Consider the following 133,720-nt stretch of genomic DNA (forward strand, 5'->3'; position numbering starts at 1 on the left):
ATTTAAGTGGTTTAAATTTCCTTCAGTTGTTCCAAAGCAAAGCTGTCCTGATATTTTCTAGATGACATCACAAATATACCTATGTGAACTAAAGATTTTACAAATTTTGGAGCCTTCTGGAGGGTCCCAGTCTTTCCAGCTGCTTCCCATATGGATGCTTATGTGCACAGCACTAGGGTTTGCTGGAGTTTTCAGGACTGATTTCTCTTGTATTTTCCCCAGCTCAGTGAAGGGCTTGAGAAGGGAATGCAAAGAGAAGAGGGGCTGCTGCACCCCTCCTTTCCGAGGTCTAAGCAGCTGTTTTTCTGCCAGGAGGGCTGAGGGCTATATATTGGCTTGCAGTGGGGCTACAGTTCCCACAAAGAGAGAGGGACTAAAGCCCTATTTACGGAATTTAATAAAAAGATGCATTAATCACATTCATTTTTTCCAATCCTTTGCATTTTTCCTTCCAACATTATGAAATACTAACTGACTTACACTACTTTTTACTATTTTGTTAGAACTTTATTCTCACATTTAAATAGATTGGGCTTTTATTGCACTCTTATAAAAATACTTTCAGAGTGGGGAAAGCGGTTTGTAAACTGTCATTTAACATCTTCCAGCCTGGCTTCAAATGATCCTCTCCTTAATTTCAAGAGTGCTGGGGTCTAGCACAATTCAGAGCTCCCTGTTATGTACTTTCTCTTCACTTCCTTTTAATGTCGAAGAGATTTATTTTTGTTTAGTTTTCTATCTCCATTCAAATTGAGATTACTATTATTAAGATGCATTTGGAGAGCAGAATTCTGCTGTCTTACTCTTTCCTGTTTATTTTTGGCTTTTAGCTAACTATGCCTGATAATTACATGTAACCACTTCACTTTGTAATATATTCCCATATTTCCCTTCCAGCTCACCTAACACTTTCATACAGTAACATACTACAAAGTTCACCAACCTTTTTTTATCTGGAGGCATAACTGGGATTCTGTGTTCATGAATCTCTGAAGTCCACATCAGTCCTTCTAAGCAAACTTCCTTTCAAATGCAGATAGAGTACTTTTTCTCAACTCAATGAAAAAAGCTCCTTTGCTCCTTTTATATGTGCTTTATGATATGTTTCATAATTTTAAATGGTGAGAAATACTCATGCTTAAATTTCATGGTCTTTAAAATCAGTTTTGCATTCATGTTCAACAGTGGGTGAATCAGAGCTGACCTGCCTGTTAAAGGACTGTGAATAGAATTCTGTCCTGAACTCTGTGCAAACCTCTTTTGTGGCAGCTTCTTTCACTCAAGCTTTACTGTGGCTGTATGGGGTGGATTTCTTTCTTTCCCTCTGCAGGTTAATGTTAGGTAACAAAGGCACACGCATAATCGGGAAGCCTCCTGAGCATGTGTGTCACATGTACACATGGATGCAAGCCATCCCAGTTAGCACGTGCAGGAGTTTTGGACTGTGATGCTCTGCAGATCTGTCACCAGTAACACCCACTTGAGGAGACTTGCGCCTCTGACAGCCTGTCAGCTATTTCCACATAAATGCTCTTATGGCCCGGGAAACTAACTGAAGTTAGGCATCACAGGCATCAGCTGAGGTACAAAAAAAAAAAAAAAGAAAAAAAAAAAAGAGAAAGACGCAGTCTGTTTTTGCACACAGCCCAGGTGATCTCCTGGCCCCACCTAGCAGGCATACCTAAAGTGCTTTTGCATGCCAGCTGCTTCAACTAGCTGCTCAAACTGTGCTGTTGTAGCAGACACAACTCCTCCAATTACCTTGAATTAAGAACCATCTAGTGACAACTCAGGGCACAGACACTCTGTGGTCTAAGGCCCTGATCCAGAAAAGCATTTAAGTGCATGCTTGTTTACCCTTTCTGTACAATGTTCATAAGCATATGCTTAGATGTAAGGACATTTTGAAGGCCTATTGAAATAATTTTGCAAGCGACTGGGATAAACAAATCCAATTTCTCCAGAGAGAAATTTGTTAAATAAAAATGTTGTGTTTATCTCTTAGATTTCTGCTAATAGAGCTAGGGTGTGGCTTTCTACTGAAATGTCACAGTGCAAATAAAAATTACTTTAGAAGTCTTTTTAAGACACGGCCTTTGTCTTTCCTCATTCCCTATTTTTCATTAGCAATTCACCACAAATAATGCATTTTCCAATAATTCGAAAATAAGGCCAAGCAGCATGTTAATCTGCATAGCCTGCAATTGCCATGTGCTGTATTTCAGAAAGCACTGTTACATATTTGGCTACTTTAAAACAAAAAGCAAACCAAATGGTCTGCCAGCACATCTCTCTGCCATGAAAAATTTATTCTCTCTAGATTGATCAGGGTATTGTATGAATGCCTGACTATCTGTGACTGGTGGGAAAACTCACTATTTGATGCTCCAGTGTTGAATCACGGCTCTTTTTTGGAGGGCAGATAAAGAAAGAGGTACCACCTGCACTTCTTGCTCTGATGGTTACAGGAGTACCTGAATGACTGACAAAATGCTAGTTGTATTTTTCCCTGCTGAAAGAAAAACAAAAAGTAATAATTAAAATATCCTTGGTCATATAATGCTCTTTGCTCTGAATGGTTGGCATGACCTAACATAAGAAGATGCATTTCATGTATTACTCCAGAAAAATTTGCATCATCAAAATCCACAAGATTCAGATATATAGCAATGCACAGAAAAGAAGGAAAAACAATTAAGGGTTTTGGCTCTGCCTACTTTCTTCTGGCGGCAGTTAATTTGCTCCAAAAAAACCAGACAAAAGTAAAGAATGGTACCTTTTCTTTCTTTGAGCTGATGGTAAATTTGTCATCAACTCTAAACCAGAATTTTACCTTGGGACAGATATCTGGATCTCGGGGGTAGAAAAAGATGTGCTTAGAAGTAAGAACACAGGAAAGCTAAAGAGACAGTGACTATCTGAGTCTGCAAACAGCCAGAAATGCTTTCTTGTGTTGCTTTGTGCATTGTTTTTTCACATACACAGCTTTGGAAGGAAGGGCCCACATTAATAAAGAAATTATAGTGATCTTTTAAGACCATCTTTATTTACTCTGTTTACTAAGCCCAAGGGTAGGTCAGGACCACCAGCAATTAAAAAAAACTGAAAAAACCAAATCAGAAGAAAGCCCCTCAGGACAGTGAGCATAATGGTCACTACTAAGGTAGAAATTGTAAAAATTACTGGATAGTATACATTACTAATATATTAATATTATATATATTGCAAATATAATAGCATATATTACTAATATAATTAGTATTATATTACTACTAAATTATACTATAATATATATTACAATTATATATAATTAATATAATTATATATAATTATGCTGCCAAAATATAGAAAAATTCATCATAGAGAATGAGCTGCATAAAAGTAACACCTTATTCTTCTACTTAAACAAAAATATACTGCTTCATAGACTGACATGCCTTTTACCTTTCATTTGTCCTCTATTGTCTTGTTATTTAAGGCTTCAATAGATTTTGGCTTTGTTGTTGGGAAGTATTTAATTAAACAACTAAGAATGAGCAAGAAAGATTGTTCCATACAATAATGCCACACATCTTAGTGAGCCACAGATTGTTAGGATTTTAATTTTAAAGGTTTATCCAGTTTAAGCCTTAAAAGTGGTAACAGTTTTGCTATATATTAATTATTTACACATGCTGTAATAAAATTATCAGGATACTACTGAATATTTTGAGCGCTATGAAAGCTCATTCTTTTAATTTGCACTGGATTAAAATCTGGTGCATTTCTGGATTTTCTCAATATTTTTAAGACTGTATTAGCAGCAAGGGGTACTTTTGTGAAGATTTAAACACTAGCCTCCTTGGCTGGGACAGCTGAATTTCACTATTAGAGACTGATAAATTCTTCAGCACATTTTCGATCATGTAAGGATCACACTTGGAGCACGGTACTAATAATACCAAGGTCACAGGCTCGATCCCTGTGTGGGCCATTCTCTGAAATATTGGAATGTTCTGAATATTACATATATATATTCAGAATATTCTGGTGATGCTGTGAACTCTGCTTATGCAGAGCACACCGGACGCACCACTTTGGAATGGCCGCCTATGAAACAAGAATGAGTCAAAATAATTCAAGCCAACGGGCAATACAGAAGCTTGTGAAAAATCACAATATCCCATTTTACATTCTCCTAAGGAGCGCGGTGGGAAGGGCAGGGACACAGGCGGGCCGGCCCAGGGCGGACAGAGCCGCGGGGCTGCGTTCGTTCCCTGCGCTCGCCGCGGGCTGCGGGACGGGGCCCGGGGCCCGGGGTCCGCAGCGGTCCCAGCGTGGCCCGGCCCGGCCGGAGGCTGCGGGACGCCCCCGCTGCGGCCCCCCCGCCGCCTCCGCGGCCACGGGCCCCGCGCCCTCCCCTTCCTCCCCCCGCCCCGCAGGGACCTTTTAAGAGGAGGGGGCAGAGGCTGGAGGGCTTGGCCGGGGGACGGGGCTGCTCCTGCGAGAGCTCTGGGATTGAATCGGACGGCCAAAACCGAAAACTATCAGGGAGGAGGAAGAAAAAAATAGGGGGGAGCAAAAGACGTCCGAGAAAAAAAAGAAAGAAAGAAAAGAAATAAATAAAACAGGAGGTGTGGAAGCACGGAAAGGTGGGGGGACAAAACAAGAACCGCAGGGGGACTCGGTCCGCAGGCTGCGCGCAGCGCGGGGATGGTGCGCCCCGGCGGGCTGTGCCGCCCGCTGCTGCTGCTGCTGCTGCTGCAGGGCTCCCTCCTCCTGCTGGCCACAGCCTCGCACGCCCGCGCCGCCGCCTGCCCGCTCCGCAGAAAGGTAAGCGCCGCCCGCGGTGCCCTCCTGCCTCGGGGTGCCCTCCTGCCCGGCGGCGCTGCCGTCCGCCCGGCCCCGGCCCCGGCCCGCCGCGGCAGCGCGGGGAACGCGGGTCTGCTTCCCTCGGGCTGCGGGCTGCGGTGACGGGACGGGGCGGCGTGCGGGGCCCCCGGCCGCGGCTGAGCCCCCTCTGCCAGGCGGGCGCGGTGCGCCCAGCTCGGGCAGCAGGCGCTCGGCCGCGGCTCCGCGGCTTGGCGGGACTGCCGGACAGGGTGCTGGGAGCGAGCATGGGGGAGGAGGAGCCGGGGGTGAGCCCCAGCAGGATCTTTAGCCTGCAGCGAGTAGGGCGAGCTGCGCTGCTCGCCAGAAGACAGACTGGCCGAGAGTGACTTGCTAACACCATCCCGCGCAGGGTTACCGTCTAGTCCCGCTTCAGAACGCCGAGCGTGCTGGAACAGGTTCGGACCAGCAAATGGCCATTTAGCGTGAAAACGCGGTCACACGTTATGTTAGGTTTTGCTTATCTCCTAAAGTTCGCAGCTTGACTGCAGTAGCCAGGAGCAGCATGTGCTCCAGTGGGTAGTTAGCACAGCAGAGGATCCCTGCTGCAAGTTAGGGCTGATGTTACAGCTGCTGTGAAGCTGGTGCAGGTGATGTCTGTCATTTCCATGAAAGATCAGAAAAAAATCATTCTTATTGAAACTTGAAGCTTCTGATACAAAATTACCAAAAATCTTGTAGGAAAAGCCTTCTTGAATTTAATTTGTGTTAACAGGCCATCTGTGCTGTCTGTTGGCATCTCCTTGGACCTGATGTGATTGTGGGATATGTGTATGGCCACTTCACCTTCCCTCCCAGGCAGCTGTTAAGGAAACTGGAAGCCCTTAAAAGTAGGTGCAGACCTGCTGCTGTGCTGGGGAGGTGCCAAGGCCACAGCAGGCTCACTGCAGGGTAGGCGTGACAAAGTTCTGCAACTGAAGAAGGTCTGCTCTGTGACTTTACTCCCCTCTGTCACCTAGTCCTGCACTTACATGCAGTCCTTGTTCTTGGGGGGTTTTTCTGCCTCTGTGGGCATGCTGGTTCCCCAGGATGTCTTCTCCTAGGATTTAGGGCATTATGGAATCAGCCGTATGCCAAGCAACGTGTGCTTCGCTGGAGGTGTCTGCCTGAGCTTGAGTTAAACAGAGCCTGGCCCTACCTTGTGGGATGGTGTCTTTCCAATTTACTTGGAACCAGTTTGTCAACTGGATTTGTAGGTGGCCAGCTGTGACGCTGCCATAAAGCCAGGTCAGCCCTTTGGAGTGGTACCCCCTTCTCCCTGAGGGCATGAGGTGTAAAAGATGTGGGCCAGTATTAAACTACTGCAAGGAGCTAGTGAGAGCAAGTACAAAGAGGACAGCTCCTGAGCAGAAGTCATACTTGTGGAAATGGATAACTTCACAGATTGGTGGGACATGCAGGAAGTTTTTTTCAGAAACAATTGACTGGACTTCTTCCAGTTGCGAGCAAGACTGGAGGTGAAATGTGTTAATGGTAGGTAATTATCTGCTGATTACGCTGTCATTAAAATGTGAGAGCACCTGTAGTTCTGGAATAGGCAGGCCGTTTCCGAGGGTCATTTAGGACAGTGGTAATAACCACACTATCTAGGAATGGCAGTGTCTGCCTTATTTACAAAACTGTTGAGTTTATCCTTATGAATATTTATATGAACTCCTTAGGGAAAATATACTGTCTTGTTACTGCATCACCACGGATGGGTTTTTAATTTACTTTAGCTCTTTATAGGATTCCTTTTCCCACCTCTCTTGGACAGGTCTAACTTTGTTATTTTTGTTAGGTTGCCTCAATCTCTGCCATAAGAGGAGTATGTGCGTTGTTGCCTGAAAAACTTCTATTTTAAGAAACCAACCTACAATATTTCAGAAGGCTTTCTCATCATTACTCAAAATTACAGTTAGAGCTACAAACCTAATCATCCTCCCCCCCCCTCAAAAAAAAAAAATTGAAAGAAAGACATTGAAAACAATTAATTTAAAATAAAGTATGCTGGAATCTTTTTGGGTTGTATCCAGATACTAAGTAATGTGCTCTGGTACTGCTTTATTTTTGCTTAGCATTGGAGTGTATTGGAAAAATCAAAGCCAGAAATCAGAGATTAATTGTGGAATACTTGTAGTTGTAGTTGGTTAGCATTTTATGATGTGTTGTTCCTGACAGAGGGCCAATTAATTTATATGGCTGCTTTTCCCCATGTATGCCCTTCAGCAGAGCAAGTAATATGTCTGTTTTTAACCTGTGGCTTTTTAGTTAAAAACTTTATTTTTCATTCCTGGGACTTTGGATGTGTTCTATTAGTAGCTGTACCCAGTGCAGTGTTTATTCCTCAAGTGAGTTCTACTTTCAGTGTTAAGCTGAGTTTGAGAGTGTCAGTAATGCAGGTGGGCAAAAGCTCAATATGAGTACTATTAAAAATGCGCTAACATTTTTGTGTGCATTACCATAGTTGCATAGGCATGTAATGTGGTGAGTAAAATCTTTGCCCCAGTTAGGGATAAAGAAACATGACGAGATAGGATGCCAGGATAGATAAGAGAGAGGGAGAAAGCCATAATAGGTAGGGTTACAGGGCTGCCTGCCTGGATGAAATATTGCATGCCATGTGCTTTGACTTCTGAAGCTAGCACAAGAACACTGTAGATTGAGAAACAGGCCAGTTCCGGACTGAGGTTTGGAAGGTGTGGTTGTGAAGTCATGTGGTGAATATTAGAGGTCCTGAAAGACAGTGAGTGAAGCCACAGAGGGCACCAACCTGCACAGAGAGGTATACACTTTGTGCTTTGAAATGCATCGTCTACATAGATGAGATAGAAGATGTAGAAGGAAGCAGGCCAAGTGTAGGTTGTCCATGTCTGGTGTTCTCATCCAATTCTTCAGTCTCTAGACTGTTTTCCTTTCCCTCTGAGTCTTCATTCCCTGCATAGACAGCCCTCTGTCTATGCTTTTCTGTTTAGTATTTTATACTCTCATGCTTTTCTAGATGTTTGGAGGGCTGTCACCAGATCAATTCTTTGTTCCTCCTGATGTTTTTCTGGATTGTTTTCTGGATATTTGCCATTTTTGCTCTTGTTAGTATATAATTCAGCCCAATTTGAGATAGTTTCTGTGAGGGGAGAAAAAAAAAGACACTTTCTCTGATTTTCTTTGGCATTTCTCTTCCAGAAGAATCATTGCTGCCTTGCTTGAAGTGATGTGTGGTATCTGACAAATGCAGTAGTATTTGTGTATTTTAAGACTACAGGTTGCATCCTATAATGCATCTCTAAATAGTGCTGGAAAAGCAAGGTGTTGGTGCTAGTTAAAATGAATAAAACCTGAGGCTTGGGGTTTTTTAATTAAAAAGAAATAACCTCAGCTCCCAAGGAACTACCCATGCATTTGCAGAATTTTTGTAGTGACTGACACTGTTGTCCTGTCATGTTGGGGAAGTGTTGTCTGTCCCTGTGTGTCCCCATTGCACCCCAGTGGACAGTGGAGTTCATCCCCTGTGCAGCCTTGGTTGGGAAGGAGGCTTTCCAAGTCTTGTGGTAGGGAGTGGATCCACAAGTCCCAGTGTGTTCTCTGTGACTGTGTGAGCTTTTTGACCTGGGGAGGTAAGGCAGAGGAGAAGGCACCATGCTGTATTGCTGAGCATTCAGAAATATCTTGATCTGATGATTTCTTGGACCTTTGTGTGGCAGCAAGTTGGGAGACCTGTGCTCTCTTGTGAGACTGCCGCTCTTTCCCCTTGCTCAGAGTTTTTCCTGTGATGAGTAATGCATTGACTACCACCTGTAAATTGCAGAGTGGAGACAGAAATGTGTATCTAAGCATCTTGAACTACTCAAGAACCTTTTTGTTGTTACGCTGCTGAAACTGAAATTCCTCAAGCTGCACAGCCCAGCTGCCATAAGCCTCCAGGACAACAGTTTGACTGTAATTTGTTTGTTTTAAAGCAACTCCTTTTGTTGCTTTAAACAGCTGTGTAAAAGGATCTTACTGCAAATGAAAATTGGGCTGTAGCACTTTTGTCTCCTGCACGCTGTCAGGGAGGCGAGGTGCTGCGGTGATGGTGTATGGTGTGATGCTGAGCAAGCCTGGGCACTGCTCCTGTGCTATTTCATGGCTACCTAGAGCACTGTTCAACAGCTTCCCTTTTGTGGTGCTGGGGTGAGATGATATCCTTGCTTTTCCCTCTCTGAAGCTGCATTGAGACATGCAAGATCTCCACGAGGTCTGCAGGGAGGAGTGCCTGAAGGTACCGCAGGGGAAGAAGACAGGTCTGCTCAGGCACACCGAGGGCTTTGCCCCTTGCCCACTCGCACAGAGCAGTAACAGGGGGCTGTTTGCAGGGGTCTGGCACCGAGGCAGAGCACTGCTGGGATCCCAGTCTCCACTTTGGAAGGAAAAGGAGATGCCAAAGGAGTGTGAGAGGCACTACCATGTCTGGAGCAGCTGCAGTGCCACCTTGAGAGGGAGAGTGAGCTTTGGGAGCTCCCAATGTACCATCACTTGGTGATGACAACAACTGCTGGTGCCCAGAAACTGATTCTGCAGGGTCCAGGGAGCTTCCCATCATTGATGGGACACTGAGGTTTTCTGTACTCTTATGCTGGCTCCAAGCTTTCTGTGGAGATCTGAGTGGTGCTTAGGGTGATGTCTCAAGTTCATGACTACTCGTTTTGACATGCAAGTGCCAGCAAGAGTGCTCAGCTGCTTTGCTTTGTAATGTCAGGGTCTCGAGAACTGTGTGAAAATTTTTGCTGTGTCTCAACCTGCTCTCCTTTTGCCTGTGCTACAGGCAAGTTTAAAGGAAAACTTCATGTACTCTGTGCCTGACGGCCTGTTTTATTTCTTCAGAGGTATGACTGGTACCAGGCAGTATTACCCTGCTTTCAGTATCCAATTATGAAAGTTGTGGGGATAAGCAAAGAAAAAAAAAGAGTATAATGCCAAAAGCCTTTCTAGCTGGGCTGTGTGCAGTAGTCCAGAGCAGTGCTAATGATTGTGTTAAAGTCTGGTTCCAGTTATCTGGGCTTGAGCCTTCTTGCTGGATTTATTGAGGAGCTGAAAAGCTGGCTGGTGACCGCTTGTTCTGTACGATTCCTTGCAGTTGTGGCTGGTTTTGTGCACTCCCACCTACAAGATCAGGCCTGTGTGAAGACAAGAAGTACTGACCGCCTAACCTCATGCCTGTCCCAGGTGCCTCCTCTGTCTTTATACTTGCAGTAGATGGGAAGCAGCACTTCTGGTCCTTCCTCCTTGCTGCCTGACCACTACTTCCAGTTCATTTCTCACCAGTGGCATGTCCTTTCATTTTCCCCTTCTGACAACATTTGGGGAGAATCCTCTCTCATTTCCTCTTTTGTTTTACTTTGCATATTCATTCTTCTGTATTCTTCCCTGGTCCATGTTAGATTTTTATTTACCTGTTGTGCTGTATCTTTGGTACCCCCTGGGGCTCTTTCTATTTCTTAACCCTTCTTCCTATGGTCTTGAGGAGAGTTTTTGTGCTCTGTAATTCAGGTGTACATTCCAGGACTGTAGGATTTGGAGTTGAAGGATGGGGTTGCCAGGATCTGAAGTATCCTTCAGACTCTTGATATGCTGCAGAACAGTCTGAAAAGCCCTTTGGAATATATTTGGTTTGTACAATGTTCTTGGGCATATGGTGCAGTTCTTGGGGCTCTCCCATGCAGCTCCAGGAGTTGGACTTCAATGATCCCTGTGTGTCCCTTTCAGCTCAGGATATTCTATATTCCATAGTCCATGCAGGTGAAGAGGACTGGTGGTAGCACTTTGCTGAAGTGCTGCCGGATCTGTGGCGTGGTTCTGATGTACGGAGCTGCTGGAGAAGGTTGTCTGGGATGGGCCATTACAGAGCAGTCTTTAAGATTAACCTTCCTGACCCTGAGTCTTTAGTGTCAGAAGTTTATAGGCAATGTGCTTCCAGTAAATTCCTGTAAGCAGCGTGTTCTGCTTTTGGCAGTCAGGCAGGCTTCTTAGGTCAGCACACATGCACAGTTAGCCCCAGTGCTGAGGTTAGAGTTATCTGCTGGCTCAGGACTGACCAGATGTTTGAGTGCATCTGGAAGCCTGTTCTCTTACTTAGACATGCAAAGGCTACCTCTTCCTGTCTGTGCAGACAGACACCACTTGTATCCATTGTTCCAGTGAGTACTGTGGCACCAGTGATGAAGGGTGTGCCTGCTGCTGGTGCAAAGCGCATTGGAAGGATTCAAATTCAAGCAGGATCCATGTTGTCCCATCTGCTCTTCTGTCCCGTGGGAACACCACAACCCTGTATTGAGGTATCTCAGGTGATGCTGTGAGGTGTATTTTCCAGCAGAACAAATTTAAATCTGACTCTGACTTCCTGATGGCTTTGAGTTTTAAAAGGTTTTAAAAGCTAATTTTAAAAAAGATGGGGTTTTTTTATCCCTCTGTGTTTACAAGTGGGAAATCATGGGCTGAGTTTGGCCTGCAGAATTTTTTTTTAATTTATTTTCCAAGGTATTTCATGCTCTTCTCTGCTACTGAAGAAAGAGTACTGGGCCGTGAGGGGTCTTTACTGGGTGTCTGTCTGCCATGAGCAAAATTTTATTTCTGCCTGTTCCAGCAGGTCTGCCTGCCAGCTGTGTTTTGTGTTACTCATTTTCTTGGTGTCTTGCTGTTGTGTTATAATCCCAGCTGTCAACCAAGCACCACACTCATTAAATTCCCATTCCATGCAAGAGAGGTTGCAGGAGAGTGCTGGAAGGGTGAATTGTTGGGTTCAGATAATGCCAACCTAATAGCTAAAGCAAAAGTCATGCACACAAGCAAAGCAAAACAAGACATTCATGCACCACTTCCCTGGGCAGGCAGGTTGTCAAACCATGACACAGGTGTTCAGCCATCCCCAGGAAAGCAGGCTCCATCACACATAGCAGTGACTTGAGAAGACAAACCCCATCATTCTGAATGTCCTTTCTCCTCTTCCCCCACCTCCCTGGCTTTTTGTACTGAGTGTGATGCCATATGGTACGGAATATTGCTTTGGTCAGTTAGGGTCAGCTGTCCTGGCTATATCCCCTCCCAATATCTTGTGCACTCTCAGCATGCATGCTCGCAGTCATATGACAGGGAGAAAAGGCCTTGGCTATGTGCAAGCACTGCTCAGCACTAACAAAAACATCTCTATAATATCAGCACTGTTTTCAGCACAAATCCAAAACTCAGCCCCATACCAGCCACTGTGAAGAAAATGAACTCCACCCCAACCAAAACCAGCACAGTCAAATGGGAAGTTCACCATGATGCTTCTGACTAAGCATCACAGCAGTTTGTTTGATGAAAGGTGCCTTGCTGTGCTGAAGTGAGAGGTGAAAGTGATAGAAATCCTGCTATCCTGCTTTGCTACAGCAAGTGGTGCCAATTTTTGACTTGATGAAAGGCACAAGTTGGGTAAGTGTTGTGCCTGAATCATGGTGTGCTAGGGCTGTGCTCTGCTGCTGCTTTTGGTAGATACCCAGATGATGTATCAGGTGATCTACTGATGAGAAGATGCAGTGTTACCCTTCAGGAAGAGAAAGCCCAGGCCAATATTCTTATGTTTTTATTTCATGAAAATGGAATTTTTACCTCAGGACCTGAGAAAAACAATGGTCAAAGAGGACTTTATGTGAGCAAAGTCACTTTAGGAAAAGTCCATGGTGGTCAGCTGCTGAGCCAGGTGACCTGCTGGCTTGTCACCATGTTTTCCTTAAGCCCTATGCTGCAATGGCCTGGCGTAAACCTGTGTACTTACTCAGCTGTGTCTCCCTCTCTCCCAGCAAAATGAGCTGAACTCCTTCCTGTGGACAATCAAGAGAGATCCCCCATCTTATTTCTTTGGCACCATCCATGTCCCATACACACGTGTCTGGGATTTTATCCCAGAGAACTCCAAGAAAGCCTTCCAGCAGAGCCACATTGTGTACTTTGAGCTGGATCTTACTGACCCCTACACCATCTCAGCTCTCACCAGCTGCCAACTCCTGCCACAGGGGAAGAACCTCCAAGATGTGCTGCCCCGAGACCTCTACCGCCGGCTGAAACGGCACCTGGAGTATGTCAAGCTCATGATGCCATCCTGGATGACCCCAGACCAACGGGGCAAAGGGCTGTATGCAGACTACCTCTTCAATGCCATTGCTGGCAACTGGGAGCAGAAGAGGCCAGTGTGGGTGATGCTGATGGTGAACTCCCTGACAGAGGTAGACATCAAGTCACGAGGCGTGCCTGTCCTGGATCTGTTCCTGGCCCAGGAAGCAGAGCGGCTGAGGAAGCAAACGGGTGCTGTGGAGAAAGTAGAAGAGCAGTGCCACCCGCTCAATGGGCTGAACTTCTCCCAGGTGAGGTGGAGTGGTGTGCAGGGTGCCAGGCTAGCTCCTGAGCTGGATATCGCAGCAGAAACAGCATGGGCTGGGGTGCGGGGCAAGTGCTTTCTACCCAGAGACTTGTGTCTGCTCCCTGCAGCCCGTGCCTTTGCCTGCGTCCTCAGGAGGATCAGGCCAGAGCTGAATTCATCCCGGCCTGGCCTACTCTCTTCCTTGGGCTACCTGCTCTCTTCCTTGCCATGCTCTACCCTCAGAGACACTGGACCTTAGGATGTGTGCTCTCTAACTCTGACTGGGCTCACCTGCAGGAGCTCAGGACAGGCTGGGGCTCAGTCTCCAAACCTGTTTTTGTAATAGCAAGTTTAAAACAAAGAAGTGATTACTTGGGGAAAGCAGTGGTGTGCTGTGAGTAGTGCTGAGAAGTAATTGCTGGTTGGAAAGCATCACAGTGAATATTTTGATGCCCTCAGAAATAGGGTCCCATCATTTGCAATGAGAAAAATATTTTTTGTTTTTTGGGATTTTTTTCCTTTCCTTTGTTACCAGGTGAGGGTCAGCACAGCACAGACTAGTACAGGCCCTGGTGCAAATGCCTTTGTGTTTGCAAACCTGTTGGAGTTCAGCACTGCTGTTCATGCAGCAGAATGACCTCTGTGTTGTCCATGTGTTGGATGAGGTGCTCCTCTCTGAACCAAATACGCCAAGCAGTGGTGTCTGTTGTTGTCTCTGCCCAATAGGATCACAGGCATAACATTGCTCTCTGATGTGGGGTACCTTTGCTGCAGGGTGGTGCTAGTTTGGGGAGTTGAGTGGCATTTGCTTAGGAATAATCAAGATTTGCATTTTGCAATATGCCCTAGTAGCACAAGATGGGAGGACCTTTAGGGCTGGGTAGTTTGATGCCTGACCCTCCTCCCCTGCATCCTGAAGCCTGTGCTGTCACTGTTGGACGGTTTGGAAGGAAAAGAGCAGAAGGCGAGTGCAGCACAGCAAGGGCAGGGGCAGCAGCCCAGGACAAATGTCTGAAGAGCTGCTACCCCAGACAGTGTTGGTGTGGGGACTATGGTGCACAACAGCCCAGGCTGTTGACTTGAGAAGTCCTTAACTGCAGGAAAGCCTTCTCCACTTTTCCATTGTCTGGAGCGAGGCAACCTCATTTGCATTTCGTCTTTTGCTTATCACAGTGCTTTGAATCCTTATGCTGTTGCTGTTTCCTTCCAGCTAACCTGGGAATAGGCTGGAAGAAGTAGTCCCTCCTTTTCCAGCTCTTACCTGGCTGAGGATTTATAAGCATTATTGTCCATGTTTTCCAAAAGAAAACATGGACAATAATGCTTATAAATCCTCAGCCAGGTAAGAGCTTTGCCTTACTGGCAATTGCTGGCATTGCCTCTATAGTTTATCATGATAGAAGTTGAGGCGAGGGCATTTTTATCCACTGCCTTGTAAGAAAGTAGTAGGGAGACTGAGATATATTGACTGCAAATGATATCCCTGCTAAACTCATGTAAATATTGACTCTTAGTCCTTCACAGCTTTCTTCAAAGAGCAGGTGGTTTTGTGTTGTTTAGCAGATGGGATAAATACCAAGTGATCCAAGAAGCTGCATGGCTGAGCGACACAACAACATCCAGAATTGCCCAGCCTTCTGAGAAGGCCAGAGAGACAAGATTTGCAGGAGAATCTAGCCTCTGGTTGGGAAAATCATACCCCTTGGTTGCCCCATGGTGAGTGGAGGTGTGCATTTGCATCATGAAGGCTGCACCTCCTTCCCTCCCTGCTCACTTCCCAGGGAAGGAGCACACTATCCCTTGAGGGAGCAGGTCTGGAGCAGCTACTGCACTGCAAATTCATACCTCCACTGCTGCCCACTACTAGATTTCCAATACAGGCAGCTCAAGGAAAAGGAAAACCAGAGGCAGATGATTGTTGAAATTGCTTCTAAGCCAATTTCATGGCTGTTTCAGAAACTGACTTGTGAACTTTCATGGTTGGCAATTGTGTAAGTCCTTGATTTCAGAGCTTTCTTGTCAGTTTGTTCAGACAGTAGAGTTAATTATGTGTTTAATAGAAACCAAGCAAAGAGTTTGAAGTAGGCTCTTTGGAAAATACTTTCTTTAGTGTGCTGCTGTTTGGAAAACCCCAGTATTGCGCCACTTCTGTGCAAACACACAGACGTAACTTAGAAATTTCTGTTGGGGAAAGTGGAACAAAGCCCATAAGGAATAGTCAAACACGTACAAGAAATACAGAATCACAGAATGGTCTAACTTGCAAGGGACCTCAAAGATCACTTAGTTCCATCCCCTCCACCATGGGCAGGGACATCCTTCACTAATACCAGGTTGCTCAGAGCCCCCTCCAACTTGGTCTCAAACACTTCCAGGGATGGGGCATCCCCGGCTTCTCTGGGCAATCTGTGCCAGTGCCTTACTAGTCCCACAGTAAAGAATTTCTTCCTAATATCTAATCTGAACCCACTCTCTTTCACTCTGAAGCCATTCCCCCTTGTCCCTTGTAAAAAATCTTGTAGGCTTCTTTCCCATACTGGAAGGTGCATTATAGGTCACTCCAGAGCCTTCCCATTTCCAGGCTGAACAATTCCAATTGTCTCAGCCTTTTCCTATAGGAGAGGTGCTTCTTTCTTCTAATGCATCTTGGTGGCCTGCTCTGGACCTACTACAACACATCCATGGTGCTGGGAGCCCAGAGCTGGATGCAGGTTCCAGATGGGCTCTCCCCAGAGCAGAGCAGAGGGGCAGAATCCCCTCCCTGCCCTGCTGCCCACGCTGCTCTGGATGCAGCCCAGGACACATTTGGCTCTCTGGGCTGGGAGTGCCCATGGCTGGGTCATGTCCAGCCTCTTGCCCACCAGCACCCCCAAGTCCTTCTCACAGGGCTGGTCTCCATCTGCTCATGCCTGGCCTGTGCTGATTCTGGGGATGGTCCTGGCCCAGATGCAGCACCATGCACTTAGTCTTGTTACACTGCATGAGATTCCCGTGGACCCACTTGTCAAATTTGTCCAGGTCCCTCTGGATGTCATCTAGGGAGATGCTTTTTTTCTTACAGCCAAATAACAGAGAAATTATTTACTTAGCAGAAAAGCAAGTTCAGTGTTTTCAGTTTGTTTCTGCATAGGGTTTGCTTTTTCTTTCACATCCAAAATTATTCTTCTGGTGGTAAGGCAGACTCCCAAGCCACTTCCAAACCATACATTGTTACTGGCTAGGTCCCTGTTTTGATCCATTCTATTGAGCAAGGCCTTGATGGTGTATGTTATTGCAGGTGAAGGTCTGGAACAGTTTATTCTTGTGTCCCTGGGCACAGGGCTCGGTAACTGCAAAGTACGGACAAACCCAAATTAACAACTCTCTTCTCCTTGTGAAGAGAAAACAGTAAAAAATTAAAAAATCCTCCAAACAAAACCCACATACAACAGCCAAGAGTGCCTGTCAAGGGGCTCTTTTTCTTTGGGCTTTTGTTCCAAAGACTCTTGGTTTATGACTCTCTTCTTTTACCTGCCAAATCCCTCTGTTCATGCTCAGCTCAGGCTGCCTGCCCATATTGCCAAATCATAAAAGTATAATTTTTGTTCAGTACACAATGATGTGTATACAATCTGTGAAATACTTTACTGCTTTCTCAATCTGTCTCTCTTGTTCCAAGTTCTGTGCAACTTCAGGAGTATGGAAAGATTAGTTTGTCTCCATGCCAGGGCCATGGCGTTTATTTTTCCTCTTTAATGCTGTTCCCATCCTAGTTTGTCTTACAGACTTGTTCTCCCACTCCACCGTCTTTGCTGGGTAGTGCGTCTCTTGTTGCAATACCCTGCATAGGTCTCATTCCTAGCTGTGTCAGGGCTTTGTAGCTATGTATGATCTGCCACTGCTGACTTCCAGCATGGAGTCAGTCCCTCCCAACTCTTCCTTTACAGTTATGCATGTGCTTACATGTTTGCTATATTGCAGGCATTAGTGCTCCAAGCCCAAAACAGCTTTGCTGTTGGCTTCAGTAGTGTCACAAACACCAGCTTAGTACTGGCTCACAAGAGGAGCAAGTGTTGGCACTTGTACTGTGCCAGGCGCTTGCTTTGGTACACTAAAGTGGTGTCCAGGCTGCATTCCTCACAAACTGGTCCCTTCTTGAACACAAGGAGGTTGACCTTATGTCTACTCTTGGTGTGGACCCATGGTTAAGAGTGTAAACACTGTCCAGCCATCATTACTTCCTAGCCATGACCCTGGCCAGTTTGGCTTTTTCAATACTGGGACCCTTGGTAGAAGATTCTTGTACCTGATCTTAATTTGAGAATTGTTTCCCCACATGACTTTCCTGTGGTTATACCTTGTCACAGCATTCTTCCTATCTGAGCACTTGAGCATCTGATTACATTGCTGCATATTCAGACACAGTCTTCAGAGCTGCTTGGGATGCAGTAGGAAGCCAGGAGCCACTAAGGGCTGACTGATCATGAAATCCTGGCTCCTGCTGACCCTGTTCCGGCTGTGGGATGACAATTAACCCTTTACATTGCCTGTCTGTGGGGACACCAACTATCGTCAGCAATGAAAGAGGCAAGAACAACTGAGGGTTGATTAGAAGCTCATTTATTAGAGCATCAGACATAATTGCATATAGGAAGGGCAACCACAGAAGACAAGATAATGCAGAAGACATGCTAATATGTACCCTTGACTATAGTTCTTCTGTGTCCTATCCAACTAATCAACAATTTTACAACCTTATATGGAAGCATAGCTTACCAATCACTAACAATGTTACCTTATATGAAACTATAACATAGTCTTTATTAACATAACAATCCCACAATCCTCTATGCAAACCCCCTTAACAAGCTACTTAAATAAGCCACTTTACCTTAGCTTATTCATCTGTATATTTAATCATCCTATAATATTATGTCATGCCTAAACTGGCAGGCTCTTTAGCTCAACAACAGTGTCAATCTTGATGGTACCCACACAACTTTCCATACTGTGTCTAGACATTCTCTCTCTTCAGCACTTTGCATCCCATGGTTTTTAGGTTGATACCTTCTGCATAGTCAGTCTAAGCAAATTCACGGTCCGTCCCTGTCAGTCCAACTTCCACATCTCCCCCTTTCTGTTGGGAATTTAATAAAAATTCCTTACAAAGATTTTTGCAAAATCTTCCGTAAACAACTCACTAAACATGGTAATAACATCAACACAACAACTATTGCAAGAACTAACAATTGTGTCTTAGCCAGAGATAACAACCAACCTGATAAGCCACAACCTTTAAACAGTCTGTTTAACCAGTTTATAACATTTTGCACTTGTAGTTTCTTGACTCCTTCCTTTAATGGATATTCCAGTGTATCGACTCACTATGGTCAGACAGAGTCATGCAGCATAGTCCTTCAAGGTCTTGGCAACCATGCCCTTATGCCAGCAGCAGAAAGTCCCCTTTTATAGTAGAAAGCAACCCTGTTATATAGAGTGGCATGCCTAACACTACTGATATCTGTTAACAGACTACTTAGTGCAAGAGATGTAGCATTGGTTTGCTTACTCAGCCAACACCCCAAACTATCCAATTGCTTTAGTGCTTTTGCTGCATAAACCCAAGATGTCAATATGGATGCTGCAACTCTTTTTTTTTCTTTGTTCCAATAAATAACCTCATCTTTACATTCTGATTCAAATTGATGGATGAATCTTTTTTCTTGAGTTTCTCTATTGTGATTTAGTGTGATGTTGGGTGTTAGTAGAGTAAGTCCACCCAGGCTACATGGTCCACCTTTAATGTGCGACGGAAGGGCAGGCCAGGCCCTATCCCCACAAATGAAAAACATTCCTAATATTCCTAGTGGCAACTGCAGGGATCTGTTGCTGGATCATGAAGGTGTGGGTGATGCATTATTGCATCAAAGGTTTTCATTATTATAGACACGGTGGTAAGGGGAAACATCTCACAGAGCTGACTGATCTTTTGTTAAACTCCAGCTTGAATAATTAAAATTTACACAATAGTCCATTCTAACTGAATCAAGGAGCTCTAGCTCCTAAGGTTCCAAGGTTGCTGGTAGCTCTGAGATAAGGTACTGAAGCTCTGGGCTGCTGGGCCTCTGGTGGTTGTGGGCATAGGCAGCTGGGGCATTTTTGTCATTGCACGGGCCGCCCTGTGCTCCCCTTGAGGTTTCCTGGTGGTGGCTTCCTGTCAGCAACATATTTTGACTAGCATTGGCTAGGGTGATGACCACTTCTCTTACATCTGGAGCATATATTAAGAGCTTTAGATTTATAACAGTCTGTTTTAATGTGCCCTTGCTTGCCACAGCCATGACATGGGCCAGGACCTTGCTGCTGCAGCCCTTTTGGAATGGCTCAGATTGCTGTTAAAGCTTCAGCAAGCCCTTGGCCTACAGCTTGTACATGAAGAGCTACAGAGTGCTCTGATGTCCCAAGGCAATTACAACCCTTGACCATTTGCATTGTTCAGGCTCTGGTGAAAGGGCACGTGATACCTTTTTACACTGAATTTGCAATAGATACAGCCAATTTTTTTACCAATTAATCTCTTGCCCTTTTGTGTGTAACTTGTCTCTCTAGGGCTTGCCTTTGGTGATCAATGTAAGGCTCATTAGGCCCTTGCTTTATTTCTGCAAAGTCTAGCGTAGGCATATTGCCATTGGGCACTTGCGTAAGTGCCTTTCTTGCTGCATTTTTAATGTCATCTAAGGCTTGCCTCAGGAGGTTTGCTAGCTGGTCCTCAGGTTGTTTGCGTGCTCCTTCACTGGCAAGATGATTTGTAGTCAGTGCTGCCAAAGCTTGATTACCCAGGGAGTCCACCAACAATTGATTTAATAGCCTTTTCAGTCCTCACTCCCATAAGGTATACTGTGTTGGTGATACCAGCATTGTCATTAAATACTTGATATCATAAGGGGTTAAACATCAGCTGTGACGGTTGCATGAAATAAGTTATTAAAAAATGGTGATTCCCTCCCATAGTCCTTAGATGCTTTCTGTAGTTCCTTTTTTCCGCTTAAGTCAGTGGCTCCCATTGTGGATTTGCTTCATACTGTCCCAGTGCCACAATAAACTTTGCTGCCACTTCTACATTCCTTTCTTTAATCACAGCTTTTTGGATCTTTTCCCAATGGTGGGAAAAGAACCTGGGGGATGTGGTGGAAGTTCCTCAGATCCAGGAGGGTCCAGGTCTTCTTCCAAGGAAGAATAACTTAAAATAAAAGTAGCTTTATTCTTAGAAAGGCTATGGCAGTGATGTTTAGCCGTAGTGGAGGAGGGTGGTAGGCTGTGTGACAAGATGGTGGCTTCCAGAGCCAAGGTTCCAGTTCTGGTTTCTCATCACACAGAGGGGGTGTGGCCCATGGAGAGGGCAGAGTAATGGCAGGGGCCCTGGGGCAAGATGGTGGCTTGGAGGATGCAGGAAAATGGTGGCTGGAAGAAGAGGAGGAGAGAGGAAGAGGTGGAGCAGTGGGAAGTGGAGGGTCCAAGATGTTTTGGCCACCACCATCTTGGGCTGGAGGAGGAGGAGACAAGGACAGCATCTCATTCACACCTCTTGGTGGGTTCCATCTTGTAACCTACTCACAGGGGCCAAAGGGCAAGGAGCAGAGAGAACTGCGCTGCCTTGGGTGGGATTGGGGTAACAGAAGTACCAGAGCCATTAAACTTAACTAAAGATTTCCAAAATAAGGTGAAACTCAGGCAGCATATGGGGTGCTTCAGGGTCTCTCCTAGTAGCTAGATTATAAAGTTTAATGCTCACAGAATCCCAAAAATCAACAGTAATGGTCACTGAAGTCATACCATCGGGAAAACTGTGGAAGATCCACTTCATTATCCTCTTCCCTCTTTGGCAATTGTTTGCCCTGCTCAATTGAAAGTGCCTTAAAACATCCATATATGTTCCACAAACATTCCTTGTCCTATGGTAATTCCCCACAGGCTCACCTGCACTCTCGCTGCAGATGAGTAGTTGGATCTGGATGTTTTTTCTTCCAGCCACTCCAAGTGCCTGCTTCTTGCATCACGTCAGAATTCCCAGGGGCCTTGCCGACCGAATCAGCTAAGCGCTGCTGCCTGATAGCTGATTTCCCAAACAGCCAGATCTTCTATGAAACTGGAGAGGTCCCTGTTCAGGCGCCACTTGTTACATCGCTCTGTCCACGCCCGCAAGGACAGAAAATGGTTGTGACAGGTCGGTGCGGAAGAAAAGCGGGTCACAGGTCTTAGGTGGAAAAATCTGAGAGTCCTTTATTCTTCCGCAGTAACAGGAGCACTCCGGAACACAGCCAAACACTAAGACCAGAAGCAAGGGGTGAGCCCAACTTATGTACACTAACACACAACATTCTAGCAACATTCTAACCAATAACAACTGGCAACGAAACCCATATTAACAAAGTAATTCCCATGATCGTCTTTGAACAAACTTTAACTCTCCCTAATTTGAAAGAATGTCCCTGAACTTTGATGCTGCTTTCCACAGCCTAGGTTTGTCCCAGCTAAGGCTGGCTCACTGGCCAGGCTGGGCCTTGGGAGCTCCTCAGGCTCCAACTCTGGCACAGAGGGCTTGAAAATCCTGTCATTTCCATCTTCCAGCCAGTCTCTCATATAGCTCTTTGCAAATAGAAAAGGAAGCAAAATTCTCCACCTTGACCATTTTGTATAATTAGGACATTATTTGTTTATGTTTCTACTCAAAAAAACCAGTCTTTGCAAGCAGCAGAGTGCTGAGAGATTCTTGCTTTTCCCGGCATTTCCAGGTTCTGGATTACTAACGCAACTGTGAGAACTGTAGGCTGCTGCTTAGCAAATACAGCCCTTCTGTCATGACAGCAACATCATTTTTGCTGTTTAATCTGTGTACCCACTTGGATGAAAGGGCCACCCTTGATAACCCATTGTATAAAGTTATTATGTAGGAAAAGCCTGTATTTATGGGGAAAGTAAGAAGTAAAGTCACCATTGCTTTGTTAACAAGCATTACATGATTTGTTAACAAGCATTACATGATTTGTTTTTTCCTGTTCTTAGGGAGTTACAGGTGATGCCTTGAAATTAGGCACAAAATATACAATATTAAATTGGTGAGATTTGTGCTAGTCTTCTCATTTTGAGTAAAGGGGGTTCTTCTGGTACTTGATTGGCCAGTTATAATAGTTGTCTTTAATTTCCGAAATGATGAAGCCAGATTTGGCAGTGTTTCCATTCACAAAACCTTGGTTCGGCTCATCTTTGGCAAGAACAGTGATGGAGAATCTCAAAGAAAGAAAAAAGCAAGGAAGGGCACACAGTACAAAATCTGCAAAGAATAAATTAGATTCTGTGGTTTAGGTTGAGATTTGGAGCAGAGCAAGGCAAAAAGCAGTTTCTTGATGAAGGAGCAGACAGAGGAGCAGAGCATTTTATTGCTAAACATGTTGGATGGGAGACTGCTTGCAGTAACCTGGTTGCATCTGCTGCCCCACAGGTGTAACTTCAAGATTTATTTGTTAGGATCAGCCTTCTTTCTTCAGGTGACGGAAACATCAGGGTTTTGTGCACATGAATTGGAGCTGGAACAAATGAATTGATCCTGTGTGCATCTTTAGCTTCTGGAGTCTGTGACCTAGATTTGTTTTTGTTTTCAGTTTGTGTGTAAACAAACCTGCAGACTCCATGTCTAGACATCAGGGATGGGGAATGGGCTGGCTCGTGGGAACCAAAATAACTAAGGCTTTGCCTATGTATTGAAATAATTACAGTTTAATTAAGATCTTTTTAACTGTCTGGGGATTTTAGGGCTCTTCCCCCAGTGAAAATGGTGTTCAGTGGTGATATGCTGCCTCTGCATTCAAAAGGGTAGGGAGTTTGTTTCAAACAACCAGGACTCTGTGGTAGGGCTTTGAAATCCCAGACTGTGAACTTTGCTCCTTGCACTTGCACTCCATATGCCTATCAGCTAGCTGGAATTTTCCCATTAAAAATGCCCTTAGCTCAGCATGTTACACAGCAGAAACAGAAGATGTCAGGTGGCAAACATGGCTTCTTCTTATCTTGCCCTTGCTGCTCCCAAGGAGGTTCCTTGTGAGTGTCTGGCTGGCAATTTTACAGTGTGAGCATGCCAGTGCACTTTCCTTTTCACTCAGTGAGCAAGGGCAGGGCAATGAAATGTGTGCACTGCTCTGAGAGCTCTTGTGACGGGGTTATCATGCTAACAACTGACAAGTGCACTAGGCTGGGTTATCCTGCTGTCCTCTGACAAGTAGTGCTAACCTGATGGGCTGGTTGGCAGGTGCACTGTGTGTCACTGGAGATCCTCCAGCTTTGGGTGAGGACACTGTTGCTGCAGAGGAGCACAGCCCTGTCAGCAGGCTGAGGGCTGCCAGGCACCATGGCCACTCAAGCTAGCACACAGAGCAGAATGCTTTTTGGCACAGCTCAGGCAAAACTGAGGAGTGTGGAGCAGGGCAGAGATATGGCCTTGGCTTAGTCAGCTGTTCAGGAGTTGAGTGCCCCTGCATGAAGCTTTGTTCTGCATGTTCTCAAGTTCTGATAGAATTACAGTGGTCTGATGCTATGGCTCTGTCAGATGCCTAATCCCGAGAGCTCACTAATTGCCATTAGAGAACCCAAAGCATGGGACTGGCTGCCAGTTTTCCCTTGGACAAAAGGGTTGCAACTGGACACCTTAAAGGTACATGCCTGTGGAAGTTGTGGAAGACAGCTTCCTTTCACACATAAGATCTGGACTGCACTTCTATCCAGTGCTAACCCTCCTGTCAGTACTGGTGAGATGGTACTTCTGGTACCACTGGACACACTCCAGCACCTCAATATCCTAATACCAAATATCAAGGTTGGTATTTGGAATAAAGGATATTGAGGTGCTGGAATGTGGCCAGTGCAGGGCAACAAGGCTTGTGAAGGGCCTAGGAAACTTGCCTTATGAGGAGTTGCTGAGGTAGCTGGGTTTTTTAGTCATGCAGAGGCCCAGGGGAAACCTTGCCCAGACTGGATTGCAAGATCCGTGGGGATCCGTGTCAACTTTTGCATCCCAGCTGACATGACTCATGGCAGTGGTTCTGAAGACTGATTTTTAATTTTCATCAACAAATTCAGATGAAATATAAAGCCCAGCTTTAGTTTTCATCTGTTTGATTTTGTAAGGGTTTGTGTTCCACTGAAGAGCCTCTTCTGTACTTGTGTGAGCATTTCAGCTGTAACCAGTTTGTCCTTTAATGTCCTATTTGTTGAGCCTGTTCCAGAACAGCATATTTTCTATTTGTTAACTGTTGACTCAGCTACTCCCAGGCCTAGCAGCATCTGTCTTATGACATGGCAGTCATTTGTGCGCTGGGTGCAGTGGTATTGTCACTGTCCCCATCTTTCCTTGTTTATGCATCTGTGTTTGGCTGTGGTTCTTTCAGGCACAGCAGTTTTCTGAGCACTCATGCTTGGGACTGTCAAAGTCCTTTTTACTCACACTGCTTCCCAGGGAAGAAAAAGTGTTACTGTTGTTGTTGGTCCAGTAACTGTCTACTCCCTGGTCAAGGTGAGCATGCAAGCCAACTTACATATTCTTTCTCATTTGTATTTTTAGGTCTTCAAAGTACTGTTTCTGTTCCCCATGTCTTCAGTATTTGAAGTGTTTTGTATTTCTCTAAATTCCTACTGCCATACAGTCTGTTGAGAAAACTATTCATTGATTCTGTTGTCTTACTGCAGAACACTTGCAAAACACTATCAAGGTTTTTGGAAAGGGTATGGTTTCCATTATACTTATTGACTTGAATTGTTTATATCCTATAATTATTTGCAATAATCTCATGAAGGCTTTTATTAGATAACTTGAAAGATTGATTGTAAGTAGGATGAGGCTGAAAATAAGTTAAGTTTTAAGATAACTGTTTCTTTTTCTGACCTAAGGCATAAAGGAAAGAGTAGGAACAATTCTTCATTTTTGTTGATGATAGAGAAAATATTGGATTCTTCAATAAAATTCTTATAATCCAGCAAGCTTAGCAGCTATATGCACACCAGACATCATCCATTTACAGCATGCCTGAATGAGAGATGCTCAGATGCTGAGATGTGTGAGCAGTTTCAAAGGGATTAGACCGATGGATGAAGGGTAGTCACACCAGGGAAACTCATACATGTCCCAGGCGCCGTCTCTAGCTCAAGACATCTCTCAGCTCCTGAAAGCTTGAATTGAGGGCAGGTGTGAGTGGAGGAGTTGTCCTGAAGGTTGTGGGCTTCTGCACTCCTGCGCAGATGTGGACAGTTTGTTCCCAACTGAGACGGGCTTGGAAGCTGATATGGAATGGGTCTGCTGCAGTAAGTTTGGCAGTGTCCCTGCTGGAGCATTCAGATGCCCACATGTTCTCCCTTTTCACAAAACTTATCTCTCTTGAGCATGCAGAGGTCACATGTGAACAGTTGAGTATGGGGGGAGCAGTTCACTGAATTCTGAAACCAGGGAGAGGTTTCAGAAGGTTTATAGATGGATCTTGAGAACAGTCCTGTCAATTAAGACCAAATGTGTAACAGTGTTTAATCTGCAATTAACTATGATGTCAATTCTGTTCTATTACTGTTTGAGGGAAGATTTAGGTAAGTGGCCTTGTGCATTTCTCAATCTCTTTGTCCCTAACAAGATTAGCAGGGTTGCCAGCTTCAACTGGAACTCAGATTAATCTTTGACAAAAATAGATACACTCACTTGACTTCCACGAAGTCCGGTCTGGTAAATGCATTACAAGACTGCTGTAGCAAGTAAAATTTCAAATTTTTAATGGCAGATTTTATGTGTTTTTGTGTGACCCGTTCTGCTTTTTGAGTGCGTTCATTAGTAGCACATAGTGTTAGAGACTAATTTGCATCTTATTCACTCAAACCTTCATTTCTATATGGACCATCAGTATATCCCACTCCCTCCATATTACCCAGATAGCACCATATGTGAAAAATATTAATGCATATTTTAGGACTATCAGGTTGTCAAACCTCAAATTAACTGGGTTTGCAACTGTGCATCAAGTCTGGCTGAATTCAATCCAAAGAAATTAGTTCTTCCAGGTGCTACTTGATGCAGAGAGCAAGCATTATCTTATTCTTTCCAAAATAAAATCTGAGATTCTGGGTGCCTTTGCTGGGCATGTCTGGTGGACAGGTATGGTGTCATGGTTTGAGCCTGGCACAGAGCCAGTGCCCCCATGAAAATGCCCTCACCCTGGTGTCTGCTGTGAGATGTGACCAGGAATAAGCAAAACAGGCTCCAGCTTAAACATAAAGAAAACTTTATTACCTAATCTACAGGAAAATAGGAAAAAACTATAAGGGAAAAAAAAATTGAAAACCTTACAAAAAACACTTTCCTCCTCCCCACCACCAAAATTTCCCAATCCGATACATTCTCCCAAATCACCAACTGCCCAGCCTGCCACCACCCTTTAGAATACTCAAACTTCAGTCCATGAAGAGGAGAGGAGTCCTTCTTGCACCATAGGCTTCCCCTGGAAACACGCTGAAACCTCGTGTGCTTGCTTCCAATGTCACTCGGCACCGCCCGGAAAAGTCCTTTTGCCGCTTGGGACATCTTCCTTCCATGCCCAGTGCTCTCACCCCTGTGCATGGACCAGAGCCGCTTCTAGGGCTGTCTTTTAAGGATGCCTTGTCTCACTCTAAAAAGGCACAGTCTCTGCTTTGGGACATCTGTCCCCCCCATATTTTTCCAACCCCCTGGGGCCAAGGGGTCCCCACGATGAACCCTCCTGGTTCTGAGGCACTGCTTCCCCCCCAAGTGCAGTCTCTGTGTCACAGGAACAAACTGAGTCCATGGCCACACAAGAAAAGTCCAGCCAAAAGGCCACTCCAATCATCTCTCCCCACTCAGCCATCTCCACATCCTTCGGGCCAGGTCCTTGTCTCATCTCATCTCTTATCTCCCTTCTTATTCAGCTCCGAGGAGGATCAGCATTTTTGCAAGGCTCCAATCATGTAAGAAAGGGGTTAAAACTTCCAGTCTCTGTCTGTCTCAGAACGTCGATACTCCCACACGTGCTGCTGCTACGGCCGGCCAGGCTGCACCCTTCCCTCCTTCTCCTCCTGGGCCGGCTGCTATCACATTCAGACGCCGACTCTCCCTCCTGGTGGGGGGGAATGTCTGCCCGATGTCTCTTGGGGCTGCTCCTCCACCCTTCCATCCTCGAGGGCCTTCTCACCCCCCATCTCTGTCCAGGCCCCGGCCTACCGCAGGGCTGCCTCTCCCCCGCCCAGCAGCAGCGGCTGGACAGGGAGGGCGATCTGACCTCTTCGCCTCGACGTCCCAAGAGGCCTCTCAGGGCCGAAGCTCTGCTTTTTAACCCCTGTGTATTCTCGGAGGTGTGTCCAAACCGCACTGGTCACACCAGGTGCCAATATCAAACTCCGAACATCCATTGGTTTGACCACAGCATCCCAGAATTCCCACTTCTTCCTGGTCAAACCACCACATATGGTCACAGTGGCCACTTCTAATAGCTGTAGGGAGAGACCCCACTGAGACATGGTTTGTGGGGAGAATATAATGCCTTGTTGCTGTCTTGAGAGTGCCCCGTGTAGTGTTAGCCCCTCAGCCTTTCAGCAGGCTCATTGGGATGTCACACAGGCTGAGCCATCCTGCTGCCACCAAGGACATGAATTTCATGGTGTGCTTCACTTGGCTGAGTGGGGAGCCTGCACAAGCCTTTTTTTCACTTCTCCTTGAGAGAAGTCAGCACAGGATGGGATCATGCAGTTGCTTGGCTTTGCTCTTCCATCATCTTTTGGCATTTTGAAGAGCTTCCTCCAAGCTCAGGGGAAGTGTTTGTGTTTCTCATGGGAACATATTGTATAAATAATGTCAGATGCTCTACACTAGCAGGAGAGCTGCAGCCCTGCTCTGGTGTGCTGCTGGAGGTATCCCAGCACAAAGTGCTGTTGAGAACTCTAGTACTGACACTGCAGTTTGCCTGATTCAGGAGTGTAGGCCAAATTTTCAGTTCTCTCAGGTAAAAGCTTTACCTTTGTTTTGGATGCTGGATTAAGTTCTTAAAGATCCTAACCGCTGAGAAAATTTCATCTAGACATTGTCCTAAACATCTTCCAGCCTCTTCAAATGCAAATCTTTGAGTCCTGGTTCCTGCATACACCTAAAGATTGTGGGTAAAAAGCAGGTATTGATTTGGACTTGCTTTGCAGAGGGGAGCTGGCTAAATCACTCAAATGCTCAAAATCCACTGGTTTCTTCCCAGATTTTTACCTCTCTGTCTTCTGAAAGGTGGGTTAGTTATGTCAGAATCCATTGGTAAAGAAAACCAAAGCAGCTTATCTTTCCATGGTTGTACAGGATCAACACAAAGCTAACTTTCCCAGGTCTTTCCCTAGACATCTCAATCAAGGCTCTGGCAACTCTGTGATTACTAGCCAAGACCAGAGCTGTCTCAGCAGGAAAGACATGCCCTTGGCCCCTGCTAGGCAGACAGATTTGCTACTATTCTGAGCTCAGTTTTCAAGCTCCTGCCTTATCCTGGCCATAACAGCCCATTCTGCTGGGAATGTGCAGCAGTTTGATCACCTGATCACAGAACCACAATTTCCAGATTACAGAATATTCAGAGTATCAAGTCCAGCTTTTAAGTGAATGGTCCATGCAGGGTTGAACCACAACCTTGGTGTTATTAGTACCATGCTCTAACCAAATGAGCTAACCGTAGGGCCACCTGTGATAGCCAATGCCTATAATCTTGTAAGAACTCTCCCAGCTTCCATGTTTGCCTGAGAGAATTTCTGCCCCTGGAGTTTCAGAGTATACCCCAAAGTGCAAACATACCAAACTCCTCAGTAGTTCTTTGAGAGAGGAACTAAACTGTCACTGTTGATATATTTGGCAAAATGATCTCCGGGAGTTTTTAAGGCTGAAATGTCTGTACTCAAGTACTTGCGGATATCCTGAGATGAGGTGTATCCTTACTCTCCTTGAGACCAGACTGACTAATATAGATAGGTAATGTGCCTTTCACGCTTGTGTTGGCCACTTCATTTCCAGTTTCACAGCAGCCTGAATATATGGCTTGACTCTGTAAAATGCGGGCATGTCAGGAGTGGTTGGAAGCTTCTGATGAAATAAATCACACTGTGCAGCCTAAGTCTGAGCTCCTGTACAGTCTCTGTTGCTCAGCCAGTGTACAGTGACTTGTTATGCTAAGGTAATTTGATCACAAGTTTAACACCTGTGTGAATTTATAAGGCCTGTTTATAAAGATAAATGAGCTATTGTCACAGCTAGAGTCCCATGAGATAAGCTGCGTTTTTGTAATGTTCACAAACAAAGTAGCTAGACATGTTTTCTAGGAAGGATGAAATGGAGAAGGAAGAGAAGGTAACACTGAATATGTTTTTATTTGCTTTGAAGCTGTTGGTAAGTCAAAAGAAGAAGACATGGGAAGCTCAAGGTTTTAGTTGATCAGCAGTAATGCAGAGGATGGAAGTACTTGTTACCAGTATTTCACAGTTCCTGGGTGAGCATCTCCTTGAAACTCCACCAGAGAAGAACAAGAGGAAAATTATACTCCCATTTAAGTACTTCAGCACTCCAAGAAAGCTATTTACCTAACACATGTTTGAATAACAGTCTAGGAAGTATTGGTGCTGTCTTGGAGTATTGCAATTTCAGACCTCTTCCAGGTTAATAAAAAATGAATTAATCACTGAACTGAAAAGGATCTTTCCTTAGGTACAAATAATAATGACTGAACTTTATTTTTATGTGGAAAGAGAATATATAGTCCCAACCAATAATATGTATGATTAGTGCTCTAAGGGGTGTCAGATTTTTGAAACAGGAAAGAATTATAGGCCAAATAAAGTAGAAGGAAGAATTTAGGCATAAAAATAGGAGAGATAATTGTGAGCTGTTCAAGAATCCTAATTAGGCCCCAATAAACCACAGTTCTGCATTTGCAAAGACAAAATTTTTGGTTTTGAAGAAAGCTGGTTTGGTTAACAAAGGAGATTAAAGCATTAAAAAACATCAAACTACAATAAGTAGAGAAAATAGAGCAAGCAACACAAACAAGTAATCTGCAAGCAAGGACAGACAATTGATGGGGAAACTGAAGGGTACCAGGGAAGAGCTTTTGGGCAGCAGATTTGACCAATAAATTCTTTAAATGTATCAGGGATTCCTGAAATGCTAGCAGTGCTCTAGGCTCCATACTAACCAGGAGTGAAAAAGCATACTAAAAAAGCAGTGGTGGAAATAATCACTATTTATTTTGTGATGTTTGGAAAAGAGAAGGCTGTATTCCTAGCTTGGTCATAAGAGAATGTTTTCTGCTCTGCTGACAAATTGCTTCCAGTAATTGGCAAAAACGTTAAATGTCATTGTTTTTAAGTGATCAAAACAATGGTTAACTTACAGTCCATAATTTTTAGAGCCTAAGCCAATGAGTTCTTTGAATCTTTAATTGCACTTGAAAAAATTCAGGGGAGTGGAAAAAAAACTACTGTAAGAGCATTATTCTGGGACAATGAGGGTCTAGCCTGCCAGACTACCCAAAGTTCAGTCTGATCAGAGCACAGAAAGTCTGATAAGCTCTGCAGCTGGTGGAGAATTGAGAGAAGACAGTGTGGTACTAGCCAGTTTTCTCTGAATGGGAAACTGGCTTTGTCAGACAACTTCTTCATATGAATATGATTTTTGGAATAATTGGTGGAGTAATTGCACATAGCTTTGGAAGCTTTTGACCTTATTCCTGGTGATACTCTGATATAGGAGTACACACCAGACAAAATCAAAGTGGCTTATTGTAAATAGCCAAGAATATTCATGCATTCTTATGAAACAGCTGCAGATGGGGAGTCTCCTCCACCCGCAAGTAGGGAAGCTAAAAAAATAATGTAAAGAAGTACTGAAGGTGTCTGTTCCTGGTCCTGTGTTACCCAGCGGCTCTGCCAGTGATACAAATGCTGCGTAAGCATTGGCACAAGTGCAGGAATGCTGCGATTGGAGGGGATGCACGCAACAGCTCAGCTGTGCTGTGTGACAATGTACATCTAGAGCAAGGCACAGATGTCAAGCTAGCAAGACTGGAGGCCTTGTCTGGAATATCCTGGTGGTGCAACAGGCTTGGAAGATATCAGTTAACTAATCCCAAGCTCAGTAGTTCAGCTTCGAGGGAACTTGCAGTCCTCATGTGAGTGACAGAAGGAGGGGAGAGATGTTCTGAGGATCCTAGTGCAGGAATGCTGCCTAGTCCTGGTGTCAGCACTTCAGAGAACATTGAAGAGCTAGATAGTGGCCAGGAGAGAGCTACACAATTATTCTGGGACCTGAAGACCATGTTTTTATAACAGGAAATTTAAAAAGCCCCAAAAAACTGAACTTGATCCGACAAGTTGTGTCCAGAGAAACAGACAAATTATTCCTTAAATTTGCTTGGGTATTTGAGGCAGCAGGATAATATAAGAAATGCTATATGTCTAGTGGCCTAGATGTTGTTGAGGAAACACACTATCAGATTCAATGTAGTTGGTCTCTACTGAAGGCAATTAGCCAGTTAACAAATTACCTTAGGACGTAGTGGAGCTGCCATTATTTAGACTTCAAGTTGCCACTAGATATTTCTCTGAAACAGAAACTGTTTCTAGGTATCTCCTGATTTGTGCAAGGTATCAATGCCCATTTTGATCTATCTGGCCAGGGACTATCTTTATGCTAATGTGAAACCAGACGTTTTTCTTACAATGAGTCATAGGACAATAAGGTTTTCTGAAGTGGAAGTACTGTGACTTAAGCAGGCAACAATGGGGTGGCATCTGCAGGTCAAAGCTGTGTGCTCTTTGCTGCACATCCTCTGCAAATGGGGTGATCTTTTAGAAACATTTAAATGAAAGTTGATAGGAGGGGGTCTTGAGGTACTGGAGGCCCTTGCTACCTTGTTGGAAATGTCCTCTGGCATCAGCTCTGTGTGTGTGTGTGTGTGTGTGTGTGTGTGTGTGTGTGTGTGACAGGAGCCAAAAGACTTGTGGGTCTGCATGCAGTGCTGCAGTGCCTGCAGAGAAAGGTCCCTAGGGAGCAGGTATCATCTCTTCTGCACTCTGTTTAGCTGCTTAGCAAGGAATGAAGTGGGACCTTCGAGCCATAATACTGCCTGGAAGCCACATTCCTGCTCAGGTTAGTCAGGAATGATCCACTGGAATTCAACAGGGCCTTCATCTCACTAAGGCCTTAATGGTGGCCTTAACCTTAATGGTTTCCCTCTGTTCCAGGACACTGTAAAGGGCCTGTTTCTGTCTGGCACAGAGTGTGACAGGTGCAGGGATGCATGGCAGGTGGGCAGTGTCCCCTGTAAGCATGTGGTCTGACACTAGTCCCCTCATATCCACAAAAGCCCTTCCCATACCTGGTGCTGTTAAGTGGGGGACTGGGATTTTGGTAAGTGATAACAGCCCCAGCTTGCCATTGATGTGTGGCACTGAGCATAGGGAGCACCAGATAGATGAGGAATGATTTAAAAAGCATCTGTATTTCCAGGTCCCCTTAATTCAAGGCTGTCCAGACACTTTCCTGTGTGCTGTTGTTAAGATGCTTGAGTTGGTCCCCAGAGCAGTGCTTTGTGAAGGTTACTGGCACAGCAGCAGTGTCAGGGTGGTGCATCGAGGTGGGAAATTGCGGCAGCAGTGGTGATGGTAGGTACCTGAATTCATTCACTCTACTTGTTCATACTCTCAGTATTTCCTCCCCAGCTGAGGTTCATACTGTCTGAGGAAGTTGCAGCACGTATACACAGTGGCGCTGTAATTAATTCCCTGGGAGTAATCTGCTTTTGGCCAAAATCTGATTGTTATTTTAGGCTTGTCCAGTTTAACAATAAAAGTTAACATTTCCAGCTTACCAAAGGAATAGTTGGAGCTCATTGCCATGATTACAAATCTGCTTCCAAAATGTCATTATGTTGTCACTGTTAGAGGTAGCATTGTAGTTAGGTGGAGGTATCTCTTCTGTCCTCCTCATGCTCAGTGAGTGTTGGAAACCTGGCCAAAGACATTGCCTTGCTCAGGTAATTTTCTAACAGGTAGCGTTTCAAGGCTATTATCGTGTTTTGAAGACCTGTCATGAGTGAATCTGCTCCCTGTTGTGGTGGATTAGGGAAGATGGGTTGCCTCTGTTGTTGCAGCATGTTTTTGTAACCTCCAGAGATCATGGGCTTGCAGGGGGAAGTCTGTGGCACTGCTTTCATGTTCCATTTACCATGTATGATGCACATGCAGCTAAGCAGACATTTAAAATTTAGAGGAATGATGTCCTTAGCTCAGGAACCTAAATGAGTTAGAGTCTGGTTTAGTTGATAAGGTGATGTTAGGTCATAGGTTGGACTTGATGATCTCAAAGGTCTTTTCCAACCTAGTTAATTCTGTAATTCTGTGTGACCGAGACAGGAGAAACAGGTGTTTCCACATAGCATTGTCTTTGGGAGATGTATGTTCATCCATAATGGTTGTTTCTATGTATCCTCCTACCTGTGGGATACCTCTCTGGAAGGAGCCACCCTCTGGGCTCTTTGCTGAACTCAGAGCTGGTGGCTGTGGCTTGTCAGGGAGTGCAGGACTGCATGCTGGCATCAAGCAAGTTCTCAGGTAGTGCAGTGGAGTGATGGAGTGACTCAGTAGTATCTCCCTAGTGTACACAGTTGTGGTCCCATGTGCTGTACGCTTTTCTGTTCTTGCTTCTAATATCGATGCTGGAGATCTCTTGAGAGCCTGTTGGTTCAAGCAGGTCAGTAGAATTGCTGCATGGTGCTAGACCTCACCAAGTCGGGGCATTTGCCATGCAGTATGGAAACAGAGCAGTCAAGAGCTTTGGACACAGTGTTAATAGAAACACTCAGGTTCAGTTCTACTTTCCCTTCAGCTGTGTTTTCCTCTTCTCTCCCTATCTTAACAGCAGTGTGGTTTAGGGCAGATGTCACTGATGATTGCAGAAGTTCAATGTTACTTGGTGCTCACATAGTTGTATTCACAGCAACGACAAACCCCGAGGTGTGTGTGTCTAGCTGAAGAAGGGGAGAGGTAAAAGCATAGGGATTTGATTACTCCCATTTTCTGCTTCAGATTGTCATTCTTCCTTTTATCCCACATCCAAGGCCTAGTTTTATAGCAACTATCAAGTCAGATCTGGTTTGCCTGGTACTATGATGCTCCATATAATCCTGCTGCTGTAATTTTCTCTGCTGTCTCTGAACCCCACAGGCATCAGAAATTCAGTTCTGTTCCTCTTCAGGATGAGCAGAATTCTTTTTTCCTTCCCCTTGCCAAATTCTGGGCTCTTGCTCTTTTCTGGAATAAGCACAAAGGGACAGATCTAGAACTGAGTTTTAACTGCATTCCTGCCTGGCTCCTTTTTACAGTTTAAAATCAACTGTTGGCCAGAAGTTTGTTGGTTTGGCTTGGTTTTTTCCTTTCAAGTATTTTTCCTGGAATACACACTGTTATTCACAGTTGGATAGGTCTGATGCAAGTCAGTGGAGTGAGTCGCTGAGCTCTGACTGTAATCAAGCAAGCACTTTTACTTCATGGTTGAAGACAAAGGCAACCATTAAGCAAACTTTCCTGTCTCTTGGGTGGCAGGCATCAGCCCTGCAAAAGCATTGCTGTTTGAACTCCCTGTTGCAGTGGCAGCAAGCCTCCTGGAAGCTGGTGTCTGCTGAATGTTTGTTCCTTCAGCATTGCAGGCAGTATGTGTGATATCCTGGCAGATGGGTGCAGGGCTCGGGGCAGCAGGTCTCCCCACTGTGCTCCTGGACTCAGTGTGCATGCACCAGCTGGTGCCAGGAGATGACCAAGAAGGAAGCCCAGATTCCTGCCAGTCTGACTGCCAAGACTTTGCTACGCACTGCTTGAAAATAGCCTCCAGGCAGGACTGCATTCCTGGCTGGATTTGTACATCTGCATGCTCTGCAGGTTGCACAGCCAGATGTGCAGGGAGGAGTGGGATAAGGCTTGGGTTTCCACTCACTGACAGCCCCTTGAGAAGTAAAAAGGAATGCCCTTCCTTCCCTCCAGCTGGGAAGGGGAGGCCAGAGCATGTGCTAATGCTGTGGGTTTCCCAGAGCACGTGCTGTACCTAGGTAGTGCCATTCCACTGAAGGTTAATGAGCTTCCCAGGGTCTGGTGGTGAGAGCTGTGCAGACATTTGTCATCTTCTGCCTGGCAGAGGGAACAAAAACGTGACTTGTTTCAAGGCTGGCAACAAGCCAATCGCTCTAGAGCTGCTGCATTTTCTCAGTTATTTCCTCCCTAGCTGAGGTTCCTGGTTTTATATGCGCACCTGCCTTTCTCAAGGACTTTCAGTGAGCCAGAGATTCTTCATGTTGCCACACTGTCCCAGAGCACAGTGCAATGCTTCTGTTCAGAGCCTTTTTCTTTCCCCTCTTTGTCCCCTCCTTTTTTTCCCAGTCACCCATGCCATGCAGAGGTGCAGTACTGCTGAATTAGGAGGAACATCTGCTTTGAAGCTGGGATCTCATACCAAATTGACCATGATCTTCTTTAGTCCCAGGATCTCTGCTTGCAAATGCCTGTCTCTACAGTGTCAGAGCTCAAGTGTTTGCATTGGCACTGCTGGTTTGCTTGAAGTCTTCTTTGCTCTCTGCTCTCACTATGTTTTAATCCAGCCTAGTAATCCTAGAAACTAGTCAATTTATCATCCAAGGTCTAGCTGTATGTCATAGAGTGGAAACCTGGAGATTCACCAATGTATGGGTATTCACATTAGGTATTGTAAGCATTACATGAGGTTTTCACGCATCCTGTAGATAGCTTACTCAGGTTCTAATAACATTTGTCCTGGACAAGATGTTCTTCTATCCCCTTCAGTCCCTAGAGGTGAGTGATTGCAGATTAGTTAGCTGATAGCAAGAATTTTATCCTGGCCACAGGCAGTTCCAGCAGAGGGTTTTATTGATGGGCTTTCATAGCTAAGAGTTAATACATCTGGGAAAGCACTTTTCTGAAAGCTGTACTGCATTTAGTTTTAATGAAGGCAGAAACTGTACAGTGATTTGAGTAGGAGCAGTCATCCCTTATCTCTGCTATGACCTCTAATATGAGTGGCAGGAGAAAATTAAGGTACTATCTTGTTGCTAAGACTCACAGGAATGAAAATCTGGTGAAGTGTCTAGGTCTCAGAGAATGGTGACTGAAGCCAATCCATTTCTCAGCTTTAGCTCCTGCCAGGAAGATGATTTTATTATCAGTCACATGCCATCTTTTTTTAGAGTGGCAGAACCATGGTAAGAAACAGCTCGGTCCCAGCATGAGTCAAACAGCAAAGGGATTGCTAGTTTAGCCTTCAAAACTGCCCAGCATGAGCAGCTGTGGGAAAATGGGTTGTGAAATGGTTGGTACAGGAGTGAAGAGGGCTGAAGTGAAATTTCTCAAGGACAGAGACTATAAGTTTGAGATACTGCAGTCATTGAGTAAGTGACAGCGCATGATAAGTGGCACAGTGGAACAGCTCCTAGTGTTGGCATCACTGCTTTCCCCTCTGCTTCTCCAAGCTATGTCAGTGGCAGGCACTTAGCATGCCCTGTAGACGTCTGGTGGCTCTTGAGTGTTTACATTTCATGCATATCTGCTCCTACTCTGTTTTTCTGATGTTCAAGCAACGTGTAGCCTTGCAGAATTCGGCTCTAAGGTTTTTCAAGGTGGTTATTCTTACACCAGGCTCTGCCCCTGAGATGTAGGCGTGAGTCACTCATTGTGCATCACTTCAGGTGGCAAATGGAGTGGCAGCTACATAAAGCAATGCGTAACTGCAGAATTAGATATGGGGTACAGCTCATGAGAGAGTTGCTTGATATTCTCTATCATTTTTCATATATCACTTCAGGTTTTAGATGTCCAGGTCATTTGAAGACCTGTGGAGAGTCTCACAACTTGTCCTGGTGAAACAGTGAGGACAGCACATGGCTTTGCCAGCCATAAATCCCTGTGCTGATTTGTGGCTAGGCAAGGGCTAGGCAAGGGCTTTGTAGACTCACAAGAAAGGCTTGTGCTGGGAAGAGCAGACAGGTTGGAGTGTGGAAAACCAGGTATGGAGCCCATTGGATTGTAGCCCATTATGGTTTTTGTTTGACTGCAATCTTATAATGCTGTAATGCAAGTTGTCTGCAGAAATGTACCAAAGATTGCCTAGTACTGCATCAGTAAGTATTAGTGGTAATTATTAGTGCTATCTGTGATAGCAGAGAGCCCTCTTCCTGTGTGGTTGACAAAAGTATTTCGAACCTTTTCATCTTTTGATTTGTGCTGACATGACTAGTAAATCTGCCCCTGATGTGCAGCCTGCTACATAGAAGGCTCTACTGAGTTTAATTTGCATTTCTGTGCTCCATCTAATCAGACATTACAAGGACTCCAGTTATGCTTTGTAGATCAGTTATCCTCTCCTGAGCTAGAGTTTACAACTGAAAATTGCACAAGAAGACATCTTTTATTCACTTGCATTCTTTTCAGTGAGCAGTGAAACATGAAAATCCTGGACAGAGATTGAACATTGCAGTTCCCACCATCGCAGCACAGCCTGACTCATTAATGTCAATTTTGCATTCACTGCTTATCTGTAAAAACTAGGAATTATGATTCTAGCTTGTCATTACAACATCTAGAGATTGGATTATTCAGAAAACATAGAAGACATATACTTAATGGCTTGCAGACCAGCGAAGGGTCCAGTGATGACTGGACACAGCACAGGATGGTGGAAAATACATGCAGAAAATTGCGTTTAGAAGCAAGGAGATTAGAGAGGATGAGAGGAGGAACCAGATATTCTCTTAGCAATGATATACTGTAGAAAAAAATTATTGTATCTTCTACAGGAGAATGAGAGACATTAACAGACTTATTTATCTGTTGTCTCCACTGATCTTTCAAGGTGGAAGTAGATAACTTCCCTAGAAATGGGAAGGGAGCAAAGGAAAAGGAACTAGTTTGGGACTGGATCTTACAAGAGAAGTTTCCATTCAGCTATCTACCTTGTAATGTGATTTGTGTGTCTGCTGATTTGGACCTTCTGATAAACAGTCTTACTTGTTCCTGTGTTGGTGTTTTTTTCACAAACAGGATGGGACTGCTTGGATATGTTCCTTGAGCTTTTATTGAAGCATCATTCTCATTACATAGTTGAAACAATAGAAAGATGGCAATAGCTCGCATCTTGCCAGCAGCAGCCAAAGATTTCTTTGTTAAAGAGCATTTTAAAAGCTTTCTAGCCAATAGCATATTGCTAAAGCTTACAGACAACTGTTCCAGCCAATCACTAAAAGCACATATACACTTGCTTCGCACAGTGCTTGCTTGTCTGCTCCGTATTAACAATACACAATACTTCATTATTAAGCTTAAAACCTTCTACTATCTTGCTAGGCATATTTTTGTGCAGTCTTGAGGTCTATCTTAGCCAAGACTAAAACTCAAGCTATTGTTTCATGTCCTTGCTTGATTTACTATTGTAACTTTTTCTACTTTCAGATTTTGCTGCTGCAACTAATTCTAAGTTTTCTGTTCTTTCTGTTTCTAAGGCCTGCTTTTACAGCTTTCTGGAAATATTTTTACCTTTACTATTTCCCACAGTTCCAACAGGTCAAAGAATGTTAATCAGGACAGTTGAATTAGTAAGTGTTGGCCTTAAATGTTTTCCAGGCTTTTTATCCTCTGAGGTCATGGTTTCCTAGCTTTTATGTTGCATCCCTCCAAGGCCTGGCTAGCTTCTTATACAGCTGTAGCCAGGAGGGAGAGCTGAACAGGATGTGGTTCCATAAAGGAGTGAATCAGATTGCAACAAATGCTATTGCATAATTAGCTCATTGTAATAGATTCAGAGGAACAGTATGCTGAAATATCCATGTTAATTGTTCACATGACATAAGCTAGGCTGGCCTGGACCCTGCATTGCAGTGTAGCACGTTTTGCAAATCCCCTATTTATGCATAATGAATCTCCTCTTGAAGAGATGATCATAGAGCACTGATGGTGTTGTAGGACTGGGGTATGTGAAGTGGGAGATCAGGGATCAGAAGCTCCAAACATGTGCTCTTGGTGTCAGAACACCTGGCTGCATGATCTCTTCTCTCTTACCTTACCTCTGCTCCATCGTGCTCTGCAGTGATTAGCTCTGACACATACCAGAGACTTGGCATTGAGTGAAAAGGAAAGAAGTCTGAGCCCAAAGGATGTGTTCAGGAGTGCCAGGCAAAGCCTGCAAGACAAGGTGTAGAGTAGGAGCAGGCTTTGGTGTTCAGGAGGAGGAGATGGAGAGTCTTACTTGCAAGTGGCGGCTGGAGGTAAGTTTCTGCAAGCAGGTCCTGTGTGCTGCAGGGGAAGTGTGTGCTGTTGCTGTTGTGTTCCTGCAAGCTCCCGTGTATCTTGACCAGGGTGATCAGGTGATGTGGTGCCCTCCATGTCTCACCTCTGCCCTGTGTCCTCGGCCAGCTCTGTGGCAGCCCTGCAATTCCTGATTGCCAGTTCTGCAGTGGGCTTTGACTAGAGATGCTCTGAGGATCTGGGGGAAACTCTTTTCTACCAAAAGTTTAATGAAAAAGCCAGAGAGGCCTAAGTTTGAAAGAAAGAAAACCATGAACATGTTAATGTAATCTTGATGATAGTTTGAAAAAGGCTATACTGTGATTATTATTGGGATAATATGGGATGGAAAAAGAGCCTGGTGTTTCCAGGCTGAGAAATTATAACAGGAAGACCTGGCTTTAATTCTGAGACCTGCCCTTGCATTTCTGCCTGTACTGTGCCTTCTGTTCCTTGTATAATATCAGGATTAACAGTGCTGTGTGGAGCTGTCAGGGAGATGTTGCAGTGAATACTGCTGTGCTGCTGGAAATAGCAGTAGCAAAAGAGTCCACAGGAACAGAGGATGGTGGCATGCTGCTTCTGCTTTCCTAAACAAATACAGCCTGGCCACATGCTTTCACACTCTAGGCTCATTTTTTTTTTTGTTCCTTTCCTAGCCTGAGAATCTAGCTCCCTCATTAGTTACAAGCCATTTCAGTAGCCTTTTAGGGAGGTAGAACATGGTTGTTACTGCAAAGCAAGGTGAGGTGACATGGGAGGTAGTCTCTCTGCTTTGAATGAAGGTGGATTAGTTCCTCGAGAAGTCTAGGTTTTTCACATGCTGTGAAGATATGGTAATAAATTAGATTTCAAATATTTTAGTTCAAGAGCTAAAAATGTATTTTTGGTAAAAAAGTAGAAAGAATGCATCAAGATTACAATACATACACTTTCCTGGATGGGTACAAAATCTGTCCTGTAAGCAACAGACAAATAATTACATAGAACAAAAGCAAATACCAGAATGGGGTTATTTTGCTTACTTTCTCCACTGATTTGTTAATATGTCTTTTAATCTCAGGTGATGCTGCTTTTCTTTATGATGTTTCCTATTAAAGGATTTAGTGAATTTGTTTATTTATGCTGGTTTAATTTTACCATGAATTTTATTAAGATTGACAGTGGCCCAGTATGGCAAAGACCCAGCAGTAGCTGGGTGTTTTGTGTTTTTCCTCTTAATAGACCTCAGTTTCTCTAGCTGGAATTAGATTTTCATGTTTGGAAAGATTATATTCTAAAACACAAGTACTTCAGAGGATAGTGTTGCACCAGTGACTTTACATACTTTTGTGGAGGGGAGGATAGCTGTTGTTTCCTGATTTCCTTATTTTCAGGGCTCTGGTGATTGTAAATGAATTATTTTGGAGACTGGAACAGTATTTCACATTTCTGTCACCAATGGGCCTGTTAAGAAAACAGCAGGAGGGTTAGTGCCTTTCAACTGGGGAAGAGGGTGTGTTGGCAGATGCTGTTTTGCAGCCTGAAGATAATGTTCTTGAGAGTTTCGTCTCTTGAGTGCTTTTTCTTCTCATGGTTAAATGAGTTAAGCTGGGTCATGGCAAGTTTTAGTTCAAGCCTATGTGTCATCTTAAGAGGGTTGTGTTTAATGCAGGGGGTGATGTACAGTTTCCTGTAGGCTTCTTGCAGTGTGAAGAGCATCCCTTTGCTCTGGATGTGATGTTTGCCAGCAAATTGCAAGATAAGTAAATATGTACAGGCTGAAGTTGATTTTGAAAAGAGTCAGGTGGTTACAAGAACAAGTCTTTGTAGTCTTAGTATTATTTGAACTCTTATATTCCAGTCTGCATCTAAAAATCTTTCCTGGGATAACCCAAAGTCAGCATAGTTCTGGATTTTTGAAAGAGCTATTTAAAGAGTCCTATTTCTTTTCAGTGAGACTGTCTGTTAAAAGATGTTAGGTCTGAATCTCCTCACTATTGCTTTGCCTGTGTTGTGACAGTCCCATCATCAACATCAGTGCAGAAGGAGTGTGAACAAGTGATTTTCCAGCTGTTAGTGCAATGTAACAGCTCAGATTACTGGAGGTGAGAAGATGGTTTCTTGCTGGTTTGGCCATGCTCTCAGCTGTGTTGCTATGTAACAGAGATGCTGAGGGAAAGCATCAGCACACTTTCTGGCCTAGAGCAGAGTGGAGCTTGTGGCTAACTTTTCTTTGCTGAGTATCTTTTCCATGGATTATCCTTACAGCAAAGATGGCAGATAGACAAAGACAGGTGCAAACAATCATCTTTCAGTGATCTCAGGTGGTGACGTTTTTGGAAATGTGATATAACTCAGGTCAGAGGAGATTTGAACCTTTTACACATACAACTCACACTTTTTATTAGCATTGATACAGCATTGTTATCACAGGGAATAAATCAGGAGGAAGACTGACTTGGGGAATACAAGCCATGTCCTTTGAGTTCTGTAGCTTAAAGGGTCTTTCACCACAACCCTGGTAGCTGATGCCTATTCTCCCTCCCCACTGGATTGTTCATAGCCAGAAGGCAAGGAATCATAATTTCTAGGTCTGGCTTTCAAAGGTGCAAGTAAAAGTGTGTGGGAAAGGATTTATTTTTCCACTACAATTTTCTAGGTTTCGGTAAGATCTCCCTGTTTTGAATTGCAGTGTGACTTTAATTTTGTGACAACAGGAAACATAGAAGGACTCTGAAATTTTTGTATTTCTAAATTTTTAAACTTTAATTCTCATTATATTTGCTGTAAAAGTTAAATTTTAATTGGTCCTACTGACTGCCAGTGATTTTGAATTGGGCTGAAAGAGTCACAGGACTTTTGAAATGCAATATCTTATACACAGGAACTCAATCATAGGTTAATTCTTTTTGGACAGCCCATTTTGAAAAACATCACTCTGATTTTCAGAAAGCTGGATGGATATTCATTGTGCTGACTTCTTGTACTTATTCTGAAATTCTGATAGTTTCTGGCAGTGTAAGGCAGTACGGAAAGACTAGAGCTCTCTACCTGTGAATTCTGTTAGGTTGGAATCAGGAGAAGTTTTCCTCTCAGGAAGGCTGAACAGACATTGGAGCAAGCTGCCCAGGGAGCAGCCTGGTGGAGCTGTTTAAGAAAAGACTAGATGTGGCACTTGGTGCTGTGGCCTGTTTGACAAGGTGGTGTTTGTTCATAGGTTGGATTTATGATCTCAAAGCCTATGATTTCCAGCCTAGATGATCTCCTAGCTTATGATTTCCAGCCTAGATGATCTGTGATTTCTGTGATTCTGTGACAAACATTCCTGTTCAAGTGTGTGTGTGTGTGTGCATATGAGCGTGTTAAGCTGAAGCAGCAGTGTGAAGGGAGGTGACACATGTGAAGGGGTTCTGAGAAAGACATGGAGTTGAGAGATAGGGTTTGGTAGCAACATGATTTGTCAAGAAAGATTGGAGTATGGGGAAATCAGAATTCTCTTTGTGAGATTATTATTTCAGTGGGATTTTTGGGGTTTTTTCGCCTTCTGGCATAAAGACTTGTAGAAGGGAGTCATCTGTGGCAGAGATTACTGCAGTCTCTTGACTGTAGTCTCACTTTCAGCAACCTTTTCTGGTTACTATAGAGTATGTCTGTGCTGTAGGAATGAGTTGAGTGGCTTCTGAGCGCTGTGGGTATCCATGAATAATTTCTGCTCAGTAACTAAATTAATAGCTAATTCAAAATGACACTTGGTATATTAAGTAGGTTTATAAGATAAACTGACTGGTTTTATTTAATAAAATTGAAATTGAAGGACCTGCAGTTGGCAGTTATTAAAGTTCCTGACTGAGCTGTTTTGCAGACAGCTACTGAGCTCATATGATGTAGATGAATTTTTTATCACCAGGTCTCATGATTCCGAGAAAATTATAACCACCACTATGTAAATAATCTCTAAGATGACTTGTTTTGTCATGTAACAAACAGAAATCTTTCATATCTTGTGCATTTGTGGAGTCTAACAAAACTGCCAGGGAGCATATGCTTTTTATAGTCTGTCTTCTCAGATATTAATTTTTGGGAAGACTAACGTATTATTTTGATCGCTGACTTTCTCTCTGCATACATTTCCTTTCACTGCTCTAGATGGCTCTTAATTATTGTGCGTACAATATTTGGTACACAGTTTCAGGTTTGTAGTTGTTATGGTTTAATCCCAGCCAGCAACCCATCAACCAAGCCCCAGGCAGCAGCTTGGTTATTCCCACATAAATGGGATCGGGGAGAGAAGTGGAAGGGTAAGAGGCAGAAAACTCATAGTCAACCCAGATAAAGACACTTTAAAATGAAAAGCAAAAGCCATACCCATTCCCAGCTTCCCATGGGTGGGCAGGTGTTTGGCATCTCCAGGACAGCAGGGCCCCCTCATGCCTCGCAGTGGCCTGGGAGTACAAATTCCATCACTCCAAATGTTCCCCATTCCTCCTTCTTCTCCTCATCCTGAAACACTGAGCAAGAAGTCTCATGGTCTGGAATATCCCTTTGGTCTGTTTGGGTCACCTTTACTGGCTGTGTCCCCTCCCATGCTTCCAGCCATCCCCCAACTTCCTCACCAGCCTGGCAGTACAAAAAGCAGGAAAGGCCTTGGCTCTATGTTAACTCTGCTCAGAAATAACAAAAACATCTCTATGTTATTAACCATGTGTGCAGCACTAACCCAAAACACAGGCCCATACTTGACACTGTGAAGAAAGTTAACTCTACCCCATCCAAAACCAGCACAGTGTTACAGCAGCAGCTGAAACCTTTTTAATAGGGAGGAAAAAATTTGCAAAAAAGACTAGAGGCTGGAGCAACCTATCAGTCAATAGAGCTCTTGGTTTCATTTCAGCAATCACTTTTTCAGGGCTGGTAAGATCTGGTATTTTGGTATCACGTGAAATGGGAAAGTTCTGGGCAAAGTTGCCTGACCTAGAAAATGAGGAATGTTTCAGAGATAACTGGGAAAATAAGGCAACAAACCTTTTAGAAAGCAAAAATCCCCAAGTATTACGTCACTTCAAAATGGAGATGGACCTGGGCAATTCAATTGATACTGCTATGCTGCTATGAAATGACAATTTGAGACACCTTTCTTGGTTTTGTCCATGAATTCTACTATGGCTTGTAAAAACAGAACTTGTTTCCTTTTTGCCTTTTTTTTTGTCTGAATACAGGTAATATACAATATTCTACTTACTCTACTTTCTGAAATGAGCCCTTTTTTTGAGCATCCTTTCCTTAAGAGTACAGCTTCACAAGAGTAGTAAGCACATGATGAATTAGGTATCAAAGGCTGAAGAACTATCACAGGGATGTTGCAACTCAGCCTTTCCTAACAGTTTATTTGCCTAGAGTTGCTGTCTTCATGCCTGAAGAAGCATATACTTTATAGCATGAGAGCATTTGATTATGACTGTTAAAAAAACTTCTTGAATTAAATTTATTTTCTTGTCCCAAGGTAAAAGTAAAGAAAAATGATGCATGGACATGAAGCTAATGGTGTCTTAAGTGCAGTGCTGGAAACTGTACAGTGACCCAGGGAAATGCATTTCTCTTCTTTCCTTCCCATATTAGCTTCACCTCATACCAAACACATTTGTTGTTGCAAGCTGATGTCTTCTTGTGGACTATAATTTGCTGACTCTTTTGTTTGTTAACTGTCTTCTGTACGCAGGATGAACAGTGGTGATGCCTGTCTCTTTCCTCAGGCTTCTTTTGTCCTGAATTGGTTAAGTCAGTATCTTCATCCTTTCCAGTAGCTTATGTTTGCAAACCTCTGAACAGTCTTCCTTTTCTCCTCTGGACTCTGAACTTGTTTCTTTCTCAGTAGTGTACAAAACAGAATGCAAGAGACTGGCAGAGGCCTTGACAGGACTGGATAGGACAGCTTAATTACCTCCCAGTTGTTATGTATTACACTACTGGAAACTGCTTTGGCAAAAACATGTTGTTGATTCACAAATTTTCTAATGCCTTGCCACCCACAGATCCTGTGATGGTATGACTACCTTCTCAATAATTCCTCATGTTTATTTTTGTGTTGATCCTGATTTTTGCTTCCCACATTTTGGTTTGATCCACCTGCGATTATCCGTACATTTTACCATAACTGTTGTGAAATACTGTGCTATCTCCAAAGAGGAAATTCTAGTGACCTTTTTGACCTTGAAATTAAAACAACCTGACCAAAAATGAAAAAAACCAAGCCAAAACAAACCAAAACCCCACCAAAATTTGTTGTAATAAATCTTCACGTACTGAGACAGACACTCAGGAGTTCACAATCAATTTTGTTATTTTTAGCTCCTTAGCCTATTACAGAAAGGCTCATTCAGTTTGCAGTGAGAGCCCCTGTCCTGGGAAGACCTCATAAATTAGCTTGCCTAAACATACTGCCTGTTTCTAAGTCTAAAAAGTTCTTTGATTTCTGTGCCCATGTGATTTGGAAGCTCAAGAGATATGACAAGCTTGAAACCCAAATTTGTCAGAAATGTTACAAATTAATTGTAATTGTACATTTATTTAATTAATGTAGTAAATCCCATAAGCATTTATTTGATATCAAATACTTACTAAATAATGTCAGAACATATGAAGAATAAAATGGAATGTGGAAGGATTATGGTGTTTTAGTTCATTCAGCCGTGCCAGCTTGTGCAGTGATCCTGAGTGCAGTGTGTTTTGCAGTGCTGCACGAGTCCCACGCCATGCGTGACTGCAGACTCCTCAGCTGTGGTACAGCTATGCCCAGTAGCACAGGGCACTGTGTGAGCTCTAGCTAAAGTCCATGTTTGGTATGCATTGCTTGGAAAGAGAAGAGGCAAATGTTTTGGGAGCTTTGGCAGTGTGTCTGAGGTTGTGGTATTTCACATCTGCAGAGCAGGACTTCTGCAGTTGGAAGCTTTAGTGCCAGCAGTGAGCCCACGCTCCAAGTTTCTGGTAGTTCCTGATGAGCTGTTTCAACAGGCTTGGTGCAACCATCTGGTCACCCTATGAAAAGGGAACCTGGTGGTAGCACTTGGACTGTTTGTTAAACTGTGGGGCTTTTTTCCCCTCCAGAGTGTGTGCTTTCTGCAAGGCTTTTGTATGTTAGCTGTAATTCTTGCCAACACCTTTGAAAGACACCCCATGCTTTGTTTTTGAAAAGAATAGGGGTGAGGATTAAGAACCTTATGACAAAAGCAGACATATTTTCTTGTGTCAGCAGTTAAGAATTTGAAAGACTGTAAAAAAACTTTTTATAGAAAGTGACCACAGGACTCCCTTTCTACAATGACTCCCGCCCCCTCCAGTAACCTGTCAATGTGTAGCTGCCCTTCAAAAGTAGGATAAAAGTTTCAGAGTACTGTCTGGGTTTAGCCAAAACAGTTACTTATGCAGCTGATGATTTGTTTTTTATGTTCCCTTCCAAATAAGGGAAATTGACTTACAGGTTGGTGGTCATTTAATACTTTTCTTTGACTTGTTAAATTAGGAATTTTCTTAAACGGTAGATAAAGCTGTGAAGTCTAATGAGTGTGATAAAAAAATTGAATGGACATAAGCAAGTAATGTACAAAATATTTTTTCTGGTGGCCAGTGTTTTTGAGCACTGTCCACCAGCAGGTCTGCCCTTGTTATGCCCAAATATTCATTGCACCATTTTGCAGCAGGGGAGCAGAAGCTGTGGAGGTAGGAGAGGAAGATGAGAGGAGAGGAAAGAAGGACTTGAAAGAACAGCCTTGGACTACCTGAGCATGGCAGAAAGGCTGAAGTAAGCAAATATTTTTGTTTAAAAAAAGTGCTATTATGGACCATCAGGAAAATAATAGAACTGATACTGGTTTCATCAGAAACTTACTGATGAGGGGAGGGTGAGAAGATACCTGGTAAAAGTAACTATTTAAAAACCCCCAGAAGCAGGCACATGCAGCCAAGGCTTCTAAAGGAACTAGCACAGGATACTACAAACTGCTAGGCAGCCTGTTTGAACTTTCATGGAAAACAAACGAGATCCAAGGAAACTAAGCTAGGCAAATGTAGCAACAGTCTTTAACAAGACAAAAGCCCTGTCCCTGGAAGTTGTTAAGCAGAAAGTTGAATTAAAACAATTTTCAAATGTTATGAAGGTCAAATATGTCAGCACTTTTATCAAAAACATTTTTCAGCTATTTTTTGATTTGAAATTGAATTAAGCCTTTCTGCTGGTAGAAGATTGCAGACCATTCTGTGTAGTGCTGTTGCAACAATTCCATTAGTACAGAAAAAACTTAAAGTGTGAATTATTTTTATTTGATAATTGCTTAGGTTTGGTTTTTGATGAAGTTTTTAAAAATGTGCAGTCATTTCATGTATAATCGCCTGGTGTCCCTGGATGACTCCTCTGTCTGACCAAAATTTAAATCACCAGTGTGCTGCACCAAACGCATCTTTGACATAATGTACTGAGGGTTGGCCCAGTTGCTTTTGAGCTTCATGGAGTAATTTAAGATAAAAGTTTGTCCTGACAAAATTTTGAGGGCCTCTGGAGCAGAGTTGTGTGATTGCTGAGTAAACTGAAAACATGGGCCTGGATTAATTGAAACGTGAGTAAAATTGTCTCTATGTTCCATCCTGAATAAAAAATAAATGTGCTAAAATATTTTCTGAGGGACTCTGCAGAGGACTGATATATTCCCAGCAGAGGCTGTGGATCTCTGGCAGACAGGCTGGGAACACATTCATGATTTGGATTGACATTTAGCTGACCATCCTTCTTGCAAAAAGAGGACTTCAGAGAAATGCCACATTCCGTTGCTGAAATAGTTTGTTTCCCTAGCCAAGGATAGAGAATGAAGAGTTACTTGCCAGTGTGTACAGGCTTTAAGTTTTGTTTTACTTGATTTGAACTGTTCAGGAATGTGTATGCAGTTGGACGTGCTGAGATCCTGCTGTATGACTCAGGTTTGCACTTTTTGAGAAGTAGTGCTGCTGTTTTGTGTTTGTGAGCTTGCACTGTTCTGGTGTGAACAAAACAAGCAGGACTGTTCTCAGGTAGCAGTTCTGTCCACTTCATCTGAAAGGTCTCCTGGAGGGAATTGTACTGGCGGGATTGCAGTAGAGGCTGCAGAGGATTGGGATTCTGGGTTTGGCACTAAGCTTTGATGATGAGCAGAGGACATACCAAGGGAGTGAGTTATTTCCCTGTGGTCTCATTCTCACCATTTATGGGTGCATGTGGAAGCACTTCCTTCCACAGTGCTTCTTGTCATCAGGCAGAGAATCAATACTGCTGTGTCAGGAGAATCTGATACATCATCTTGCAGCTTGAATGTCATACTGAAATATTGACACCCTTTGCTGTTGCATCCAGGAGGTATGGAGAGCTTCATTATAAAAAGCAAATGTGACAGCACTTAACATGTGACCATCGGGAGCAGACGCTACCCTTCTTCCCTCCTTTGGAGCACAGAAAACTGGGAGCACTGAATTGAGTGAGCTCTGACTGGACTTGTCAGGACCCCACCCCACTAACGGCACCTTCATTGTCTGAGTGGCCTATTTGCATACTCACACAGTCAAAGTGGATGCCAGCAGGTCACGAGTAAGCCTGGAAGAGGGGGCTTGGAACGGAAAAGGAAGAGAATTTATATAGAGGTCTATCTAGTTTGTGCAGCAAGAAGAAGGGCTTCAGCCCATGTATCACAACCAGCTCAATGTGCTCATAGAGTGTGAAATCCTTTTTTGAATGCAAGAAGGCGAGTAGAAGCAATGAAGTGCGACACTAGCTAGTGTTACACCTAATTTTCAGCACTGTTCAGCTAGAAGCATGTAGCTGGTTAGAGCTGAATTTTTGGGAAGTGATGTGCATGCACATGACAAAAGGCTTTAATGTTCTCTGTGCTTGAAATTCGCATGTGTATTCACTGCATTTTGGACTCACAGAGATCCCAGTGATGTGCAAGGTATCCAGTGGCTTCTGAAATCTCTTCAAAAACTTACATTTCGTTTTTACATAAATTCCAAACTTCTCAGCAGATTCTGGAAGTGTGACCATGTTTCTGAGCTTTCTGGGGTTTATGTAAGAGTTTGAAATGCAGTTTTGTCACAAACATCTGTTTGAGCATGTTTGAGCTGTCACAGATGGTATTCTATATAAGGTTTGCTGGATCTATACAAGATGTTTGATGTGAATTTGATTTTCAGAACCAAGTGCATTGAACAACACAATAAATATGACATGTTCTGAACAGGAACCTCTGTTGTCCTGTTAGGTTTCTGTTTAGTTTTATTAAATCTTGAATGGTGCAGAGCCTGACAAACTGGTGTGGCTGGGAGAAACCCAAGTCTGGTTTTGGTGGAGGGGTGGTTTTGGATGAGTGTTCTTAGGGCAATGTCTAGGAAGATTCCTACACTAGCAGGGCTCCTGTGGGCTTTTCTTCCCTGATGAAATACTGCTGTGTCTAAAAAAATTAGGCAAGAATTAATACGGACATTTCTCTGTCGTCAGTGAATCCCTGTCCTGCTCATGTGTAAGGAGGCAAAACCACTCCCAAGAGTAGAAAGCAAGCTAGTGCGTCTCAGAAAAAAACAGCTGCTAGAAAGGAAGGGGAGGTTTGGAGCTAGGGTTGCTTTGGAGGGCAAACAAGCACGGCTTTGGAAACAGACTCGTGACAGAATGCAGTGTAAGAGCTGCAGCGTTAGGGTGCTCTGTGTGTTGTGGCATGCTGTGTGTGTAGGGCTGGGAAGGGCTCCCTGTGAGCCATGGAACTACCCAGTCCATCGGGGCTCTCTCAGTTAATGCCTCTGGTAAAAGATTCCCCACCTGGGAGTGACGCCTCGCTGGCTCTCAGACACCACATGTCCAGTTCTTAGGAGGCAGCTTAGTGTCAGAAATTGTTAGTTAGAAAATTTACACGAGTCAAAAGTACCAACAGGGCAGCATTTTTCCTATGCTCAAATGACGAATTTGTAGCAGTTGAGGTTTATGAGAGTTTCTTCCTTCTGTGTGATGGATTTTGACACAAGTTTTTCAATTGCAGCTTTATTTTCCTTGCATATGAATTTGTGATGAGTGTTTTAATCCTTTAATGTGTATGAATATTTTAAAAAACCCCGTAGAAGCTATATGATGTGGGATATGTAGCATATTGCAAGGGCTGATTATGTGCTTTATGTTACTTATTCTGTGTCACAATTCATAGCATCAGTGATTGATACCAGAGTAATCTCTGAACTCTTTTATCCTTAATCCAGTGTCACAACACTGCATAGACACAAGGCTTGTGGGCCTGCATCTCAGATTTTGACTGAAGAGACAGAAGCATAAGGAGCTCCAGTAGGTGTTGCCTGACGCTAAGAAGGTGCACGCTACTAACAATGGAATGATGCACGAGGGAGGCGTACTTCAGCAGATCTTTGGGGTGGATAACAGTAGTGAAATTTAACCCAGGGCTTTCTCCACATTGTGTTCTCATTCAAATCCAAATTTTAAGGGTAGACTTTTTGTAGTAGAAGTCTCGTGCTTATGCTGTACAGGCCTTCTTGAGAGTTTTTTGTTCAAAAAATGGAGTTGAGTCACTTGATGTTTTTGAATCCTTTACAATCTTTTGCACCAGAGATTTTGCTTTGGTGCTGAATATTACAGGCCATAAGTCAATATATTCTTGCATTTTTTCATACAGAAAGTTGCTGGTTGAGTTGATACAAGTTACACTGTGGCTTTTTCACTAATTTCTGAAAAGCGTTGCCCTGCCTAGCCCAGGAAACCTACCCAGTAATTCACTTTGAGGCCAAAGTGTAACATGCCCATAGATAAATCCTGACATCCTTTGTTCTTGTTTCTGTTCATTTCATCACACCTCAGAGCCTGCCTGCTTATCTTGGACCATTTTAATCTTGCCAGTCAGACTTACATAATCACAGTGACTTAGCAAAACTTCTGAGCTCTTGGCAGAGAGCTCTGCTTTTCTCAGGGATCTTTGAGCAAATGTTTATCCAGAACACTTACCCTGACAGTAAGTGTGTGTGACCATTTGCTGGAACTGCTGTGGGGAATGTGACCTGCCCTGGCCTTTAAAAAAATGATTTGACTATCTAGGGCTCAAAAGTGCTAAAGAAGATGGAGTTAGCAGTTGGAAAAGTTGTCTACCTTGTTCACTGAAATTTTTAAGACATTTCTGTTCAGTTGGTCTAAAAGGTTTAAGTTCAAAGATACTCTCATGGCTTTTTGCCCCGCAAAATCTTGCAGTACCTTTTTTTTTTCGTCCATTCCAAGTGGTAGTGATGGAGGAGACCTTTAATAAAGCTTCTGCTATCCAATTTGAGCTAGCACCCTCCTGCTTTCTTATCTTATGGACTGCAGTTACATTTTGATGATATAACACTTTTATTTTCAAATGTAGGCAGCAGAGGAATTTGAATAATAAAGGCATGTAGTACAGTGAGCAAGTACTGCTCAGGGCTAGCACAGGAAAATAGAACTCTTTTCTTCTGACTTGGATGCATTGAAACTGGCTCAGAAGACCACAGGTTAAAGTCTTCCACATTTTGCCAGTAACAGTTTACCTTATAGGAGATGTGTTGCAAATCAGTTGAATTTAGACAGCCACTTAAAATTCCTGAGGGATCCTTGTTGGCATGCAACAATTCTTTCCAAGAGTGAAACAAAAATGTAACAAAACCACCCAGATACTTTCTAGCCTTTTGCTCCAAAGTGCCAAACAGCAGCTTCCTCATGGCATTGGCAGCAGATGGATTTTCCTGGGTCTGAAAAATCTAAATATTTTAGATTGGTGTATTGGCTGAACTGGGACAACTGGTCGTGTCCTAATGTGGACAGCCAGGGAGGTGAGTGGAGGTGCCATCTGGCAGTGGATCCATGTGACTCATTCCAAGGGTATCATCTTAGGAGGTTCTTACTGCACAGCTGGTGGCTTGTAAATTCCCATCCTACCTTGGGACATGCTATTTTTGTTGTGTGGCTGAGCTCACAGGTACTATGAAGAACACAGATTTAGGCCTGTGTCTCACTGTTTGAAAATCTTGTCAGTCATTCCTCTTGGAAAACTTTTGCATTGAGAGCTTCCAGCCTTTGATCCTCTTGAAACCAGCTAGGGACCATTCCAGCAGTTCTTGTTTGAAGTTATTTGTTGCAAGTGTAACATTATATAACAACATAGAAATATAATGTAAATTCTTCCTTTCACCTCTGTACCGATGGAAAGGTCATCTCAGCTCTGCTGTGCTCCTTTGGGAAGCCAAAACCTTCTCTTAATAGTTGCCTACAACATAAAGAGTAGTTCAAAACTGTTGTTCTGTTTGGAACAGCAGCCAAAGTCCTGGCCTAATTGTTCTATTGAGTGGAAAAATCAGTGCTGAATGTTTTATACAGAACATGCTTTCCTAGCTGGCAGAACTTCAAGAAAACCCAAAGATCTTGTTGCATGGTTACCGGAAGACATATGATAACTGTCTGGGCCTGTTTGTGGCATTGCAAGGTTAGGTTATTTACTCTAGCAACCTTGTAGTCTTGATTTGTTCACACATAGAGGAATTGTGCAAGTAATGCACATCAGTTTTGCAGAAGGATGGGGAAGCATTCCAGTCAATTCAAAATAGGTGTTCTGAATTTTTCATTCCACCAAAGAAAAAAGGTGTACAAATATTGGTGAGAATATATTCAGTATTCTAAATTCCTAAGGAAGCAATCTTTGTTGTTTAGTCCTAAGCTATACATGGCCTGTGGTAGAGAGGAAAAATTAAAAAAATTCTGAAGGTAAGCAGACAAGTAATAATTTTTCTTTCATCTAGCAGCATTCCAAAGAGCATCTGTGAGCACTGAGTGAAAAAAACATGGCAGCTAAACCCCATGTCATTAATACCAAGTTTGTTTAGTGTCTGTATTTGTGGATCAGGAAGATAGAAAGTGCTTCTAAATATTGTGCTTAAGCTGTGAAAGATAGGCAGTCTTCAGCAATTTTACTAGTTTACTCCTTACAGTCACAAACACAGTGAAGTGTCATAATTTCTACATTTTTTAAAATGCTTTCTACAGTTGGAAAGTCAATTTTTTTTCCTTTCTAAGATAATTTTCCTGTGTGGATGTTAAAAAGTGTAAAAAAAATCTGTTAACCTCAGGATTTTTGTTTTGTTTCAACTGCATTTAAGACTATCCAGTGAAAAGAAAAGCAGAGGAAGTAGATCAAAGCAACTATTTTAGCAGAATTTTATTCAAAACAAACAAACAAAATGCCAACTAAAACATCAGTTGCAGATGTTGAATTTTAAAAGTATATCTAGTCTCAGCCCAGGAAACCCTAGTTTCAGGTTTTTTGCCTTGCAACTTGCTTATTTTTTAATACAATCTTGAGATGGTTCTGTTAAGTGCCTTGTGAAGTAAGTATTGCACAAAAGAAAGAAATTATTGCTACTAGTGTACTGTTTAGACAGGTCTGTAAACTGGAAAGGGAGTATATTCTAAGAGAAATGAGGATAGCTAGTAATTTCTTTTCATTTTGGTCATTGTTCCAAATTATTTTGAAGCTGGACATTGCTAACTGAAGAAATGCTGAGTAGGAGACAGGAATTCTAAGTGCAGTAGGTTGAAAATAAAGGGGATTTTTTTGCCTTCGACTTTGCTTCAGGACTGCAGAAACCTGAAATTAGACAAAGGGCTAGTCTGTTTCTTGAAGTAAAAATGTATCTGATGGAGATTTGATATGTGAAGGTTTTAGAAACGAACTTTGGTAATATTTACAAAATCTTTAACAAAGATGGAATTTAAAAAAAAAAGTTTAATCTTTCTCCAATAATGTGCAAATATGGATCACCAGTTCAAGGATTTTCTACACTATACGAAGAATTCACTTCCTATGCACTATGGAATGAAAGCTTGGGAGATTCCTGCAGAACAGGGAGGAATCCCAATAAGCTTAGATGGAGATTTCTCAGGATGAGTGCAGCTGCAGGTTCATAGTCACATAATTAACCCTATAGAAAGTGGGAGCAAGTTCCTGCGAGGTCTTGGAGGTATCCAGGTGTAAATTGCAAGCCATCCTGAGAAACGGGAACAATCTACTCTATTGCTGGTCTTATTCCACATTCAGCACATTGTGGGGCATTTATTTCTGCTGCAGTCCGTGGAAACATAAAACTTACATTTTGCACTGTAAATCACTGTAAATTACTCAGACAAAAGGCTATGTATTAGTGCAGTCTATTAATGTGTTGCAGTTCTTCCAGCAGTGCTGTAAGTAGTTCCTATGATTCAACATTATCAACCATCCTTCTGCAATAAGAAGAGAAGGAAAAATTCATTAATTGCTTCTAAAGCCTTGTTTTTTATAGGTCCTCATTGAAAAAGGGTTGGTTTGTGTATTCCTATTTAAATTCCAGACAACAACTTAAAACTTTCAGTGTCTTCTGTTTGGTCCTGGTAAGACACACTGCAAAAATTTGGCAAAAGATGTGTTAGTGTGAGTTTATTGTCAGCAGAGACAGATCAAATTCTTCACTCCCTTTACCTGTGTCTGCATTTTTTTGTCTGTCTTGAGGCAAACTGCATGTCATCTAAGTGACTTGGATGATCCTGCTACAGAAAAGGTGCTTCCTCTATTTGCAATGCTGTCTTTGAAAAAAACCCAAATATGAATACTATGAAACCCATGGGAAATGTGTAACTCATATGTATCCTAAAGTAGTTTCCATTTCCTTTTATTTCATTGACTTCTACTGTTTGTCTCTTGTCTGCTGGACAGGTCCCTCATACCACCTCTCTCTGCTAATGGCTTTAATCCAGTCTTTCTCACAGAAGTGATTCAAGTTTGAGAATTTGCCTCATTTTACTCTCTTCATTACTAAAGCAACAGTTCTGAAAGTGACTTAGACAGCTCTGAAGGCTGCAGATGGTGGGTTAAACGTCCTTTTGCCATTTTCAGCCCATGCCAAAATCAGGCTTCTCCCTCCTGCGTGTGCAGGAGTTCCTCATGGTAGGTGGGTTCAGGCTTTGAGGCACTGGCATTGCCAGTCCCAACTGTCTGTTGAAGGCTCACCAGACTTCTAAAGAGCTGCATCACACTGGAGCAAGAAATCCTGCTTTCTTCTCAACACTTGGCCTCCTGGATCATTACCATGACAAAGGAGGATTATTGACTTTTTAGTCATGATGCTTTTGATTTAAGGTCTGGTTTGATTTGGGGCAATAGTGTTCATTGGCCCAGAGAAGCAATGGTCTCCTCCAGGTGAAGAGCAAGCAGAGAAATGTGCTTTTGAGAAGGAGGAGAAAAAGGCAAAGAATTGGCCGAAGAGGCTGAATGGAAGCTGTAATGGATGCAGTTTGTCTCTGGGAAGGACCCAAAAGCAGCCCATGATTCCTTAAGACAATTAAAAGCAAATTGTCCGGCTGAGCGATCCCAGAGCAAGGAAGATGCTCCCCAGACTATAATTCAAGGGGTTGAATGGCCCTCAAAAACTGAGAGCAGAAAGAAAAAAAACCCCGAAGATGAGGCAAATGATGGAACAGATGTGAGTGCTTTTGTTGGGAAGGCTTGGAGGCTAGCGGGATAGCGATAGGCTAATTTGAGGCGAATAATGCCAGGTTCCTTTCATATGCAGAGTAGCACTTTGATCCAATGTGGATGAAAGTACTGAAAAGTGGAGAGGATGGCAGGGGGTCTTTTGTCTTTGACAAAAAAGGCATCTGCCAGGCTCTAACTCCCCTTTCCCCACCCCCTTAGCCTAGCAGGCCGCTCCAACAATGCTAGCAAAGGGGACAAGTGTCTCCTGACAGCTGAAGAAATCTCCAGGAGGAGAATGAGGTTTGCAGCAATATGTATACTGGAGAGCTTAATCGATTTTTTCCACGGTACAAAAAGGGGGAAAACAGGGATCGCAGTGAAAATGGGAGGTGGGAGATAAAAAAATCCCTTTCTAATAAACTTGTTACTTTTGTTCTCCAAATGCATCTTTTCAGAAGATGCTTTGATGCTAGTATGAATACACTTAATGGAGCAGAGTAGGATGGAGTTGCTCAAGAGGGTGTGTGAAATGAGGAAGAATAGTCTTGCAAGGAGGATGAATGTAGAGTGATTTCTGTGCATTCCAAAACAGGAAAGATCTTGAAAATAGTAAAATAGTGTAATGCAAGAGATATTTGCAAAACAGAAGAATACTTTTTGTACCACCTACTGGAGGAGCTCAGATCTACCCAAATTCTTAGGTTTAATTTCTAAGAAAAAACAAAAATTTCTTTTTAACCTTTCCATATTTGCTGTTTTCTTAACTGCTTGGAATTACTAGCAATAAAAGGACTGCAGGATTGGATGAGGATTTTAGAAGGTAAGCAAAATTTTTGCCTAGCAAATATAGCAATTTCAGACCAGCTGCTGATGTGGTACCTGCTTCTGCTCTGTTGACTTTCTTCAGTTTTTCACACCTGGTAAACAAGACTTATGTCCGGTTTGCAGAGTTTGATGGCTGTGGTCTTCTTTAACTTTGCACCCAGTCTAATGTTTTCTTTGAGAAGTAATGGCAGATAATGAGTTATCAACTTCTGAGCAAGACCCATCTCAGTAAATTAAATCCTTCAAGAACAGTAGGTTCAGGAATCTTGACCTTTTTTTGAGACCCTGACAAAGTTTATCCATTACTGTTTACTGGAGATAACCTTCTCACTAGGGCAGAGCTTTAAGCAACCTCTGATATCGCAAACAGATCCTACCTCTGGCCCTCTCTTTCTGCTGAGGACTTTCAATTCCCCCAAGAAGGTAGGAGTGATAGAGGAATTGAGAGGAACTATCTACTTGCTTTGAGAGGCTGTACCCTTACACTGATGGCAAATTGTAAACCTGTGTAGCTGTTCAGTAGGTGTGCCATCATCCCCCCTCCAGAAGATGCCACCGTTCTGTTCAGACCAGCTGATGTGGAGAGTATTTTTGACAACAGAATTTCCTGTACTCCAGCTGTGCAAAGCCTGATGCATGAATTTCTGTAACTCATTAGGGAGGGCTGATTGTTAAGGACATTGATGCTCTCTTGATTTCTGCCTCTTTGTTGTGTCTTGATTTTCTTGCTTCTGGTGCAGAAGGACATGAGCTGCTGCTGCTGCACTGAAAGGAGCAGAGACCACCCCTGTCCCTCACAGCGCCAAGGTGGAGGTCTACTCTCTATGTGGGGGACTTCAGGTGGTTCTTGTGCGAACCTCCTCTCATGTACTATGTACAGTGATAGGATGCAGGTGGTCTAACTGGGGAAATATGTTTGCGGGGAAGTCTGAGCTGTCAGGGAACAGCAATAATCCTCCATGACAAAAGAACAAAAGCAGCTGATGGACCGCTACTCAAACCACCAATACAGTCATGGCATCCCAGGCAGTTGTGGTTAGGATGGGATGTAGGGGTCTTGAGCAGTGCGCTGGGACACTTTGTTCTTTGAGATGAAACATGAACAATCTCATTGTAAAAGGTCCTTTGTGCTTTCCTATTTGGGCAGACAAGCCCTTCAGCTGCTGCCGTCCTGAAATTTCTTCATACGTCCAGTATCAACTCTCACACCCCCGACCAGAAAGGTGGACTCTTAGCAAAGGCCATAGAGCTGCCAGAGCTGCCTCACTGGGGCAGTTGTTTATCATGTCAGCAATAACATTAGAGATATGGAGGACGAGGGCGTGAGTTGCCTCTGTTCCTGTGACTATTTGTGCAGTCATCCTCATAACTGTAGGTCATAACTGAAATTTATGCTGTGTTTTTGGGGCAGATTTATGTAGCTCTTTGCAGCCTACTGTGTGCTCACAGGAAGGAAGATGCCTGTATGGCTTGGCCTGGCTGCTGCAGTGCAGGCCCAGTCTGTTTGGAGGCAAGACGATCTATTTCACCTGAAGCACATTGCAAGGGAGAAGGGAAGAGGTCTGTTTGGACCTGAGGGTAGCATGCAGAGCAAGTGATAGCAGGAGTACAAGCTGCAGGGATACAACAGAGAGAGCAAGATTGTCCTTTTTCTCACGTCTCACCCAGTAGGCTGGTGTTTTCTCCCCAGAGGCAAGTTACCCTCTACTGATTTGTGTTTGGATGAAAATCAAACAGTAAAGATTGCAAAGCCTCTTTGATGTGCTTAGTCTACATTGAGGCAGTGCTACCTGACCAGCTCAGGAGGCTGCTGCATTTCCTGATTGCTGTCTGGACAGGGACTGTCTGGTCATTGTTTCGAAGTCTGAAAAAGGCCATACTGCTTTAATGGTAAATAATCAAGCAGGTGGTATCCAATTTCTTAAAAACAGGCCAGTCATGTACATGACTGGTTGTACACGTGACATTTTCCTGGCATGACCTAGCAGTCATGGCTGTAGAAGTCCCATATTTTCAGGATGGATTTGTCTTGTCTCTCAGTGAATGTTGTCTGGTCATCAGCATCCACCAAGAGTTCTCTGAAGCCAAACAAATGGAAAATAATGACTTTGGAGTCTGATAAACTCTAGCCTGCATGCAAACCTTTGTTCAAATGTAAAGTGGTTTCAATTTGGTTTTGTTCAATTTACTTTAAAATATAACAGAGGTCCTTTGCAAGATAGGCACTGCTTAGTTATATGTAACTTACCCAAGCATCTACACAGAGTTATTATTTTAGTTGAGTGCAGTTTGTACCAATAAAGTGAATTCTTTCCCTTTTTACACAAATGAGATGTGAGTGAATGTTGCTATTCACCCTCCCAGAATTAATGCTCTGTTTTGTGCTTTCATATTGGGTTACATACACAGTGGTTTGGATCCAAAGAGGTAAATCTAGCTGTAGTGGGGACAGCATGATTTCAAGTCTGATGGAATTTGCACCTTTCTGTAGAAGACAGATGATTGTGGTGCGGAAGTTGCACCTGTTTGTTTCTACATCTGCTCTGTAATCCCAAAATTTGGTTCACAAAGTCTCAGTACAGTGAGTACGCTTACTCATGTGTGAGTTTCATAGTGTTGGCAAATACGTTCAGTTCTAGAGTGCCTTTGATGGTGTTTGAGGCAAATGTCCAGGAGGAGTTAATTACACAGAGAGCTTACAGAGCTTACAAAATAACACTCTCATGAGTAATTTTTGAAAAAATTCAAAGCAGTATATCTGAGCTTACTTCCTTTAAAAATAAAAATAACAGAGCAGTAGGTAGTCAGAAAACTTGTTACAGTTGTCCAGTTTTGGTATGAAAACCAGTGTAGCCTGAGTGTAAGCATGAAGAGATGTACTCGCAAGAGATGGTAGTGTTTTACTTGCCAGGTGGTGACAGAGGCCTGGTTCTTGCACAGGAGAGTATGCAGCTCCATGCCTCACCAAAGGTGCCCACAGGCCTCCCATGTTCAGCCTGGGGACCTCCACCCCAAGTCTTTCCTTGGCTTCCTGCCTCTCTGGAGCTTGGTGGCTGCTGTCTGCAGTGGCTGGAGGTACAGAGATTTTGCATCTCTTTGGCTTCAGAGACACCTGTTGGTCCAAAGTGCTCTCTTGTCCCCTTTTAGTGGCTGCCACCCTCATGGGCTGTGCAGTGTCCACGGCAGGGGAAGCTTGGATCAGCTGCCAGTGTCTGGGTCAGGCCCTGAGGCCACCACCTTGGGAGAGCCCTGCTGTGCTGGAGGTGGGGAGGCAGCCACATCTGGAGAGTGATCTTGTCTGATCTTCTCTCTTTATGGGCAACAGAGAGGTCCCTGGGCAGCCAGATAGTTTTCCTTGAATGTTTGCATTCCCGGGAGAAGGCTGAGGAGGAGGGAATGCTGTCAGCACCCTGCCTGGGGAGGCAGTCAGCTGGGAGAGACTGAGTGCTGAGCAGCTGCAGGGAGAGCAGCTTCCCATGTCCCCCAGCAGCCACCACTCTTTCCTGGCCTGCTCCAGGGAGCCATTCCTTCCTGAAATAGGTGTGGTGTCTGAGAGGAGACACAAAGCAGGAAACAACAGCCTGTGACTGTTCTTGCAAATGAGAAGGAAGGGCAAACAAGGAGAAGCCATGCTTTGTTTAGGAAGGTGACTGAGGACATATGAGGATAGGAGCCCTGGGGCTCTGTGGTGGTCAGGCAAGCTGTCATCTAAGGGAGCAAGGTTGCCCCTGCTTCTGCCTGCCCATTTGTAGCATTTGTATTAATTTGCATTCATTTGTATTCATCAAGTCACAGGCAAAACCCCATTGAGTGGTGAGTCCATTCCCCCTGAGCAGCCAGGATCCAAGGTGTGAGTAGCTGTGGGGCTGTAGGAGGCTTGGATTGGTGATGTCTAGACTGGCAGGCTCAGAGCAGGAGCAGCTTCAGAGAGCCTTCAGCCAGTGGCTGTGTGTCTGTGACCTTCTTATGGGATGAAAAGAGAACTTACCAGGAACTCTGTCTTTTCCTCCCTTCTCCCCCTCCCTCAGGTGGTCTTTGCTTTGAATCAGACTCTCTTGCAGCAGGAGAGCCTCCGAGCAGGCAGTTTCCAGATCCCCTATACGACAGAAGACCTTATCAAGCATTACAACTGTGGGGACCTCAGCTCCATCATCTTCAACCATGACACTTCTCAAGTGAGTCTTGCCGCTGCAGCCCTTGTGCTACACACATCTCCCTGTAGTGCTAACCCCTGTAACAAGTGTGCTCGTCTCTCACTCCTTTCTGGCTGGGGTATGTTTCTGGCTCCCTGGCACATCTGCTTTCCTGAGCCTTCTGTTCCAGGCGTTTGCACCACCTCAACCCCTCTCCTGCACCCAAGCAGCAAAGGTGCACCTGGCTTTCCCTTTTGGATGAGTGCCATGTTCGCTTTAGCATCAAAGCTCTGTGAGTTAATAATTTACTTTCTTAAGGATCCTGTGGTATTAAGCTAGTTTAGGTATGAGCAAACCTAATGCCAACAGAAAGCAGCAGCAGGCTCTCTTGTGTGAGTAAGAACAGAGAAATGCACTCGTGGATTGGACACTTTTGTAAGGCTGGGCGAGTTACAAGCTTTTTAATGTTCCCTATTAGTATGATTGTGTGCTGTGGACAAGGCCCAATGGAAAGAATGGAGTGAAACAAAGAAAAGATAGATTTAGACTGAATGTGAAGGAAAAGAGACCTTCTGAGACCTCACAGACTTGGGTTTATGGAGATGGTTTCCTAAGCAGCACAATAGAATGTAACACTGATCTTTAAACCATGAGAAAATGCCCAGCAGGGACTAATTTGGCCTATTTGGGCTGTTAGATTAACTAACCTCAGGCTGAGACATCAGGCCTCTCTGTTCTTGTTTGTGAGATATTGCCTGGCAATTCGTGCCCATCAGTGAAAACACAGGCTCTGTCCTTAGGGTGCTGAATAGGTGTTGGTACCTGAGCTTTCTGTGCTGAAAAACCATTTTGCTGTGGCATACAGTGCAGAACTGCAGAGCTGCAGAGCCATACTAACTCCTGCTTCTCTGGTGCCGAGCTTTGTGTGTGTGTTGCTGCCTCCCCATCCTGCACACCCACCCTCCTGCAGGTGCAGGCATCCTGGTCTTCAATGCTGCCTAGTTTTTACACCACGCACTCCATGCACAGGTTTCAAAGCATTTCTCAGAGGAGACCAGCATTTTAAGAGGATGCAGATGCTGCACCACTATCCTGTTTAGATGTTACAGACTGCAGACATTGCCCCTAGGTCCTTGGAGAGAGCAGCTCCGAGACCAGCATGTTGCCAAGGGAAAAACTGTCCTTTATTTAATGTGAGGGGCTCCACCTCAGGGCACTCTCCTTGGCAGCAGAGCTGAATACTGATAGTGTACCACACTGACAGTTTATGTTTGAAGTAGAACTTGTCCATAAATTGTATTTGACTCCATGTGGCCCAGTAGATGACTACATCTGGGCTAACTACCCTTTGGAAAGATTCTGTAAAATAGTCTCTGGAGGAATCCAAAGTCTCTGCATCTGCTGCAGCCTTGCAAGGGAAAGCACCTGGCTTATTAGTGGGTCTGCTCTCCAGAAATCGCTGCTTGCAGGCCCTTTAGTTAACCATCCCCATAACTGAATGCCTAAAGCTACTTGTCAAGAAGCCAGGATTGCTGCAACAATAGCAGACCCACATTTTCTCTCCACTGGCAAGAGGTCAGGGTAGTGTGCAGCCACAGCTGCCCCAGGGGAGGAAGCCAGCATTTTAAAAGATACTGTCAGGACAGGGCAAGTGGAGGTGGTAACGCGTTCCTTCTTGACAAAATCTGGCCCTCTTAAAGCTTAGAGATATTTTTTTTAGCTACTTCAAATTGCACGGTTATTCTTTGGCAGCCTGAGGGCTCTGATACCAGTCAAATTCTCTTAGAAGAGCATAATTATCATTATAGTTATGTCATACCTGTGACAATTTAAGAAAGAGGTATGTAGCTAAAGGCAGTTGGGGGCAAATACTTATTTTTTCAACTGAACAATCAGGGTTTAGGGTCTTCAACGTGGCTCTATCATTTTGACTTTCATTTTATATGTTGACTTTCAATTAAAAAAAATCCATCTGGCTAGCTCATGAAGTGATGCATTGAGAGAAATGAAGCACCATGCATCATTAGAAGTTTAAGTATTTTTTTAGCTTGCTTTGTGTTTTGTCCTACTGCCTGTGCCTTGAGGGATGAGGCAGTTGCTACACTCTGTGTGGAACAAAAATGCCTGTGCATAATGGCTGCCTCTGAAGCAAATTCCCCTTTCATGAAGACTTTTTTTTCTACCTTAGGTCCCAAATTTCATTAATGCTACACTTCCAGCCCATGAACGCATTACTGCCCAAGAAATAGACAGCTACTTCCGGCAGGAACTCATCTACAAACGAAATGAGCGAATGGGCAGGAGGGTGAAGGACCTGCTGGAAGAGCACCCAGACAAGAGTTTCTTCTTTGCATTTGGAGCTGGTATGTGACTGTGGTGCCAATTAACCTGAACTCATCCTTCCCATGTCATTCAGAAGCATTTTGCAAATGCTTTCCTCAGTTTAAAGAGAGGTCAGTATTTTTACTGTGGCGGACACAGAACTCAGCTTTTCCCCAGTAGTTGTACCCTAGTAGGAAAACCTTTTCAGTGTAGGAGACTGTTTTTCTTCAGTGTGCAAAGAGCTCACAGTGCATGTGCTTACTGCAATATCTCTTAATTACAGACATATTTGTTGTATGAGGAGGCAAAGATACTGAGTCAACTGCAGTGCATGCACAGGAGGTCATCAAAATACACGCGTGTTTATTGTCTGGGCAGGCAATGCAAGAGGATGGGAGCAATAGGGAGCTGAGATGAAAGGCTGCATACCTGAGACTGCACCAGTGCTTGAATTAACCTTTCAGGACATGTTCAAAAGACGAATATGCCAAATTGTGTGAATCTAAGGGACTCAATAAATGCAAGGGAATAAGCAAGGCACAATTTTGCCTTTCTCTTCTTCCTGCACCTCCTTACCTCTTTCACTGTGCTTCCACAAGGAAGTTGTGTCTGGTACTATTTTGGAGCAGCACAGTAGGCTCAGCTGGGGTAAACCATTTTATGCCTCTTAGCAGTCAGCAGGACTCTACAGGCACATCCAGCAGCACATTCAACTCAATAAGGCTAGCATCCATGCTTCAGACTAGGGCTGGGTAGAGGGTGTGAACAACACGATTGTTTTGCCATGACTCCCATCTTTTACTCTAGCTCCAGGGAAAGGAAGATGTTAGGATCAGTGTTAAAAAAGATAGGTGCTAATTCCCAGAGAAGTATCACATCCCCTCCATCATGAGCCATATGGCCTTTGGGAAAGGGGGAAAACTGAGACTAGTGTCAGCATCCATGTGTGGTTTTCTAGTCTCAGTGCATATTGCTTTAGTGAGGATGAAAGATCTAGACAAGGCAAGGAGAATACTTACTTAAACACTAAAGGCATTTGTATTCAGAGTCTGTGAGAATTTCTGTGTTGGCAGCAGGGAGTGGTGGTTACAAATTTACCCTTACAAGGGCCAAATGTGTGAGAGCTGAGATGTCAGGAAGGGTGGCTGACCATGTTTGTTCAGATGTGTGTGAAGATTGTAACTTGCAGTCTTCCTGTAGTATCACTGCTCTGTGCAACTTGCTGTGACAAGGAGCAATGAAGCAGGCCCTGGTTGTGTATATTCTGTAGGCTAAGACCAGGGCATTGCTGCACTCCATTGCTGAAGTTCTGACCACATTTGCACCTGCTGCACTGACGTTTCTGACAAAAGCATGCACCAGCCCCAGGTCCAAGTTGCATCTGTTGCAGGTAGCTACTCTTCTGTCAGGAGGCCAGTTGCTGATATTTGAGCTTTGGTTAGTGTATCACAGCTTGAGTGATGAGCAGCCCATGTAAGCAGACATGCGTGTTGCTCTCACATGTCCCAAGAGCAAGATCCTTTGATAGGAGAGAGCTTCTTCCCCTCCTTGCAGACTCTCTGAATCCCAGCATCTGCAAATCACATCTTTAGATGGTTTTGTGTCATTTGTTTCCCCTTCCATCAATTTCTTTCTGTTCCTACCCCTCTGCCCAGACCGTCTGCCATGTCACAGGTGTGCACAGCACTGCCTCAGAGCCCAGAAGCACAGCAGGAGCAGGACAGATCCCTGTCCTTCTTAATTTCTCAGCTTTCTTGTTCTCAGCATTCATGCAGTACTAAAATCCTTTCCCAGGATTGCTGGAATCTTGCTTTTCTTTTTCCTGTTATTTTCCCAGTTCCCTTTTCTGTGTCCTGATTGCCAATATTTCTATACTGCAGCACTCCCAGGAGCCTTGTGCCTAAATGAACACACTTGATCTTTGGCTATGTGTACATGGCTTGATCTCCAAGAACCCGGTGTGCTCTTCTCATGCTTTTCCATCATACTTTTGAACCCAGACAGCTTCCCTGTCTTCTCTGGTGACTTTGGACTGATTTTGAAATTGTCTCTAATCACTCTCTGGCTTTGATACCAGTCTGTACTCTGTTCTCATCTGCTCTTCCAAATAGTTCTGTTCAAAGGATAGTGCCAGCCTCCCACGTTTAGCAGCACAATTCTTGATTACATCCTTGTTTGACTGCATGAGGTTTTTTGGTGGGCTTTTGTTCATTTGTTTATTTGTTTCATTTGTTTCTTATTAAGCATCTAAACGAGAATTAGCATCACAGGATATATTGCAGAAAACAGATCAATTTTTACAGATTTCTGAGGTTTCCTGAGTGCATATTGCAATTATGAATGCAGTCTTTCATTGTTTTCCAGCAAGCTAATTCAGCCATTTGCTTATGCAGATTGCTGTATGTGATAGGTAATTATGTGGAAGAGTTATTTTTATGCCAGCAAGCAGTGAAGATGAACAAATATCTTGTGATCAGTTTTAAGCATTGTTTGGAATTGTACTGCTGTTAATTACTGTGAAAAGATTCCAGGAAAGTCCTCATACAAGGCAGGTTAGAATGAGTAGTAGGAAAAGAGAAGCAGAAAAAAAAGGCTATAGGAATGGAAATAAATCATGATGGCGCGGTGGCTTGCCCTCTTCTGACCACCAATGAAGAAAGTATCTCCTAGCAGTAGCTTATAATCTGCAGGGCAACGTTGTATTAAAATGGTAGCAGGATATTTAAGGGTCTCCCAGTCAGTAGAGAAGACTTTCAGTTGTTTTCTTTACAGATTTTTTTCACCCTGTGAAAAAAACAGCTAGGCTTTTTGTAAAGAAAGTTCAGTCTTTTAATTAACAAAACACCATTGAAAAAACAACTTTTATCATCAATTATATGCAAGCAAGGTCGTGGTTTGTGGGTGACTGTGGTATTACATATACCTTTTCTTGTTATTTAAGTACTCTTGATATTTTTATTTTAAACAGAGGAAAATCAGAAAATACTGATTTATTTTATATGATAACTGGATTGATAGGATTTAGAGAGGTGTAACACATTGTGCAAAAGAAGTCTTCTCCCTTTTCAGGTCTTGATATAGCTGCATGACTATAGATGTTATGTTATTGAATTATGTGTGGTAATTTGGGCCATAATCAGTTTGATCATTAGATTCATTACATTTTATGCATTTTTAAAAAACAATGAGGCAGACTCTCCCTATATTTGGTCAAAAATACTTCACAGTCAGAGCTCATTTCTGGAACTATTTTTGTTTGGAAGTAATTTGCACCAAAGCGGAGAGCTAAAAACCAGCAGACTTTGCTGAAAAGATCCAAAACACTTTGCTTCTGGCCAGAGTGCAAACAAGGAAAGTTTCAAGCCAAAGTAAGTCTCTTTGAGGGAATTAGAGGAAAGCCCGGGAAGAGAGGGCTGGCAATGCCAGCAGCATTCCACTATGTTCAGTAAAAATTTGTCTTAACTGTGGACAGGCCTTTATGTATGGCAGCACCAGGGTTACGAGCCAGGCCTACTCCCTTTTGCCAGTGGCAAACTTGTGAAGCAAGTTCTGCAAGCAAGCCAGCTATAATCTTTCACCAGCAGTCTTCCTTCCCAATGCATTTCTAATTTCACTGCATGCTGGAGCGGCATGTTCAGGCTCTGGATGCGAAGCGAATGTGAGTGATGGCACATGTGATTCCATGTAATGCCAGCCAGGTAATGCCGTAGGTTTCTGGTTTATCTGGGAAGGGAACACTGACAAAGTGAGAACTGCATTGTCCTGCTGTACTGTGTAGAGTTTTTCCACTTGTCCAAGTTTTACAAGGGTGCTGCATGCTGGCTAAACCTTCCCAGACTCAAGGGATAGTTGATACTGGCAGAGAGCTCTGGAAATTGTCTGATTCATCCCTGTGCTCAGAGCAGGATCATATAGAGCACACAGTTTTCCTAGGACTGGAGTATGGGCAAGGATGAAGATCCCAGAATCTCTCTGAGTAATCTCTTCTAGTGTTTAAGCACTGAAGATGCTTTTTCTTATGTGTAAGTTGGACTTCCTGAATATCGCTTTTTGTCCATTGTCTCTTGTCCTTTCATGGAACATTACTACTGGGAAAAGTTCTGCTCTGTTTTGCAACCTCCTATGAGATATTTATGCATAAGTTATGGACCCCCAGCCTTCTCTTGTCCAGACAGAATAGTCTCAGTCTCTCCTAGAATTACACACAATTATGTTCTAATCATTTCATTATCTTTGTGGCCCTTAGCAGCACTCTCTCCAGTATGTCCTCATCTCTTTTGTACTGGGAAGCATCCATGTAGACACTGGATGGACCCAGCTGTGTGTTACCAGGGCTGAGGAGCAGGAAAGGATCACCCTCCTCAATCCGCTGGCAGCACTTCCCCTCACACAGCCCAGGGGGGCATTGGCTGCCTTTGCCACAAGGACACCTTGCTGTCTTAAGTCCTGCTTGATGACCACCAAGACACCACATCCTTTTCTGCCAAACTAGTCTTCAGCCAGCTGGTGCTCAGCCTGTCATGGTGCCTGAAGCTATTCCTGCCCAGGTGCAGAACTTGATTTGCTGAACTTTATGAACCGAGCTTTCTCTCATCATAAATCCATACTGACCCCTCCCAACCATGTGCTTATCGCTGACACATTTGGAAATAATTTGCAGGCTGATCTGCCCCACCACCCCCCCCAAGGAGCAGAGGTGTTGCTGAGCAGTTTTTAATTCCCCAGATCCTTCTTCCTGTGCTTCTTGAAGACAAGAGTTACCCTTGCTTTCTTTGAGTCCTCAGGGACCTTCCCCACTTGCCATGACCTTTTGAAGGTAATTGAGAGTGGCCTCTAGTGACATTAAGCAAGCTAACAGAGTTTCTCTGGAGGTATCATACAGGGACTTGTATCCTATAGGGGCTGGTCTATTTGAATATTCCATAACCTGATCCTTCTCCACCCCTAGTGAACCTTCTTTGCTCTAGACTTTTGCCCTAGTCATGGGAACCTGAGATTCCTGAAGGTAGGTTTGACCACTAAATAAAGTAACAGAGACATTTAGTACTTGGCCTTTTCCACATTCTTTGTCATCAGGTCTTCTGCCCCTTCGGTGTTTAGATTATATTTATCTAGTCTACAGTTTACTGCTGACGTGCCAGTAGAGGCGTTCCATGTTCCCCTTGATGTTCCTAACCAGATTCAAATCTAGATGGATTTTTCTTCAGCATGGTAATTTTATTCCATTTTATTAATTTAGCTTACTTATGGTTTCTCTTGCAGGAGCTGAAGAATAAGACAGGGAAAAAAAAAGTGTTGGGGTTTTTATTTTGTAGGAGGAAGCATACTTAATGGCTTGAGATCTTGACTTTATTTTGACAGACAAGACCTCTGCTGAAGCCAGGTTTCTAGGAGCCAATTTTAAATTCCCTCTAGTCTCTCCTTCCTCTTTGAATGGTTGAGAAACTCCAAAGTGTCAGTTCATGAATAAGAAGTACAGAGGGATCAAAAATTCCTTATATCCCTATGGAAGAAATTACTGACTTCAGTGAGAGAAGCTGGCTGATTTGACAACCTCAGAAGCTGGTCCTCTTAATCTTGAGAACACTGGAAAATTCCTTTTTCTCGTAGAGCTATTTTTCCTTGCTCCTGAAAAAAACATCATTCTGAGGCTTTAAAGTATACTGGATGTTGGTAAGCCACCATTAACACAAATAAAAAAAGCATATTGATATCTTCAGCTACCATTTCTTCTAATTGCTAAAGGAAATAACAAATGTGTTTATTTGGCATTAGTCACTGTATGGAGTCAAATCTCCAGGGACTGACTGTTTTTTTTTTCCCAGACAGAATGTGTTACCACCAATGGTTATCCCAGTCTGCTGTAGTCCACCAAATGGTTTCCTTCAGCTTCTCCAGGTTTTGAGGCAATCCTTGTGATGTGAGAGATCAGTTTTGTGTCAGCCTTAGGTGCCACATAGGCATGTCTAAACCCTTTTCCATCAATCCTTATGTCATAAAAAGAAAAAACAACAAACAAACAAACAAACAAACACAACAAGAAAAAAAACAAAAACAAACAAAAAACCAACAAAACAAAGCACAAAAAAACCACAAAAGAAACCTCCACAACAACAACAAAAAAACCAAAACAAAACAAAAATTCCAGGGGCAAGTGTGCTGAATCTGAGTGATGTTAGGTGGTGCTGTTTCTGCATAGAGCTGTTCAGTCCTACTTCTTGATGTTTTCTGTTCCATCTGGAATCTTTAGATGTGAAATTATGCAAGAAGACCAAGATTTTTTGTCTCTAAGTAAAAAAAGATGGGAGAAAGGAACTGTCAGCTGTGAGCGTAAAAAGCAGTCAATGATGTAAAAGTCCAGGATGTGTCTGTCCAACTTCTATGAGTGTTTATACACATAAAACAAAACCAAACAAAAACTTCCCATGGGAATACAAAATTGCTCAGGGAAATGAGATATCACTTTGAAATTTGGTGGAAATTCAGAATCCACCATGGAAAATTTGCAGCTGCCATCAGTATATTTGGAATTGGAGAAATGGGCTCCACAGGTAATGTAGATTTACCTATGCCTTATGTTAAAGATTTGAAATGTTTAATGAGTAAGTTCATGAAAAGTCTGTAAGAGGGTGAATATTTGTGGAACCTGGAAGAGGTAAAAAAAAAGCTGGTGGGAGGAGCAGGAAGACAATGAAATGATAAAATATATTTAAAAAACAGATTAAATGAATCCTGTGGGGCCACCTCACTTCTCCCTGGGCTCAAAGGGCTTGCTGATTGCCTGCATGCTTCTGTCTCTGGAATGCAGCAGCATTTTAACTTCCTTGGATGGGAGGAAAGGCTGAGTGCCTGAAGGTGTGCCTGCACCTCTGCAATCTGAGAATGCCAGATACAACCCAGCAGCTTTGAGACTGTTTTTCTTAGCAGGCTCTTTGAGTCTCCAGAATGCTAATGACAGGGTTTATTAGAACAACAACCCCTGAAGGGGAAAGATAATGTTGTGTGGAGGCAGGACCCACATCCAGCGCCTCAGGGTTCACATGAAGGGCACTACGCCTGACATCTCTGACACCGAAATGAAGAAAGCTTTGCATTTCTCCATTAGAGGCAGTAACCTCTGTTCTAATATATTAGAACAGCTGTCAAAATCAGCCTGGCCAAAATACTGTGCTGTTTCTGCTCAGATACTGACAGTCTTCTTATCAGTGCTGGGTTTGCCCATTGCTGCCTTTACTGGGCAACTAAGGTGGGAAAACTTTCATCATGTAATGTGCTTTTTGAGCTAGGGGAATTTCAAGTCCTTGATAACTTTTTTGCAGGAAAGGAAGGAGTGGTGTGTAATGGGAGCAGGTTCAGTGGCAGAGGTGCGTGTGAGTAGTGTAGCTCAGGTATTACACTGGTAATTCCTTCCCTTACTGGTAACATAGTGCTGGCTGCTAGCATAGCACCTCTGTAAGGGTCTTCTTGTCTCATAACCTAAGGAAAACTCTCACTAAATGGATACCCACTAGCTAAGGCTGCCTGCATATAAACTGTTTCTCTTAACTTTTTTTTTTTTTTACAAAACAAGCAATATGGGCATGTAAACTTTTCTTCTCTGTTAATTTAGCCAAAACTTCAGTCTCATAATCAATGAAAAAGCTTTTTCTCACTACTTTTTGGGGATTGTTAGGGTGTTTGACTTGCCTAAGGGTAAAAATGGGAATCCCCGAGGTAAAAAATACTCACGTCTTACATTTAAGAGGCCTAATTTTCGACAGAAAGAGGTAGATTAATATCTTATCTTTCTCAAGAAAAATGCCTTCATTTTGGCTCATTCAAATTGTAACTCCGCATGCTTCTTTTCCATGGTATTTGCCATGTTGTACAAGGCCACTTGCACAACATCTACTACTTTGAGAAGTTATGTAGGTGAGTTGATTAGCAAACCACATCACTTTTGAAGAAATGGAAAATTATATTTTTTTCCTCCTGAGTGAATTTAAGTTTGAGGCACTTGACTTAAGCCCTTCCATGTCTAGGGAATGTACTTTCTTGAGCACAGAGACACCACTGTTCCGCAATTGTACCCACCAGATTTTCCTGTTTCGTTCAAGAGTAGTGAAGTATGGTCCACTAAGACTTTGTAGTAATAAAAGATTTCCACAAAATCATGGTTTTGTGGACAAACACTCATCATGGCCTTAATAGGATAAAACCTTGGTTCAAAGTTTATGGAGTAGTATTTCACTAATATTTCATCTTGTAGGTAATCAAAGTAAGGATTTTGTTTGGAGGTGCGCAGTCTGAAAAATACAGGAAGGCATGGGAGGGCTGTTTGTATGAGATTTGACCTGCAAGCCTGCAGAAGTGTTTTAATGCAACATCCTTATACTGCTACACCTAATGTGAATTCAGGGATTCTTTAAGTTGACTTACAGCATCACTGGTGCCACCTCATCCCTTTCAATCTTTGTCATTTCCTTCTCCCTGCAGTATTTGTGAGAATACCATGCTCTTTGTCCTTTGGTTTCTGTTCTGGTACCTGGCTTTTCGGGACTTGGAAATACTGTGAGAAGCAAGAATTTACTGGATTTAGTATTACATGTTTTGTATTTGATACACTTAAATGACAGATTTGGAATTCCAGCCACTTATCTGGTGGCTCTGTTTTCCATATGTTGCTTGGATTATCTAATGCAACTGTGCAAAATCTCCTCCTCCTGATTCTAGGAGAAGTGATAAGTGTGAGCTTCCTACACCTGGGTGTATCACACTCATGCTTGAAAAGAGCGTCTTCCTCTTGAAAAGTGTGTACAGAAAGCATATGTATGAAGGAAACTGATTTGTAATTTAATTGATCACATCACCTGATTTCCTTCCTTTGCTTTGGATCATAAAAAATACTTTGTATAGCTTTTTTCTTCCATAATTGTACTAGCTGAGTTGAAATTACTCCCAAGTCTGCATCCCAGTGTGTACTTAAGAAGTCTGTGTTTATGTTAAAGGCAAAGTTATGAAGAATGAATGCAGATGATAATTACCATAAGCATTTCCAGGAAGTTTCTAAATAATTGAAAGATCCATACCTCTGAAGCTTTCTTGAAAGTATTTGTTTCAGTGATGCATAGAGTCTCTGGCCCCAAAAGTCCATTCAAGTGCTTGTAGTCCAAATAAACTTCCAGCTTTATGATGTCCCCAGTGGCTGGACTAATTTGTGCTGTTTTGTGATTGCAGTGCTATAATTCTGTGCTTTAGTTGTTCCCACAACATCTTGGAAGTCAGCAGTCAAGATCAGGTTTCCTAACAAACAGTTTGGTGTCTTTACATGTATGTCCAGTGATTCATTGTCTTGGGATGTTTGTAAATGGTGAGGTCTTGACATGCTTTTGGGGCAGATGGGAAGTGCCATCTTTCTACTAAAGAAAACACAGAATTATGTATACTTGGGGGTTTCCTTTTACACAACTCTAAGAGGTCAAAGAACTTTATTTGTCTGCTTGGAACAGTCAATTTTATTGAAATTCAGAGAGTAGTATAGTTTTCATTAGTCTTACAGACTTGGTTTTGGTGAAAAATTAAAATTTATTAACAGAAACAGAAACTTTGTCTTGCAGTATTTCCTAACTCCTTTTGCTAGTCACAGAATTATTTCAGACTCACAATGGCTCAAATTTGGGTTCAACAATCTCTGCTGAAACCCAGTCATCTAGATAAAACTTACCCAAACTGTCACGGTTACAGAAGCAGCTCTGCAAGCGCTGACAGTAAAAGCTGCAAGCAGGAGACACAGGTTTCAGGGCAGCAGGAGCCTGTGTTCTGCAGGATTGGGTATGGCTGTTGAGGAAGGTCAGAAGCACACAATGCCTGGTCAAGTCTGCAAGTGCACATTGGTCCAGCTGCATTGTTCTTTGAGCATATTGCCTGTTGGGGTCCCTGCATGCCACCTCCTTTAAGTGCAGATTAAATGCCTGGGTCTTATTTACTCCAGTAGAGCGCATGGCTGAGCTGGTCCACACAACAGCTTCTTAGTTTCTCTTTGAGCTTGAACATAGAAGAATAAAGATTCATGACTCCCCACCCCCTGCCAGAGTAAATTGACCTCTTGGAGGCATCTCTTCACCTAGTGGTGTGAGGATAATGCAGGGCTACGCACACAAAGAAAAGAGCAAGCTTTCTGATAGGACAGAGCCCAGGGCCTTTCTTTTGGGGAGCATTCAAGTGTGTTAGGCTAAAATAGAAAACAGGTGAAAGAGGCCTGCACCCTGTCACATGACTTATCATCTAAGTCTCCCTTGCAGCAATATTTGCTTCATCTTAAACCTTGGGGAGTGACTCTTTCTTGTGTTTCTTACTGCTGTTTTTGACAATCTGATCTCTCATACACCACTGAGTGCTTTTTGTGATGGTCCCCAGTAATAAGTCAAAAGTTCTGACCCTAGAGAGGCTCCTGATAGAGTCCTGTACCTCAAACCCTCACCCTTCTGCTGCTTTTCAAATCTGGCATCTCACTCAGTTGAACCTGTAAATCCTCTGGGCCACAAACAAGCTCTGTCTCATGAAAAGTGAGTGGCCCACCTTTTGGATAGTGAATACTGCATCACCCAACCCTTTATGTTCCTATCCTAAGTGGCTCCTGATTGATCATGTCTTGTGAAAAATCTAATATCTCATGCCTGTTTGTATTTATGTGCATCTCTTTCACACATATTTATTCAACTGGTCTGTTCCCTTTTGCACAATATTAGCTCATCATTTTTCTCTCACATGCAGACCCAGTTCATTGCCTTGGCAACAGTGAGCAAAGGCACTCCGTGGAAGTATGTACAGATAACTGTGATAAAAAATACATTATTATCACTGCATTAAATTAAATTTAAAATAAAGAGCCCAGCTACAGAAAATCACTCAAGCAAGTCGACTTATTGAAATGGGATTCATCCATGTGCTACAGTGATTTCCTACATTCCAGTCTATATCACTGCTCTGAGCAAGGATGACTGAAGATTGATGGAGGAGTAGAATGTTTAATGGTGTGGCATGAGCAGCTATTCAGTAGCTCACTCACACATGAATTCCATGTAACTGTAAGCTCTTAAACTGGCTCAAGGAAAATTATTTTAAGACCATACATTGCCCCATAGATTGCTTATCTTAATGTCTTGTCCCTTTCCTTCTGAAAGATTTGGATTAGGAAAATATGAGTTCAGAGACTTGGCCCTGCTTTTCACTTCTGAAGATGAGATTTGGCTCATGCATTGTTGCCTGCATGAGGTGAATGCCTCATCAGAACTTGGAATATACACTGCCCCTATCCTTGTCAGCTGAGAGGCACTTCTCTACAAGTCCAAGTTGACCAACCTGCCTGTCATTTGAAAGGAATGCATCATCCTTTGGAAGCACCCCTTCATCTGCTGTGTGGAGGTAGGGAAGGAGGAGTGAATCCCTCTCCCCTTCCCTTTGCACATACCTCTCCTCTGCATTGAAGGTGAGAGACGGAAGCTAGGTCTGGCATCTTATATACCTAATGTTTGTTTTACAGTAGCTAATTTTACTCAATTACAATATTTCATTGCAGTCATTCCTGTTCCCTGCTGCACCTGGTCTTTTTTGCTGACATGGTGGAATTCTTGCTTTGCTGTACCTGGAGCTGAGCCATTCTGAAGCAACAGATACCATCAGTACTAGGTTAGGTCAACATAATAGTACATAAGCTTTGCTTCTTCTGAAGACAAAATTTAATCTGAGGAGGTGGGGCAAAATCCATTTACTGTGTGAGAAAATATGGTACCCAATGGGTGTGCATTGCAGTGTTCAGTTAAAAGGTTTCATTTGAGCTAGATTGGTTCATGCTTTTAGGCTCTGGGGGAAAGCTCATCTTGTGCTCAAATGGTACCATCCAACTCATGCCTTTAGCTGGTACATCAAAAGCAGTTTGCTGTTGTGGCATGACAAACTGGTATTTTAGTACTCCAGTTCATTCAACCCCTTTTGGAATGAAAAGTCATTAATCCCTTATGTTTAGTTTCCTGTTAGTCTCAGCTCTATTAGAATTCTCTTTATAACTTCTTGTTTTCCCTGGCTACTAGAATAATTCTGTTGGTTCTATTGCCATGAATTTATGAACAGTATTATCAGAAAACAGTTCTTCTAGAGTTACCTATCAGTTTTAGCACTGTATACATCTACAGAAGCAAGGAATTACTCCAATTAGTAATTTGCCAAAGGCCAATTTTAATTTATGTAGGCTGTTAAATGAAGAAATGTTTTATGAAATCTGGATCTATGAGGGCATGTGCAAGGCCTTTGTTCTGTCTTTGTTCTGTCTTTGTTCTCTTTTTCTTCTGCTTCTCAGCAGCCTGGTCTGATGACAGATTAGAGTGATGGTGGAAGCTATTCTGTGAGCAGAGCATACAGTCAGGAAAGCTCCTGCAGTCTTTGAGTAGTCATTTATTCACTATGATGCCAAAATACAATCTGACCAGCCACGACAGCTGTCTGAAAATGGAGTAGAGATGTAAATCACAGAATGAGGGCAGAACTATCTAAGTCCTTCTAAAACTGAGTCCTTTCATCAGCATGGCTGAAGTCAAGTTTCTGGCCCCAGTGGCATATAATGAAGAAGTTGGTCTGTTTGATGGTCTAAGTCATTGGCTTTCAGAGTGGAGAGTGTTGGCAGGATTCTGACCTTCTTTACATCACCACCAGTAGTAGACTCACTGCTGCTCTTGAACAGGGGTGTCCAAACCTCATCTCTTATTCCCTCAAGTAATCCACAATGGCCTGATAATCTCAGAGTCAGTTAGGTTGAAAAAGATGTCTGGGGTGATAAAATCCAACCTTTGACCAACCACCACCATGCCAACTAGACCATGGCTGTAAGTGACGCATTCACTCTTTCCTTAAACACTTCCAGGGATGGTGACTCCACCACCTCCCTGGGCAGCCCATTATGCAACAACCTGTGGGACCAGAGTAATTGCAATCACATCTGCATTTTGGAAAGGCAGAATGTAATAATTGGAGTGACCTTGGGAAAGTTCAGCAATCACTAATTAGAGATCCTCTGTTTCTGGTGCATGTTGATGGGGAGTGATAAAGCCCTGCCTGCCTTGAATGTGGCACACCTCCTGTGATGAGGCAGGACTTTGTTGTTTTCTCCCTCATTCCATGTGGTTGGTGAGTTCTGATGTCATTTTTCTTTTAACTACAGGTCATTTCATGGGCAACAACACAGTGATTGATGTTTTGAGGAGAGAAGGGTATGAAGTAGAACACACTCCAGCTGGACAAGCCATCAACAAGTAATGCATGCTTTTACCTAGCTGAGCAGCCATTGGTGGGAGTTTGTAAACAATTATGAAGTAGGAATGGTAGCTGGAATTATAACTAAGAGGGAGCTAGGCTTTTTCTGTCCTTCCCAGCAGTTTGCTTTTCTCTTCCATGAGCTAGTTTGGAAAGGGGATTTTATTTGGTTTTGTTTTGGTGGGGCTGTTTTGTTTGTTTATTATGTCTGGTTTTGGGATTTTGTTGTTGGGGTTGGTGCTCTTTGGTTTGTTGGTTTGTTGTTGTTGGTTTTGTGGTGGGTTTTTTGTGGGTTTGGGGTTTTTTGTTTTTTTTTTTTTGTTTGTTTGTTTGTCGGGTTTTTTGTATTTTTTTGTTTGTTTTTTATTGTTCTTGTTAATAAAATTTCTACCCTTGTAAGTTTTTAAATCTTAAATGAACAGCCACAGAGTATGCATGCTTGGTGCATCAGATCTGGATGCTGTCTTGTATCATACAGACTCCCAGGTTTCTCTTTCCTCTCTTTTATATGTTTGACTCCCCTGCCTTTTAATAATGCCCTTCTTTTATACTGCTATTTTTTATTATTTCTGTTTACTCTCTCCCAGTCTGGAATCTGATTGCCCAGAGTCTTTGCAAGCTGTCTCTATGACTGATTGCTCTCATGTCCCCTCTTTTCTTCCGCATTTTTAAGCTAAGGTACTTGTTGTTCTGGTTCATCCTGCAGCTGTCCTTTGGGATATACCCTTCCTGCTTCTTTTTATCTCGCACTGGATGCTTTTATCCACCTCCATGGTTTCAGTAACTAGAGAATGCCAGATAATCTCCTCCTCCACTCTCTACTGAGAATTACTTGTGCTTTGACTCACCTCTTCCTGGAATTCTTGCCACCAGCTTGGGGTCTGCAATCTTTGCTTTGCCCTTCTCCACACTCTTACCAAACATGTAGCTGTCAGACATACTCGCTCTTCACTACTAAAAACCACAAAGGAGAAAATTGGAAATTGATCCCAATTACAGTACTGTTTTCCTTTTGTCCTCTTGCTGGCCATAGTGTCCCTGTTTGCATCTCTGACCCTCCTTCCCCACATTTCTGATGTGGGACTCTCAGGCAGGACTACTGCCTTTTGATAGGATTTGTGCAGAGGGCACAGTGTTGGGTCTTGGTCTGTGCCAAGGACTCTACAGGTGTGGTGCAAGTTAGTAACAGCTGTTTTTCTCATACTCTGATTGCTTCATTTTCCTCTTTATTCCGCCTTTGCTGTTGTCTGAAAACATGATATTGAAATTCTGGCAGGTCATGTTTCTGCAATGATTCTTAATATGGACATACATCATTAACTTTAGATGCACTGAAAAAAACTGATTCAAGACTTAGCCCATGATTATATGAATGCCAGTCCCTAACCCTGTTTCTGCCATTGGGCATGTGGTCTGACAAGGAGAAGCACCTGTCCTTAAGCACAAGACTTAATGATTCTGTGACACTGGAGTTGTGCTAGAAAATCAGTGTTTGTAAGGATGATTAAAAGCTAACAAACAAACAAAGAAAAACTCAAAACAGCCTGCACTGATATTTTCATGTTGCTTTTGTCATTCTTAGCTTAGATATTCCTAAAAACAGCTACAGCAGCTTTTTAAAGCTTAAAGAAAGATAGTTTCATAGGTACCTGAGGATAAACAAGATCTGATACTGCTCTGTAAAGATGTAAGGGCAGACAACTGAATAAAGGAGGGGTAGATTTTCACTTATCAGGAAGGCTGGTATCAAGGTTACTTGGAGTAGCTGGGCACCCAGTTCCATAACCACATAGGGAAAGTTCATTTTTCAGCATCTTGTGCCTTTGAAAGCCCTCAGTTTGGCATCAGTTGCATCTTAAACCTCTTATTAGGACTATTGGACAGATCATCTTCCCTGGAGACTTGATACTAAACCTGAGTAATAAGATGGCCCTTCACTGTTAAGCATTTCTGGATGACTTGGAAACAGATTTAAAAATATGAAATGCATTTTAAGAAAAATGTGGGTTCAAAGGAAAAGAGCATTTAAGATGACGGAAAGGACCTGTGGCAAGAGTTTGTTGGAGTCCTAGGGCTTGGAAGGAAGATTTCACTTAATTGCTATCCAGGGCTTGTTCTAGGGGCAAATAGCAGAGCAGCCTAGACAGCAAACCCAGTGCTGTTCTCATAAATGTGGAGCTGTATCCAGCTGTTGTCCTGTGTAGTGCTGCACCCCGTCCAGTCAGTACCTGTGGACTGTTTCACTCTTCATGACTGAGACAGGGTAAAAAGGCAAGTGGTTGAACTGAGATAGGGTTTAAATGACTGCTCTGGTGTCAGACTCAGTAGGTATATTAGTTGAGATATCCTCAAATACAAGGAGGGGGAAGGCTGCAGTCATCTGCTTTCCCTGCAACATGATGTTTCGCTGTAGCAGCACAGTCTGCTGCTTCCTGTGTTCTGGCTAAACAAAAAGTTCCTTGTGAGATATGTTGTAGATATCTGTGTGTAGGAACCAATACGGATGCAGGATAGTCATGCTCATTTTCCTGTAGTAGGCAGGACTGCCTGAGGTGTACTTTCCATCTGCAGAGCAAATGGGGTGGATGTCCCTAGATGGAGACAGAAAGGTTCCTTCTCCCTGGTCTCTCCCAGGCAGGGAAGGCAAAAGAGGTGCCCCAAGCAGGCAGTATTGCAAAGAACAGTTTCTAAATAGTACCACAAGTTTAGTCAAGCTCCTTCTGACTCACTTTGGTCTTTAACTCTTGTTCCTGATTTTAGAATATAATAATATATTGTAAAATATTCAGCACAGTCATAGCCATAATTAAGGTGCTTGCTGACTCTCCCTTAGCTGCTGCGATGGGAAATTGGCCTGGGGGGAAGAAGGATGGGCTTTTGAATCTGTTCCTTTTCCAGTGGTCTCTAGAAGAATTGCCTGCAGGAAGTGTTGGAAAGGAGGTTTGGAATATGGGTGTGTCTGAGGTTGCATCTATCAGAATAAATGTCTGGCCATGCAGTATGCAGGTCATCTCCTACTTCACTGTAGCAGTGCTGAGCTACAGCATGGTGTGGCCATGGGCTCAGAAGGGAAGGCTGCAGGCAGCATGGCACTCTAATCCACAGGGGTGGGGTCCTACCCGCTCTATGACTTAGTTAAGGAACAAAAAATTGAAGAGAAATGGTGGAAAAGGGACTCATGGGCTTGAAACAGATTAAATCAGGTTGCCGGAGAGAGCTAATGAGAGTTCATCCCTCTGCAAGGTGGATGAACTCTCATTGGCTCTCTCTAGCAACCTGATTTAATCTGTTTAAAGAGTGGATGATGTGAAGCAGCTAAGGAGGAGAGCTGAAGGGTGATGACAGTCCAGAGGCAGTGACAATGTGTGACACTGCAATGATTTTGAATGAGATTGATAGCTAGGGTCCATTCTGCAGCAGACTCTCTCAAAAAACATGTGATCACTCTGATTTTCCTTGCAGCAAATAGGACAAATTATCTTTGTTTTCCATCTACTCTCTCAATGTTCTAGTCCACAACTTCATTTCCCCTTCTCCGGGAGCTACCCTGTATTTGCTGTCAAATAAGTGTGCATACAGTGATGAGCTAGCTTTAAAAGTGTACCCATGCTGAAATATGCCTCCTCCCAGACCACCTCCTTTTCATGTCATTGGAAGCTGAAAAAGGAACTCAGTTCTAGGGAAGTTTCATTGTTTCTGCTCGGTGGTCTGTGGTTTCCTGTTACTTTCCTGAATTTCAGCCCAAGCCAGTCTGCACTTTTGTTAAAAAAGACTATTGCATTTCTTCTCTTTATGAAGTAGCCATGAAGATCAGTCGGATATTCCTGTTAGGTTCTGTGTACCCACAGAGTGGTTTGATTTTGTGGTTTTGTCCAAGATGCTCATAAACAAGTGACGAGGGGAATTTGTTCCAAACAATGAGAAATGTGGCCCAGCAAAGCCATGAATGAATAGGATACTGCAGACTGCCTGCCTTAGAGTACAGATGAGATGTTGCTTGCTCTAAAAATAAAGAAACAGCTTCAGTAATCATAGTGAAGCTGATTGTTGTTTTTTTCAATTTATCATCTTTGCAGGAAGCTGAGTAGTCATAGCCCTGAGAGCTGTTTCTGGGAGCTCTACTTCGGGTTTCCAAGATTTGTCTTGTATAGGACAGTTTGTACATGCCCAAAGTCTCAGTACATATCTCACTGGAGCTCCTTTGAAATTCCCAATAATGCTACCAGCCTAATGCAGGATCTGGGCCTCTGGGAGGTTAAGGTCCTACTCCCATCTATCATTACTTCCTATAAATGTGTGCAAAGCTCAGCTCTGTTTATGAGAGAGATGCAATTTCTCAGTTTCCTCCCCTTCGTGTAGACCTCCATACTTGTCCATAAAACCCACTAAGACCACCATTTCATGCTCCTTGGTGTGCTTTATCTGAGTGGCAGAACAGCATTACACGCTTTTGCATTCAACCCTAGAAGCCAATACACAACTGTGTGCTGAGCTCTGGTCTCTTATTTGTACTATCTGCCTTCGTCTAAAAGAAAATGACAAGAGGGTGAACTTGGTGATGCCAAAATTAATCTGCTTTCAGTTGATGCAGACTAGATGGCCCAAAGGATTCCTTAATCATAGAATCATAGAATGCTAAGAGATTGGAAAGGACTTCAAAGATCATCTAGTCCTAATCCCCCTGCCATGAGCAGGGACACTTCCCACTAGACCAGCTTGCAAGGTCTTATGCAATTTGGCTGTGGAAAATGCCGGGGTTGGGGCACCACAAGCTCCCTGGGCAACCTCTTCCAGTATTTCACCACCCTCACAGTAAAGAATTTCTTCCCAATACCTGTCCTAAATGCATCCCTTCTTCAGTAACAGACAGGAGTGTCTGTTACTCCTGTCACTACCGTTCCTGACAGAGTCCCTCTCCAGCTTCCCAGTAGGACCCTTCAGATACTGGGAAATTGCAAGGAGGTCTCCATACAGCCTTCTCTTCTCCAGGATGAACAGGCCCAACTTCTTCAGTCTGTCTTCACAGGGAAGTGCTCCAGTCCTCTTATCAATGTTGTGGCCTCCTCTGGACTTGATCCAGCAGTTCCATGTCCTTCTTATGCTGAGGACCCCAGAGCTGGATGCAGGGTTCTGAGTGGGGTCTCAGCAGAGCAGAGGAACAGAATCCCCTCCCTGGCCCTGCTGCCCACGCTGCTCTGGATGCAGCCCAGGATCCCATTGCCTTCCTGGGCTGTGAGTGCGCATGGCTGGGTCATGTTAAAGTTTTCTTCAATCATCACCCTCAAGTCCTTCTCCTCAGGGCTGCTGTCAATCTCCACTCAACATGTGGCTGTGTTTGGGTTTGCCACAACCCAGGGACAGCACCCTGCACTTTGCCTTGTTGGATTTCATGGGGTTTGCACAGACACACCTCTCCAGCCTGTCCAGGCCCCTCTGGATGGCATTGCTGCCTGCCAAGTGTGTTAGCTGCTCCATAGATCTTGGTGCTGATGCCAAACTTGCTGAGGGTGCCCTTGATCCCACTGTCCATGCCGCTGATCTTGAACAGCAGTGGTGCCAGGACTGACCCCGGAGGGAGACCCCTCATCACTGGTTTCCATGTGGGCAAGGAGCTGTTGACCACAATTGTTTGTGTGCGGCCTTCTGGCCAGTTCTTTATCCACCAAGCAATCCATCCATCAAATCTGTGTCTATCTAGTTTGGAGACAAGGATATCATGTCAGACAGTGTCAAATACTTTGCCTATGTGCAGGCAGACAATGGCAGTTGCTCTGCCATGTCCATCAGTGCTGCTGCCCCATCAGAGAAGATAATCGAACTTAAGAGGCATTATTTGCCCTTGGTAAAGCCATGTTGGCTGTTTCCAATCACCTCTTTGTTTTCCATGTTTGTTTTAGTCTTCAGGAGAATCTGCTCCATGATCTTGCCTCACACAAGAGGTGAGACTTTTACTTTCTCCTTTTCAAAAATGAGGGTTATTTTTCCCTTTTCCTAGGTGTTGGGAATTTTACCTGAGTGCCACAAGTCTTCAGAAATTATTTGGCAGTAGCTTAGCAACTTATCTGCCAGCTTCCTTAGAGCCCACAGATGAATCTCATCAGGCCCCGCTCACTTGTGCACATTCAGGCTCTTTAGATGGTCTCAAACCTGATTCTCTCCTACATTCTGCTTAGGGCCTTGATACTCCCATTTGCCTTTCCTGACTTGGGCAGCTTGGCTGGAACACTTGCCATTGAGCACTGACACATAGTGGTCATTGAGAACTTCAGCCTTCTCTGGGTCCAGCATGCAGCCATGTTACTGTTAATGGTATGCTAAGCCTTTCCCTTCAAAGGCGGTAATTTTCAAGATGTGTTTCTGTCGCCATGGTCATGGTCTGTGAGCTATCTTGTTTCTTACCTTCTCCACCAGTGAGAGGTGCTGATCCAGACCTGGTTTCATCAGCTGGTGTGCTTTAGTTGTGTTGTTTGCCCTTCCCTTTGTCCCCCAAGTTAGTTTGTTCTGGGCAGGAATGTTGAAAGAAATAATCTGGTCTGTGTTCTGCAGCACATCAGATTAGAGGAGTGTGGTTTGACTCTGACTTAAAAGGGATTTGTCTCTAGATGAACAGGCTTATTACAAAGAGTTACTCCGCCCTTATCCAGACTGCATTCTTTCCTCTGACACAGACTGCCTCTTTTCCAAAGATTTTTTTTTGCTAAAGAGTACTATTTTGATGATAAAATCAATATTGGCTTAAGGAAGAGGGAGTAGGAATACACAGCAGAGACACGAGCATCCAGGGAGAAACATCTATTTTATATGTATGTGCCTCAATATAGGATTTTGCCTCAAAACCCTTTTAAATGCTATCTGTGTTCTCTCTTTCTTCCAGCCAAAAATCTCCCAAAACCTTGTTAGCCTTTTCATCACCACACAGTCCCTATGTCATGTCCCATGAGCTCCCACTACACCCCCAGAAGGAGGAGGAAGAGGAGGAGGGAGAGTTCTTGCCTCACCTGCTATTCCCTGACAGAATTGATGTGCTCATGAAAGTAGACAAGAAGTACAAAAAGAAGAAGAAAAAGCAGCAGAAGAAGCAAAAACTGCGACAATTTAATGACCTCTGGGTTCGCCTTGAGGAAAGGTATCTAATGGCTGGGGGGGGGGGAGGATGGCTTGTCAAACTGGGCTTTACCTTGGATGGTTTCATACAGACCCTCCAACTTCTGCAGGGGTAGATGTATCCTGTGGACAGGATCTGACCTTCTCCACTGCTGTGGTTCTTTCTGAAGCATTTGCATGAGGTTTCTTGTGCGTTTAGTGGCAAAAAAAAAAAAAGCTTTCTTTTTTTATTCTTTGCATAGCTAAATTTGTGGAAAACTAGGCATAAAACAAGTGGAAGTCTTGTCTAGATCATTCTCCATTTGGGCTTGAGGGATTGTGAGCATATGGCAGTCCTCTCTTTCATGGAAGGCTGGGTCCGGTGGTAGATGGTACAGATCAAAGCCTTGGACCATTAAACAAAAGCTGTTGCATATGAGGAAACTATCATTCCTGACATATGTTCTCCTTGTACTTGGGCAATATTCATGCAGTATTTTCAGTCTCTGTATTATTTCAGTCTGAAAAAGCATGACAGCCTAATGGATGGCAGAATTTATATAAAAAATGAGTGTGTTGTGGGGCAGATGTTCACACATATCCCTTACTTTTCATCCAGAAAAGCTTATTTACCAGAACTACGGCAGTCCACAGAAAAACAAAAAAGGCCAGTTTCTCTCATTACCTATAATAAGGCCTGTGACTGAATGTATACCTTAACGTTTCCCTCCTGCTAGATAACACATGCCCAAATATGTTTTCTTTTGTACTTTATGTGTTTGTATCTCTGCCATACTCAGCTTGAAGGCATTAAATTTTTGTGATACCATAAACAACCAGACAGGTGGGGGTAGTGGAAAAAGTCTGACAGTTCTTGAAATAAAGCCTGTACATTATTTGGGTTTTTTCCCCTCTGAAGAATACTTCTTCCTGCTCCCCACATTATTCAGTGTAGCAGAGTTCTCCTTTCCATGCTTTTCCTTTCATGTCCCTGTATCGTCTGCTATGAGTGATACATGGCTCAGGCTGGCCACAAGTGGCTGCAGCAGTTGTTCTCTTTGAGGCATTAGCCATTGTCAGATCTTTTAGACCACATTCCCTTCTTTGCTCCTTCCTTCAGCCTTAATATTAGCTATTTGGGAGACAAATGCTCATGTAACACGTCCTCTGACAGACCTACACACAGTCCAAGATTCACCTATATAACAAATCCTATACTGATCACACTTGATTTTGTCTCTTAGTGTACTATTTACTTTCTGTTAATGTAGTTTATACTATCTGATTGTGAATGGATTTTTGGAGTGTATGTTGATAGTCTGTTTAATCAAAATGCTGACAAATGTCTGTCTTAATCTCCCACTGTGCCTCCACAGTGCCATGTTCAGTGTTTCACATGCAGTTGTTACCACAAAGCTCATGAAGTCAGAGGGCAGTGACTCTAAGACGCCTGTGCCCTTGCAGTATCAAGCCTTTAGAAGAAGAGGGAAAATGAGAAGACCTACTTCTGCTACTGTGACCAAATTGAATGCATGTTAGGGCTGCATAGATTTGAAGCACTGCCAGGCAGTAGTGAGGCAAAAGCAAAGCAAATGATGGCAGTCTAGGAAACTTTTGCATAAGTATGGGAGCAGGAAAAGCTGCTTTTCTTTTCTTCTTTTTATGTTTCCTTTCTTCCTCTACTATTTAAGATGTCCTTTGTGCTAGAAGCTTACCCTGGTGCTAGATGACAAACGCCTTGTAGGGGCGACTCCTTAGCAGTAGAGAGGAGCTTAAACATCTGGAGATGGAGATGTTGCATGGCAATGCTGGGAAAGACAAAGGATGCCTGGGAGATTGCTGTGCCCATGGTGCCGAGGGAAGGCAGCTGTCCCTGAGGCAGGAGCCCCACCCATGCACTGGGCTCCTGTAAAGCCCTGGCTGTCTGCTGGGCTCTGCCACAGCACCTGCGCCGCTGCCGGGCTAGGCTGAACATCCCTTCCCAGGGAAATCCAGCACCTCTGGGCTCCAGGGCCTGTCTGCCTGGGAGTCTCAGCCCTCGCTCCAAACATTGCTGTGGGTGTGCAGACACCGGTAAAGCTGTTGGGTTTCTTACAAATGGGCCATTCACAGCTTTCAGGTTTACAGATGGGCTTGATGACCTTAAAGGTTATTTCCAACCTACATAATTCTATGATTCCTCCTGTGAGCCTGAAAATGTGAAAGGTGCAGCTCAAGTGATTTAGTAGTGTTGTAGTGCACTTGTCAGAATGGCCTTGGTTTGTGCCCCTGTATGCATCAGCTGCTGGCTGTATTTCCTTGATGTGCTGCCAGCTGGCTTCTCTCTGGCCATTGTTCAGATCTTTGGGTAAGGAAGAGTAGAGTGTTTTAAAAAAGGATAGTAATTGCCTTTAATTTCCCAAAGCATTTTTGCTTAGTGAACTGAAATAAGAATGGTGCACAGCGCCTGGGGATTGGCTGCAGAAGAAATTACTTGGGTTTGTATTTGTCAGGTGGACTTGCTTTTAGTTTTGTCCAGATTTGTCTTCAGGTTCTACACAGCATCCTGCAGTCCTGGGGGGTATGTGAGTCGCACAGCTGTGGTGTCAAGCATTGCTTTCAGTCCATTGCCAAAGAGAACTACAACCTGTGTAGTGTCTGACCCTTCTGACTCCTGGCCTGCTGTGGTGTGTGATCTCCCCCAGATCAGGTTCAGTTGGCCTTAGCAGCCTGGAGCATACACATTTCTCTCCTCCATCATGTATTACCACTATGGGAGTTCAGCTTATGTACGCTCTAATTCAGTTCTTGTTCATCACAATATCAGAGTACTCTCTACCACTGGGAGATACTCTGAAATGTGGTGATCTAGGATGTGTTTCTGGAAGCCATTCTTCTCTGCTTGAAGTATGTTGTGTAAATCTTTTTGTAATTCCTGACCTGTGGAAGAGATCATACAGTACAGGAACAAGGTGGGCCCATATGAAGTGTAGTGCATGGAGCATGGCCGAGGAAGATGTACTCAGAAAACAGGTGCCTCACTCCAGCTGTGCTCAACAAGTGCCCCAGCAGTGACACTCCTCTGCATCAACACTTGTTTTGTTCTTATCTATTTTCTGTTTAGCTGACAGAGGTTAGGAATATAGTCATCTTACCGACCTGACTGACTGTATGGGACCAATGAGCAGGCTGGGTAGACTTGAGACAGGGCCAGTATTCTGGTGCTGCCATCACCCTCCTCAGTCTCTTCACTGTTCCCCCTCATGTCTACCTCACAGTTTGGCTGGGTAGCACCTCATCCTTGTGGGCTGGTGTGGGAGCTGTCCACGTGTGTGAGGAAGGGACTAAACAGCACTCTGCCATTTAGGAGGCACAGACTTTTGGTCAGTGTGCAACTTGTACAAGAGACCATTTGGACGGACCCAGAAAACTGACAGGGGGTCACAGAGGCTGACCACCTCCTGCTCTGTGGCCGTTGGGCAGCTGTGGGCTGGGTCAGGACTGATGTTCTTCTCTTGCCTTGCAGTGCTACTGATCCTCCTCCGCGGATCCGCATCATCAATGGCTACATCACTGTCGAGCCCCAGCCCCGGGGCCATGGGCGGCCCAGCCGTGCTCGCACAGACGCCAGCAACGCTCACCAGATTCCCCATTCCCTCTGCCTTCCACTACTGACTTTGACTTTGTGTAAGATAATGCTTCCTTGAAACACAGGAGGATCCAAGCTGCAAGACTCTTGCCTTAAAAATCAAAAAATGAAGTTTATGCAAAAAAGAAATAGAAGACTATGAGTGGGATACCTATTCTTTGGGGTGTTCTTAAACTGCCTCCTTTTCTTGAGTCCAGATCATTAACTGTGTTAACTGGTTTGACCTTCCCAATAGAGGAGAAGATATTTTAATGAAAGTGTTATTTATCCTTCTCTTGCAGAAGAATTATTTCATGTTATCCCATAATACTTTGGGGAGATTATAATGCCGCTATAACATAGCTGTTGTTTAGCTGTTTGAGCCCAACTAAAGTACATATTTTTCACCTTCAGTGCCTTGTAAAAAGATTTACACACCACTGACTTGTTTATTAGAAAAGAATATTTTGGTCATATGAGCACAGCTGGGAAAGAGAGTTGGTATTTTATGTCTCTACTGGTAATGCTATTAATTCTTGCTTGCTAGGGCTCCAGATTACATATAAAGGTTCATGGCAACACCTACAGTAGAATAAAACAGTGAACACTTGTGAACAGAACGTGTCTGCTGTCTGCTTGGTGCTATTTAAGATGGGTCCCCCTGAACCTCTAGTGGCTGGGCAAGTCTCATAAGTGCAAACTAATGTACATTTAAGAAAAAAACAATTCTGTGGGAACTTCACAAATCATAATGTTGGAGTCCCCCAAAATAGGTTCTCAAGAGGCAATTTGCACAATTAAGACTTAATTCTAGAAAATCCTTTCAAGGTTTCTACTAAGTTCATTACTTTCCAAATTAAGTCCTTTGCTCTCTGTGTGAAGTAGATGTGTTGTTGACTGTTGAATGTAAAGAAGCTTGGAAGTGGTGATGAATTTTCTGTATTTGTACAGGACATCCTCTTGTGATCACACTTAATTTGTGAGCAATATTTCACCCCCATCTCTTAGCAGGGTTTCATTGCCTGGGAAGATCTCTGAAGTTTCACCCATGGGTGAACTTAGAGCCACTGTGTGGAGCTTAGTAACTGGGAAAGATAGTAATCTTACTGCCCCAGTAAGACAAAAACCTTCAGGTTTCCTTTCCCTATGCCTTTACACCTACTTCACTACTTTTTCCATTGATTGCAAAAAGTAGATCTTTTTCATGGCTTTCTACAGAACATCAGAGGAGGAACAACAAAGGTTCCAGCTTTCCTAACAGGCTTTTCATCTCTTGATCTCAAAATTTCAGTCCATTTCCAGAAGGGCTGAGCCTGAACACAGCCTCTGTTTGCTGAGGAAAACAGAAAGGAGAGGCTAAGTGTCACAGTGAGCAACAGCATTGTGGGGAATTAAATGTGTCTGGGCTAGAGTAGAAGACAGCACCACCTCATTGTGAATTCCTTCTCACACGTAATACTGCAAGAGTTTGAGTACCTGAACGCATTCTGTCTTCCTTGGCTTTCATAGCAGCCAGGCTCCCCTGTCTCTCCCTCTGGTAGGTCTTTCACTGGTCATACGCCTGGATAGGCCTGGAGCTTGTTTTCCTTGACCTGAATGTGACCTGAAAGGAGCAGATTGTATGAAGTGTAGGTTACTTACAAAAATGCACTGCAAGCCTGACAAACTGGGCACATGGGATCATAGAATGGTTTGGGTTGGTTAGGTTTGGTTAGGTTTGGTTTGGTTTGGTTTGGTTTGGTTTGGTTTGGTTTGGTTTGGTTTGGAAGGGACCTTAGGAGTTCGTCTCATTCCTGTGGCACAGGTTGAAAGAGCACTGCAAGCACTGGGAGAAAGTGGTTGAAGCAGAGTTTTCTTTTTTTTTTTTTTTCCATTACAAGGCTGCTGTGTAAAACAGCCCCAGGCTGCCTTTTCTCTTTGTTTTCTCCTCCAGGGTGGCTCCTGAGCTTCATCTCTGTGGGGGTAACTGGGTTGAGTGAAACAGCCATCAATGTTTTTCTTAGGTTGGCATGAGGAAAGATGATTTGAAAATACTTCGAAATAACAGAGACCCTCAGTAATACTGGATAATTCAGTTCTGGTGGTGTAACTCATTTTGTAGTCTGTTTCCAAGTGCCTGACTGTCAGAGAAATAGAAATGTACTTAAACTGTGATGGATAGTGTGCCTACGGACGCTGCATCCTGGGAGTCTTTCTGCAAAGTAATCAAATAAAGATGTTTTTGAGGGTCTTATGGACTTGGATTGGTATCTGTGAACTGAACTAGTGGTTCCAGTCCCTACTTTTCCTTCCAGACCAGTCCTCTGGTTGTCCTCTCTGCCTCTCTGCCTCTCTGCCTCCAGTAGCCGCTGGGTAGTGCCAGCAGGAGGTCAGAGGCCAGCTTTCCACACATGGACACCCAGTGGAGGAACTGCTTCCAAGAAAAAATGGAGCAGAGCCTTTCTGCTCTAAGGTAGCTCTGAGACTAAAATGTTGGCGAAGACGTGTTTTCAGCTCTCTGCTAGAGGAGATTTGGAGCCAGAGCTCCTCCTGGTGGTCTCTTACCTGCTGCTGAAAAGTTGGTTAGGAGGACATCCTCTGTATGGAGGTGGCCTTTTCTAAAGAAATGGTAATAATCAGATATTTGGATTATGTTCAGATTAGAAGTAAAATAAATAGGACACTGTCTTTTCAAGTTGCATTGCAGCAGATATGCAGCTGCATGTAGTCACACATTATATTATTGTGATTTTCCACCTGGCTATTTGGTGCCTGATTTCAGGTGTCTGGTTTTAACATAGCGGAATGTTGTATAAACTCACTTGGCCCATCCCCGAGCTTGGTAGTAGGCAAAGGTGTTCTCTGATACCTTCCAATGGTGGGTTTGGGCATCAGTTACATGTGGAAGACACGTGAAGTTTTGTGCTGGACTTTTGCAGCAAACTGGATAATTATTTGCCAGTATAGCTTCAAGGATATAAACTCACACTTAAGTGGATAAAATGGACAAAGGCCATTAAAAGTGCTGGAGAAGAAATGCTATAAGCAACAACAATCTTGAATATCAGTCTCCTGCCCTGGAATGGAAGGCAAAAATATGTGCAACACAAGTACAGCAGCCCTCTGTGTGCCTGGGGGACTTAATGTTTCCAAGCACTTTGCTGCTGTGCAAACACCCCAGCCATGCTGGGGAACTTCATCACTGCACAGACATCCCACACCCCGGCTCCTGTGCACGTACACAGTCTGCTTTTCCCTCAACACGAGTGCCAGCTCCTTAAACGCCGCACAGTGCCGCTGGGGTTTTTTGCAGTGTTGTTAGGCTGCACTGCTACTTGTGGAACTAGACCATAGTAATCAAAGTACTACTTGGCGAAGGAACTTATTCTCTAGAAGGTGACTTGGGACCGCTGTCACTCTAGTGAAGTTTGTTCATATTAACAGTGATAAAAGAAAATACAGAGTCTTTGTAATAGAAATCACCAAACATTGCCTAGGTTGCAGTTGTATTTTGCCAAAGGATCTTGGGCTGACAGAAGAGCCTCTTCAAATTTGTTCAAGCTTTTTCAAGCTTGATGCCTAAATTGTCTGGATGTGTGGAAGCTTACACACACTAAAAGTACTACACTCAGCAGAATTAACTGTATTGTTTATTTATTTATTATTGTGGGTATACTTGTCCATTGTCTGCTTGGGAGGTAAAGCTGTAATGTTGGAGTTGTTTTCCATGGTGAGACGCATATTTGAGGAAAAGCAGTTGGGTTTCAGAATTCTGAAAAAGACCTTTTTTTTGAGCCCAAGGACTGATTAGCTATAAAGGAAATTAGGCAAGTAGAGCAGTTTGCAGAAGAGCTGGCAAATAATGTCTTAACAATTCATCACCTAGTCAGCAGGAATGGAAACTGATAATCCATGAAGTGTTTAGTTGTACCACTGTGAATGAATACAAAATAAATTGCCTAGGAATTAGGATGTCAATGATAAAGTACAGTACAGAGATTGGTTTACAGCCTAAAAATTAACAAAAAAACCTTTCCAAAATTTCAGTTTACCAGGTCACTGGTAAAAAGAAGCTGAATATTCTTCAAATGCCCAGTGCTTTACTGAATTTATGTGCTTTGTCTAGTCTGCCTTCTCTACTAATGTGTTCAGCCTTTACATGGAATTTCTTGCACCTTATTTTCATTAAAACTCAGATTTCTTTTAAAAGTTCTTCATGTTTGCAATATGCCAACTGCATTTCTTAATGCATCAGTTCTGTTTTTTTTTTTTTTTTTTTAATGCAGAGTAAGTGTGCTGTACAACTGGAGGTGTTTATGTGTGTTCTGTATGTGGTAAACCATAGCACGTTAGAGGTCTCTGTAGCACCTCTGCCTTGCTGCACACAATCAGCTTGTACTGGCATGGCCCACCCGTCTGTCTGCCTACCCACCACTCCTGCCTGGATCCTGAATCCTTTTGCATGCTTCACAAGGCTCCTACTCACCATTTTGTACAGTTAACAGATCCAGAACTCACACGCTCATCTCACAGGTCCCATACAGTCAGAGGTGCCATCAGGTACCAGCCCTGCTCCTCTGCCTGCTTGGTACCTCTGCTTGGCCCCAGCACCTTCTGCTTGCTGACGGCCACAGCCTGAGGTTTGCCCCCCACACCTGCACTCAGTGGCTTGGCAGAAGACACAGACCCTCTTGTGCCCTATGGCAGATGGTGCCATGCACCTGTGCCTTGACTTGAGATCTCAGTGCAGCTGCTGGAGCTGAGCCCCTCACCTGCTTTGTCCTCCCTCACAGTTGCTGGTTTTCAGGATGCCCACTGTTCTTGTCATGGTGGCTGGTGGCCAAGACCACCACCCACTGTATTTAAGGAAAGATTTAAAAAAGAAGATAGGAGCAACTTTATTGATCAGGCACAGGGTGTGTTCAGACAAGTGTAGTGACCAGCAAACCAGGCTGTTTTGTACCACTTCCTGTCTACTCCCTTTCCTTGTTTCTCCCCCGTCCCCTTTCACTAAACATTCTTGTGTAAATTTTTATTGGTCACTACACCTCTCCCCTTGAACATCTCAAGTCCTCACAATCCTCTTTTTTTCCCCTTTTCTTATTAGTTATGAAGGTGGCCATCTCCAAAGCTGGGCCTGGGAGTTTCAATCATCCATCAATTAGTAACTAGAAAATTTTAATCCTTGGCATCATCTCTCTTACCTGTTATCTATCTGGTTTGTCTTTTTGTGTTCTTCCTTATCACTTCCCCTCTCATTTATTTTCTCTTTTGCACTGAATAGGTCCTTGATTAAGCTTAATCAAGGACAGATGCTCTTACTTTCATATGCCTATAGCACAAGATATTTTCCCAGTAGGAAGACAAAAAGACAAGAGATTTTTATTGTTGGCAACTTGGATTTGAGTTGAGAATAGTACAGGCCAGGGCAAAAAGAGTATCAGACTCATATTAAAGCTTCCTTTGGTGAAACCAGCTCTGTGTTGATAAACCCAAGAAGCATAATTATATTGCTATCTTTGAAAATCCAGCATAGAAAGAAAAACTGTAGGTTAGGCAGTTAAAAGGGCTAGCATGACACCTGGATCTAATATCTTGTCTGACCTCATGGTGCAGCAGCAGCCACCAGCACCTTGCACTGAGCCCAGTGGAAGAAAATGACAGCATCCTTTTATTTTTAGCTTACTTGTGGCTTGTGAATGATCTATAGCTTGCAGGAAGCATGGCTGCTGGATGACTCCCGGAGCAAATACAGGGATACTCTGTGGATTAGAAACTTGTTCGTCTAAAACACATCACTTCTGAATTGGTACTGTACCTTTAACCTGCTTTCTCAGGGTCCAAAGTGTTTATTAGTAAGTCTAAAATGGACACCAACAGAACGGACCACTTATAGCAGTCAGGCATTGAGACAAGGGAAGCAAACACATGATGCGTGCCTTTTGTGGTAATACTTGTCTGATCTCTAGGATGTATCCCCTTGATCTGGCCAAGAGTTTTCAAGGAAACTCTTGCATAGTCATTGATTGTCCATAATCCGATGTTCAACCATTCACGGATGTGCAGTATGCCTCAGCTAACACTAGATGTTGCTCATGTACTTCAGAACCTGATACTCATCATGCAAAAGGAAACAGGCTTGAGGCTTTAGGAAAACTACCCTAGGTGCATAGCTACAGGCTTCCTATTTCAGAATTATTTCAGTCAAAAGTACAAATATATTTCTGCCTCATTTTAAGTGGTGGTTATTTCTTATTCTTCTCACCTTCTGTTCATATCTGGCCAGTCCTGACTGAATGGCGATTTGAAAGGAAATTCTTACCTGCCTTCTTAAAATTTCCTTTGTTTTTTTTTCCTTTGTTGTATTTTTTTTTTCACACTGCTTTTTTTTCACTGTGAAGCAGTGCTACCCAGGATGGAAATATGCACACTCTAAGTGGATGTGGCAAAGTTGTTACTAAGCCTTCAGTACATCCTCACTGTTTTCTATCTTTGTACTCTGTCTTGTTCTGTTTGTCATCTTGTTCTCTCTTGAACAAAAAAGTTATGTGGTTAAAACACTAAAGTGGGAAATTGGAGTACTTTGATCAGATTCCTGCTCATCCAGGCATCATTTACCTATTTTAGATTAGTAGTTTTGCTCTATTTGGGCCTTGCTGTCTCTTTTCATAAGAAGGGCCCTAGGGGTGCTCCCTCCCCACACAGAAGTATTACATTCTTAAATATATATCTGAGTGCTGGAATGCGACTGATAAAATTATGTGGGAGAAAAGTACACTTAGAGATAAAACCATTGCCTATATTAAAGATGAGAAGTCTATCCCACAATATTCTGCTCTCTAGAGTGCCATGTATTTGAGGGAATTAGAGGAATTAATGGCCAGTGTACGTACAGTCCTGGCAGCCAATTCCTCTGAACTCCAGCCAGACCACAGCTCTTGTTCTTTTGAGGCATACCTTGAAGACTTTGCCATATGCGAATCCTTCAAAGTGCTTTAATCATGACTCTTTCACGGAAAATAAAACCACAAGAGCCCTGAATTCCATCCAATGACCATAAGTAAACATCAGGCTGGCTGTATATCTATCACCCTTCTGCAGGAGATACTCTGCTCTATTTCTGCCTCCATACCTGTGAGAGAAAGCCACTCCCACTCCCAGTCCTTCTGTCCTTCCACTCCCACTCCCCAGTCCTGCCTTTCTTGAAGAAAATCCTTCCCTTCCTGGTGTGCTGTGACAAAAATTATCATCTGTGTTTCTTTGGTTTTACTGCTCTTCTTGGGATTTATATCTCTCTTGGTTTTTATATCAGTTATTCTCCCAATGGAATCAAGGTGCTGCATCTTAATTCTTGATGTTACACAACATTTCAAACACATACTGTCTGGATGATAAATCCATGTGCTCTGTCAGATATGGTCGAGGCCTGAATGTCTGGCAATTAACAAGCAAATATTATCAACATATGTAACTAATGCATGTCCTCGTGGTTACTACTTTGATTCATCTTGCACACAGAAAGAGGTCCTTAGCAAGAGAAACTCAATGACCCATTTGTCAAGGATCTCTGACTTTATAGGGAAATCTCATCAGGTAATTTTCTTTCTCTGGACTGGTCTGTGAGTGGCTTCTCTGTAGTCAGACTGAATTAGAAAGATCTACAGCACAGACTTCATCTGTTTGAAGAGAGAAAATAGAAGATTTGACATTTAATTGCTGCAAAGTTAGACAGCAGGAGTGTTTGAACTATTGTGATGGGTTTGTCCTGGCAGGCAGCTGAACCAGACAGCCACTTGCTCAGTCCCCCACAGTGGTGTGAGGAGAGAGTTGGAAGGGTAAAAGTGACAAAATTTGTGGGCTGAGACAAAGACAGTTTGATAGGTAAAGCAAAAACTGTGTGTGCAAACAAAGCTTCAGCAGGCAGATGTTCAATTGTCTCTGGGAAAGCAGGGTTTCATCACATGTAATGATTGCTTGGGAAGATAAATACCATAACTCCAAGTGCCCATACCCCTTGTCCATTTTTGCCCCCCAGCTTTATGTGCTGAGCATGATGCCATACAATATGGAATATTGTTTTGGTCAGTTGGGGTCAGCTGTCCAGCTATGTCCCTTCCCAGCCTTTTGTGCACTCCCCTCTTGCTCACCGGCCAAGCACCATGAGAAACAGAGCAGGACTTACATTGTTCACGCACTGTTCAGCAGTATCTAAAACATGTGGATATCACTCTATTTTCAGCACCAATCCAAAACATAGAACCCTACAAGCTACTATGTAGAAAATTAACATTATTTAGCAATACCCGATACAGCTATGGAGGAAGAAATTATGCATTTGAAGTCTTATATTTGAAGTTGCTAAAACTTTGTTATTTTTCTTTAACAGATAATATGTTTCATTTGTAAGTAATAATGTCTAAGAAGCTTTCTCTCTCACTATGATGTCTAATCCTTCTGTGTGAGCAAACAGCATATTTGACAGATATTCAAATGAGGGGCTAGTTAGTACTGTCAATAATAACAGCATTCCAGGAGGAAGTCTGGTTTGTGTGTTTCCCAAACACACAAACCCAAGTGCCTTGAGATTTGTGCATAACACAGAAGTACAAGACAGAGCAAGGAAGGGACAGCAAGCTGTAAGTGTGGAACCCTTTGAATGCTGAAAGATATAAAAATATTTTAAAGATCTGCTTTTGAATCTGCTTCATTTGTAGACTTAAACATTTAGGGCAAATGTTGTCTAAATGGTTCTTTCAAAACTGTGATACTGTCTTTCTCGAGGAATATTCTCTGTCGTGGTCTGTGTGAGGATGACCTGGTGCCACCTACTGGGAACTTATCTCTACTTGCTAACATAGGTTAGATGGTTAAAGGGGCATCTCTCTAATGAGGAAAGGCTGAGAGAGCTGGGCTTGTTCAGCCTCAAGAAGGAATAACTGAGAGGGGACCTCACCAATAGCTATAAATATCTCAAGGGAGGGTGTCAGGAGCATGGATGAGACCATGTTCTTGGTGCCCAGCAACAGGGCAAGAGGAAGAAACTGATGCACAGGAAGTTCCACCGGAACTGAGGAAGAACTTTGCTACTGTGCAGATGACTGTGCATGGAACAGATTGCCCAGAGAAGGTGCACGGTGTCCCTCACTGCAGATATTCAAGAACCACCTGATCACAATCCTTTGCCAAGTGCTCTGGGATGACCATGCTTGGGCAAGGTGGTCAGACCAGGTGATCCATGGTGATCCCTTCTGACCTGAACCATTTTGTGATTCTGTTTACAGTTGCAGTGTTCAGAACTGGAAATCTCAGTTTCTGAAACAGTATTCTCCAGAGTACAGGTCTGTTCAATAACTGAGCATGTTATTTTTCTTATGAAAATTTTTATGACTGATTGAATGTATCTCAAGTCTGTAATATTATAGACCCCTTCAGGGTCTGTTCCTTTCCACTGACAAGTTAAGCTTTTTGGTCCATATTCAGGGGTTGAGGAGTGGGTAGAAAAGCCTATTCAGAAAGGTGTAGCATCTGTTTGTGTATACGGTAGTGAAGTGAAAACATCATCAAAGCTCTGTGTAAGAAGTAGAAAGAACAGAGAACAGACTGTCCTGCTCTTGGCAGCACTGTGTGGTGCAGGAACATGGAAAACTTAGGCAACTAGTCCCAAAATTGCTTTTATGGTGAGGACTATGAATACACAGACGCACAGGACAGGCCGGGGTATGGAAATTTTCTCAACTGTCAACAGTTTTTGGTTTTGGCACTTTTGTAAGCTAGATGTGTACTTAGTAACATCTTACAGATTTTACTTCCATAAACTTTTTCCATCTCCCTTTAGACCCTTGTAATAGTGTTTGCACTGTGTTTTGTCAAATGTTTCTATGGATGTGCTTATCCCTATATGAAGACATACATCCCTATTCATTTTTAACCAGACTCTTGGTAACTTTATATGTCCTTGAAAACAGCTGAACTGTTTTCAAATGAAAATGTCCACAAGTAGTATTACCTTGGACAAAGACATAATATGGGGCATGCTCTGATGGGAATATACTGTATTAGCTTTGGAAACATTTGAACACAAGCTCCTTCATCCTATTCTAAAAAATACACATTTCTTAAAATGTAGCTTTGTCTTGGTAAATTGTATTTATTGGCTGGCAGACCTTGTAGCTAGCACTGCTTAACATTCCAAATATGTAATACAAACTCAGTGACATGTGTCTTTGTCATTTTGGAAAAGGTTACATGGCAGCCTGGAGGAACCTGGAGGTTCCCAGCTCAGACAGCTGGAGGACGTAATTGGATGTCACGGGCTCAAAGCTCTGGCATTTTCTGTTAGTTATGTTAGAGTTTTCGTTAGCTCCTTTGTTGCACTACTGCCTTCACATCACAATCCATCTGTTGGAATCCAGGGACCTTGGAAAGAGTTGTTGGAAGAGGTCCACCTACACCTTGTGGAGAGCCCCGACAGGGCAGTGGACACCCAGAGGAGTCTGTGGCCCCTGGGGAAGCCCAGGCTGAAGCAGGCTCCTGGCAGGACCTGTGGCTCCCTGGAGAGAAGAGCCCATGCTGGAGCGGGTTTGTTGGTGGATTTGTGACCCTAGGAGGCACCCGCCCTGGAGCAGCGTTTTCCTGACGGACTACACCACAGGGAACAGATTGATGTTGGAATAGTTTGTAAGGAACTACAGCCTTTGGGAAGGACCCTCATTGGAGAAGTTCATGGAAAACTGTCTCCCATGGGAGACACTCCAAACTGAAGCACATGAAGAGTGTGAGGAGTTCTTCCCCCAAGGGAAGGAGCAGCAGAAGCAACATGTGATGAACAGACCACAGCTCCCATTCGCTCTTCCCCTGATCCACTGGGGAGGTGCAGATGAGCTGGAGAACTTGTGAGTAAAGCTGAGCCTGGGAAAAAGGGGAAGGTGAAGTGAATGTGTTTTTAGATTTAAGTTTATTTCTCATTACCCTACTCCGATTTAATATATTAAGCTTATTTTCCCAAGTCTGTTCCCTCCATGATGGTAATTGCTGGAAGATCTCTCCCTGTCCTTATCTCAGCCTGTAAGCTTTTGGTTATATTTTTTTTCCCATGTTCCATAGAGGAGTGGAAGTGATAGAGCAGCTTTGGTGGGCATCTGGCATCCCACCAGGATCAACCCACCACCGGCTAGCACAGAAAAGTCTACCGCAACTCTCCAAATGTTTCTCCTTATTTTTCAGGAAAATCAGAACTACCTAATGTTGTGTTGTATTAAAGATCATGACATAAATGTTAAAAAGATAGACTTTTTCTCTAGTTGCATTTACTCCACTGAAACTCACCATTTTTTCCTCCTTTAGTTGGTCTTCCAAGAAGAGCTAGATAATAATAAACCTGAGATTTGGTTCAATGCCACTAGTGCCCAACATTGCTCAAAAACACCATTGCAAATTTCAGGTAGGCCACAGCTATGGAGATGTAATTATACACAAGCTGTTCTGGGGCAGGGCTAGAAAAATTATGTGTGTGAAAAAAAGGAAAAAAGTGCTCAGATGTTTAAGGTTATCTGTTCTTGTATATCTCTGTGCAATATTTAATTTCTATTAAAGAAGTTATTACAGAATTATGCTTTGAGTAGTAATAGCCTGTTTGGTTTGCTCCTATTTCTTAGAGTGATTATAGACTTCCTAGGACTGTATTTAAATGTGTAGGTTTTACTTTTCTGTACTTTGAAGCAATCAAATAAATGAAAATTAAAAGCAGCTTTGTTTTAGTATTCTCTGGAAATTTCACTAATATTTGAAATGTGTAAGTTTCATTTTTTAGTCATGAACTAAACAAATGTTTCTTAATCCCTGCATCTGTTGAAACTTGGATAATCCCAAGAAAGCTGTATTATACACTCCATCAGAAAATGGCTTTATAATGTATTTCTTCATTTCAGCAGGTGTACTGGATGCATTAATTCCTAGTAATCTTCCTAAATTACACAGAGATATTCCTAAATTAAACAGCACTTATAAATATTGACAGGAATGTCAGAGGGATTGTTGCTGGGATGTTGAGGTACAGAGTTACAGAGTTTCTTCATGTACAAACCTGCCCAAGACAACAGTGCATTTCATTTCTGTAGATGCCAACTCTGCCAACAATTTTGAAAGGCAAAAATAAGGACATTACTAGTGGGACATGGGTCTGAATAACCATTCCATGAGAATAGTCTATCCCAGTGTACATTTGTTTATGGTTACCTGGGTCCAAGGTTGGTTATAACCCCAGAAATTTATGAATTTAATTATATTTTTTGTTATTCAATTAATGCACTGTTGGATTTTAATTGGATACAGCTGTAGAATGCTTGTATTTATGGTTTTTAACTACTTGTATCCATTTGGGTTGATAGTTCATACCCATGAGTATGACATTGACTTGTAGCATGGACAAAATGGGAATGGTGCAGGGTAATCAATGATTGTGAGCTTGCAACTGCTAACTTTTGTAAATACCTGTAAATAGATAATTTAAAACATTCTAATTCTGCATAGAGGTGTGTCTTTCTCCAGACTTCAGTACTTGCATCATTTTTTGTCATCACTTGGATGAACAGTTTGAAATACCTGCAGCTTATGATTTTATTCAGACTGAACTTGCCAAACTGTAACTGTAAAAACTAGTCTCACATGTTAGTAAGAAACACCACACTTGTACATCTGAGCTTTTACACTCAGGCTTAGGATGTTTTTGAGTATAGGACTCATCTTAGATCTATCTCTTCTCTGTGGCTTTATGAATACCTGTGCATCCCATTCCCATGGCTTGCTATGCTCAACATTTCAGTTCTCTTTTTGCTGAATTAATTCTCTTTGATGATCAGATCAATGCAATTCTTAACCTCTTCAACCACACAAAAGGATAGAAATAGGGGTTGTACTCAATTTTTTAGGCATCACTTAATTGACAGATTGCGACCTACTGAAGTGTAATGCATTTTTTTTGTTTGTTTCATATTTTCCTAGAAAATGGCAGTACTGTGTAGATTGCAATTACACACACCTGTCCATAGATTTCACAAGTTTGCCACTCTATCATAAACTTAGTCTATTCTTTAAAAGAATTTTATAACAATGGAAATAATGACATTCACTCAGTGCAATAACTTTGTTCTGCATCTAATTAATCTAATATATTACCTGTGACAATAAAGTATCTATCCATAAAATTTTCCTCCCTGTTACTCCATGTATGGTAGTTATTCTCAGGAGCAATCTCTATGGCTCGACCTCAAGTTTTTATTATTGGCCTTTAATTGCATGGCAATATGTTACTTTTTACCACAGGATATGCATCCTAATTGTGAATAGCTGTTGGATTCTTGAAAGTCTTTAAAAACCAATATTTTGGTTTGGCTGTCCTGGTAACTTCTGCTTTTTCTGAAACTGAATGAGCTCCTACTGTAAGTAATTAAAAAGCCTAACACTGAAGTTCCTAAAACAGCCATGAATGTGCCTCTTTTCATAAGAAGTGATGTTTGTTCAATGGTTTGGCTCAGTCTGGCACATAGTGCTGCTTTGATGAATTTATTCATATTGATATTGAAATGATTTCTCTGGTTTTGCGGTAGGTGATTACTTTCAGGGAAGCTAAAGATACAAATATGGATTCTTTTGTACTTACATATGTGATAAATTTATGTTACATTTAGAATCATATTATCATAGAATATCCTGAGGTGGAAGGGAAGCACAAGGATTATTGAGTTCAACTCAAACCCTGCGCAGGACACCCCGAGTCACACCATGTGTCCCAGAGCATTGTCCAAATGCTTCTTGAGCTTGACAGGCTGGTGCTGTGACTGCTGCCTTGGGGATCCAGTTCCAGTGCCCCACCACCATCTGGGTGAAGAACTTTTTCTCAATCTCCAAGCTAAGCCTCCCCTGATACAATTTCAGGCCATTCCCTTGGATTCTGTCACTGGTCAGCAGAGAGATCAGTGTCTGCCCCTCCTCTTCCCCTCACAAGGAACTTGTAACATCAATGAGGTCTCTTCTCAGTTTCCTCCAGGCTGAGCAGACCAAGTGACCTCACCACTCCTCATCCAGCTTCCCCTCAAGGCCTCACCATTTTTGTTGCCCCACTTTGGGATGCCCTCTAACAGCTCAATGCCTTTCTCATACTGTGGCACCCTGAACAGCCCCCAGCACTGTAGGTGAGGCTGTCCCAGAGCAGAGCAGAGAGGGACAATCCCCTCCCTTGCCTGACTGTGATGCTGAGCCTGATGCCCCCAGCACAGAGTTGGCCTTTCTGGCTGCCAGAGACATTCAACTTGTCCTCAACCCTCCCTCAGATCTCCTTCTGCAGCACTGCTCTCCAGTATCTCATTCCACAGGCTGGCTGCACGTCCAGTACTGCTCCATTTTAGGAACAGAATCTGGCTCTTTCTCTGGTTAGACTTCACATTGTTGGTGATTGCACAGCCCTGTAAATTTGTCCCTTTGGGCTCTCTCTGCTTTTGAGGGAGTCAACAACTCCTCTCAACTTAGTAGCATCAGCAGACTTAGTACAACTTCCAGACCTTTTTCAAATGGTACTCTGCAGAAAAAATACTGTACAAAACACTTTTAAACCGGTATTTATTCCTCACTCAAAAATACATACCATTATCTGCCTACTTTTGCTTTCTGTTTTTCATGGTCAGTGGGTGGAAACTAAACTGATTACTACTGATATGGTTTTGTTTTATTTCGAAGAAACATCTTGGCATCACATTGATGCCAAAATGAAGAAATCTAGTAACTCTGTGAATTTCTAGGAGACCAAAGTAATAATTTTAAACGTAGAAATAAAAATAAAAGTGTTACTTTTTTACTGAAATACCATGTCTCAGATACCTGTAGTCTTTGGAGGTTTTCTGCTAATTTTTTTAAGCCCCACAACCTTACACTTTATTTACTATATGCTGTATATTCACTTTCACTTATACAGCTGTCAGTTTATAAAGGCATAGTGTGTGTCAACTTTTTCCTTTTCACAAATTGAGTGAATAATTAAAAAGTAGAGCAGTAGCGTATCTGGGTACTGCTGTGCTCATCATGGGGTTTTTCTTTTTGGGAATATTCACCTGCTGCATAATCACTTGATTCAGCCAAATGATTCTGTGATTCTCTAGTGGTGAGCCTTCTTCACTCCCTGTGGTCCAGCAGATAGAGTTGGAAAGTTCCTTCCCAGTGTTAATTACAGAGTTGTTATCTGTTAAGTGATAAATATATATATGTGTGTTTGGTGAAAACCTGCAATTGGACAAAGAGGTATAGCAAGAGTACATATTTATATATACTGTGGAGTCTTTCAAAATGAATAGACATTGATTCTTAAAACATTAATTACCAATCTTATAAGCTGAAAAGAAGATAGTTGCCTGTATTTCTCGATAGTGAAGATAGGGAGAACAGGATAAGAAAACTGTGACAGTGTTGTAATCAGGAGTTTGTATCTGTTAACAGCTCTTAGAAAAATATAACTTCATAGCATAAGAAATTCAGTGTTGGCATATGCAAAGCAGTGCTCTCATGGCCAATGATTATCTCTCTTTGCAAATTTTACTTTACTATGACTGTTTTTATATATGTTATTTACTTACATTTGTCTGTCTGTTTGAGATAAAGGCCTGGGCATCACGTGCCCAAAGATGATTTTAGGATACATCAAAAGTAAAAAAATGTTAAAGTAGAAATAGCAACCAAACTCAATTTAATTTTAAGAACAAAATATGCCTGGACCAAGTTATTCTATACACCTTTCCCAGCTTCATTTATAGAAAAATAAAATCAATGCAATTTGAAAAGACCTCTAAAAACATCATTCCATCTGTTAACCCAGTATTGCCCTGTTCACTGCTCATCCATGTCCTTAGGCACCACATCTAAAATGCCTCCAGGGATGAGAGTTTCACCACTTTCTGTTCATATACCTGACAGCCTTTCAGTGAAGAAGTTTTTCCTTAATGAAATTCAAGCCTCAGCTGTCACAGCTTGAGGCCATTTCCTCTTATCCTATTGCCTGCTCCCTGGAAAAAGAGACCAAAGCTTCCCTGGCTACCATCTCCTTTTCAGAAGTTGTAGAGAACAATTAAGTCATCCTGAGCCTTCTTTTCTCCAGGCTAAACAATCCCAGCTCCTTCAGCTGTTCCTCATAAAACTTGTGCTTGAGACCCTTCCCCAGCTCTGCTGCCCTTCTCTGGACACACTTCAGCACCTCAATGTCCTTCTTGCCATGAGGGGCCCAGAGCTGCTCATGGAACTTGACCGGTGGCCTCACCAGTGCTGAGTACAGGGGAGAGTTGCTGCCCTGCTCATGCTGGCCAGGAGTGCATTCACCTGCCACCCCAAGAAGCAATCTGATTACATCTCACCCCATCTATTAGGTCCTCTCCTTCTGCAGGGGTTGAGAGGGTGAAGGATCTTCCCTTCCTGCGGCGCAGCCATCTGGGGAGCTTATCTCAGGGGTGGCTGAGCATGGCTCCACCAGTCAATCTCCTCTTCAGAAGAGCATCCTTGTCCCTGACGCCTCTCAGCCATTCTGCCGCCTCTCTTAGCTCTGACACAAGGCTGAGCAGCTTGTCCACTGGCTGAGCCAGGGGCACCTCACACAAGTGCCATCTAATACTGGGGACAGGCTCTGGCCCTCCCCGCACCCCGACATCCAGACGGATGCATGAATCTGTGGGAGCTCTGTCGAGGTTCCCTACATCCCTTGTGGTGCATGCAGAGGGATCCATTCAGGGATCTGGCTGCTGCCACTGCCAGTTGTGCCTGCATGGGATTGGAGCTGCCTCTGTCAGAGTCCCAGCAGTTCTTACTTGAGAACTTCTCTCTGCTCTGAGATTGAATTTTTGCCAGTTTAGGAAAACTCCCTGTGGTGCTTGATGCAACCCACTGCTCCAGAGTTTGATGCCAGTGCAGTTCACCTCACAGATTGCAGATTTCCCCTGCAATACCTAGTTTTGGTAGAAAAAAGTTTCTGGGGTAATATGGTAATTCATTGTTCCAAAGCAGCAGACATCGCATCTGATGTCCAATATCCTGGGTACATTGGTTTGTGCTGCTGTGTGTCCCTGGAAGTGGAGGGGAGCAGTGCAGCAGCCTGTTGCAAGATGACCTGGAAAAGTGAATGAAGGACTTGTATCTGTTTCATATCTTCCATTACTTTGAATTATATTATGTGCAGTATTCCATAACTAAGCATAAAATGGAGACATCCAACTATACTCATGGATATACTCTGCCTGTAGCTGGAAATGTGCTATACTTGTTGCTAAAGGGTTCTTTTTCTTTCTGATGTCTGTAGCTACAACTAATACAAGATAAACAGGCTATGTGCCAATTTATCTAAATTGCTCTGCTCAAACAGCATCAAGTACACAAGAGATTATTGAATCCAAATTGGAAAAGACAAAGAAATACATTTGAGGTAATTATTTTTCTAATTATTTCTTTATTTGAATATCAATATTTTGAAATACTTTCTGCTGCAGATTTTGATATCCTAGAGTTTGTTTCACTGGAACGCCACCAAGGTAGTGAGGGGGTTGTTAACACCTGACATATTAACAATGTCTTAGAGAGCACTAACAATGTCTGAGAGAACAGGGTTTGTCGATTTGCCTAGACAAGACTCTAAGGAGTCTTCTAAGTTGTTTGGGGTCGGGGTTTTTTTGCCTTGTCCTTTTTTATACCTTGTGGGTGAGAAAATACTGGAATAGTTTGCTCACAGAGATTTTTAAGTCTCCATCCTTGGAGATACTTAACACTCTACTGGACAAGTAGAGAGAAGTGCTCTACTGGACAGGAGACCTAACTTGATTAGCCCCACTTTGAGCAGAAGGTTCATATACAAGATCCTGGAGGTTTCTTTTGGCCTAAAATATTTCATGATGCTATTGTTCATGATTCTAATTATATATCAAGCACCATGGTGACTTTGCTTTTAACAAATGTGGTCCTTACACTTTTACAGCTGAGCACAAAATTGAGGTATCTCATAGCTCAGTTTTTTTTTTTTACCTTGTAGCCTCTTATATGGCAAAGTTTTAAAAATTATTGCCAGGATATTTTCTAATGTGATGTTCAATCACACCCATATAGTCTGGCATTACAATTTATTTTAGGTTATATTTGTAGTATATTACCACTCAGGCAACTTACTAGCAGTGATAGAGAGAAAACCTATCCACATTTAATTCACATCTAGGCTTAGCCCTGACAGTTCAACTGAACAAATCCAGGCTCTTCTGCTGAGCCGTAAACTGGCTTTTATTATCAATATTTTTGCCTGCAATGCAACCATCCTTTTTCTCACAAAGTATATTCACTCCATAATCCAAACAGCAGTTACCTAGCCATAAAAACATGTTGATATAAAATAAACAGAAGATGACATTTTGAGGAACCCAAAGAACACAGCTAAAAAGAAGTGGCAACAGACAACAACTGCCTTTATGGAACTAATAAAAATTACTCATTGGGAAGCTTCTCAAAATTTGGCAATTCCCCTTGCCCCATATAATTTTTCTCTTTTGTCAACCCTGGTGGCAAAATATTAAATTGTGGCGGTGAAGAAGCACTACATGTTTATTTGAATGATTTTTTTGTTTTCCTTTCAAAATTTTACCACTTTTGACTTTCCTGAAGGTCAAATATCTTTTTGAAGTGTGATTTATTTGTCATTGTTAGATCATAGAAGACAGTTAAGATGTCTGAGATAGTAAAATCTCTTGCCTTGATTAATTTAGACCTTGAACTAGGCAATATAAAGAATACTGTAGAAGTTTGGTTATCTTGAGACTATCTATGATTTAGAGTGATGGTTAAAAGTTACTTGCCTGATTTAGGTATTTACCTGCTCTTTGAGTTTCCATACAAAATGCCATGAAAATATTTTTTTCCTTCCTATCTGTCCTCACTTACTCTTTCTTTAGTACCCACTCTGTTTTCATGCTTAGTGGATTTTGTGGTGTGGGCTTTTTTGTTATTTTCTTTCAGTTGGTTTGTTGGGGGCTTTTTGTTTTGTTGGTTTTGGTTTTGTTTTGGGGATTGTTTGTTTGTTTGTTTGAAGTTTTTTTGAGGGGGGTGGATTGATTGTCTTTTTACTGACTCAACAGGCTTTTCTCTTAAGTTTCACAGCATGAGGATGGGAATGAAACTATTATCCAGATGTCTGCAGCATGACTAGATCAGTAGGATGGCATTCCTTTGATCTAACACTATATCCTATTGCATAGTGAAAAACCTCAGAGGTTACACAAAATTAAACAACAAAACAACAATGAAGCTTGTGTTCCTTGTTTCAAGTGAACACTTTTGAGACAAAAAAAGTGAGAATTTGCCAGGTAAAGAGAAGTGAGCCAGTAGAAATCTCATGAGGGGTTAATAAGGCCAAATTCAGGGTGCTGCATTAGTGTTAGGGCATCAGCACAGGCTGGGCATGAGCAGATGCAGAGCAGCCCTGCGAGAAGGGCTTGGGGGTGCTGGTGGGTGAGAGGCTGGACATGACCCAGCCATGGGCACTCCCAGCCCAGAGAGCCAAACGTGTCCTGGGCTGCATCCAGAGCAGCGTGGGCAGCAGGGCAGGGAGGGGATTCTGCCCCTCTGCTCTGCTCTGGTGGAGGATGGGGCACCTCTTCTGTGAGGAAAGGCTAAGAAAATTGGAAAATTGGGATTGTTCAGCCTTGAGAAGAGAATGTACCAGGGTGACCTAGTTGCAGCATCCCGATCCCTCTGGATGGCATCCTGTCCTCCAGGAGTGTCAGCTGCACCACCCACCTTGGAGTCATGTGCAAATTCATTGGGGGTGCACTCAATGCCTTCATCTGTGTCTCTAATAAAGACATCAAGTAACACTGGTCCCAATATGGGCCCCTGGGGGACACCACTTATTACTGATGTCCATCGAGACTCTAAGCCATTAACCAACCACCCTCCGGATGCAATTATCCAACCATTTTCTCAGTCTGCTCATCAAATACATCTCCCTGCAGTTTAGAGAGAGGAATAGTGTGGGGGACTGTGTCAAAGGTTTTGCAGAGGTTCAGATAAATTGCAGCTGGTCCACTGGTGGAGTCACTCCGTCAGAGAAGGCCACTGTAGGCTGACCAGGAAGGACTTGTCCTCAGTGAAGCCGTGCTGGCTGTCACAAATCACATCCTGGTCCTCTATGTGCCTTTACATTTAGCAGGAAAATCCATTTTCAGCACTCATTATGAAATGACTGGAAATTACTATATTAATAAAAGAGTGTTCTGTCTAGCTGTGGTCTCTGACTGTCAAAAAGCAAGTTTTACCTTGTGAATAGTCTGAACTGCATATAACACTGTAATGACTGCAGCTTTTGAGGTCTAAATACTTAAGAGGGCCTGCTAAAAATTCTGAAAATAAAAAGATAAGTGGAAGTTTGATCTGTTTGTTACAGAAGTAGCTGATGTGTTTTTCAGCAGAGCAAGCTGCTAATGCTTGGGAACTGTTAATAGCAATGTGTTTGTAGCTGCAATGGCTGGCAAGGATTTGACAGTACAACTTCTCCAGCAGCAATGTTGTCAGAAAACATCCCAGTTTCCTGTCAGCTCTTTCTTATTCTAATACATGTAATGTCTTCCTTAGTACCTGTTTGTGGAGTAAGGTCATTCAGCCCTTTCTAACAAAAGCAATAAAAAAGCACCCATTAAAATATACTTTTTTTTTTAAGCCTGCTTTCAAAGGCACAGTTTACCTATTAATTGTAGGGCTGAAATTAATTTATTCCCCCTTGAGTGAGATTTCTTGGATAGACAAGTGAGGTCCCATGGTAGTTCAAGAGTTAGCAGATATACATGTACGATACCAATAACAGGGAGCACTAATTATTTTCCCTGCCTCTTTGCAGGTCCCAGGGGATGGTAAATTACACACAACATTTTGATCATTCGGCTCCAATGGGGAAAGGAATCTGTCACTGACACCACTTGTTTTACACTAAACTCCAGCCCTGAACAAATTTTTTTAAAACAATGAATTTCACCAAAACAATCATGCTTAAAAGGAATTTAAGGAATGAAAAGGAATTTAAGCTAGATAGTTTTTGTCAAAAAGAGCAGATCACTTAACTCTTTATCAGAAGAGGTTTCAGAGCCAACTACCTTTCACAAAGATACTTCTACTCTTCTCTGACAAGCAAAGGTTTTATTGTGTTTTGTTTGACTTCAAGAAAAAGTCAATGAGTGGAAACTTAGGACTTTTTAGGAATTCCTTTCTACCTAGTCCCAGAAGATATCTTATTGTAGAGGCAGGAAGAATTAATTTGGCATGCAAGTAAGCAAGGATATGTTTATGAGATAAGAGGTAACAATACCTGAAATATTCCACTTGCATTTTGAGAGTGATTTGACAGAAAATGAGGCATGAAACATAATTTAATTTTAATTAGAATAAATTGATTGCCAATTGTAACCTATATTGAACAATGAGAGGGTAGAGCTTTTCATGAGTTGAAAAACTGAACTGAAAATTGAGATAAGGGTGTGAGTGCACTGGAAAAATCAAGCATGGATTTTAAGAATCAGGTTTTTTTACATAAAAATAAATATAAGTGAGTTGCTGCATTTCTAATTTTGAAAATGTGAACCAGTAGACTTCAAGATGCTTTACAACTGTGCTACTTTATATAGTTTTTGCAGTTTTATTCCAGTTTTATATAGTATTTTATATAGTTTTCCAGTTTTTCCAGTTTTATTTTCTTCAGATAATTTACTGAGTTTGGAACAGAAAAAACTGATAGGCTGCATGAAGATCTGGCTGATGCGGCAACAAACAAATTGTGTAAATCCTAACACTGAAGATGATCTGCAGTAACCTAAAATGGAAGGAGACAGTTTTAATTTTCTGGGAATGCTCCCATACTGAGTGCTGGGACCAGGAGCTCCAGCAGCTGCACAGACAGTCACGGGTTGGCTTGCCTTGGGATTGCAGTCTAACCAGGGATGCTGCATAGCTTTTTATCCCTGGCTTGAATACACAATACAGAGCACATCCTTCTCAGGAGCTCTGCATTGTCTAAACCAAAAACCAGCATAGGAGGCTGCCTGTCCACATTAGTCCCTTCATGAGAAGTCGTTATCTATGGTGATTATTTATATCAAAAGCAGTTGTTTTTGTCAGCTTCTCAGGTCTTCTCTACGATCAAAAGGGTTTCAGTGACCATCCTTCTATTCAAGTATTTCCAAATCTCTTCTTATTTGCAGTCTAAATTCCCTTTTATGGACATTTGAAAGCTCTCATGCCTTTGTGTCTTTGGTTTCTATCAGGACTTTTTCATGCTGAAGGTGATCCACGAACCATAGTATCCAACCACATAGTATCAAAGATGCGATGGGTCTTTCTGACTCCATGACTTAGAGACATCAAATGGAAACTGTGAAAAATGTGTTTGGAATTTTTGTGGATTTGAAGGAGTGGTCATGAAAGGTTTTTTGATCCTTTTTAATAGTTTGCAACGCTTTTCAAATTTTTTTCTCTATCTCCCACAGGTTTTATAATGTGAGTATTTATGCCATTAATACCAATTTTTGTGGTTGCTTTGTCAATTTTCAGTGTTGCAAGTGGTAGTCAAATGCATGTACAGTCTTACCTGTAGATTGCAATACAGATGTTCTTGAATGATGTAAATACTCTTCAGTTTGTGGAATCCCGTAATGTATTTGAAAAGGAAGGATTAGATAGGCAACTATCAGACCGAAACAGAAGGGGAAATACCAGATTGAAATATACAGACAGCATTTTGCATGGAAATCAAGATACGTATTTTGAAAGAGGGAAAAGAGAAATTTTACTCAGAACCATTTATTAATTTTTTTTTTTTATTTCATTTGAACAGAGAAGGATATTAAATTTGCTCTATAACTGAAAAAAACACTGTGTAGGATTTCTGATTAATACAGTGATATGTCAGGTCTGGATAAAATATTGATAGCCTGCTAGTAGTGAAAGTCAGTAGGTAAATAAGTATTTCAGAAAGGTGACCTAAGTCCATAGTCAAAACTGAATTATTTTCTAGCATCATCAGAGGAATGATTACTAATCAGTTGGAAAGGCTGAAGTTTAATGTTGCAGCCAATTTAACTTGCTTTACCTTGTAGAAACAGTGTTCTTAGTTGAAGGAGAAAGAGGAATAGGAAGGTCCAAATATGCATCTTTTTGCATGGCAATACAAAAAGAGAAAAATTAAAGAGGAAAAAAAAGACAAAGGGGCGTCCTTAAAATCAAATACATTTTTATATATCTCTGAGCTTTTGTATATAAATGTAGTCAAATACTTTGTAAGAAGGCGCAGACAAAATAAGCTACCCTTTAAGTGAGCAATAACAACATCATCTTTGTCCTTAATGTTGTACTATAGTCAATGTTTTACTTTTCCAATGATTCTTTTTCAGGGCCTAATATTTCAAGGGTACCGAGCAGACCTCATACCTAAAACAGTCCAAATTCTTCAAAAACACATACCAAATTCTTCAAAAATATTGGCTACTGTCAATAGCTTAACCAAATGAAAAGTTCAGGGGCTTTTGAGCACTTTTTAATGGCCCTACAGTAATCACTCCTTGTGTAACAAACAACACCAGAGATGCTGTCAAAAAAGTAGCAGGAAAACCCCCCGAAAACTGCTTTTCCTAGAGAGCAGTTCTCAGTTTGTGAAGTAATGTGAAACAAGGAACTCGTGATAATTATCTCTGCCTAATAACCTCAAAGGGTAAATCTGTTAATCTAAGACATATTTCCTGGTTTTCTGAACATAAAATGCTTTATTATAAAAAAAAATACATATGTTGGGGAAAAAATGAGAAAACAGCAGAGCTTAAGACTGTGATTTTGGAAACCATCTTGGTGGAAGGACATTAATTTTAAGACAACATAGCAGTGCTGTTTGATTTTAATTACTGATGGAAACTCCCACAGACAAGACTACAGTGAGAGAAAAAGGTGACAAAGATTCTTGGTGCCTTCTAAGAAGGAAAAAGAGGCAGAGGAAAAGAAACTACAGAAACCAGAACTATGAAAGCCAAAGAAAGAGAAGCTTTGGAGGAAGCAGTAAGTGTACTGACATATCTGGGGAGAAACTGTACACAATGGCACCCCTTTCCTGGTGTTGTTTATTGGACGGGCTACAGAGAATTCACACTTTCCTGCCTACCCAGCAGGTGGCATCCAGAAGACATAAATCACATCAAAATTCTAGTTTCTTCCTGTAAACCATAGCTAAGAAACTTCTTCATGGATGTTTTGTCTTCACCTTCTTCCCTGGGGAGGGATGAAAACAGTTTTGTGGCCAGAACTTTTGACTGCCTAATGTGTGACCTCTCCCTGTATCACAGCAGCCAGGAAAAAGAAAGAAATCCTCTTTGAACTAAGACTGACACTGTATAAATGAGAATCCTAATCTAATAATTTGAACAGGTAGTAGTATGGCAGAAAAGATCTTCCTCCCAAAGTGTTGTTGGGGTCAAAAATGTAGAGTATTGCCCAGAGTCTTCAAAACCATAATTGTATAGAATACAAGAATACTTTGTTATGGCTACCCAGGACGGTTTGTCTTTACTATCCAAGTAGTCCTCAGAAGAATAGTTTCTGCTCTTTTGGAAACATAAAAAAGATTTCTAGGTCAACCATGCTAAAATGTTTGATGAGGTAATTTCAATACCTGAGTGACATAATCTCCTATTTATTCCTTTAAATCTATTTTACTCAGAAAATTAAAATCTCCTGGAAAGCAGTTTCTATCATGAGGTTTACTCTCTGAAATCCATTCTGTGTGAAGATTTTATAGCCCATTTATGACAAACTCTAGTCCATAAGACACTTTTAAATTTTTTACTCTGAAAATTGTTGCCTGTTAGTTGTTTCTATGCTACTGCTGTGGTTGATTCTCAATGCTATGTACTTTTAATTTTTTTAAATGAAATTGTGACTGCTTTTTAATTTTGTAGTTAATTCTGTGTCATTTTTAGCACAATGGGCATATTTGTTGTATGCATGTGAAGGATGCTGTTTGCCAGGCTGTTCTGTAGTTGAGGTCCTTTGGTAAGAGGGGCCAGCTAACAGAGGAAGAGCTCAGAGGCAGCCAAGAAACGTGGCAGTTTGCAGAGCAGGCTGCACAGAATGGGGCTCAGCAGCTTGGCTGAGGAAGGCATGTGTGTCCTCAGCCCAGAGTAGCCCTCAACAGCTGTGGGGCTCCTGTCCCTGTGGCCCTGGAGCTGTTACCCTGTCACAGCTCTGGTGGGTGGATGCTGCCTTCCAGGAGAGCCTAAGGCTCTTGCTGGGAATGGAGCAGTGGGCTAAGGCTCCCTATGCTGCAGGGAGTGTGCCTGTGCTGAGAAATGGTGCTGCCAGCTGAAGAAGCTGTAGGAAAAGGCCCGCAGACTGTGCAGCAGCAGAGATGATGGAGAAAAGATTAAGCATGTCTTTTCCAAGGTTCTGTCTTCAAGAACTTGAACTTAGAAGTGTACTGAAGGCAGCACAGGTAGAGTGTGGTGTGAGAGACGGGCGCTCCCATTGCGGCAATATTGGAAGTTTGTACATCCAGGCATTAGGAGAACGGCTCCTGCTCTGTCTGTAGAATTGCTAATAAGGAGTGGGTGCAGTGCTTTTTTGGCTGTCAAGGGTTGACAGCTCTGTCAAATGAAGCCTCTAATTGGGCTGAACTTGAGCCCTGCATCAACACCAGGATGAAGCAGAAGTGTGAGACTCTCTATGGTGATCCCTTTGTGACACTTAAGAGGTGAATAAACAAAAAAGGATCTGTTTTAGTTTTGTTGAGGTAAAATGAGACTTTCTGAAGTCTTGAACTCAAGGAAAGAAAAACAAGGATCACAAGTGTCAGGGCAACCAACAGAAATATAAATCTTCCCTAGTGATGATGTACATCTGTGGAAATCAGAGCTTGAAGATCAAAGGATTCAAATCACTGTGAGCTGCCAAAAAAAGTACAAAAATCTGGGCCACTGAGGACAAAACTCTCAGAAAGATTCTCATGGAAACATTCTGGACAATGAAGAAATCATTGACCTACTGCAGCAATCAAATGCAGGATATATGCTTGCAGTTCCTGGGCAGAAATCAGAATAAATTATTGATGCAATGATTTTTGGTTTTGTGTGTCTCCAGGATGGGATTATTTCTACAGAGGAAGTGTTGCTGTCTGTTCCATGTCAAGGACTTGCTGGAGTGGATGGAGTTCTGCCTGGGATGGATGAGCACCAGCTGGGAGCTCATGGATCTGGATTAAAGGCAGGGCAGAGACAGGTGACATTATAGCAGGGGCTCACTACAGGCTGCCTGACCAGGAACATTGAGCAGATGAGTCCCTCTGTAAACAGACAGGAGCAGCCTCACATTTACAAGCCAGGTCCACAGAGGGGACTTGAATCACCCCGAGAGCAGTTCAAGGGAGAATACAGCAGGACATAGGCAATCTGAGAGGTTCCTGGAACATAATGACAATTTCCTTCTCCAAGTGACAGAGAAGAAAACAGGGAAAGGTGTTATCCTGGACCTTGTTTTCACCAGAAGTAGAGGTCAGTGGGGAATGGAAAGCCCAAGGGCAGCCTGGGCTACAGTGACCACAAAGTGGTGGAATTTGAGACCTTTGGGGCAGTGAGGAAGGCACATAGCAAGTTCACTACTCTGGACTTCAGAGGAGCACACTTCGGCCTCCTCAGGGATTTGCTTAGTTGAGTACCATGGGATAACTCCCTGAAGGGATGAGAGGCCATAGAAAGCTGGTTGATATTCGAGGATCACCTTCTCCAAGCTCAGGAATGATGCACCCCAGTAAGGAGGAAGTAAGGCAAAAATATCAAGAGGCCTGTGTGGATGAATGAAGAGCTCCTGGACAAACTCAAACATGAAAAGGAAGTGCGCAGAGGTGGAAGGAAGGACAGCAGCCTGGGAAAAATACAAAGATCCTGTCTGAGCAACCAGGGATAAGGTTAGGAAAGCTAAAGTCCTGATAGAATTAAAACTCTCCAAGGATATCAAGGGCAACAGGAAAATTTACTGTAGGTACGCTGGTGATTAAAAGAAGACCAGAGACAATATGGGCCCTCTCTTGAAGGGAGCAGGAGACCTGGTTACCAGAAATATAGGGAAGAATGAGGCACTCGAATTTTTTGACTCAGTCTCCTCTGTGAGTGCTTCAGCCACACAGCCCAAATTGCAGAAGTCACGGAAAGTAAAGGGACTGGAGAAACACCTGCTGTAGGAGAAGATCAGTTCTGACACCATCTAAGAAACCTGAAGGTGCACAAATCCATGGCACTTGATGAGATTCACCCATGGATCCTGAAGGAACTGGCAAAGGAAGTGACTAAGACATTGTCCAGGATATTTGAGAAGTTGTGGCAGTTTGGTGATGTCCCCATTGCCTGGAAAAGGGAAAATATATCCCACATTTTTAAAAGGATATGTAAGGATGGAATGGGGAACTACAGGCCAGTAAGTCTCACCTATGTTTCTGGACCCATCATAGGCCAGATACTCCTGGAAAATATGGAAGTGAACAAGAAAAATAGTTAGGTAATTGCTGATGACCAGTCAGCAATATGCCTTCACTAAGTGGATAGTGTCTGACAAAGGGATGTCCTTGTCCAGTGGGGTGACAGGATGAAGGGAAATGGCTTTAAACTGAGGCAGAATAGGTATAGATTAGGTACTAGGGAGAAATTCTTTCATGTGAGGGTGGTGAGTCACTGGCAGAGGTTGCCCAAAGAAGATGTGGGTACCTGGAAGCTGCCCTCCCAAGGCCAGGTTGGATGTAGCTTTGATGGGCCTGACGTAGCAGAGGGTATTCCTGGCTGTGGCAGGGCTTGGATCTAGGGGGTCTTAAGGTCCCTTCCAACCTAGGCCATTCTGTGATTCTTTAAATAGGGAGCCTTAAGGAATTGGGTACATTTCCCTTTCTCACAGAGCAACTTCTGTTTGCACATATTCCATGTAGATTTCTGCTTAAAAGACATTCCTCAGCTGCTATGGTGTGGCATAATTTAATTGACATTTTGAGGAGGCTGTCCCTCTGCAGCTTAAAATAGCTTGGATACCTCCACCCTGCCCAGAAAGCAGAGCTGAGAAGTTACTTTGTTGAAGTAAAGGTCATCAAGAGACTACTTTTAAAATCTTCAGAACAGGTTACATAATTTTTCTTCTTCAGAATTTTTGATCAGGTAGTCAGTTTACATGATCTGCTGGCACAGTGCCTGTAGAATAAATATTAGCTACTGCCTTTTCTTCTTTCTATCAATTTCTGCAGTTCTAAAGCCACCAAATGCTGCAGAGTCCTCTGGGTTTTAAGTTTACTTCATTATTTTAGAAGTGCACAGTTCCCAATATAGAAATAATCTCTTGTCCTGAGTTCCTGCCTTTGGTGAACAGAAGAGAGAGAGAGAAATTTAAGTGGAGTCAGGTCTCCTTCAGCATGACTTAACATTTACACACCAAATGTGCTCTGACAAGCTGTCCCTGTAACCACTTCAGCATTGGGAGAAGAAAGTTTCCTCCAGCGTTCAGTTCCTAGTTACAGAGAACATACAAAATATTGTGGGAAAATGTATTTCTTTTACATTACTACAAGACTGAAGGAGGCAGAAGAAATGTTACAGAAAACGAGTGCCACTCATGAGAAATACTCAGTTGTCACCACTCTGTCATGCATTTTGAGGTGGCAGCTCTACCAGAGACAGACCCTGTGTATCAGTTTTTAGTAGGTTTATTTAGAATATCTTTTAAAAAAAATAGCATTTTGCATTACCCAGGTTTTAAATGCCCCAAGACACCATCTTATTAAATTGCACTAAAATTTCCGCACTTAGAAACTAGAATGTTTGTAGAAAAAAAAGTTGAGAATATTTCCTAGAAGATGGGATTAGCGTGGACTTTATGAATTTACCCTACAATGTAGGCCAGACTTCTTTATTCCACACCTCAGGTAAGCCTTCATTCTATTTGTGTGTACATTATGAGAAACTAAAGAGGTCATTGAAGTTGTAAAAATGTTCATGCTTTACTTCCAGTGCATATTCTGTATTAAGTCTTAGTTTAGATGACAATTAAAATTTCTTTCTCTTTCAAAGCATATATAAACATGTGCATGTATACATGAATGTAAGCTTCCTTTTAAGGTTAGGATGCTTAAATAAATCTTACAAAATGCTCCTGGACCATGAGTGTTCATCCCCTTCTGTTTCAAAGTTGGGTTTGAGATGCCTAGGTCTCTCTCTACAAACATTTGCTTAAGGGATTATAGCAAACCATTGACAGAAATTCTGCAAGTTCCTCTTACTATCTTTTGCCATGACTGATTACTACTCATCATCTTTTCAAATCAGGTCATTTTTACTGTGAGGTAGATGAATTTAAACTAAGTATCAAGCAACATTTTACTAAATCAACTTTCTTAAAGGTCACATAAGAACTCTTTAAAGGGACCAGGTTCTTCTACTCTTGTTTTCCCTAATATTTCACTTTTTTCCTCTCTGGTTTATCACTACCAAAACAAAAATAAGAATATGCTGCCTTGCAGGTGTCCCCATTTTAAACTAATTTTCTTGTCATCTTGCCTCCCTAGTGCTCTTTTATATGTTTGGCATCTAATACACTGCCACTTCTACAGAAAAAATAAGGGAGTTACTAGTGAGAACTGAGGGTCTATGATATCTTTATTTTGAACTGTGATCTAGCACATGAAATCAAGAGTAATGTTTTCAGATAGTCTAGTGAATTACTCCAGGATTTGGCTGTAATTAAGTTACTGAGCTCATCTAAAGCTAATCTGTTCTTCTTTCAACTATTGCTAAGACTTTTGAAGGGAATGATAGTCTGGATAGGCTCTTCCTACTACAGCTTAGTCATATTCTCCACACAACGTGCACCCATGTTTGTTGAGGTCTCTCTGAACTTCTGACCAAGTCCTGTCTAGCTTTGTGCTGTGCCTTGAAACCCTGCAGCGAAGAGGAGGATTTAGAGATATGGAATGGAATTCTGCCTCCAGGGGCCTTCTCACTTTTGTTTGGTACCTTGCCACAGGCTTGGGTTAAGTTTTCTCCACTGAAAGTGATGCACTTCCTAAACTTTTATTTGTAATTCTCTTTATTTGATTTTCACAGAGTATTCTCTCTACCCAAGAGCAATGCCTTGTTAAACTGGATGTGCCATGGCTTGGAGACACTGAGTGATTTATGTGGCATGACTGATATGAAGTGTACAGAAAGAAATTCAAAAGGATGGGAATGGTAGTCCTATCTTCATTAAATTAGGTAACAAAAGAAACTGGGTATATTTGAAAGATACATCTCTGTTTTTCAACCCATTGTTTTAAAAGTATGTTTTTCATAGTGACAGTGTCTCATGTCGTTGGATATATTTTTGAACAATTTCAAAATTGTTCCAGCTCAGCTCTGTCTGTAAGTAGTTTTCTAAAGCCCATTTCTCTGTTTCCTATGCCTCTATGGAGCAGTTGAAAACTCCTCTTCCACCTCCACAGAAGCAATGCAAAAGAGTATGTGGAGTACTTCTCCCTTCTTCCCACACTTACCTGTTCCTTGTCCAAAACCCAGACCATGTCAGGGTTTGTTCGATTGTTGATGAGGGCACATGAGAGATGTTTGATTGTTTTGATGACACATGCTGTAATAAACTCTACACATACAAAAAACTTTCTCTAGCAGTAGGATGGGCATGGCTGTCAGTCTGAAAATGATCTATTTGTTACTGTAGATTCACTGAAGTTAGATGAGATGCAAGAGATTACTTAGCTCGATCCCCCTGCTCAGAGTAGACCCAAAGAATTATTTACTGATTTTTATGCAGTCTGTGCCTTCTGATTCTGTTTTAATCCTTGTAGTGTGTTCCCAGTGAATGTAATAAAATGTGTGTTCACTTTGAAGTTCTAAGGGCTTTTATCTTAGAAGCATAAAAATCTGTTTCTTTTATCTGTGTCGTATTTATGACCTAGATATGAGATTATTGATATGGTATGGACTAGACAATCATGGCATAGAAAATGGTAGTTCCACATGTAAAGTTCTTTGGAATTCATGTTCATCCAGAATGGGGGCACGATGATTAGGAGCCTTTTCCTATGGAGCAACAGGTGGAAGAAAGAAATAAAAACATGACAAAAGCTTCCTGAGACTCAAGACTGATCAGGTTTCAGAAATTATTTGTGGTAAAGTTCTTTATTTCAGAAAAGTTATGGTTCCTTTTGAATTCTACTAGCTCCAAACTCCAATACTTCTCTGTGAAAGGAATAATGAAATGTGAGTCCTGAGAGAGTGAGGGCATGGCTCTCTCCAGGCCAGTCCAAGCTGGGTGTAAGGTAGACCCAGCCTAGCTTGTAGATTTGCAGCTGTTACAGAGGAACATAGATCTTAAAGGTAGTTTCTGTCTGTTCTTCCTGCTTTTTAGAGGGTTTTTACAGCTGTACAGTGCCATTTACAGTCTATATATGTGAATGTAGTGGGAACAGTGGCTTCAGTAAGATTACTTGGAGACACTGCTCTTTTGTAGTTCCTCCATGTGACATGGACCAGGTCCAGCTTCTGGAAGCTGACCTCAATTTCTTGAAGCATTGACAGTTACAGGTAATATTATTTGAATTAATAGATTGAAGAGAGCTCTTTCTTTTGCTTGTGGATATACTGAAGCAGTTGTTTCTAGACATGATAAATCTTTAAATTATTATCCCAGATGATTGTAGTTTTTTTCTTAATTCTTAAATTTTTTTTGTATAACGATGAAAAAATAGGATACTTATGATTTTGTCGGGTATTGTTGAAGAATAAATGGATTTGCTGCTAAGGTACAGTTTGTTTTGCTAATCTTTTCTGCGTTCATGTAGATCTGTATCATGATTTCTTCTGATCACCTCTGCGCCTGCAGAGTTTGGAGCAACGCATCTTGGAAAACAATTCACAGGGAATCTTCGGGCTGGATTTTGACCTCTGCATAAAGACAAATCTTTCTCAGCTGCACTGGTGATTGTCTTGAGCACATGTCCTGACCCAACTGAGGCTTCTGAGCAATTTCACAAAAAGCAGAGATGTTTAGAAACGCATCGATTACACTGTTTGATTGCACATGCTGTCAGGCAGATTTTTGCAGATGTCAATATCAAAATATTTTAGTAATATTTAGGAAATCATATCTTTAGACTTATTTGGAAAAGAACTCTACTTGGTTCCTTTGAAATGCCTGTCTCCTTTAAACATATCCTTATCGTGTCATAATACTTGTTGCTACATTGCCGTGCATGAAACTGTGTAACAATTGACAAGCTTTTACTGCTGTCTTAGTAGAAGCTGAGATTTCATCTGCATAGTGTAAGTGTAAATATATATTTCTATATATTTTATGTATATTATGTAGTTTTCACCTTTATTAGAACAGCAGCAAGTGTTTTCTGTCTAAAGTAATAGGAACAACTAAATGCCTAATGATGCCTTGATTTCTGGTTTTTAGGCCACTACTGCCAAAATGATGTGCTCATGGATTTGGTGGTGTTTAGCTCTTCAGAAAATTAAGTCATTTTCATTTTAGGTCTGAAAATTAGACTGAAAACCCTGATTTCAACAGTTAAGATCCAGAGTTTTCAAAATGCAAATCCCAAAGCTTCAGTTATTTCAAAAGTGATACATAATTGTACTCACTATGAACACTCATAAAACGTTTGCTTTATTGCAGGCTGGAATAATTTTCACTGGGATAAAGCCAAGGCTCTGTTGCAGAAAATCATGATGTAGGATGCAATAAAACAAATGGAATATTTCTGGTAAACTGCCAAGTCAGCTTTTCATGGGAGTTTGCTCTATAAGAGCTTGTAAAGTGTTTAACCCAGCCAAGTATGTAATTTTCATTGGAGCATGTTTTCACAAAGTTAATGTCAGATCAGAACTGTGCTCTTGTAATTCTCACTTACAGTTTAGGATAAATGGAAGGATGATCTATGATTTAAAAGTCACTATTTGCTGTACTGTTATGCAAAATGTAACATACATTATAGTGGCCTTCAGGACACTCCCATTTTTTATGGCTTTTTGAGGTGTACTGCATTACATAGATGTGGTTCTTTTATGAAAGAATGAATGACAATCCACTGGAAAACTGTACACTTAGTCAGTTTTAAAACCTGAGAACTGAATCATAGAAAGGTCTACATAACATGTGGCCAGCCATCATTTTTGCTGCATCTACTCTTCAACCACCACCAGGTGCTCATTCTTACATCTCTCACTTTGCTTAGATATCCATAGTCTCTGATTTTTTTGTTATAATTTCATTGGTCTTCTATAATTTCATTGGTCTTCTTTTTTAATAGGTAGCAGTGATTCTGAAAGGGATGGCAGTATTCAAGCCATGGTGATAAAATTGTATGCCAAAAAAGATTGTTTTTGCGATTATATGGTTGCACAAACAACACATAATTACTGCCTTTCCAATTTTCAATAATTATCTTCTGCCTTTAATTTCAATTCTTAACTGTTATCTCCCGTAAGTTTTCTGTAGGTTTTGTGCTTTTGTTCATTCTTCTGAACCTCCAACCAATTCCAAACTCCCCAATTCCAAGAAGACTTCCTAAATGCAATTAGAAAATTGTTTATTTTGTCCCCCAAATCACACATATAGGAATTAGCAAATATTACTCATTTTAATTAGTTTTGTGACACCATGTTATTTAAAAATTGGATTAGTGCATTAAGCCAAAGTTAACAAGAGAACAAGCCGTTCACATGTGCAGGTTTTGGTTGGGATACAGTTAATTTTTGTCACAGAAACAAGCATGGGCTGTGTTTTGGGTTTGTGTTGGAAACAGGGCTGACAACAGAGATGTTTTCACTGCTGCTGAGCAGCCCTTACACAGATCCAAGGCCTTTTCTGTCTCTCACACCATCCCACTGTAGGTGAGCTGGGGTGCACAAGGAATTGGGAGGGGACACAGGCGGGAGAGCTGATCCCAGTTAACCAAACAGATGTCCCAAAACCCACAGCCTCATGCTCAGCTGGGGGAGAGCGAGGGGGACGTTTGGTGTGATGCTGATGGTCTATCCAAGCCACCATTGCTTGTGATGGGGCCCTGCTGTCCTGGAGGTGGCTGGACACCGGCCTGCCCATGGGAAGTGGTGAATGAATTCCATGCTTTTCTTTCTTGAGTGTGTAGCTTTTCTTTCCCCTATTAGACTGTCTTTATCTCAGCCCACAAGTTTTCCAGCTTTTACCCTTCTGATTCTCTCACCCAAACCCACAGGGGGTGACTGGGGCCTGTGGGGGACAGTGACTGAGTGGCTGCGTGTGCTGCTTAGTTAACAGCTGGGGTTAACTTGCAACAACTGTTTGTTTTTCAGGTATTTCTGCTCATGTGATCTTCCATTTCCATTTAAGCTCTCTGCTTTGTAAAACCTGTCTGGTCCCTGTGCTGCCAGATACTGCCAATGAAAATACAAAGCAAAATAAAAAAGCATTTCCTTATAGAATCTTTCAGCTAAAATATTTATGTTGTTTTTTTAAAAGTATATTTGTGGATGTTGGTTTTACACACTGATCTATTTGTCTTTAGTTATCTTCCTTTATGTTTTAAGACACACCTTATTTATGACTACATGAAATGGGATGAACTGTCATCACTGGAGGTACTTAAGAATATCAAGTTTCAACAAGTCATGACATATTGCAATTTTAGTCCTCATGTATAATGTGGTACATGTAAATACAAGTACTAAGCAAGTACGTATATCAAGTCTCAGGAATGGAAATGTAGGTTCTGAGGAAGCACAGAATAAACTCCAATCTTCTGTTGCTTTTAAAAACATGTGATGTTTTAAAATTCCAGAGAGGTACTTGCAAAATAAATGATCATAAATAGATCTTTTCCAATGATAGCAGAAACCAGAAGTGGAAATCTCCAGTTAAATAAATTATCAAATAACAGAATGATTGTAACAGAAAGCATAAATTGAAGTTTGCATTTTCTATTCTGGTGGATGAACTTTAAGTAGTTTCCAACCAGAACATCTTTGTTCTGTGTTAAATATTAGTATTGGCAGAAGTGATGTGGATACAACACCTGATATATTTGAGAGTTGCAAGTAACAAGAACAGAGTAGCATTGACCTCACCCTTGCAAGGATAAAAAAAATGTACTACTCACTCAAGTGTAAATAGACCAGTTCAAATTGCCTCTGTATCTGCAGTTCACTTTGTGGCAAATGTGACTGCAATTTTTAAAAAGGATTCAAGAGACATTCTTGGAAGCTACACAAGAGTCTTTGTTGAGACTGAGAAAATTTGAAAAACTAAGAATCATAGAATCATAGAATTTACTACTCATTCTATGATTCATTCTATGAGTCAATTTATTCTCAGGAATGTCATCACCCATTTTTCCTAAGAATGGATAAACAAGTACTCTTGGGAAGCATCACACAGCCAGGGAATTTCATCTGTAAAGTGAAGTCAGGCCCCATGGATCAGTTGCAGGTCCTTGAAAGAATTAAAGGTGCAAACCAGTTGTCATACTGGTAACACTCTTGGCATTCAAAGTACTCAGCAAAGTCTCCAATGAAAGAGTAGGAGTGCCTGTACTTGTTTAAACACAAAAACCAAAACCAGAGGAGAAAGCATCCATAATGGTGCAAGCAATTAGCAAAAACCCATGGACCTCCTTGCTAAGATCTCTTGTGTCCATTACGACTGCAACTGCCCTGTAAGTGGGGGTGATCAATGGAGTGGCATTATTGAAGATATACACAGAAGTAAAAGCTGAAAAATCAAACTGAAGAGCTGCTGAAGAATCTTGTGCAGTAAAATGAATAATAAACTGGCAGATGTATAGATAAACTTTAAGTAATGCATGTGGGAAAAAATCCTAATTCTTCCTACAACACAATCTGAGGAGATTTGGCACACAGTCCTATGAAAACCTAAGAGCAGCAATCAGGAAAGGGCAAAAAAGTGGAAGGAAAGTAATGGAGAGGAGCACAGTTCTGTACTACACCCCTGTAAAAATCATGTTGATTCCACTGAGTCCTGTGTGCTATTCTGGTCATCCCCTGCCAAAAGCTACATAAATAATAATTTAAAGAAAAATTTAAAAAAAAGGTTAGAAAAGAGCATTAAGCATAATCACAGATGTAAAACTTTGGGGGTTTTAATATGTTTTTTAGGTTTTTTTTATGTGGAACAATTAAATAGACTAGTAACCTTCAACCTGGAAAAGAAGTTAATGAAAAAGAAATAATAGACCTTTATGTTAAGATCAAAAGAGTGTAGAAGGGGAATAACAGTATACTTTAAAAGAGGAGGATGGGCAACAAATTAAGACATTAGTTAGCAAATAAAAAAAAAAGATCCTACTATATGAAATCTAAAAAGAAAGAAAACACTCCTAGATTAGGAAAGCATAAGCCCCCCACAAAGCAAGGTTACCTAGAAGAGGTTCTGAGAAATGAATATTCTAAGATATCTCTGATTTTATACTCTCTCCATACTTCCTGAACTTGCTTACCTTTGCAACCCTCATCTTATTAATCAAGCTGCTGGCTCTCCTGCCTGGCCATTCTTTCTGCCTGTTAGGAAAGGTAACTGCTGCTTCAAAATGGGATATTATAATAGCTCAACAAGGCCATTAAATTGTAAAAGGATGTACTCAGTCATCTTTCAGCTAATTTATAGCATGGTTATGCCTATCTCTGCAAGACCATTTATTTTACATCTTTTTCTGCTCTAAATCTCTTCTTTCCCACATTCAAATGTTGCAAAATTTTAATGCCACTTTTTATGTAATCAGCATGTTCATCTGACTAAAGCTAAAACATATTGCAGATAAATCTATTTCATTCAGAAAATGGAAATCCAGTTTCCATGTTGCTAGAGTCCATCTGTTAACTTCACAGCACCATAAAACAATGGAAAGAAAATTTAAACATATAGTTACTGTTTTTTCTTTTAATTCTTACAGCTAATGAGTCTCCAAAAGGACTTCATGCAGACAGATGGCCAGCATTCACACAAATGACAGCTATATGTTTTTAAAAATATATCTTCTGAAAAATGCAGAGAAAAATATTTTTTTTGCATTTGTGGGGCTTTTCTTTTTGTTTTTCCTGATGCTGTTAGCCAGGTATGTCTGAAGGTACTGAAGCACATAGGAAGAGATAGTTATTAAAACAATTATTCTGCCTGTGGTATGTATTTAGGATTTTCTCTTATAGGAGAGTTTCAGAATTGTAATAGTATTTTCTGCAGATTTTATATAGTTACTATCTCAAAAGAAATCAGTGTAGTGTTTATTTATCTACTATGAAGGATCTCATCAATCATATTAGTTGTGATTCCGCAGAAAAGTCTGCACAAGTTTACTACTTAAAACTAACTTATAAAATTACAAAGCAAAGGAAGAAAACACAAAAAGAAAAAGTAGTCTCTCTGTTTCCAAGCAGTTCAATTAATAAACTATATATCTGAAGAATAAGGTCATAGACTGGGAGTGGACACATGGATATATATGCCTCCATTGTTAGGCATATATACTTTACTTGTCACTAAAGTTATACATTTTGTTTAGCTTCGTCTCAAAGTGGCAGGAATTTCTTTTTTATCAATTGTTGTAGATACAACTTCATGTTTCTTCAGTCATGCAAAGAAAACTTGCCAAGCTACGTGTTCTAAGACTACGAATGCATATTAAAGAGCCATTGGTTTCAGCTTAAATCCTGTTCTCACAACATTTCCCATTATTTATCTCACTCTGCACTAAAGATTTCCAAATCTGAGAGCAAAAATGAGGTTTTTGTTTATATTTTTAAAACATTTTCTCGAGAAAATTGCTGCTGTAACTTAAAAAAACCGCTTGCATGACCATTTTCATTCATTCCACTCGGGAAAATATCTGGAAGAGTCTGTGTGAAAAAAATGTACATCTGTGAAGAAAATCTCTTTACAGATGTATATTTTTAATACAGATATATGTATATGCATATGTATATGTACATGTTCATGTGTATGTGTATGTATATGTGTATGTGTATGTGTATGTATATGTATATTTTTTGTGTATATATATATATATACAAAATGTATATATTTTGTTTTACAAAGGTGATTAGAAGTTGGGGAAAAATATTTAAAATTATGGAAACTTGTTTCAGAGTCTAAACCAGGAGATCAACATTCAAGTAGGGATTAGAATTCAAAGGGCTGTTTAAGCAATTTTTCTAGGCTGAATTGACAGCTTCAGCTTTTCCAAGAAGTAATGCAGTGGCGATTCAGAGGAGCTTTCCTGAGCACTGGTGTTTCAGCCACAGCAGGCAGGGAGGTGGTCAGGTCACACCTCTGTGTGCCCCAGGGGACAATGCGTGATCCGTGCTCTGCTCATTGTGCGTTTCCAGAACCTCGCAAAACCCACTCCACACAAGGACGCGCTGCATTTTGCTTCAAACACAGAGGGAGAGGAAAACACTCGAGTCTCTTGTTTGGAACATCTGTGGTGAGTTTAATGAGGGTGGTATTTTCCTGAGGCCGCGGTTGGGATAACAAGCGCAGCAGTTGTACCGCGGCTGTCTGCTCCTGGCTCTCGCCGGGCAGGAGCAGCTCTGCAGAAGGCAGCTTATGTAACGTGGCCCAGAGCTGACACCACCGGCTGGCTGCCAGATGGAAGCTGTAAAGCATTTGCAGAGCCCAAAGATGTTTTTCTTGTTAATACAGCTTGTCATGGCAAACTAAAGGTAGGGTGAATGCTGGTTGCTGACAGGCAGAAGTATTTTGCTTAATTGTGGCGTAAAGCTAATAGATCTATTCTCTGAGCTGTCTCTAGTATCCCTTACAAAAGCAAAGAGAAGGAGGTGAAGGAGGGAAAACACACACTGTGTAGACACAGCATATTCCATCTGTTTAACATGTTTATTCCATCTGGTTTAGATATTCTTCCTGATTTATTATGACCTTAGTGAGGTGCCCTTTTTGTTCCATTGACTGGGAAGAGTTCAAGATAACAGGCTAACAAAAATGCACTGTTCTTTCTGAAGGCTAAAATTAGGTGGGCTGAATTCCACATACTCTCTAAAACTGAAGCTTTCTGTGAAACAAAGGATGTTGTAACTGAAGTCCAGGATGTGTGATCCCTACTGATCTCAGACTCAGATTAATGAGTCAAAACTGAGTGCCTTTGAAATATTCTTAATATTACTCAGAGGTTTTGATTTTTTAAACTGCTTTTTCTTTTTTTTTCCTCAGAAAGAAGAAGAACTTTCTAACTTAAAGACTTCACATACAGTCCTTATACCCAGAATAGTTAAATATTCTTACACGCTGCTTATCAAATCATAGGTAATCTTCTTGAAGTCTCCTATCCAAATATAAGTATATAAAAAACCCCCAAATTTCCCCTATTAACAGATACCATTTACCTTTTCCAAGATGAAAAGCAAATTTCCAGTTTTTATCTTCTAACACAAAATGCAATGTCTTTTCCTCACAGTAAAGAGCTTTCACATCTCACCATTTTCAGTCACAGTCTTTGGCTTATGCAACTGCTTTACTGCTGTCCTCTTTGAACTCTACCATTATCTTGTCTGCTGAGTGCATTAGCCATTACCCAGCTGATTATCTCTTTCTTGCCTTCACAGAAAGAGCATCCACAGAGAGAGCCTTCATGCCTTTGCAGAGCAGGCAGCAGCTGAATGCTCTCACCCTCTGCAGCAGGAGCAACACACCATTGCTTGACTTCATTCCTTCATGACATTTGCAAAGAAATACTGTCTGCTTACTTTTATGCCTGAAGTTTTACCTTTAAGGCTGACCAGGCATCTGTTCAATGTATTGATGGAAACAGTGGACAGATTTAGACAATCTGTTTCTGGTACCACAGGCTACTGAACAGGGCATTCACAACACTGCAGTGTTTACTGCAAGGTTATTACAGTTTTTCACTCTTACAAATACCTCTCTTACATTCTGCTCTAGAACTGGTGATGTATTACCCATTAGTCTTTAGACCTGGTACTAAATTCAGGGTGCTTAAGACTGCATCATTACTGTCCCAACTTCTACTGGAGTCATAGCTTCCACCTATGATAGCAATGGTAGGGGAACCTAGGTAACTGTGTGTAGTATAACAGAGAAAAATGGCTGCAAAGGTAAGGCAGAGCTTCTATAGAAACTTCTCCTTTATGTTGAAATATAAAAGTGCTTTCTTTGCCCAATACCATACATTCTATATAGTCACCTTCCCCATGCACTAGAAGATACAAACATGCCCAAAAACCGGGCATACTGTCCTGAACTCTTTTGCAAAGCTTAAGTCAAAGACCCTTATATATTTGTTGAAATAAATTTTCAAGCATACCTCCTAGGCAAAATCCATTTTGATCTGCAGAATGCAGCCCACCATGAGTTTCAAAAGATTTGTTTTTTGGCATAAGAAAGTAAGTGCTTGTTTAGGTTACAGAATTGGTTTGGACTACAATAATGTAACCACAGAAATGTTTGGATTTGAATGGGCCTTAAAGATCATCTGTTTCCAACTCCCCCACCATGGAAAGGGACACCTTTCACAAGACCAGGTTACTCAAAGCCTCATCCAACATGGCCTTAAACACTTCTGGTAATGGGCCACCTACTGCTTCTCTGGACCTTCCCCAGTGCTTCACCACCCTCACAGTAAATATTTCTACTATCTTTCTACCATAAAACCAACCCTCTTTCAGTTCAAAGCCATTCCCCCTAGTCCTGCCACTACGTGCCCTGGTAAAAAGTCTCTGTACATATCTCTAGTAGCCCCCTCCAGGTACTGGAACGTGCCCTAAGGTCCTCTGGATTCTTCTCTTTTCCAAACTGAACAACCCCAACTCTCTCAGTCTGTCTCTGTAGAAAAGGTGCTCCAGAGCTCTGATCTACTTTGTGGACCTCCAATGGACTTGTTCCAACAGGCCCATGTACTTCCCGTGTTGGGATCTCAGGATAGCTCTCTCCAGGCAGGATCACACACAATCTCCCTCCCATTGCTGGCCCCTTCCTCGCATGCAGCCCAGGAATGAGGCTGGCTTTCTGTGCTGCAAGTGCACCCTTATTAAATATGAAAATGCAACTGTATTGCTGTGGTATTATGTAGCCCTGACTCTTAAACTATTCTAGAGAAAAAATATTTTCTTTCTAGATTTTAAGCAAGGACTTCAAAGAAATGTGTCATTCATGAGAATATCAACTCTGATAAACTGGTTTTCCATAAATTGCCAGACCCTTAAAAATGGAAAAACTACCAATGACAGGGAAAAAAATGTGTGGAAATGTAAAACCACAAGGTAACTCAGAATTAGATTCTCAGATACAGATGTATCAGCCTTCGAAGACAAACGCTGTAAAAAGTCTCCATGTTCCACACAGACCATATAAGGATTTCTTTTTTTATTCTTCTTCTAGCAGTTGTCCTGAAACAAAAATTAATTCTATTACATTTAAAAGACACAGCATTTCTTTAGCCTTCTCATATTCACTTTATTAACCTTTACTTCTTGTTTACTGTATCACAATTATTTGCCCTTTGAGATAAAAGTCAGAGCACGTAATAGTACCTGACATAATTTTTCTTGTTCCCTTGAGAATGTTTCCACTTTTCATTTGACAAGCCAAATGAAAATGCATTTTGTGTTTTTCAGAGAGTCTCTTTGTGTGTCCATGTGTAATCAAACACATTGATTGGTACTGAAACCAATTTAGTTTTAGAAGGTTTGCATGTCTAGGAACTTTCATTTACCTCTTACCAAGAAACTAGTATTTCCATATAGAATTAGAAACCCATTCAATCATTATATGAAATTAAGACAAAAATAGTTCATGCAGGTTGATGATCCTACTAAAGATCATGATTTGAAGTTGCAGCTGAAGAAATTGAAAACAAGTGCTTGCTTTGCACATGCATCAATTCTGTTTATATAGGAAATGGTGCACATATACAAATAGATGACCCAAATTAGCTGTTTGTTCACATGGGTGATGAGGCAAATAAAGGCCATAAAGCATAAATATGCAGCTGCAACCATGACCACATTCAAGTCAGGTGTACAGTTGCTTATGTATGATGTCCAATAGTCAACGTTTACATCATTTTTACTGCTTGACACATATACTTTATAGTACAACCAGTATTGCATTATACTTTGACAACTGAAAAGAACTGATTCTGATATGAGGGCACTTCCACTTTTGTGTACATGACAATAAAAAAACCCCTCCTAGATCAATCAGAACACTCAGAATATTTAGAATTATGAAATAATATTTCTTTGTGCATTTTTATGTTCAGCAGAAATCTGTCAATACTGCATCTGAAACTGCCTCAGCCTTATAAAGTCTTGAAGATACTTTTTTGCTGGCACATTAAAATACAACAAATATACAGAATCAGGTACATATATTTTGAGGAAAGGATGAAAATATTTCAGTTATCTGACAATCTGAGTAGAATTATTTATTCAGACTTAGGTATTATATTTGTACTCCATGAATGCGAATAGTTGAGTGTTTTCCTACCTGTTTTATTTGATACAGAGAAGCAATAATCTTTATCCAAAATGAAGCTCACTCAATGCATCTAAGCAATATGCTAAAATTCAGTCATAGTCTTCACAGGTGTTGACATAGAAAACTGTTATTTTCTATGGTGAATTATTGCTGATTTCCCTCATTTCCACTATGCAAATCTTTCTGATCAAGAGGCAGAGTTGCAGGGAAGCATTCTTGGCTTCCAACAGCAATATTTTATCTAGCAATAGATCTGGCACTAGCAATATTCTGTCATAAATCTTGCTTGTAGATTATTTAAGCATTACTTTACTAGTATTATCCATAAACACATAAACTGACCTAATGGTTTTATTTGATTCCTTCTTCTGTCAGAGAGCATAAGAGCAACAAATAAACACTCTACCTTTCAGTGACCACCTTCAGGTGATTCATTTGGCTCACTTTAACTCTGTGTTTTATTTTTCAATGCTCAAGCTTGAAACAGATCTTGGGATTTCTAAATCTTTTTTTGTTATCTATGTGTTGTCTGCAGAACTGCTGGGGGATGTGTGTGACAAAGTGTCAACTTTCAGATTGTCCTCCACAGTCAAGACAGAGTATTCCAGAATAATATCTGGATTTTTTAATGGGAGCAAACCCCTCAGCTTCAGGGTTCAACTTGAGGATATCAAAAGCTGACACTGATCTGTCACATCTATGTAAAATTTGCCATCCTTGTCTTCACACTGATATTTTCTTATGGTGAATTACATATATCTTCAGATACTTCAAGGAAAATCCTTGGTTTATTTTGATAACATATGTATAGGTTGATTTTTAATTTTACGTATTTAATTAACAAGAAAATACTTTGTATGGATGTCATAAATAAATGAATGTTTCTGCAACAAGAGTGTACTCTGCTCAGTGGGTGGCAATTGCTGAGACTTTAAAGAATACATTGAAACCTTCTTTTGAGTGTAGATGCAGGATTCCTTAAAATGCCCAGAAATGCCAACCTAAAGTTTCAAGTTTGTGTATTTTTCCTAAATACATTTCTAAAATAGTTTTGTTAAATGAATTATACTTTGTAGATAAAAGGGTGAATTTGACTTAACAATCACAGTTTTTTAAGCAGAAATAATGAGAAATGGATGTATTACTTGTTAGATCTGGCTTTTCTTGCATAACAGAGGATTCTTGGATGTTCTCTTCAGCCCATTTCCTATCAACTCAGGTTTTAATAAATAACTTCTTAATATTTATACATGTTATGTTCTATGCTAGCACATGTATTATCCATGGCTTTGTGCAAATCAATCACTTTTTGTGGGATAGTGGTTTTATACTTTCTGATTTCACAAAGGAGCACTTTGAAGGAATACTAAAAAGCTATTCATACTCAAGTTCTCAACATTATATTTTTTAAATCCTATTCATTTTTCCTACGGGTACCCTAGTAATCCTCTAAAATCTTCTTAAGCAGGACATTTATAGCAGCTGAATCAAAGTAATATTATATGCTTAGAAACACACGAGATAAGAATTCTGAGACCTTAAATACCAACTAATGGATGCATAAACAAGAAGGAAAAAATTTCTAGTTTGTGCTTAAGGTTTTTGGGTAGAATTGCAGGCATTTTGTATAATTCCTAATTGTACCACAGACCCCCTGGGTAAGTAATTTCACCTCTTTTTGTCTTTGTTTCTGCTAATCACAAGAGTTGGTAAGATATGCTTTCTTCCTATACTTGTATTTAATAATGACCACCCTTGACTTTAGAAACACTGTCACATTCACCTTGCATCATTTTGAGTGACCTGAACTGTAAATCATAATTCTGCCATTTCTCTGACAGTTTCTAGAGAATTTCTTATTATTTAAATTCCTATTTTAAATCCATTAGGCAACAAAACACATACCAGTCCTTTCGGGAAGATGGTATCAGCTTCAGGTTTTAGAAGCAGATTTTGAACCAAATCAATGTAGGGGTTTCATAGCTCTCTATCTGGGGAAAAAAGCTCCAGTGTGTGTCCATAAACTAAAATTAGTTATACCAACTAGGTTTCTATAGCAATAATGTGAATTACTAGCAAAATAAAGGAGAACCCTTCCCATAGAAAATAGGAAAGATAAATAACACAATATTTAATAAACTTTGTTCCTATGGGCTTGCAACAAGGATTTAATAACATCTGGAACTAAGATAATGAAGTAAAATCATTAAAATTTTAACTCATTTCCTCATGTTTGAGGTTTCATTTAGTAATATATACAAGGAGTTTAATGGTCAAATTAGAAACATACTGAGAAGAATAAGCTTCTTTATGTAGAAATCAGTGAAAATTGTCTTTAGAACGATCAGCTTGAAGTATTAATAAACATTTTAATCTGATTGTAAGCATATCTTTTAAATTTAAATAGTATTCCTAGTCTGCAATTCAATGGACTAGAATGGTGCAGAATTAAAAAAATAGAGTATATTTCTGGGTATGAAATTTAGGAAATGCATTTTTCCTGTGTAAGTATTCTTTTCCTAAATAGCTGAGAAAGTTGGTGCATAACTAGAAAGTTGGTGCAGAATACCGATATTAAATTCTGGAGTGAGCCATGTAAATAGGATAATAATCCCAAATATTCCATGGAAATGTGTCCTATGAACAAAGAAAAAAAGAAGAAAAGACAGGATGAGGCTTCTGAATGGTTCTCTGAAGGATGCCTATTTTTTTCTTCTTTCTCTTCCCTCTACAGCATAAAGAGATAAATACTCTAATTGTAATAATGCTTGAGTTGCAGCCATAAACAAAAGCACAGGGATCAGGAAAAAACAGAGATGAAATTGTTCAAGCATTTGCTAGAACTATGTTGTCCAAATTTCCTGGTATGACAGCTTCACTTTCATCCTTATTGGGGCTGCTGTTCTATATTGTGAACATTATTGACTGAAAAAAATGAAAATGAGTTTTCTCTTCAATAAACTTACTCCTAATAAAAGTGCACTTAGGGTGATCCTGATCTTACTTAATGAAATAGTGCCTATATTATAGCATAAAAAGTTAAAGCTTCTAATACTCAAAAGTTTTTTTTGCACTTTGAATGTTAAAAGGAGAAAAAATTTTAATCATAAATTGTCGTCAATCAATGGTAGTTGTTGTATAAAGCATCATTGAGCATGAATTCTCATTTGTGCTTTGAACATCTTCACAAAGACATTTTGACTAGTGAATATAAAGCATCTGTTATTATTACACCTTTTTCTTTTAGGCTAAACTGTTATTTTGCTAAGACAGGTGCTACTCAGCATAAATATTGGGAGTTATTACTCAAGTGCTTAAATAAATAAGACCCCAAACAGTAATCATTGTTAAGACCAATGCTAAAAAACATTCTGCAGGGACAAACTGCAGTGTTAGCAGCCTCTCACCAGGTGCCCCACCCTGGCCAGTGCTGCAAACCTCTGCATCTGAAGGGATGTCAGAGCAGGTGGGTGGGATAAACCATTTAAACTATTAGATTAAATCGTGTTGGCTCCTGCTGCCTTGCTGCCCTCGCAGGTGCAGCGTGGAACACTTTGTCACCAACAGATCACAGCTCAGAAAAGCAGCAGGACAGAATCACAGGCTGTGGTAATTTCAGCTGGTGAAACACCTACTTTTAGGATTTTCTCAGTTTACCTAATCAGAAAATAAAACCTCTTGCACTTCAGAAAATGTTTCTTAGAAAAATGAAGTGCAGGAAGATTGAGTTCAACCTGGGTTCAGCTCCTCCTCTAGCTGAGCTTTGCTCATTTCCCTGTTTTCTAGAAGGTACTGTTTGATGAGCCCACCAACTGTATGGGAACAGGGAAGG

At 42.1% G+C, this 133,720-nt stretch overlaps 1 protein-coding gene across 1 annotated transcript; it reads left to right on the forward strand.

Moving 5' to 3' along the window:
- The first annotated feature begins 4,692 nt into the window (after window positions 1-4,692).
- LOC135460121 (metalloprotease TIKI1-like) lies at window positions 4,693-87,533 on the forward strand. The gene is made up of 6 exons (XM_064736791.1): window positions 4,693-4,812; window positions 60,948-61,094; window positions 63,241-63,415; window positions 76,567-76,657; window positions 83,533-83,784; window positions 87,247-87,533. The coding sequence occupies exons 1-6, from the start codon at window positions 4,693-4,695 to the stop codon at window positions 87,425-87,427; spliced, it is 966 nt and encodes a 321-aa protein (XP_064592861.1). The 3' UTR covers window positions 87,428-87,533.
- Window positions 87,534-133,720: the final 46,187 nt, after the last annotated feature.

The sequence above is a fragment of the Zonotrichia leucophrys genome, chromosome Z (genome assembly GCF_028769735.1).
Source record: "Zonotrichia leucophrys gambelii isolate GWCS_2022_RI chromosome Z, RI_Zleu_2.0, whole genome shotgun sequence".
Lineage (NCBI taxonomy): Eukaryota > Metazoa > Chordata > Aves > Passeriformes > Passerellidae > Zonotrichia > Zonotrichia leucophrys.

Coding starts and splice junctions, on each gene's coding strand:
- LOC135460121 (XM_064736791.1), top strand. CDS start 4,693: ATGGTGCGCCCCGGCGGGCTGTGCCGCCCGCTGCTGCTGCTGCTGCTG. Junction 63,416..76,566: donor CTTCTTTGCATTTGGAGCTG/GTATGTGACTGT, acceptor TTTTAACTACAG/GTCATTTCATGGGCAACAAC. Junction 83,785..87,246: donor TGGGTTCGCCTTGAGGAAAG/GTATCTAATGGC, acceptor CTTGCCTTGCAG/TGCTACTGATCCTCCTCCGC.